Source organism: Oncorhynchus tshawytscha, linkage group LG16 (genome assembly GCF_018296145.1).
Source record: "Oncorhynchus tshawytscha isolate Ot180627B linkage group LG16, Otsh_v2.0, whole genome shotgun sequence".
Classification (NCBI taxonomy): domain Eukaryota; kingdom Metazoa; phylum Chordata; class Actinopteri; order Salmoniformes; family Salmonidae; genus Oncorhynchus; species Oncorhynchus tshawytscha.
Genome location: NC_056444.1, coordinates 430024 through 565832, shown reverse-complemented (window position 1 = coordinate 565832; position 135809 = coordinate 430024). Strand labels below are relative to the sequence as shown.

General features: G+C 41.7%; 2 protein-coding genes across 2 annotated transcripts; one reads left to right on the top strand and one right to left on the bottom strand.

The window, feature by feature from the left end:
- The first annotated feature begins 20403 nt into the window (after positions 1-20403).
- On the top strand, positions 20404-108526 carry slc22a13b (solute carrier family 22 member 13b). The gene is made up of 10 exons (XM_042298656.1): positions 20404-21010; positions 47643-47746; positions 48725-48879; positions 50812-50980; positions 51552-51672; positions 57945-58039; positions 99427-99641; positions 102413-102521; positions 107731-107940; positions 108182-108526. Exons 1-10 carry the CDS (start codon positions 20630-20632, stop codon positions 108261-108263), a joined length of 1641 nt encoding a protein of 546 aa, XP_042154590.1. The 5' UTR covers positions 20404-20629; the 3' UTR covers positions 108264-108526.
- A 5475-nt stretch (positions 108527-114001) lies between these two features.
- LOC112240038 (xin actin-binding repeat-containing protein 1) lies at positions 114002-130896 on the bottom strand. The gene is made up of 3 exons (XM_042298655.1): positions 130247-130896; positions 120391-120438; positions 114002-119596 (listed from the first exon to the last, which is right to left on the bottom strand). Exon 3 carries the CDS (start codon positions 119594-119596, stop codon positions 114428-114430), a length of 5169 nt encoding a protein of 1722 aa, XP_042154589.1. The 5' UTR covers positions 120391-120438; positions 130247-130896; the 3' UTR covers positions 114002-114427.
- Positions 130897-135809: the final 4913 nt, after the last annotated feature.

Genomic DNA, 135809 nt, shown 5'->3' with positions numbered 1-135809 from the left:
GTTCGTACAGATAACCAACAATTTACGACGTTTGGAATTAGACTAACGTGAGGTAAAGTAAATAATCCATTAATGAGAAGACTATGGATCAGATATAAAAATATCTGAAAAGTTATTTTAGGAAATGATAATTATGTAATTGAATATTTTCCTTGGTGCCCCGACTTCCTAGTTATTACAGTTACATGATTAATTAGTTTCACGGATCTCCCGGTCGCGGCAGGTTACGACAGAGCCTGGGCAGAGACAGAGCCAGCTGGCGCTGCAGTACAGCGCCCTTAACCACTGCGCCACCCGAGACGCTGAAGCTTTTTCTTGAGTGGGCAGCTTGATGAAAGCCAGTCAATATTTAAATCACCCAGAAAATATACCTCTGTTTATCACACACACTATCAAGCATTTCACACATTTTCCAGATACTGACTGTTAGCACTTGGTGGTCTATAGCATCTTCCCACAAGAATGGGCTTTAGGTAAGGCAGATGAACCTGCAGCCATATTACTTCAACAGTATTTAACATGAGAACCTCCTAAGTTTTACAGAAATGTGGTTCTGAATATAAACAGCAACACCTCCACCATTGGCATTTCTGTCTTTTCTCAGTTCTAACAGTGGACTTCCTCCTAGGGCACACTGCCTCAGTTTTAACAGCATAAATCTGGTTCATAGGCACATGATTGCTACATACAATAGCTGTAGGATCAGCAGAAGCATTCAGGACAGTTAGAGAGACAACTTAGGTTACTTACATTGTGTCTACCAACACCCCTGGTACATTTCCTGAAGCATTATGATGACTCAGCAACACAATGGTAGAGATTAAATTAGTTAGGCTTGAGTCATTGATAAGTCATTGTCTCAACACAGCCTTATAGTGCTGTGAAAGGATCCAGGATCCCACATGATTTGGGTGGATCCCATCCTCCTTATAAAAAGTGTTCTGTTTCCAAAAGGTATCAAAATTGTCAACGAAAGTTACACCCATTGAGCTGCAATAATCACATAGCCAGTTGTGAAGAGAAAGAATCATGCTAAAGCATTCAATGCCACGATTCAGAGATTGCACAGGGCCAGATATGATGGGTCTTTTATTACTGTCTAGCAGAGAGTCAATCGGCTCTGTGAAATCCAGTTTCAACTGTTCAGAGCTGCCCTTCATAATGTCATAAAAACCCACGATAGAATCAATGTCCATGTCCTGGTGTAGTACATTCAGGAGCAGCTTAGTAATGTCATTAAAACACACATGGACTAGGATAGAATCAATGTCCATGTCCTGGTGTAGTACATTCAGGAGCAGCTTAGTAATGTTATTTACTCCAGCTTCGGGATAGAACATTGTTTTTGCACCAGGAACAGTCACATTTCTTACCATGGAGCTGCCCAAAATCAAGGACGAGGAAATCTACCCACTCCCATGCTTCACGGGTTTCAGAGAACCCTTTAAGGATGGGAGAGAGGCAGGATAACTTGAGCTGGGGGGAAATAGTGACTGCTCTTGAATCTGAAAGTGTGGCAAGTGAAGATTGTGATAATGAAGAAAGGAACAAAACGAGCAAAATTTGTAGTAGAAGACGAGGACCGGCCCAATAATGCATTTCTTATTGGACTGTGTTTTTTGGACAAGGAGATATATTTGGGAAATCCATTTGTAATATCGACGACTGTGAAATAAGCAGTGAGAAAGGTGGATTCAATCAAGGTGACTAGAAGCGGCCATGTTTTCCTCCATGCTTCACGGTGGGAACCAAACATGCGGAGATCATCCGTTCACCTACTCTGCGTCTCACTTACAAACCTTACAAAATGCTCACTAAAAATACCTTACAAAACAAAAGTTATATATAATCTACACATCACTGTGTATGGAGAATTATCTACACATCACTGTGTATGGAGAATTATCTACACATCACTGTGTATGGAGAATTATCTACACACCTTTATGTATGGAGAATTATCTACACATCACTATGTATGGAGAATTATCTACACATCATTATATATGGAGAATTATCTACACACCTTTATGTATGGAGAATTATCTACACATCATTATGTATGGAGAATTATCTACACATCATTATGTATGGAGAATTATCTACACATCATTATGTATGGAGAATTATCTACACATTATGTATGGAGAATTATCTACACATCACTATGTATGGAGAATTATCTACACATCATTATGTATGGAGAATTATCTACACATCATTATGTATGGAGAATTATCTACACATCACTATGTATGGTGAATTATCTACATATTATGTATGGTGAATTATCTACACATCATTATGTATGGAGAATTATCTACACATCACTATGTATGGAGAATTATCTACACATCACTATGTATGGAGAATTATCTACACATCATTATGCATGGAGTTTATCTACACATTATGTATGGAGAATTATCTACACATTATGTATGGATAATTATCTACATATCACTATGTATGGAGAATTATCCACACATCACTATGTATGGAGAATTATCTACACATTATGTATGGAGAATTATCTGCACATCATTATGTATGTGGAATTATCTACACATAATTATGTGCCGGCAGTGTAGACTAGTGGTTAGAGCGTTGGACTAGTAACCGGAAGGTTGCAAGTTCAAATCCCTGAGCTGACAAGGTACAAATCTGTTGTTCTGCCCCTGAACAGGCAGTTAACCCACTATTCCTAGGCCGTCATTGAAAATAAGAATTTGTTCTTAACTGACTTGCCTAGTTAAATAAAGGAAAAATAAAAAATGTATGGAGAATTATCTACACATCACTATGTATGGAGAATTATCTACACATTATTATGTATGGAGAATTATCTACACATCACTATGTATGGAGAATTATCTACACATTATGTATGGAGAATTATCTACACATCACTATGTATGGAGAATTATCTACACATTATGTATGGAGAATTATATACACATCGCTATGTATGGAGAATTATCTACACATTATGTATGGAGAATTATATACACATCACTATGTATGGAGAATTATCTACACATCACTATGTATGGAGAAATATCTACACATCACTATGTATGGAGAATTATCTACACATCACTATGTATGGAGAATTATCTACACATTATGTATGGAGAATTATCTACACATCACTATGTATGGAGAATTATATACACATCGCTATGTATGGAGAATTATCTACACATCACTATGTATGGAGAATTATCTACACATTATGTATGGAGAATTATCTACACACCATTATGTATGGATAATTATCTACACATTATGTATGGAGAATTTTATACACATTATGTATGGAGAATTATCTACACATTATGTATGGAGAATTATCTACACATCACTATGTATGGAGAATTATCTACACACCTTTATGTATGGAGAATTTTATACACATTATGTATGGAGAATTATCTACACATTATGTATGGATAATTATCTACACATTATGTATGGATAATTATCTACACATTATGTATGGAGAATTATCTACACATCACTATGTATGGAGAATTATCTACACATCACTATGTATGGAGAATTATCTACACATCACTATGTATGGAGAATTATCTACACATCACTATGTATGGAGAATTATCTACACATCACTATGTATGGAGAATTATCTACACATTATATATGGAGAATTATCTACACATCACTATGTATGGAGAATTATCTACACATCACTATGTATGGAGAATTATCTACACATCATTATGTATGGAGAATTATCTACACATTATGTATGTAGAATTATCTACACATCACTATGTATGGAGAATTTTCTGCACATCACTATGTATGGAGAATTATCTACACATCATTATGTATGGAGAATTATCTACACATTATGTATGGAGAATTATCTACACATCACTATGTATGGAGAATTTTCTACACATTATGTATGGAGAATTATCTACACATTATATATGGAGAATTATCTACACATCACTATGTATGGAGAATTATCTACACATCACTATGTATGGAGAATTATCTACACATTATGTATGGAGAATTATCTACACATCACTATGTATGGAGAATTATCTACACATCACTATGTATGGAGAATTATCTACACATCACTATGTATGGAGAATTATCTACACATTATATATGGAGAATTATCTACACACTATGTATGGAGAATTATCACTATGTATGGAGAATTATCTACACATCACTATGTATGGAGAATTATCTACACATTATGTATGGATAATTATCTACACATTATGTATGGAGAATTATCTACACATCACTATGTATGGAGAATTATCTACACATTATGTATGGATAATTATCTACACATTATGTATGGATAATTATCTACACATTATGTATGGAGAATTATCTACACATCACTATGTATGGAGAATTATCTACACACCACTATGTATGGAGAATTATCTACACATTATATATGGAGAATTATCTACACATCACTATGTATGGATAATTATCTACACATCACTATGTATGGAGAATTATCTACACATCACTATGTATGGAGAATTATCTACACATTATATATGGAGAATTATCTACACATCACTATGTATGGAGAATTATCTACACATCACTATGTATGGAGAATTATCTACACATCACTATGTATGGAGAATTATCCACACATCACTATGTATGGAGAATTATCTACACATCACTATGTATGGAGAATTATCTACACATCATTATGTATGGAGAATTATCTACACATTATGTATGGAGAATTATCTACACATCACTATGTATGGAGAATTTTCTACACATTATGTATGGAGAATTATCTACACATCACTATGTATTGAGAATTATCCACACATCACTATGTATGGAGAATTATCTACACATTATGTATGGAGAATTATCTACACATTATGTATGGAGAATTATCTACACATCACTATGTATGGAGAATTATCTACACATTATGTATGGAGAATTATCTACACATTATGTATGGAGAATTATCTACACATCACTATGTATGGAGAATTATCTACACATCACTATGTATGGAGAATTATCTACACATCACTATGTATGGAGAATTATCTACACATTATATATGGAGAATTATCTACACATCACTATGTATGGAGAATTATCTACACATCACTATGTATGGAGAATTATCTACACATCACTATGTATGGAGAATTATCTACACATCACTATGTATGGAGAATTATCTACACATTATATATGGAGAATTATCTACACATCACTATGTATGGAGAATTATCTACACATCACTATGTATGGAGAATTATCTACACATTATGTATGGAGAATTATCTACACATCACTATGTATGGAGAATTATCTACACATCACTATGTATGGAGAATTATCTACACATCACTATGTATGGAGAATTATCTACACATTATATATGGAGAATTATCTACACATCACTATGTATGGAGAATTATCTACACATCACTATGTATGGAGAATTATCTACACATTATGTATGGAGAATTATCTACACATTATGTATGGAGAATTATCTACACATCACTATGTATGGAGAATTATCTACACATCACTATGTATGGAGAATTATCTACACATTATGTATGGAGAATTATCTACACATTATATATGGAGAATTATCTACACATCACTATGTATGGAGAATTATCTACACATCACTATGTATGGAGAATTATCTACACATTATGTATGGAGAATTATCTACACATCACTATGTATGGAGAATTATCTACACATCACTATGTATGGAGAATTATCTACACATCATTATGTATGGAGAATTATCTACACATTATGTATGGAGAATTATCTACACATCACTATGTATGGAGAATTTTCTACACATTATGTATGGAGAATTATCTACACATCACTATGTATTGAGAATTATCCACACATCACTATGTATGGAGAATTATCTACACATCACTATGTATGGAGAATTATCTACAGATTATATATGGAGAATTATCTACACATCACTATGTATGGAGAATTATCTACACATTATGTATGGAGAATTATCTACACATTATGTATGGAGAATTATCTACACATCACTATGTATGGAGAATTATCTACACATCACTATGTAAGGAGAATTATCTACACATCACTATGTATGGAGAATTATCTACACATTATATATGGAGAATTATCTACACATCACTATGTATGGAGAATTATCTACACATTATGTATGGAGAATTATCTACACATCACTATGTATGGAGAATTATCTACACATTATGTATGGAGAATTATCTACACATTATGTATGGAGAATTATCTACACATCACTATGTATGGAGAATTATCTACACATTATGTATGGAGAATTATCTACACATCACTATGTATGGAGAATTATCTACACATTATGTATGGAGAATTATCTACACATCACTATGTATGGAGAATTTTCTACACATTATGTATGGAGAATTATCTACACATTATGTATGGAGAATTATCTACACATCACTATGTATGGAGAATTATCTACACATTATGTATGGAGAATTATCTACACATCACTATGTATGGAGAATTTTCTACACATTATATATGGAGAATTATCTACACATCACTATGTATGGAGAATTATCTACACATTATGTATGGAGAATTATCTACACATTATGTATGGAGAATTATCTACACATCACTATGTATGGAGAATTATCTACACATCACTATGTATGGAGAATTATCTACACATCACTATGTATGGAGAATTATCTACACATCACTATGTATGGAGAATTATCCACACATCACTATGTATGGAGAATTATCTACACATCATTATGTATGGAGAATTATCTACACATCACTATGTATGGAGAATTATCTACACATGTATGGAGAATTATCTACACATCACTATGTATGGAGAATTATCTACACATCACTATGTATGGAGAATTATCTACACATTATATATGGAGAATTATCTACACATCACTATGTATGGAGAATTATCTACACATCACTATGTATGGAGAATTATCTACACATCAGTATGTATGGAGAATTATCTACACATCACTATGTATGGAGAATTATCCACACATCACTATGTATGGAGAATTATCTACACATCATTATGTATGGAGAATTATCACACATCACTATGTATGGAGAATTATCTACACATCATGTATGGAGAATTATCTACACATTATGTATGGAGAAGTATCTACACATTATGTATGGAGAATTATCTACACATTATGTATGGAGAATTATCTACACATTATGTATGGAGAATTATCTACACATCACTATGTATGGAGAATTATCTACACATTATGTATGGGTAATTACCTACACATTATGTATGGAGAATTATCTCAACATCACTATGTATGGAGAATTATCTACACATCACTATGTATGGAGAATTATCTACACATCATTATGTATGGAGAATTATCTACACATCACTATGTATGGAGAATTATCTACACATTATGTATGGATAATTATCTACACATTATGTATGGAGAATTATCTACACATCACTATGTATGGAGAATTATCTACACATTATGTATGGAGAATTATCTACACATCACTATGTATGGAGAATTATCTACACATCACTATGTATGGAGAATTATCTACACATTATTTATGGAGAATTATCTACACATCACTATGTATGGAGAATTATCTACACATCACTATGTATGGAGAATTATCTACACATCACTATGTATGGAGAATTATCTACACATTATATATGGAGAATTATCTACACATTATGTATGGAGAATTATCTACACATTATATATGGAGAATTATCTACACATCACTATGTATGGAGAATTATCTACACATCACTATGTATGGAGAATTATCTACACATCACTATGTATGGAGAATTATCTACACATCACTATGTATGGAGAATTATCTACACATTATATATGGAGAATTATCTACACATCACTATGTATGGAGAATTATCTACACATCACTATGTATGGAGAATTATCTACACATCACTATGTATGGAGAATTATCCACACATCACTATGTATGGAGAATTATCTACACATCACTATGTATTGAGAATTATCCACACATCACTATGTATGGAGAATTATCTACACATCACTATGTATGGAGAATTATCTACACATTATATATGGAGAATTATCTACACATCACTATGTATGGAGAATTATCTACACATTATGTATGGAGAATTATCTACACATCACTATGTATGGAGAATTTTCTATACATTATGTATGGAGAATTATCTACACATCACTATGTATGAGAATTATCCACACATCACTATGTATGGAGAATTATCTACACATCACTATGTATGGAGAATTATCTACACATTATATATGGAGAATTATCTACACATCACTATGTATGGAGAATTATCTACACATTATGTATGGAGAATTATCTACACATCACTATGTATGGAGAATTATCTACACATTATATATGGAGAATTATCTACACATCACTATGTATGGAGAATTATCTACACATCACTATGTATGGAGAATTATCTACACATCACTATGTATGGAGAATTATCTACACATCACTATGTATGGAGAATTATCTACATCATTATATGGAGAATTATCTACACATCACTATGTATGGAGAATTATCTACACATCACTATGTATGGAGAATTATCTACACATCACTATGTATTGAGAATTATCTACACATCACTATGTATGGAGAATTATCTACACATCACTATGTATTGAGAATTATCCACACATCACTATGTATGGAGAATTATCTACACATCACTATGTATGGAGAATTATCTACACATTATGTATGGAGAATTATCTACACATCACTATGTATGGAGAATTATCTACACATTATGTATGGAGAATTATCTACACATCACTATGTATGGAGAATTATCTACACATTATGTATGGAGAATTATCTACACATCACTATGTATTGAGAATTATCACACATCACTATGTATGGAGAATTATCTACACATCACTATGTATGGAGAATTATCTACACATTATATATGGAGAATTATCTACACATCACTATGTATGGAGAAGTATCTACACATTATGTATGGAGAATTATCTACACATTATGTATGGAGAATTATCTACACATCACTATGTATGGAGAATTATCTACACATCACTATGTATGGAGAATTATCTACACATTATGTATGGAGAATTATCTACACATCACTATGTATGGAGAATTATCTACACATCACTATGTATGGAGAATTATCTACACATCACTATGTATGGAGAATTATCTACACATCACTATGTATGGAGAATTATCTACACATTATATATGGAGAATTATCTACACATCACTATGTATGGAGAATTATCTACACATCACTATGTATGGAGAATTATCTACACATCACTATGTATGGAGAATTATCTACACATCACTATGTATGGAGAATTATCTACACATCATGTATGGAGAATTATCTACACATTATGTATGGAGAATTATCTACACATCACTATGTATGGAGAATTATCTACACATCATGTATGGAGAATTATCTACACATTATGTATGGAGAATTATCTACACATTATGTATGGAGAATTATCTACACATTATGTATGGAGAATTATCTACACATTATGTATGGAGAATTATCTACACATCACTATGTATGGAGAATTATCTACACATTATGTATGGATAATTATCTACACATTATGTATGGAGAATTATCTCAACATCACTATGTATGGAGAATTATCTACACATTATGTATGGAGAATTATCTACACATCACTATGTATGGAGAATTATCTACACATCACTATGTATGGAGAATTATCTACACATCACTATGTATGGAGAATTATCTACACATCACTATGTATGGAGAATTATCTACACATCACTATGTATGGAGAATTATCTACATCATTATGTATGGAGAATTATCTACACATTATGTATGGAGAATTATCTACACATTATGTATGGAGAATTATCTACACATCACTATGTATGGAGAATTATCTACACATCACTATGTATGGAGAATTATCTACACATTATATGTATGGAGAATTATCTACACATCACTATGTATGGAGAATTATCTACACATTATGTATGGAGAATTATCTACACATTATGTATGGAGAATTATCTACACATCACTATGTATGGAGAATTATCAACACATCACTATGTATGGAGAATTATCTACACATTATATATGGAGAATTATCTACACATCACTATGTATGGAGAATTATCTACACATTATGTATGGAGAATTATCTACATCACTATGTATGGAGAATTATCTACACATCACTATGTATGGAGAATTATCTACACATCACTATGTATGGAGAATTATCTACACATCACTATGTATGGAGAATTATCTACACATCACTATGTATGGAGAATTATCTACACATCATATATGGAGAATTATCTACACATCACTATGTATGGAGAATTATCTACACATCACTATGTATGGAGAATTATCTACACATCACTATGTATGGAGAATTTTCTACACATTATGTATGGAGAATTATCTACACATCACTATGTATTGAGAATTATCCACACATCACTATGTATGGAGAATTATCTACACATCACTATGTATGGAGAATTATCTACACATTATATATGGAGAATTATCTACACATCACTATGTATGGAGAATTATCTACACATTATGTATGGAGAATTATCTACACATTATGTATGGAGAATTATCTACACATCACTATGTATGGAGAATTATCTACACATCACTATGTAAGGAGAATTATCAACACATCACTATGTATGGAGAATTATCTACACATTATATATGGAGAATTATCTACACATCACTATGTATGGAGAATTATCTACACATCACTATGTATGGAGAATTATCTACACATCACTATGTATGGAGAATTATCTACACATCACTATGTATGGAGAATTATCTACACATTATGTATGGAGAATTATCTACACATTATGTATGGAGAAGTATCTACACATTATGTATGGAGAAGTATCTACACATCACTATGTATGGAGAATTATCTACACATCACTATGTATGGAGAATTATCTACACATCACTATGTATGGAGAATTATCTACACATCACTATGTATGGAGAATTATCTACACATCACTATGTATGGAGAATTATCTACACATCATTATGTATGGAGAATTATCACACATCACTATGTATGGAGAATTATCTACACATCATGTATGGAGAATTATCTACACATTATGTATGGAGAATTATCTACACATTATGTATGGAGAATTATCTACACATTATGTATGGAGAATTATCTACACATTATGTATGGAGAATTATCTACACATCACTATGTATGGAGAATTATCTACACATTATGTATGGATAATTACCTACACATTATGTATGGAGAATTATCTCAACATCACTATGTATGGAGAATTATCTACACATTATATATGGAGAATTATCTACACATCAATATGTATGGAGAATTATCTACACATCACTATGTATGGAGAATTATCTACACATCATTATGTATGGAGAATTATCTACACATTATGTATGGAGAATTATCTACACATCACTATGTATGGAGAATTTTCTACACATTATGTATGGAGAATTATCTACACATTATGTATGGAGAATTTTCTACACATTATGTATGGAGAATTATCTACACATCACTATGTATTGAGAATTATCTACACATCACTATGTATGGAGAATTATCTACACATTATGTATGGAGAATTATCTACACATCACTATGTATGGAGAATTATCTACACATTATGTATGGAGAATTATCTACACATTATGTATGGAGAATTATCTACACATCACTATGTATGGAGAATTATCTACACATCACTATGTATGGAGAATTATCTACACATTATATATGGAGAATTATCTACACATCACTATGTATGGAGAATTATCTACACATCACTATGTATGGAGAATTATCTACACATTATATATGGAGAATTATCTACACATCACTATGTATGGAGAATTATCTACACATCACTATGTATGGAGAATTATCTACACATCACTATGTATGGAGAATTATCCACACATCACTATGTATGGAGAATTATCTACACATCATGTATGGAGAATTATCTACACATTATGTATGGAGAATTATCTACACATCACTATGTATGGAGAATTATCTACACATCACTATGTATGGAGAATTATCTACACATTATGTATGGAGAATTATCTACACATCACTATGTATTGAGAATTATCCACACATCACTATGTATGGAGAATTATCTACACATCACTATGTATGGAGAATTATCTACAGATTATATATGGAGAATTATCTACACATCACTATGTATGGAGAATTATCTACACATTATGTATGGAGAATTATCTACACATTATGTATGGAGAATTATCTACACATCACTATGTATGGAGAATTATCTACACATCACTATGTAAGGAGAATTATCAACACATCACTATGTATGGAGAATTATCTACACATTATATATGGAGAATTATCTACACATCACTATCTATGGAGAATTATCTACACATCACTATGTATGGATAATTAGCTACACATCACTATGTATGGAGAATTATCTACACATCACTATGTATGGAGAATTATCTACACATTATATATGGAGAATTATCTACACATCACTATGTATGGAGAATTATCTACACATCACTATGTATGGAGAATTATCTACACATTATATATGGAGAATTATCTACACATCACTATGTATGGAGAATTATCCACACATCACTATGTATGGAGAATTATCTACACATCACTATGTATGGAGAATTATCCACACATCACTATGTATGGAGAATTATCCACACATCACTATGTATGGAGAATTATCCACACATCACTATGTATGGAGAATTATCTACACATCTATGTATGGAGAATTATCTACACATTATGTATGGAGAATTATCTACACATTATGTATGGAGAATTATCTACACATCACTATGTATGGAGAATTATCTACACATTATGTATGGATAATTATCTACACATTATGTATGGAGAATTATCTACACATCACTATGTATGGAGAATTATCTACACATTATATATGGAGAATTATCTACACATCACTATGTATGGAGAATTATCTACACATCACTATGTATGGAGAATTATCTACACATTATGTATGGATAATTATCTACACATTATGTATGGAGAATTATCTACACATCACTATGTATGGAGAATTATCTACACATCACTATGTATGGAGAATTTTCTACACATTATGTAAGGAGAATTATCAACACATCACTATGTATGGAGAATTATCTACACATTATGTATGGAGAATTATCTACACATCACTATGTATGGAGAATTATCTACACATTATATATGGAGAATTATCTACACATCACTATGTATGGAGAATTATCTACACATCACTATGTATGGAGAATTATCTACACATCACTATGTATGGAGAATTATCTACACATCACTATGTATGGAGAATTATCTACACATTATGTATGGAGGAGAATGGAGAATTATCTACACATCACTATGTATGGAGAATTATCTACACATCACTATGTATGGAGAATTATCTACACATCACTATGTATTGAGAATTATCTACACATCACTATGTATGGAGAATTATCTACACATCACTATGTATGGAGAATTATCTACACATCACTATGTATTGAGAATTATCCACACATCACTATGTATGGAGAATTATCTACACATCACTATGTATGGATTATCTACACACCACTATGTATTGAGAATTTTCTACACATTATGTATGGAGAATTATCTACACATCACTATGTATGGAGAAGTATCTACACATTATGTATGGAGAATTATCTACACATTATGTATGGAGAATTATCTACACATTATGTATGGAGAATTATCTACACATCACTATGTATGGAGAATTATCTACACATTATGTATGGAGAATTATCTACACATCACTATGTATGGAGAATTATCTACACATCACTATGTATGGAGAATTATCTACACATCACTATGTATGGAGAATTATCTACACATTATGTATGGAGAATTATCTACACATCACTATGTATGGAGAATTATCTACACATCACTATGTATGGAGAATTATCTACACATCACTATGTATGGAGAATTATCTACACATTATATATGGAGAATTATCTACACATCACTATGTATGGAGAATTATCTACACATCACTATGTATGGAGAATTATCTACACATCACTATGTATGGAGAATTATCTACACATCACTATGTATGGAGAATTATCTACACATCATTATGTATGGAGAATTATCTACACATTATGTATGGAGAATTATCTACACATCACTATGTATGGAGAATTATCTACACATTATGTATGGAGAATTATCTACACATCACTATGTATGGAGAATTATCTACACATTATGTATGGAGAATTATATACACATCGCTATGTATGGAGAATTATCTACACATTATGTATGGAGAATTATATACACATCACTATGTATGGAGAATTATCTACACATGATTTATGGAGAATTATCTACACACCATTATGTATGGAGAATTATCTACACATTATGTATGGAGAATTATCTACACATCACTATGTATGGAGAATTTTCTACACATTATGTATGGAGAATTATCTACACATCACTATGTATTGAGAATTATCCACACATCACTATGTATGGAGAATTATCTACACATCACTATGTATGGAGAATTATCTACACATTATGTATGGAGAATTATCTACACATCACTATGTATGGAGAATTATCTACACATCACTATGTATGGAGAATTATCTACACATCACTATGTATGGAGAATTATCTACACATTATATATGGAGAATTATCTACACATCACTATGTATGGAGAATTATCTACACATTATATATGGAGAATTATCTACACATCACTATGTATGGAGAATTATCTACACATCACTATGTATGGAGAATTATCTACACATTATGTATGGATAATTATCTACACATTATGTATGGAGAATTATCTACACATCACTATGTATGGAGAATTATCTACACATCACTATGTATGGAGAATTTTCTACACATTATGTATGGAGAATTATCTACACATCACTATGTATTGAGAATTATCCACACATCACTATGTATGGAGAATTATCTACACATCACTATGTATGGAGAATTATCTACAGATTATATATGGAGAATTATCTACACATCACTATGTATGGAGAATTATCTACACATTATGTATGGAGAATTATCTACACATTATGTATGGAGAATTATCTACACATCACTATGTATGGAGAATTATCTACACATCACTATGTAAGGAGAATTATCAACACATCACTATGTATGGAGAATTATCTACACATTATATATGGAGAATTATCTACACATCACTATGTATGGAGAATTATCTACACATCACTATGTATGGATAATTATCTACACATCACTATGTATGGAGAATTATCTACACATCACTATGTATGGAGAATTATCTACACATTATATATGGAGAATTATCTACACATCACTATGTATGGAGAATTATCTACACATCACTATGTATGGAGAATTATCTACACATTATGTATGGAGAATTATCTACACATCACTATGTATGGAGAATTATCTACACATCACTATGTATGGAGAATTATCTACACATCACTATGTATGGAGAATTATCCACACATCACTATGTATGGAGAATTATCTACACATCACTATGTATGGAGAATTATCTACACATCACTATGTATGGAGAATTATCTACACATCTATGTATGGAGAATTATCTACACATTATGTATGGAGAATTATCTACACATTATGTATGGAGAATATATCTGGAGAATTACATCACTATGTATGGAGAATTATCTACACATTATGTATGGAGTAATTATCTACACATTATGTATGGAGAATTATCTACACATCACTATGTATGGAGAATTATCTACACATTATATATGGAGAATTATCTACACATCACTATGTATGGAGAATTATCTACACATCACTATGTATGGAGAATTATCTACACATTATGTATGGATAATTATCTACACATTATGTATGGAGAATTATCTACACATCACTATGTATGGAGAATTATCTACACATTATATATGGAGAATTATCTACACATCACTATGTATGGAGAATTATCTACACATCACTATGTATGGAGAATTATCTACACATTATATATGGAGAATTATCTACACATCACTATGTATGGAGAATTATCTACACATTATATATGGAGAATTATCTACACATCACTATGTATGGAGAATTATCTACACATCACTATGTATGGAGAATTATCTACACATCACTATGTATGGAGAATTATCTACACATCACTATGTATGGAGAATTATCTACACATCACTATGTATGGAGAATTATCTATCACATTATATATGGAGAATTATCTACACATCACTATGTATGGAGAATTATCTACACATCACTATGTATGGAGAATTATCTACACATCACTATGTATGGAGAATTATCTACACATCACTATGTATGGAGAATTATCTACACATCACTATGTATGGAGAATTATCCACACATCACTATGTATGGAGAATTATCTACACATCACTATGTATGGAGAATTATCTACACATTATATATGGAGAATTATCTACACATCACTATGTATGGAGAATTATCTACACATTATGTATGGAGAATTATCTACACATCACTATGTATGGAGAATTTTCTACACATTATGTATGGAGAATTATCTACACATCACTATGTATGGAGAATTATCTACACATTATATATGGAGAATTATCTACACATCATTATGTATGGAGAATTATCTACACATTATGTATGGAGAATTATCTACACATCACTATGTATGGAGAATTTTCTACACATTATGTATGGAGAATTATCTACACATCACTATGTATTGAGAATTATCCACACATCACTATGTATGGAGAATTATCTACACATTATGTATGGAGAATTATCTACACATCACTATGTATGGAGAATTTTCTACACATTATATATGGAGAATTATCTACACATCACTATGTATTGAGAATTATCTACACATCACTATGTATGGAGAATTATCTACACATCACTATGTATGTATGGAGAATTATCTACACATTATGTATGGAGAATTATCTACACATCACTATGTATGGAGAATTATCTACACATCACTATGTATGGAGAATTATCTACACATTATATATGGAGAATTATCTACACATCACTATGTATGGAGAATTATCTACACATCACTATGTATGGAGAATTATCTACACATCACTATGTATTGAGAATTATCTACACATCACTATGTATGGAGAATTATCTACACATCACTATGTATTGAGAATTATCCACACATCACTATGTATGGAGAATTATCTACACATCACTATGTATGGAGAATTATCTACACATTATATATGGAGAATTATCTACACATCACTATGTATGGAGAATTATCTACACATTATGTATGGAGAATTATCTACACATCACTATGTATGGAGAATTTTCTACACATTATGTATGGAGAATTATCTACACATCACTATGTATGGAGAATTATCTACACATTATATATGGAGAATTATCTACACATCATTATGTATGGAGAATTATCTACACATTATGTATGGAGAATTATCTACACATCACTATGTATGGAGAATTTTCTACACATTATGTATGGAGAATTATCTACACATCACTATGTATTGAGAATTATACACACATCACTATGTATGGAGAATTATCTACACATCACTATGTATGGAGAATTATCTACACATTATGTATGGAGAATTATCTACACATCACTATGTATGGAGAATTTTCTACACATTATGTATGGAGAATTATCTACACATCACTATGTATTGAGAATTATCCACACATCACTATGTATGGAGAATTATCTACACATCACTATGTATGGAGAATTATCTACACATTATATATGGAGAATTATCTACACATCACTATGTATGGAGAATTATCTACACATCACTATGTATGGAGAATTATCTACACATCACTATGTATGGAGAATTATCTACACATCACTATGTATGGAGAATTATCTACACATCACTATGTATGGAGAATTATCTACACATCACTATGTATGGAGAATTATCCACACATCACTATGTATGGAGAATTATCTACACATCATGTATGGAGAATTATCTACACATTATGTATGGAGAAGTATCTACACATTATGTATGGAGAATTATCTACACATTATGTATGGAGAATTATCTACACATTATGTATGGAGAATTATCTACACATCACTATGTATGGAGAATTATCTACACATTATGTATGGATAATTACCTACACATTATGTATGGAGAATTATCTCAACATCACTATGTATGGAGAATTATCTACACATTATATATGGAGAATTATCTACACATCAATATGTATGGAGAATTATCTACACATACTATGTATGGAGAATTATCTACACATCACTATGTATGGAGAATTATCTACACATCATTATGTATGGAGAATTATCTACACATTATGTATGGAGAATTATCTACACATCACTATGTATGGAGAATTTTCTACACATTATGTATGGAGAATTATCTACACATCACTATGTATTGAGAATTATCCACACATCACTATGTATGGAGAATTATCTACACATCACTATGTATGGAGAATTATCTACACATTATATATGGAGAATTATCTACACATCACTATGTATGGAGAATTATCTACACATTATGTATGGAGAATTATCTACACATTATGTATGGAGAATTATCTACACATCACTATGTAAGGAGAATTATCAACACATCACTATGTATGGAGAATTATCTACACATTATATATGGAGAATTATCTACACATCACTATGTATGGAGAATTATCTACACATCACTATGTATGGAGAATTATCTACACATTATATATGGAGAATTATCTACACATCACTATGTATGGAGAATTATCTACACATCACTATGTATGGAGAATTATCTACACATCATTATGTATGGAGAATTATCTACACATCACTATGTATGGAGAATTATCTACACATTATGTATGGAGAATTATATACACATCGCTATGTATGGAGAATTATCTACACATTATGTATGGAGAATTATCTACACATCACTATGTATGGAGAATTATCTACACATGATGTATGGAGAATTATCTACACATTATGTATGGAGAATTATCTACACATTATGTATGGAGAATTATCTACACATTATGTATGGAGAATTATCTACACATTATGTATGGAGAATTATCTACACATTATGTATGGAGAATTATCTACACATCACTATGTATGGAGAATTATCTACACATCACTATGCATGGAGAATTATCTACACATCACTATGTATGGATAATTATCTACACATTATGTATGGAGAATTATCTACACATTATGTATGGAGAATTATCTACACATTATGTATGGAGAATTATCTACATATTATGTATGGAGAATTATCTACACATCACTATGTATGGAGAATTATCTACACATCACTATGTATGGAGAATTATCTACACATTATGTATGGAGAATTATCCACACATCACTATGTATGGTTAATTTTCTGCACATCATGAATGTAGGGTAAACGATTCAGCCCATAACAGGGCTCATAGCCCCCCTCCTCCCAGTCCTAGAACAGCCCAGTCCTAGATGTTTGTCCTCATGGTTCCTGTCCCGCCCAGTCCTAGACCAGCCCAGTCCTAGACCAGCCCAGTCCTAGACCAGCCCAGTCCTAGACCAGCCCAGAGCTAGAACAGACCTAGAACAGCCCAGTCCTAGACCAGCCCAGTCCTAGAACAGCCCAGACCTAGAACAGCCCAGTCCTAGATGTTTGTCCTCATGGTTTCTGTTCCGCCCAGTCCTAGAACAGCCCAGTCCTAGAACAGCCCAGTCCTAGATGTTTGTCCTTGTGGTTCCCGGCTCAGAGCAACAGGCTACACATCTGCTGCAGGTCTAAAGGTCCATTTGGCAGTTGCGTTCTCCATTCGGTACAAAGTCCCACTGACTGCTGAAGGAAGCAAAAACAAGCACAAGGGAAACATCTAAAACTGCGTTGAATGGATGAAATAGACTGTAAAGGCACTAGATGATCAATTAACTTGAATGAATTAAGTATTTTGTTGAGGCCTTGAATTGAAGTTATTCATTTTCTAAAGGTTTGCAGAGTAAGGAGTTATTTTACACACGCAGATGACCGGGTGACACCTGATAACACTCCTGTGAGTGTGTTATGACAGATTAAACATTAATTTATCTACCCACTAATGCCCTCCTACCAATGGAAAGGTGTTAAACCTCCACTTGACAAACAATCTCCTATCGAACACTTCCAGCCTGTGTGTTGCACCAACACCTGTGACTGAAGATGAGCTCCGGGTTCGGGCAGGTACTGACAGCGGTCGGGGAGTTCGGAACATTCCAGAAGCAAATGTTGGCTGCGATATGCTTCCCGAACATCTTCAACGGGTTCCACATGTTCTGTCAGGTGTTTACGGGGATGAACTTCCCTCATCACTGTAACACAGACTGGATCAGGACGCAGGGACCCAACCTGACCAACGATAGGCTGTTGAACCTCACCCTTCCACCGTTGGACGATGGCCCTGGGTTCCAGTCCTGTAAGATGTACACTCCGGTGGATCTGGACTTGCAGACTATTGAAGTGTATGGGATAAACAGTACCATCTCCTGCAGGGATGGATGGAAGTATGAGGCTCCCCAAGGGACCACCAGCCTGGTGACTGAGGTAGGGTCGTAGGATAGGGTAGTTGGGGCAGACAATGGGTCAGTAGAGATACTAAATATCTATCGAGCCTGCAGTCTGATGCCCTGGTTTGAGTAAATCAAATGATGCCACACTACCTCTCTTATTCCACTACCAGTGATCTGGTGATGCCACACTACCTCTCTTATTCCACTACCAGTGATCTGGTGATGCCACACTACCTCTCTTATTCCACTACCAGTGATCTGGTGATGCCACACTGCCTCTCTTATTCCACTACCAGTGATCTGGTGATGCCACACTACCTCTCTTATTCCACTACCAGTGATCTGGTGATGCCACACTACCTCTCTTATTTTGTCAAACAGACAGACACACAGACAGACAGACAGACTGCACTGGACTCAGTGGGCTGTTTCCATAATGATGTCAGACCTGGCAGCTGTTTCCATAATGATGTTAGACTTGGCAGCTGTTTCCTTAATGATGTTAGACTTGGCAGCTGTTTCCATAATGATGTCAGACTTGGCAGCTGTTTCCATAATGATGTTAGACCTGGCAGCTGTTTCCTTAATGATGTTAGACTTGGCAGCTGTTTCCTTAATGATGTTAGACTTGGCAGCTGTTTCCTTAATGATGTTAGACTTGGCAGCTGTTTCCATAATGATGTTAGACTTGGCAGCTGTTTCCATAATGATGTTAGACTTGGCAGCTGTTTCCATAATGATGTTAGACTTGGCAGCTGTTTCCTTAATGATGTTAGACTTGGCAGCTGTTTCCTTAATGATGTTAGACTTGGCAGCTGTTTCCATAATGATGTTTGACTTGGAAGCTGTTTCCATAATGATGTTAGACTTGGCAGCTGTTTCCATAATGATGTTTGACTTGGAAGCTGTTTCCATAATGATGTTAGACCTGGCAGCTGTTTCCATAATGATGTTTGACTTGGAAGCTGTTTCCATGATGATATCAGACTTGGAAGCTGTTTCTTTAGTGATGGCAGCCAGCCATCTGTTTTCGTGTCTCTGTCAGACCTAAATCATCATCATAAATCAGTGTTCCTCCCAATCAGACTGTGTGTCTTGTCCGTTAGTCAGTCAGCACTGTATAGTTGTTTAATAACGGAACGACTGGGCCAGCATGTACTGTCTAGACTACATGTACTGTCAAGACTACACGTACTGTTTAGACTACATGTACTGTCTAGACTACATGTACTGTCTAGACTACATGTACTGTCTAGACTACATGTACTGTATAGACAACATGTACTGTCTAGACTACATGTACTGTGTAGGGCAGGCTGTACTGTCTAGACTACATGTACTGTATAGACTACATGTACTGTGTATGGCAGGCTGTACTGTCTAGACTACATGTACTGTGTAGGGCAGGATGTACTGTATAGACTACATGTACTGTCTAGACTACATGTACTGTATAGACTACATGTACTGTATAGACTACATGTACTATCTAGACTACATGTACTGTCTAGACGACATGTACTGTATAGACAACATGTACTGTCTAGACTACATGTACTGTGTAGGGCAGGCTGTACTGTCTAGACTACATGTACTGTATAGACTACATGTACTGTGTATGGCATGCTGTACTGTCTAGACTACATGTAGTGTGTAGGGCAGGCTGTTCTGTATAGACTACATGTACTGTCTAGACTACATGTACTGTATAGACTACATGTACTGTCTAGACTACATGTACTGTCTAGACGACATGTACTGTCTAGACAACATGTACTGTATAGACTACATGTACTGTGTATGGCAGGCTGTACTGTCTAGACTACATGTACTGTCTAGACAACATGTACTGTCTAGACTACATGTACTGTGTAGGGCAGGCTGTACTGTCTAGACTACATGTACTGTCTAGACAACATGTACTGTATAGACTACATGTACTGTGTATGGCAGGCTGTACTGTCTAGACTACATGTACTGTGTAGGGCAGGCTGTACTGTATAGACTACATGTACTGTATAGACTACATGTACTGTATAGACTACATGTACTGTATAGACTACATGTACTATCTAGACTACATGTACTGTCTAGACGACATGTACTGTATAGACTACATGTACTGTATAGACTACATCTACTGTATAGACTACATGTACTGTATAGACTACATGTACTGTCTAGACGACATGTACTGTGTAGGGCAGGCTGTACTGTCTAGACTACATGTACTGTATAGACTACATGTACTGTATAGACTACATGTACTGTCTAGACTACATGTACTGTCTAGACGACATGTACTGTATAGACTACATGTACTGTGTACGGTGTGGCAGGCTGTACTGTCTAGACGACATGTACTGTGTAGGGCAGGCTGTACTGTCTAGACTACATGTACTGTATAGACTACATGTACTGTCTAGACTACATGTACTGTATAGACTACATGTACTGTCTAGACGACATGTACTGTGTAGGGCAGGCTGTACTGTCTAGACTACATGTACACTATAGACTACATGTACTGTATAGACTACATGTACTGTCTAGACTACATGTACTGTCTAGACAACATGTACTGTATAGACTACATGTACTGTCTATGGCAGGCTGTACTGTCTAGACTACATGTACTGTGTAGGGCAGGCTGTACTGTCTAGACTAGATGTACTGTCTAGACAACATGTACTGTCTAGACTACATGTACTGTTACGGGCAGGCTGTACTGTCTAGACTACATGTACTGTCTAGACAACATGTACTGTATAGACTACATGTACTGTGTATGGCAGGCTGTACTGTCTAGACTACATGTACTGTGTAGGGCAGGCTGTACTGCATGGGTGTCAAACTCTGGCCCGTGGGCTAATTATATTTGGCCCGCGAGACAATACCAAATTACTACTAGAGCTGGCCCGCCGGTATTATACAGCGCATTCACCACTAATACTACGAATCCCATAATGCTCTGCTGTTTTCGCGCACCAATCAGGACAGGACCCAGAAACGCTCTCTCCTCTGTGACAGTAGTCATAGCAACATAGACGCTACAACTGTCAGCGAGCTAACCCTTCCCAAAAATGGCGAAAAGAAAGGCAGAAAACAGGAGCTTTCTGGACAAGTGGGAGGCAGAATATCTGTTTACATATGTAAAAGACAAACCTGTTTGTCTTGTTTGTGGAGTCAACGTGGCTGTAAGTAAGGAGTACAACATTAGACGACACTATGAAACGAAACACCATGACAAATACAAGGACCTGGACATGACTCAAAGGAGCCAGAAAGTAGAGGAGATGAAAAGAAGTTTGGTTTCACAACAGAATATGTTTAAAAAGCCACATCACAAAGCGAGGCTGCTGTAAAGGCTAGTTATATAGTGGCAGCAGAGATCGCAAAATCAGCCCGGCCCTTTAATGAGGGAGAGTTCATGAAAAAGTGCATGATGAAGGTTTGTGACCTCGTATGCCCAGAGAAAAAACAAGCATTTTCAAACATGAGCCTGAGCAGGAACACAGTAGCTGATCGCACATGTGATCTTGCCACCAATCTGTATGACCAGCTGATGGAAAAGGGAAAAGATTTTGTTGCGTTCTCCCTCGCTGTGGATGAGAGCTGCGACGCATCTGATACTGCTCAGCTGTCAGTCTTCATCCGTGGAGTGGACTCAAATCTGTGTGTTACGGAGGAGCTATTAGGATTCAAATCAATGCATGGCACAACCACAGGAAAGGAAATCTTTGAGGAGGTTTCCAAATGTGTAACTGAAATAAAGCTGCCGTGGGATAAACTCGTTGGATTAACGACAGATGGTGCGCCAGCGATGTGCGGTAAAAAGAGTGGACTGGTGGGCATGGTTCGGGAGAAGATGCGGGAAGAGAACTGTGCAGGTGAGCTAACTGTTTACCACTGCATCATACATCAGGAAGCACTGTGTGCCAAAGCCCTAAAGATGGAACATGTTATGACCACAGTAACACAGGTAGTTAACTTTATAAGAGCCAAAGGTCTAAATCACCGCCAGTTTAAATCTTTTCTGGAGGAGTGTGGTTCGGAATACGCAGACGTGCCGTATCACACAGAGGTGAGATGGCTAAGCAGAGGAAAAGTACTGAACAGATGTTTCGAGCTGCGTGAGGAAATATGTCAATTCCTGGAAACCAAAGGGAAGGATACAGCAGAGCTCCGGGAGCAAAAGTTCCTGTGTGAGCTGGCCTTTCTCTGTGACATCTCGAGCCATCTCGATGCGCTGAACCTGCAGCTTCAGGGGCGGGGGCGCATCATCACAGACATGTACGCTGCAGTGAGGGCCTTCAAAACTAAACTGTGCCTGTGGGAGAATCAGATGCTGCAAGGAAACCCTTGCCATTTTCCCTGCTGCCAATCCATAAAAGCGCAGATCTCTACCGCCGTGTTCCCATGCGCACAGTTTGCTGAAAAACTCAGTGTTCTCGCCGCTGAGTTTAGCCGGCGATTTGCCGACTTCGATGCCCAGAAATGCAAGTTTGAACTGCTTAGTAATCCCTTCGCAGTTGATGTGGAAAATGCACCAACCAACATCCAAATGGAGCTGATTGAACTCCAGTGCAACGACACGCTGAAGTCAAAGTATGATGCTGTGGGCGCCGAACAGTTTCCACGGTTCATCCCTGACATAATGCCTCAGCTCCACACCCAAGCTGCTCAGATGCTCTCCATGTTCGGCAGCACTTATCTATGCGAGCAACTTTTCTCCTCGATGAAGATGACCAAAACAACTCACAGGAGACGTCTGACTGATGAAAATCTTCGCTCGATACTGAGGATTTCTTCAGCTCAGAGCTTGAGCCCAGACATTGATGAACTAGCATCCAAGAAGGGATGCCAGGTATCTGGCTTGGGCACATCAGATTAGACCAGTGTGCAATAATTAACGTTTTCTTTATGCACTTTTTCTTGCTACAAGGCATGGGCTTGAATGGTTGATTGATTTATTATCATTTTATTTGTAAAATTATTAGCCAGTGGAAAAAGTTTATTTTGGTATTTAAATCAGAAGGCTGCAAATAGAAAAGAGGCATACAATTTTTATTTAAATTTGATTTATTTAATAAATCAATGCCATTGATGTGTTTTTTCATTTGAAATTCGATTTTGCATGTCTCCACTATTAAATTATATATTGTATGGTAATAAGCGATGCTTGTTCCATATTCAATGTTAAAGCAAAACTTGTTTGGGTCCATATTAAAAGGTTAATTTGTTCAATGTTGGCCCATGACTTTGTTCAGGTTTTACATTTTGGCCCACTGGGTATTTGAGTTTGACACCCCTGCTGTACTGTATAGACTACATGTACTGTCTAGACTACATGTACTGTATAGACTACATGTACTGTATAGACTACATGTACTGTTTAGACTACATGTACTGTATAGACTACATGTACTATCTAGACTACATGTACTGTCTAGACGACATGTACTGTATAGACTACATGCACTGTATAGACTACATCTATTGTATAAACTACATGTACTGTATAGACTACATTTACTGTCTAGATGACATGTACTGTGTAGGGCAAGCTGTACTGTCTAGACTACATGTACTGTATAGACTACATGTACTGTATAGACTACATGTACTGTATAGACTACATGTACTGTGTATGGCAGGCTGTACTGTCTAGACTACATGTACTGTGTAGGGCAGGCTGTACTGTCTAGACTACATGTACTGTCTAGACTACATGTACTGTCTAGACTACATGTACTGTATAGACTACATCTACTGTTTAGACTACATGTACTGTCTAGACGACATGTACTGTGTAGGGAAGGCTGTACTGTCTAGACTACATGTACTGTGTAGGGCAGGCTGTACTGTCTAGACTACATGTACTGTCTAGACTACATGTACTGTGTAGGGCAGGCTGTACTGTCTAGACTACATGTACTGTGTAGGGCAGGCTGTACTGTCTAGACGACATGTACTGTGTCGGGCAGGCTGTACTGTCTAGACTACATGTACTGTCTAGACTACATGTACTGTGTAGACTACATGTACTGTCTAGACTACATGTACTGTATAGACTACATGTACTGTATAGACTACATGTACTGTCTAGACTACATGTACCGTCTAGACAACATGTACTGTCTAGACTACATGTACTGTGTAGGGCAGGCTGTACTGTCTAGACTACATGTACTGTATAGCCTAAATGTACTGTATAGACTACATGTACTGTCTAGACTACATGTACTGTCTAGACAACATGTACTGGATAGACTACATGTACGGTGTAGGGCAGGCTGTACTGTCTAGACTACATATACTGTCTAGACAACATGTACTGTCTAGACTACATGTACTGTGTAGGGCAGGCTGTACTGTCTAGACTACATGTACTGTCTAGACAACATGTACTCTCTAGACTACATGTACTGTCTAGACTACATGTACTGTCTAGACAACATGTACTGTCTAGACTACATGTACTGTGTAGGGCAGGCTGTACTGTCTAGACTACATGTACTGTCTAGACTACATGTACTGTATAGACTACATGTACTGTCTAGACAACATGTACTGTATAGACTACATGTACTGTGTATGGCAGGCTGTACTGTCTAGACTACATGTACTGTGTAGGGCAGGCTATACTGTCTAGACTACATGTACTGTCTAGACAACATGTATTGTCTAGACTACATGTACTGTGTAGGGCAGGCTGTACTGTCTAGACTACATGTACTGTCTAGACTACATGTACTGTTTAGACTACATGTACTGTATAGACTACATGTACTGTATAGACTACATCTATTGTATAGACTACATGTACTGTATAGACTACATGTACTGTCTAGACGACATGTACTGTGTAGGGCAAGCTGTACTGTCTAGACTACATGTACTGTATAGACTACATGTACTGTATAGACTACATGTACTGTATAGACTACATGTACTGTGTATGGCAGGCTGTACTGTCTAGACTACATGTACTGTGTAGGGCATGTACTGATGTACTGTCTAGATGACTGTCTAGACTACATGTACTGTGGGGCAGGCTGTACTGTCTAGACTACATGTACTGTCTAGACTACATGTACTGGATAGACTACATGTACTGTCTAGACTACATGTACTGTATAGACTACATGTACTGTATAGACTACATATAGACTACTGTACTGTATAGACTACATGTACTGTATAGACTACATGTACTGTAGGGCAGGCTGTACTGTCTAGACTACATGTACTGTGTAGGGCAGGTACTGTCTACATGTCTAGACTACATGTACACTGTACTAGTTACATGTACTGTCTAGACTACATGTACTGTGTAGGGCAGGCTGTACTGTCTACATGACTACATGTACTGTCTAGACTACATGTACTGTCTAGACTACATGTACTGTCTAGACAGGCATGTACTGTATAGACTACATGTACTGTATAGACTACATGTACTGTATAGACTACATGTACTGTCTAGACAACATGTACTGTCTAGACTACATGTACTGTCTAGACTACATGTACTGTCTAGACTACATGTACTGTATAGACTACATGTACTGTATAGACTACATGTACTGTGTATGGCAGGCTGTACTGTCTAGACTACATGTACTGTGTAGGGCAGGCTGTACTGTCTAGACTACATGTACTGTCTAGACTACATGTACTGTATAGACTACATGTACTGTCTAGACTACATCTACTGTCTAGACTACATGTACTGTCTAGATGTACTGACATGTACTGTGTAGACTACAGGCTGTACTGTCTAGACTACATGTACTGTGTAGGGCAAGCTGTACTGTCTAGACTACATGTACTGTATAGACTACATGTACCGTATAGACGACATGTACTGTATAGACTACATGTACTGTGTATGGCAGGCTGTACTGTCTAGGCTACATGTACTTTATAGACTACATGTACTGTCTAGACTACATGTACTGTCTAGACGACATGTACTGTCTAGACTACATGTACTGTATAGACTACATGTACTGTCTAGACTACATGTACTGTCTAGACTACATGTACCGTCTAGACAACATGTACTGTCTAGACTACATGTACTGTGTAGGGCAGGCTGTACTGTCTAGACTACATGTACTGTCTAGACTACATGTACTGTATAGACTACATGTACTGTATAGACTACATGTACGGTGTAGGGCAGGCTGTACTGTCTAGACATCATGTACTGTATAGACTACATGTACTGTGTAGGTTAGGCTGTACTGTCTAGACTACATGTACTGTCTAGACTACATGTACTGTCTAGACTACATGTACTGTGTAGGGCAGGCTGTACTGTCTAGACTACATGTACTGTGTAGGGCAGGTTGTACTGTCTAGACTACATGTACTGTCTAGACAACATGTACTGTCTAGACTACATGTACTGTGTAGGGCAGGCTGTACTGTCTAGACTACATGTACTGTCTAGACAACATGTACTGTATAGACTACATGTACTGTCTAGACTACATGTACTGTGTAGACTAGACTACACATGTACTGTACTATGGCAGGCTGTACTGTCTAGACTACATGTACTGTGTAGGGCAGGCTGTACTGTCTAGACTACATGTACTGTCTAGACAACATGTACTGTCTAGACTACATGTACTGTGTAGGGCAGGCTGTACTGTCTACTGTACAGACTACATGTACTGTATAGACTACATGTACTGTATAGACTACATGTACTGTATAGACTACATCTACTGTATAGACTACATGTACTGTATAGACTACATGTACTGTATAGACTACATGTACTGTATAGACTACATGTACTGTCTAGACTACATGTACTGTATAGACTACATGTACTGTATAGACTACATGTACTGTCTAGACTACATGTACTGTATAGACTACATGTACTGTCTAGACTACATGTACTGTCTAGACTACATGTACTGTCTAGACTACATGTACTGTCTAGACTACATGTACTGTGTATAGACTACATGTACTGTCTAGACTACATGTACTGTGTATGTACTGTCTAGACTACATGTACTGGCAGGCAGGCTGTACTGTCTAGACTACATGTACTGTGTAGGGCAGGCTGTACTGTCTAGACTACATGTACTGTATAGCCTAAATGTACTGTATAGACTACATGTACTGTCTAGACTACATGTACTGTCTAGACAACATGTACTGTCTAGACTACATGTACTGTGTAGGGCAGGCTGTACTGTCTAGACTACATGTACTGTCTAGACAACATGTACTGTCTAGACTACATGTACTGTGTAAGGCAGGCTGTACTGTCTAGACTACATGTACTGTCTAGACTACATGTACTGTCTAGACGACATGTACTGTCTAGACGACATGTACAGTATAGACTACATGTACTGTTTAGACTACATCTACAGTATAGACTACATGTACTGTCTAGACTACATGTACTGTGTAGGGCAGGCTGTACTGTCTAGACTACATGTACTGTATAGACTACATGTACTGTATAGACTACATGTACTGTATAGACTACATGTACTGTGTATGGCAGGCTGTACTGTCTAGACTACATGTACTGTATAGACTACATGTACTGTCTAGACTACATGTACTGTATAGACTACATGTACTGTATAGACTACATGTACTGTATAGACTACATGTACTGTACTGTCTAGACTACAGACTACATGTACTGTCTAGACTACATGTACTGTGTAGACTACATGTACTGTCTAGACTACTGTACTAGACTACATGTACTGTACATACTGGTAGACTACATGTACTGTCTAGACTACATGTACTGTGTAGACTACATGTACTGTCTAGACTACATGTACTGTCTAGACGACATGTACTGTATAGACTACATGTACTGTATAGACTACATGTACTGTATAGACTACATGTACTGTCTAGACTACATGTACTGTATAGACTACATGTACTGTCTAGACTACATGTACTGTCTAGACTACATGTACTGTCTAGACTACATGTACTGTCTAGACTACATGTACTGTATAGACTACATGTACTGTATAGACTACATGTACTGTATAGACTACATGTACTGTCTAGACTACATGTACTGTGTAGGGCAGGCTGTACTGTCTAGACTACATGTACTGTATAGACTACATGTACTGTATAGACTACATGTACTGTCTAGACTACATGTACTGTCTAGACTACATGTACTGTCTAGACTACATGTACTGTATAGACTACATGTACTGTGTATGGCAGGCTGTACTGTCTAGACTACATGTACTGTGTAGGGCAGGCTGTACTGTCTAGACTACATGTACTGTCTAGACAACATGTACTGTCTAGACTACATGTACTGTGTAGGGCAGGCTGTACTGTCTAGACTACATGTACTGTCTAGACTACATGTACTGTATAGACTACATGTACTGTCTAGACAACATGTACTGTATAGACTACATGTACTGTATAGACTACATGTACTGTCTAGACTACATGTACTGTCTAGACTACATGTACTGTATAGACTACATGTACTGTCTAGACTACATGTACTGTCTAGACGACATGTACTGTCTAGACTACATCTACTGTATAGACTACATGTACTATGTATGGCAGGCTGTACGGTCTAGACTACATGTACTGTCTAGACTACATGTACTGTCTAGACTACATGTACTGTCTAGACTACATCTACTATGTATGGCAGGCTGTACTGTCTAGACAGGCATGTACTGTGTAGACTACATGTACTGGATAGACTACATGTACTGTCTAGACTACATGTACTGTCTAGACGACATGTACAGTATAGACTACATGTACGGTATAGACTACATCTACTGTATAGACTACATGTACTGTCTAGACTACATGTACTGTATAGACTACATGTACTGTATAGACTACATGTACTGTATAGACTACATGTACTGTGTATGGCAGGCTGTACTGTCTAGACTACATGTACTGTGTAGGGCAGGATGTACTGTCTAGACGACATGTACTGTGTGGGGCAGGCTGTACTGTCTAGACTACATGTACTGTCTAGACTACATGTACTGTATAGACTACATGTACTGTCTAGACTACATGTACTGTATAGACTACATGTACTGTATAGACTACATCTACTGTATAGACTACATGTACTGTATAGACTACATGTACTGTCTAGACGACATGTACTGTGTAGGGCAGGCTGTACTGTCTAGACTACATGCACTGTATAGACTACATTTACTGTATAGACTACATGTACTGTGTAGGGCAGGCTGTACTGTCAAGACTACATGTACTGTCTAGACTACATGTACTGTATAGACTACATGTACTGTCTAGACTACATGTACTGTATAGACTACATGTACTGTATAGACTACATGTACTGTATAGACTACATGTACTGTCTAGACTACATGTACTGTCTAGACTACATGTACTGTGTATGGCAGGCTGTACGGTCTAGACTACAGGTACTGTGTAGGGCAGGCTGTACTGTCTAGACTACATGTACTGTCTAGACTACATGTACTGTCTAGACTACATGTACTGTGTAGACTACATGCTGTACTGTCTAGACTACATGTACTGTGTAGGGCAGGCTGTACTGTCTAGACTACATGTACTGTGTAGGGCAGGCTGTACTGTCTAGACTACATGTACTGTCTAGACTACATGTACTGTATAGACTACATGTACTGTGTAGGGCTGTAGGCTGTACTGTCTAGACTACATGTACTGTCTAGACTACATGTACTGTCTAGACTACAGATCTAGACTACATGTACTGTATAGACTACATGTACTGTATAGACTACTACTGTATAGACTACATGTACTGTCTAGACTACATGTACTGTGTAGACAGGCATGTACTGTCTAGACTACATGTACTGTATAGACTACATGTACTGTATAGACTACATGTACTGTCTAGACTACATGTACTGTCTAGACTACATGTACTGTCTAGACTACATGTACTGTATAGACTACATGTACTGTGTAGACTACATGTACTGTCTAGACTACATGTACTGTGTAGGGCAGCTGTACTGTACTGTCTAGACTACATGTACTGTCTAGACTACATGTATCTAGACTACATGTACTGTGTAGGGCACTGTACTGTCTAGACTACATGTACTGTAGACTACTAGACTACATGTACTGTGTAGACTACATGTACTGTCTAGACTACATGTACTGTATAGACTACATGTACTGTCTAGACTACATGTACCGTCTAGACAACATGTACTGTCTAGGCTACATGTACTGTCTAGACTACATGTACTGTATAGACTACATGTACTGTCTAGACTACATGTACTGTCTAGACTACATGTACTGTGTAGGGCAGGCTGTACTGTCTAGACGACATGTACTGTGTCGGGCAGGCTGTACTGTCTAGACTACATGTACTGTGTAGAGCAGGCTGTACTGTCTAGACTACTTGTACTGTCTACATGTACTAGACTACATGTAGACTACACTGTACTGTCTAGACTACATGTACTGTATAGACTACATGTACTGTCTAGACTACATGTACTGTCTAGACTACATGTACTGTGTACAGGCTGTACTGTCTAGACTACATGTACTGTAGGACTACATGTACTGTCTAGACTACATGTACTGTCTAGACTACACTGTGTACTGTCTAGACATGTACATGTACTGTCTAGACTACATGTGTGTGTAGGCAGGCACTGGCATGTACTGTCTAGACTACATGTACTACATGTACTGTCTAGACTACATGTACTGTATAGACTACATGTACTGTCTAGACTACATGTACTGTCTAGACTACATGTACTGTGTAGGGCAGGCTGTACTGTCTAGACTACATGTACTAGACTACATGTACTGTCTAGACTACATGTACTGTGTAGACTACATGTACTGTCTAGACTACATGTACTGTCTAGACTACATGTACTGTCTAGACTACATGTACTGTCTAGACTACATGTACTGTGTAGACTACATGTACTGTCTAGACTACATGTACTGTGTAGGCAGTACTGTCTGACTACATGTACTGTGTACATGTACTGTCTAGACTACATGTACTGTGTAGACTACATGTAGGCTGTACTGTCTAGACTACATGTACTGTGTAGACAGGCTGTACTGTCTAGACTACATGTACTGTGTAGGGCAGGCTGTACTGTCTAGACTACATGTACTGTACTAGACTACATGTACTGTGTAGACTACATGTACTGTCTAGACTACATGTACTGTATAGACTACATGTACTGACTATGACTACATGTACTGTCTAGACTACATGTACTGTGTAGGGCATGTACTGTCTAGACTACATGTACTGTGTAGGGCAGGCTGTACTGTCTAGACTACATGTACTGTCTAGACTACATGTACTGTCTAGACTACATGTAGACTACATGTACTGTATAGACTACATGTACTAGACTACATGTACTGTCTAGACTACATGTACTGTGTAGGCAGGCTGTACTGTCTAGACTACATGTACTGTCTAGACTACATGTACTGTACATGTACTGTGTAGGGCAGGCTGTACTGTCTAGACTACATGTACTGTCTAGACACTACATGTACTGTCTAGACTACATGTACTGTATACTGTACTGTCTAGACTACATGTACTGTGTAGGGCAGTACTGTACTGTCTAGACTACATGTACTGTAGACTACATGTACAGACATGTACTGTCTAGACTACATGTACTGTCTAGACTACATGTACTAGACTACATAGACTACATGTACTGTAGACTACATGTACTGTCTAGACTACATGTGTACTGTCTAGACTACATGTACTACATGTACTGTCTAGACAACATGTACTGTCTAGACGACATGTACTGTGTAGGGCAGGTTGTACTGTCTAGGCTACATGTACTGTCTAGACTACATGTACTGTATAGACTACATGTACTGTCTAGACTACATGTACTGTCTAGACTACATGTACTGTGTAGGGCAGGCTGTACTGTCTAGACGACATGTACTGTGTCGGGCAGGCTGTACTGTCTAGACTACATGTACTGTGTAGAGCAGGCTGTACTGTCTAGACTACTTGTACTGTGTAGAGCAGGCTGTACTGTCTAGACTACATGTACTGTGTAGGGCAGGCTGCAGACTACATGTACTGTCTAGACTACATGTACTGTGTACATGTACTGAGACTACATGTACTGTCTAGACTACATGTACTGTATAGACTACATGTACTGTCTAGACTACATGTACTGTAGACTATGACTACATGTACTGTCTAGACTACATAGACTACATGTACTGTGTATGGCAGGCTGTACTGTCTAGACTACATGTACTGTGTAGGGCAGGCTGGCAGGCATGTACTGTGTACTGTACTGTCTAGACTACATGACTACATGTACTGTCTAGACTACATGTACTGTATAGACTACATGTACTGTCTAGACTACATGTACATGTACTACATGTAGACTACATGTACATGTACTGTATGACTACATGTACTGTCTAGACTACATGTACTGTGTAGACTACATGTACTGTCTAGACTACATGTACTGTCTAGACTACATGTACTGTATAGACTACATGTACTGTAGACTACATGTACTGTGTGTACATGTACTGTACTGTCTAGACTACATGTACTGTGTACTGTCTAGACTACATGTACTGGCAGGATGTACTGTCTAGACTACATGTACTGTGTAGGGCAGGCTGTACTGTCTAGACTACATGTACTGTCTAGACTACATGTACTGGATAGACTACATGTACTGTCTAGACTACATGTACTGTCTAGACGACATGTACTGTATAGACTACATGTACTGTATAGACTACATCTACTGTATAGACTACATGTACTGTCTAGACTACATGTACTGTATAGACTACATGTACTGTATAGACTACATGTACTGTCTAGACTACATGTACTGTCTAGACTACATGTACTGTTTAGACTACATGTACTGTCTAGACGACATGTACTGTGTAGGGCAGGCTGTACTGTCTAGACTACATGTACTGTGTAGGGCAGGCTGTACTGTCTAGACTACATGTACTGTGTAGACTACAGTACTGTCTAGACTACATGTACTGTATAGACTACATGTACTGTATAGACTACATGTACTGTATAGACTACATGTACTGTCTAGACTACATGTACTGTCTAGACTACATGTACTGTATAGACTACATGTACTGTCTAGACTACATGTACTGTCTAGACTACATGTACTGTATAGACTACATGTACTGTATAGACTACATGTACTGTATAGACTACATGTACTGTCTAGACGACATGTACTGTGTAGGGCAGGCTGTACTGTCTAGACTACATGCACTGTATAGACTACATGTACTGTATAGACTACATGTACTGTGTAGGGCAGGCTGTACTGTCAAGACTACATGTACTGTCTAGACTACATGTACTGTATAGACTACATGTACTGTATAGACTACATGTACTGTATAGACTACATGTACTGTCTAGACTACATGTACTGTCTAGACGACATGTACTGTACATGTAGACAGGCATGTACTGTCTAGACTACATGTACTGTCTAGACTACATGTACTGTGTAGGCAGGCATGTACTGTCTAGACTACATGTACTGTGTAGGGCAGGCTGTACTGTCTAGACTACATGTACTGTGTCGGGCAGGCTGTACTGTCTAGACTACATGTACTGTCTAGACTACATGTACTGTGTAGGCATGTACTGTACTGTCTAGACTACATGTACTGTGTAGGCTGTACTGTCTAGACTACATGTACTGTCTAGTACATACTGCAGGCTGTACTGTCTAGACTACATGTACTGTCTAGACTACATGACTACATGTACTGTAGGGCAGGCTGTACTGTCTAGACTACATGTACTGTGTAGGGCAGGCTGTACTGTCTAGACGACATGTACTGTGTCGGGCAGGCTGTACTGTCTAGACTACATGTACTGTCTAGACTACATGTACTGTACTAGACTACATGTACTGTATAGACTACATGTACTGTGTATGGCAGGCTGTACTGTCTAGACTACATGTACTGTGTAGGGCAGGCTGTACTGTCTAGACTACATGTACTGTCTAGACTACATGTACTGTCTAGACTACATGTACTGTATAGACTACATGTACTGTATAGACTACATGTACTGTCTAGACTACATGTACTGTATAGACTACATGTACTGTGTATGGCAGGCTGTACTGTCTAGACTACATGTACTGTGTAGGGCAGGATGTACTGTCTAGACGACATGTACTGTGTAGGGCAGGCTGTACTGTCTAGACTACATGTACTGTGTAGGCAGGCTGTACTGTCTAGACTACATGTACTGTCTAGACTACATGTACTGTCTAGACGACATGTACAGTATAGACTACATGTACTGTATAGACTACATCTACTGTATAGACTACATGTACTGTCTAGACGACATGTACGGTGTAGGGAAGGCTGTTATGTCTAGACTACATGTACTGTGTAGGGCAGGCTGTACTGTCTAGACTACATGTACTGTCTAGACTACATGTACTGTGTAGGGCAGGCTGTACTGTCTAGACTACATGTACTGTGTAGGGCAGGCTGTACTGTCTAGACTACATGTACTGTGTAGGGCAGGCTGTACTGTCTAGACTACATGTACTGTCTAGACTACATGTACTGTGTAGAGCAGGCTGTACTGTCTAGACTACATGTACTGTGTACTAGAGCAGGCATGTACTGTCTAGACTACATGTACTGTGTAAGGCAGGCTGTACTGTCTAGACTACATGTACTGTCTAGACTACATGTACTGTATAGACTACATGTACTGTCTAGACAACATGTACTGTCTAGACTACATGTACTGTATAGACTACATGTACTGTCTAGACTACATGTACCGTCTAGACAACATGTACTGTCTAGACTACATGTACTGTGTAGGGCAGGCTGTACTGTCAAGACTACATGTACTGTCTAGACTACATGTACTATCTCGACTACATGTACTATCTAGACGAGATGTACTGTGTAGACTACATGTACTGTATAGACTACATGTACTGTATAGACTACATGTACTGTCTAGACTACATGTACTGTCTAGACAACATGTACTGTCTAGACTACATGTACTGTGTATGGCAGGCTGTACTGTCTAGACTACATGTACTGTGTAGGGCAGGCTGTACTGTCTAGACTACATGTACTGTGTAGGGCAGGCTGTACTGTCTAGACTACATGTACTGTCTAGACTACATGTACTGTCTAGACTACATGTACTGTATAGACTACATGTACTGTATAGACTACATGTACTGTATAGACTACATGTACTATCTCGACTACATGTACTATCTAGACGAGATGTACTGTCTAGACTACATGTACTGTGTAGGGCAGGCTGTGCTGTCTAGACTACATGTACTGTCTAGACTACATGTACTGTGTAGGGCATGCTGTACTGTCTAGACTACATGTACTGTGTAGGGCAGGCTGTACTGTCTAGACTACATGTACTGTGTAGGGCACATGTACTGTCTAGACTACATGTACTGTGTGGGGCAGGCTGTACTGTCTAGACTACATGTACTGTAGGGCTAGACTACATGTACTAGACTACATGTACTGTCATAGACTACATGTACTGTCTAGACTACATGTACTGTATAGACTACATGTACTGTATAGACTACATGTACTGTATAGACTACATGTACTGTATAGGACAGGCTGTACTGTATAGACTACATGTACGGTGTAGGGCAGGCTGTACTGTCTAGACATCATGTACTGTATAGACTACATGTACTGTGTAGGTTAGGCTGTACTGTCTAGACTACATGTACTTTCTAGACAACATGTACTGTCTAGACTACATGTACTGTATAGACTACATGTACTGTATAGACTACATGTACTGTCTAGACAACATGTACTGTCTAGACTACATGTACTGTGTAGGGCAGGCTGTACTGTCTAGACTACATGTACTGTCTAGACTACATGTACTGTCTAGACAACATGTACTGGATAGACTACATGTACGGTGTAGGGCAGGCTGTACTGTCTAGACTACATATACTGTCTAGACAACATGTACTGTCTAGACTACATGTACTGTGTAGGGCAGGCTGTACTGTCTAGACTACATGTACTGTCTAGACAACATGTACTGTATAGACTACATGTACTGTCTAGACTACATGTACTGTCTAGACTACATGTACATGTACTGTATAGACTACATGTACTGTACATGTACTGTCTAGACTACATGTACTGTGTAGGGCAGGCTGTACTGTCTAGACTACATGTACTGTCTAGACTACATGTACTGTATGACTAGACACATGTACTGTGTAGGGCAGGCTGTACTGTCTAGACTACATGTACTGTCTAGACTACATGTACTGTATAGACTACATGTACTGTATAGACTACATGTACTGTCTAGACTACATGTACTGTCTAGACTACATGTACTGTATAGACTACATGTACTGTCTAGACTACATGTACTGTGCAGGCTGTACTGTCAGGCTGTACTGTGTCTAGACTACATGGACTACTGTAGACTACATGTACTGTCTAGACTACATGTACTGTGTAGGGCAGGCTGTACTGTCTAGACTACATGTACTACATGTACTGTCTACATGTACTGTGTAGGGCAGGCTGTACTGTCTAGACTATGACTAGACATGTACTGTCTAGACTACATGTACTGTCTAGACTACTGTACATGTACTGTCTAGACTACATGTACTGTGTAGAGGCATGTACTGTCTAGACTACATGTACTGTGTAGGGCAGGCTGTACTGTCTAGACTACATGTACTGTGTAGGCATGTACTGTCTAGACTACATGTACTGTGTAGACAGGCTGTACTGTCTAGACTACATGTACTGTCTAGACTACATGTACTGTCTAGACTACATGTACTAGACTACATGTACTGTACTAGACTAGACTACATGTACTGTATAGACTACATGTACTGTCTAGACTACATGTACTGTATAGCTACATGTACTGTCTAGACTACATGTACTACATGTACTGTCTAGACTACATGTACTGTACATGTACTGTCTAGACTACATGTACTGTCTAGACTACATGTACTGTATAGACTACATGTACTGTAGACTATGACTACATGTACTGTCTAGACTACATGTACTGTAGACTATGACTACATGTACTGTCTAGACTACATGTACTGTGTAGGGCAGGCTGTACTGTCTAGACTACATGTACTGTCTAGACTACATGTACTGTGTAGGGCAGGCTGTACTGTCTAGACTACATGTACTGTCTAGATGTACTAGACTACATGTACTGTCTAGACTACATGTACTATAGACTACATGTACTGTATAGACTACATGTACTGTAGACTAGACTACATGTACTGTCTAGACTACATGTACTAGACATGTACTGTACTGTACTGGGTACTGTATAGACTACATGTACTGTCTAGACTACATGTACTGTAGACTAGACTACATGTACTGTATAGACTACATGTACTGTGTAGACTACATGTATAGACTACATGTAGGCATGTACTGTCTAGACTACATGTACTGTGTAGGGCAGGATGTACTGTCTAGACTACATGTACTGTGTGGGGCAGGCTGTACTGTCTAGACTACATGTACTGTCTAGACTACATGTACTGGATAGACTACATGTACTGTAGACATGTACATGTACTGTCTAGACTACATGTACTGTATAGACTACATGTACTGTATAGACTACATGTACTACATGTACTGTCTAGACAACATGTACTGTGTAGGGAAGGCTGTACTGTCTAGACTACATGTACTGTATAGACTACATGTACTGTATAGACTACATGTACTGTCTAGACTACATGTACTGTGTAGGGCAGGCTGTACTGTCTAGACGACATGTACTGTGTAGGGCAGGCTGTACTGTCTAGACTACATGTACTGTGTAGGGCAGGCTGTACTGTCTAGACTACATGTACTGTCTAGACTACATGTATGTACATGTACTAGACTACATGTACTGTATAGACTACATGTACATGTACTGTCTAGACTACATGACTACATGTACATGTGTGTAGGGCAGGCTGTACTGTCTAGACTACATGTACTGTGTAGGGCAGGCTGTACTGTCAAGACTACATGTACTGTCTAGACTACATGTACTGTATAGACTACATGTAATGTATAGACTACATGTACTGTATAGACTACATGTACTATCTAGACTACATGTACTGTCTAGACGACATGTACTGTATAGACTACATGTACTGTATAGACTACATGTACTGTCTAGACGACATGTACTGTGTCGGGCAGGCTGTACTGGATAGACTACATGTACTGTGTAGAGCAGGCTGTACTGTCTAGACTACATGTACTGTCTAGACTACATGTAATGTGTAAGGCAGGCTGTACTGTCTAGACTACATGTACTGTCTAGACTACATGTACTGTCTAGACGACATGTACAGTATAGACTACATGTACTGTTTAGACTACATCTACGGTATAGACTACATGTACTGTCTAGACGACATGTACGGTGTAGGGCAGGCTGTACTGTCTAGACTACATGTACTGTGTAGGGCAGGTTGTACTGTCTAGACTACATGTACTGTCTAGACTACATGTACTGTCTAGACGACATGTACTGTCTAGACTACATGTACTGTGTAGGGCAGGCTGTACTGTCTAGACGACATGTACTGTGTCGGGCAGGCTGTACTGTCTAGACTACATGTACTGTGTAGAGCAGGCTGTACTGTCTAGACTACTTGTACTGTGTAGAGCAGGCTGTACTGTCTAGACTACATGTAATGTGTAAGGCAGGCTGTACTGTCTAGACTACATGTACTGTCTAGACTACATGTACTGTGTAGACTACATGTACTGTCTAGACTACATGTACTGTATAGACTACATGTACTGTCTAGACTACATGTACCGTCTAGACAACATGTACTGTCTAGACTACATGTACTGTGTAGGGCAGGCTGTACTGTCTAGACTACATGTACTGTCTAGACTACATGTACTGTATAGACTACATGTACTGTGTAGGGCAGGCTGTACTGTCTAGACAACATGTACTGTATAGACTACATGTACTGTATAGACTACATGTACTGTCTAGACTACATGTACTTTCTAGACAACATGTACTGTCTAGACTACATGTACTGTGTATGGCAGGCTGTACTGTCTAGACTACATGTACTGTGTAGGGCAGGCATGTACTCTCTCCACCCGGCACAGCCAGAAGAGGACTGGCCACCCCACATAGCCTGGTTCCTCTCTAGGTTTCTTCCTAGGTTTTGGCCTTTCTAGGGAGTTTTTCCTAGCCACCGTGCTTCTACACCTGCATTGCTTGCTGTTTGGGGTTTTAGGCTGGGTTTCTGTACAGCACTTTGAGATATCAGCTGATGTACGAAGGGCTATATAAATAAATTTGATTTGATTTGGAAATTTGATACTGTCTAAACTACATGTACTGTGTATGGCAGGCTGTACTGTCTAGACTACATGTACTGTCTAGACTACATGTACTGTGTAGGACAGGCTGTACTGTCTAGACGACATGTACTGTATAGACTACATGTACTGTATAGACTACATCTACTGTATAGACTACATGTACTGTATGGACTACATGTACTGTCTAGACGACATGTACTGTGTAGGGCAGGCTGTACTGTCTAGACTACATGTACATGTACTGTGTAGGGCAGGCTGTACTGTCTAGACTACATGTACTGTGTAGGGCAGGACTACATGTACTGTCTAGACTACATGTACTGTATAGACTACATGTACTGTATATGGCAGGCTGTACTGTCTAGACTACATGTACTGTGTAGGCTGTACTGTCTAGACTACATGTACTGTACATGTACTAGACTACATGTACTGTGTATGGCAGGCTGTACTGTCTAGACTACATGTACTGTGTACATGTACTGTCTAGACTACATGTACTGTCTAGACAACATGTACTGTCTAGACTACATGTACTGTGTAGGGCAGGCTGTACTGTCTAGACTACATGTACTGTCTAGACAACATGTACTGTATAGACTACATGTACTGTGTATGGCAGGCTGTACTGTCTAGACTACATGTACTGTGTAGGGCAGGCTGTACTGTCTAGACGACATGTACTGTGTAGGGCAGGTTGTACTGTCTAGACTACATGTACTGTCTAGACAACATGTACTGTATAGACTACATGTACTGTATGGCAGGCTGTACTGTCTAGACTACATGTACTGTGTAGGGCAGGCTGTACTGTATAGACTACATGTACTGTCTAGACTACATGTACTGTATAGACTACATGTACTGTATAGACTACATGTACTTTAATCATGGGAATTGATGGGAAACGATGTAAATATATCACTAGCCACTTTAAACAATGCTACCTTATATAATGTTACTTACCCTACATTATTCATCTCATATGCATACGTTGATACTGTACTCTATATCATCGACTGCATCCTTATGTAATACATGTATCACTAGCCACTTTAACTATGCCACTTGGTTTACATACTTATCTCATATGTATATACTGTACTGATATCATCTACTGTATCTTGCCTATGCTGCTCTGTACCATCACTATATATGTACATATTCTTTATCCCCTTACACTGTGTATAAGACAGTAGTTTTTTTGGAATTGTTAGTTAGATTACTTGTTCGTTATTACTGCATTGTCGGAACTAGAAGCACAAGCATTTCGCTACACTCGCATTAACATCTGCTAACCATGTGTATGTGACAAATAAAATTTGATTGATTTGATTTGATTTACTGTATAGACTACATGTACTGTTTAGACTACATGTACTGTCTAGACGACATGTACTGTGTAGGGCAGGCTGTACTGTCTAGACTACATGCACTGTATAGACTACATGTACTGTATAGACTACATGTACTGTGTAGGGCAGGCTGTACTGTCTAGACTACATGTACTGTCTAGACTACATGTACTGTATAGACTACATGTACTGTATAGACTACATGTACTGTATAGACTACATGTACTATCTAGACTACATGTACTGTCTAGACGACATGTACTGTATAGACTACATGTACTGTATAGACTACATCTACTGTATAGACTACATGTACTGTCTAGACGACATGTACTGTGTAGGGCAGGCTGTACTGTCTAGACTACATGTACTGTATAGACTACATGTACTGTATAGACTACATGTACTGTCTAGACTACATGTACTGTCTAGATGACATGTACTGTCTAGACAACATGTACTGTATAGACTACATGTACTGTGTATGGCAGGCTGTACTGTCTAGACTACATGTACTGTCTAGACAACATGTACTGTCTAGACTACATGTACTGTGTAGGGCAGGCTGTACTGTCTAGACTACATGTACTGTCTACACAACATGTACTGTATAGACTACATGTACTGTGTATGGCAGGCTGTACTGTATAGACTACATGTACTGTCTAGACTACATGTACTGTATAGACTACATGTACTGTATAGACTACATGTACTGTATAGACTACATGTACTGTTTAGACTACATGTACTGTATAGACTACATGTACTATCTAGACTACATGTACTGTCTAGACTACATGTACTGTCTAGACGACATGTACTGTCTAGACTACATGTACTGTATAGACTACATCTACTGTATAGACTACGTGTACTGTGTATGGCACGCTTTACTGTCTAGGCTACATGTACTGTGTATGGCAGGCTGTACTGTCTAGACTACATGTACTGTGTAGGGCAGGCTGTACTGTCTAGACGACATGTACTGTGTAGGGCAGGCTGTACTGTCTAGACTACATGTACTGTCTAGACTACATGTACTGTGTAGAGCAGGCTGTACTGTCTAGACTACTTGTACTGTGTAGAACAGGCTGTACTGTCTAGACTACATGTAATGTGTAAGGCAGGCTGTACTGTCTAGACTACATGTACTGTCTAGACAACATGTACTGTCAAGACTACATGTACTGTGTAGACTACATGTACTGTCTAGACTACATGTACTGTATAGACTACATGTACTGTCTAGACTACATGTACTGTGTAGGGCAAGCGGTACTGTCTAGACTACATGTACTGTATAGACTACATGTACTGTATAGACTACATGTACTGTCTAGACTACATGTACTGTCTAGACTTCATGTGCTGTATAGACTACATGTACTGTCTAGACTACATGTACTGTCTAGACGACATGTACTGTCTAGACTACATCTACTGTATAGACTACATGTACTGTGTATGGCAGGCTGGACTGTCTAGACTACATGTACTGTGTAGGGCAGGCTGTACTGTCTAGACGACATGTACTGTGTAGGGCAGGCTGTACTGTCTAGACTACATGTAATCCAGTGGAGACTCCTCAGAGGAGGACCATCCTCCTCAGTGAATTTCATAGAAATACATTTTAAAACATTTAAAAAGTTTACCTGTTTTATATTAAACTGTATTAAATATAATCACGTCACCAAATAATTGATTAAAACACACTGTTTCACAATGAAGGTCTACAGTAGCCTCAACAGCACTCTGTAGGGTAGCACCATGGTGTAGCCGGAGGACACCTAGCTTCCATCCTCCTCTAGATAGACTTACTTCAATACAAAACCTAGGAAGCTCATGGTTCTTACCCCCTTCCATAGATTTACACAGTAATTATGACAACTTCCGGAGGACATCCTCCAGTCTATCAGAGCTCTAGAAGCAGTAACTGACATGTTGTCCACCCAATCAAAGGATCAGAGAATGAATCTAGTACTGAAAGCATAAGCTACAGCTAGCTAGCACTGCAGTGCATAAAATGTGGTGAGTAGTTGACTCAGAGAGAAAGACAATAGTTGAATAGTTTTGAACAAATTCATTTATTTCAAAATGAAGGAGAAATAGAGAGAGAGAGAGAGTAATTTATTTTTCAGTTTCACTTACTTAGCTATCAAATGCAGCTAGCTAGTTCAAACAAACTGAAATACCCTGCTCAAACAGGGGGATGCTATGCTAGCTAGCTGGCGATGTCTTTCCAACACAACACTGGAACTCTTCCACGTCAAGGTAAGCTTTTGGTTTTACAAATGTATTGCTACTGGGACCCGCCGGTGTAACTGCTTACTAACTGTACACTGTAACGTTACTGCATGACTGTAGGAAGGGGGTTTACTAACAAGTTAGTTATATTAGCTATGCTAACTATGACGTTACTTTAGCTAATATGCTGACACCGATATAGGCTGTGTGCGGCGGTTTGGCTTGGAAAGGTTTTTTTCACCTGGTCAAATACAGCTGATGTGTTGTGCGTTGAAGTCCACAAGCAAAGGGAAGCGTTGAGAGGAAGATAGCGCATAGATGAGAGAAGGAATACAACGTGGCTGCTATGAAAGTGAGCTGTGTTTACACGTGATCAGGGGTGTATTCATTCCGCTGATTCTGTTGAAAAACATTTCTTAAACGGAAGCAAATGGAACAACACAGGGATAAACATACCTGAATTTGTCCAATAGAAACTATTGTTTGCAATTGTTGGACTAATGTTTACACCCGATATCAGCTAGATGCAGGCAACAGTGTGCAAGGTGGTATTGGTTGTCACTGTCTGTCCATGTATCACTGTCTGTCTTCTCAAATTTGTCTCTCGACCTGTGTGCACCTACGCTGTAAACTTTCATTCATAGTCTAGGTTGTAGCAACCTCATGATGGGTATAAGGAACATTCTAGTATCATGTTGTAGCCTAAACCTATAATTGTTACATTGAACTGGTTGAATGGAATATCAATGACAGTAATCCAACAGACATCTCCAGGAACAGAACAGATATGTCTCCAAGAACAGAACAGATATTTCTCCAGGAACAGAACAGATATGTCTCCAGGAACAGAACAGATATGTCTCTAAGAACAGAACAGATATGTCTCTAAGAACAGAACAGATATGTCTCCAGGAACAGAACAGATATGTCTCCAAGAACAGAACAGATATGTCTCCAAGAACAGAACAGATATGTCTCCAAGAACAGAACAGATATGTCTCCAAGAACAGAACAGATATGTCTCCAAGAACAGAACAGATATGTCTCCAAGAACAGAACAGATATGTCTCCAAGAACAGAACAGATATGTCTCTAAGAACAGAAGAGATATGTCTCCAGGAACAGAACAGATATGTCTCTAAGAACAGAACAGATATGTCTCCAAGAACAGAACAGATATGTCTCTAAGAACAGAACAGATATGTCTCTAAGAACAGAACAGATATGTCTCCAAGAACAGAACAGATATGTCTCCAAGAACAGAACAGATATGTCTCCAGGAACAGAACAGATATGTCTCTAAGAACAGAACAGATATGTCTCCAGGAACAGAACAGATATGTCTCCAAGAACAGAACAGATATGTCTCTAAGAACAGAACATATTATTTATCAAATAATAAATATGTCTCCAATGTATTTTGCCAAGTACAACCAATTTTCTGCTGTTTTTGCAGCACGCCGTGTCCTTATTATGCAATCTCTATTATGGTTCTCCCTGACTCCTCTACTTTCTTCTCCTCTTCCTTCTTCCTCCCATCCTCTTCAGTTCAACTTGGTGTGTGCCAACAGTGGTCTGAACGAGGCGTCCCAGTCCATCTTCATGGCAGGGCTCCTGATCGGTGCTCTGGTGTTTGGGCCAATGGCAGACAGGTATGGACCCATCCAGTGTTTCCCTTGGGATTTTTTTTCAGTGGTGGTGGCAGAGGTAGCAGGGTGTGTGGTGGTGGGGGAGTGCATTGCTACTAGAGTTAACGTAATGACAAGCTAGCTGTTCCCATAGACTTCCATTGAGCCAATGACTATTCATTCAAAATGATCCTATCAGAGCTCTGACACATCTGTTCACCCCTGGGGAAACACTGACTCATCTTGTCAGAGTTCTGAAACATCTGCTCACCCTTTAGGCGTTTCTCTGACTAATGTCTGTTTTCATGGCTCTTAAACATGACACATGGGTTCTATACAGTTGTCTGTTAATGAATGTTCCTAATCAAGTGCCAATATGTTATGCCAAAGACATCACTCCACTAGTCTGATGTATTGTTGTTGTAACTAAGGCACCTTTAGACCAATGCCCTCAGTGCGTCTCTCAGATTGTTGATCTAATCAGTGCAACTGTATTATATTGCACGTCTCACTGTGGAAATTCAAACACAGGTTGTAATTGTAGAAGGTATTCTAGTTCTAGGTTATTAGAAGTTATCGCAGATATTTCAGTTATCTGAGCCCACTGGGTCTTATTGGAGGTTATTAGAAGATATTTCAGTTATCCGAGCCCACTGGGTCGTATTGGACGTTACAGGTTTAAAAGGACCCAGTGCCCACCATGCTGTGTTCTCTCCTCCACAGGTAGTTAATGAGGCTGTCTCCCCTCCTTTCCTGTCTCCTCTCCACTCCTGTCTCTCCTCTCCTGTCTCCTCTCATCCACAGGTAGTTAATGAGGCTGTCTCCCTTCCTTTCCTGTCTCCCCTCCTTTCCTGTCTCCTCTCCTCTCACCTCCTTTCCTTTATCCTCTCCTCCACAGGTAGTTAATGATGCTCTCTCTCCTCTCTTCTCTCCTTTCTCCTCTCCTCTCCTCTCCTCCTCCCCCCCTCACTTCTCCTCTTTTTTCCTGTCCTGTCTCCTCAGGTATGGTAGGCGTTTTGTGGTCCTCCTCTCTTTGCTCGTCCAGCTGTTGTTCAGCGTGGGAGCAGCCTTCTCTCCCAACATCTATGTTTACATAGCCTTCAGATTCATGGTCGGCACCACCATCTCAGGCGTCGCTATAAACACGTATGTCTTAGGTGGGTACACTGCGATGTTCTACAACAGGTGAAGTCGGAAGTTTACCTACACCTTAGCCAAATACATTTAAACTCAGTTGTTCACAATTCCTGACATTTAATCCTAGTAATAATTCCCTGTCTTAGGTCAGTTAGGATCACCACTTTATTTTAAGAATGTGAAATGTCAGAATAATAGTAGAGAGAATGATTTATTTCAGATTTATTTATTTCATCACATTCCCAGTGGGTCAGAAGGTTACATACACTCAATTATTATTTGGTAGCATTCCCTTTAAATTGTTTGACTTGGATCAAACGTTTTGGGTAGCCTTCCACAAGCTTCCCACAATTTTGTCCCATTCCTCCTGACAGAGCTGGTGTAACTGAGTCAGGTTTATAGTCCTCCTTGCTTGCACACGCTTTTTCAGTTCTGCCCACAAATGTTCTATAGGACTGAGGTCAGGGATTTGTGATGGCCACTCCAATACCTTGACTTTGTTGTCCTAAAGCCATTTTGCCACAACTTTGGAAATATGCTTGGGGTCAATGTCCATTTGGAAGACCCATTTGCGACAAAGCTTTAACTGATGTCTTGAGATGTTGCTTCAATATATCCACATAATTGTCTCTCCTCATGATGCCATCTATTTCATGAAGTGCACCAGGCCCTCCTGCAGAAAAGCACTCCTACAACATGATGCTGCCACCCCCGTGCTTCACAGTTGGGATGGTGTTCTTCAGCTTGCAAGCCTCCTCCTTTTTCCTCCAAACATAACGATGGTCATTATGGCCAAACAGTTCTATTTTTGTTTCATCAGACCAGAGGACATTTCTCCAAAAAGTACAATCTTTGTCCCCATGTGCAGTTGCAAACCGTAGTCTGGCTTCTTGCTGAGCGGCCTTTCAGATTATGTCGATATAGGACTTGTTTTACTGTGGATATAGATACTTTTGTACCTGTTTCCTCCAGCATCTTCACAAGGTCCTTTGCTGTTGTTCTGGGATTGATTTGCGCTTTTCGCACCAAAGTACGTTCATCTCTAGGAGACAGAACGTGTATACTTCCTGAGCGGTATGATGGCTCCATGGTCCCATGGTGTTTATACGTGCATAATATTGTTTGTACAGGTGAATGTGGTACCACCTTCAGGCATTTGGAAATTGCTCCCAAGGTTGAACCAGACATTTTTGAAGGTCTACAAGTTTTTCTTCTGAGGTCTTGGCTGATTTCTTTTGATTTTCCCATGACGTCAAGCGAAGAGGCACTGAGTCTGAAGGTAGGCCTTTAAATAAATCCACAGGTACACCTCAAATTGACTCAAATGATGTCAATAAACCTATCAGAAGCTCCTAAACCCATGACATTTTCTTGGATTTTCCAAGCTGTTTAAAGGCACAGTCAACTTAGTGTATGTAAACTTCTGACCCACTGGAATTGTGATACAGTGAATTATAAGTGAAATAATCTGTCTGTAAACAATTGTTGGACAAATTACTTGTGTCATGAACAAAGTAGAAACTATAGTTTGCCAAAACTATAGTTTGTTAATAAGAAATTTGTGAAGTGGTTGAAAAACTAGTTTTAATGACTCCAACCTGAGTGTATGTAAATTTCTTGTTTCAAATGCGAGGTATAGTTGTTTACTTCCCAGAAATAACCTGTGTTAGTGCTGGGCTGGAACAAAATCCTGCACCCCAGCAGCCCTCTAGGACTCATGTTGCACACTACCATACTAGATGTCTGACATGGCCGCCAGACACCTCTGGCATGTACTGTAGGTGTTTCCATCCTCCAGGTAACTAACCAGGTGCTGAGTAGACTGGTAACAACAGGAGGGCTCTGTTCACCACTGACCTCTAACCCCTGACCTCTAACAAGGTGCTGAGTGGACTGGTAACAACAGGAGGGCTCTGTTCACCACTGACCTTTAACCCCTGACCTCTAACCAGGTGCTGAGTGGACTGGTAACAACAAAAGGGCTCTGTTCACCATCTTCTCCCACTGTTTCTATGCCATTGGTCTGATGCTGATGTCTGGGATCGCCTACGGGGTCAGAGACTGGAGGATCCTACAGCTGGTCCTCTTCAGCCCTGTCCTGTTCCTCGGGGTATTCTACTGGTACGTTCTGGCCCCTGACCTCTAACCTGTCAGTCTGTCAGCTGGTCCTCTCCAGCCCTGTCTTGTTCCTCTGGGTATTCTATTCGAACGTACTGACCCCTGACCTCTAACCTGTCAGTCTGTCAGCTGGTCCTCTCCAGCCCTGTCTTGTTCCTCTGGGTTTTCTATTCGAACGTATTGTCCCCTGACCTCTAACCTGTCACTCTGTCAGCTGGTCCTCTGCAGCCCTGTCCTGTAACCTCCAACCCTTTTACCTCTAACCTCTGACCCGTCAGTCTGGTTTTAGAGAAGCCTACTCCACCCATCTATTTTGGGGCGGCAGGGTAGCCTAGTGTTTAGAGCGTTGGACTAGTATCCGGAAGGTTGCAAGTTCAAACCCCCGAGCTGACAAGGTACAAATCTGTCGTTCTGTCCCTGAACAGGCAGTTTAACCCACTGTTCCTAGGCCGTCATTGAAAATAAGAATGTGTTCTTAACTGACTTGCCTAGTTAAATAAAGGTAAAAAAAAGAAAAAAAGACTCATCCCTGTATTTTCCATCCTTGACTCAACCATCCCTGATAATCTGTTAGGATCCTCCCAGAGTCAGCTCGGTGGCTGATGACCCAGGGCCGAAAGGAGGAGGCTCGCCAGGAGGTCCGCAGAGCAGCGAGAGTCAACAGAAGGGAGGTCCCTGAAGCCCTGCTGGACAAGGTTAGTTACTATCGCTATCATCCAGCAGGTTATCATCACTTTCATACTGACATCCAGCAGGTTATTATTATTGCTATCATCCAGCAGGTTATCATCACTATCATACGAACATCCAGCAGGTTATCATCACTATAATACTAACATCCAGGTTATTAGCACTATCATACTAACATCCAGATTATCATCACTGTCATACTGACATCAAGCAGGTTATTATCATCACTATCATACTAACATCCAGCAGGTTATTATCACTATCATACTAACATCCAGGTTATTATCACTATCATACTAACATCCAGGTTATCATCACTGTCATACTGACATCCAGCAGGTTATTATCACTATCATACTAACATCCAGCAGGTTATTATCACTACCATACTAACATCCAGGTTATCATCACTATCATACTAACATCCAGGTTATTATCACTGTCATACTGACATCCAGCAGGTTATTATCACTATCATACTAACATCCAGGTTATCATCACTATCATGCTAACATCCAGGTTATTATCACTGTCATACTGACATCCAGAAGGTTATTATCACTATCATACTAACATCCAGGAGGTTATTATCATCACTATCATACTAGCATCCAGCAGGTTATCACTATCATACTAACATCCAGCAGGTTATTATCATCGCTATCATACTAACATCCAGAAGGTTATTATCATCACTATCGTACTAACATCCAGGTTATCATCACTATCATACTGACATCCAGCAGGTTATTTTCACTGTCATACTGACATCCAGCAGGTTATCATCACTATCATACTGACATCCAGGTTATTATCACTGTCATACTGACATCCAGAAGGTTATTATCACTATCATACTGACATCCAGGTTATTATCATCACTATCATACTGACATCCAGAAGGTTATCATCACTATCATACTTACATCCAGCAGGTTATCATCACTATCATACTAACATCCAGGTTATCATCACTATCATACTAACATCCAGGTTATTATCACTATCATACTAACATCCAGGTTATCATCACTATCATACTGACATCCAGCAGGTTATTATCACTATCGTACTAACATCCAGCAGGTAATTATCACTATCATACTCACATCCAGGTTACTATCACTATCGTACTAACATCCAGGTTATTATCACTAACATCCAGGTTATCATCACTGTCATACTAACATCCAGGAGGTTATTATCATCACTATCATACTGACATCCAGCAGGTTATTATCATCACGATCATACTAACATCCAGCAGGCTATTATCACTATCATACTAACATCCAGCAGGATATTATTATCACTATCATACTAACATCCAGGTTATCATCACTGTCATATTATCATCCAGGTTATCATCACTATCATACTAACATCCAGCAGGTTATTATCATCACTATCATACTAACATCCAGGTTATCATCACTATCATACTAACACCCAGGTTATTATCATCGCTATCATACTAACATTCAGGTTATCATCACTATCATACTAACATCCAGGTTATCATCACTATCGTACTAACATCCAGGTTATTATCACTATCATACTGACACCCAGCAGGTTATTATCACTATCATACTAACATCCATCAGGTTATTATCATCACTATCATACTTACATCCAGGTTATCATCACTATCCTACTATCATCCAGGAGGTAATTATCTGTGCAAGCCTAACCTTGACCATGTGGCATTAACCCGTAACAGTAAATCAGTTTTTTTATCTCACAGATTACAATGACATCTCTCCTTATATGTGTCTTTAAAGTGTTTTGATATACATAACCTGCAATGATGAAAATCACTGCATTCACCTCAGGATTCTGTAAAAGCATACCCCAATGAGGATATGTGTTTACTTTTAGCTTCCTGTGCCAACCGGAAGTGCCATAATTGGTGTCATAGGGTCTGTTTCGAAGGGTTAAAACCTGTTGCGACTCTAGGGGCAGTATTTTCATTTTTGTAAAAAAAAACGATCCCGTTTTAAACTGAATATTTTGTACAGGACAAGATGCTATAATATGCATATAATTGACAGCTTTGGATAGAAAACACTCTAACGTTTCCAAAACTGTAAAGATATTGTCTGTAAGTATAACAGAACTGATGTTGCAGGCGAAAGCCTGAGAAAAATCCCATCTGGAAGTGCCCCATATTTTGAAAGCGCTGCGTTCCAATAAGTCCCTATTGAGCTGTGAATGTGCTATCAACCAGCTTACGCTTTCTACGTGTTCCCCAAGGTGTCTACAGCATTGTGACGTAGTTTTACGCATTTATGTTGAAGAATAGCCATAGGCGGCTACATTGCGTAAGTGGTCACCTGATGGCTCCCAGGGTGACTCTCGCGTAAAATACAGAGGGAGCCATTACTCCAATCGGTCCTACTGAAAAACTAATTGTTCTGAAGGATATATTATCGAATAGATATTTGAAAAACACCTTGAGGATTGATTATAAACAACGTTTGCTATGTTTCTGTCTATTATGGAGCTAATTTGGAATATTTTTCACCGTTTTCGTGACTGCAATTTCCGGGCGATTTCTCAGCCAAATGTGAAGAACAAACGGAGCTATTTCGCCTATTTCGTCTACAAAATTAATAATAATAATAACTTTGGCTAGCTAACTGGGAGTCTCGTGAGTGAAAACATCCGAAGCTCATCAAAGGTAAACGATTTAATTTGATTGCTTTTCTGAATTCCGTGACCAAGTTACCTGCTGCTAGCTGGACAAAATGCTATGCTAGGCTATCGATAAACTTAGGTGACAGGGTGATTAACAAAAGGCTAAGCTGTGTCTCAATATATTTCATTTGTGATTTTCATGAATAGGAATATTTTCTAGGGATATTTATGTCCGTTGCGTTATGCTAATTAGTTTCAGGCGATGATTACGCTCCCGCATGCGGGATGGGGAGTTAGTAGAGGTTAAAAAAGTCAGATCTTTCGTAATCTTCATATGTGCGATTAGGCAACCCTCATGAATGTAAAACAATGAGACACACACACACACACACACACACACACACACACACACACACACAATCACACACACACACACACACACACACACACACACACACACACACACACACACACACACACACACACACACACACACACACACACACACACACACATGTTATTTCTTACATTGGTACCCCAGGTCATCTTAGGTTTCATTACATACAGTCGAGGAGAACTACTGAATATAAGAGTATAAGAGCGTCAACTCACCATCAGTATGACCAAGAATATGACTTTCCCGGAGCGGATCCTGTGTTCTGCCTTCCACCCAGGATAACGGAATGGATCCCAGCCTGCAACCCAAAACAAGGACGTCGTAAAAGAGGCAAACGAAGCGGTCTTCTGGTCAGGCTCCGGAGACGGGCACATCGCGCACCACTCCCTAGCATACTACTCGCCAACGTCCAGTCTCTTGACAACAAGGTTGATGAAATCTGAGCAAGGGTAGCATTCCAGAGGGACATCAGGGACTGTAACGTTCTTTGCTTCACGGAAACATGGCTCACTCGAGAGACGCTATCGGAGTCGGTGCAGCCAGCTGGCTTCTCCACGCATCGCGCCGACAGAAACAAACATCTTTCTGGTAAGAAGAGGGGCGGGGGCGTATGCTTTATGGTTAACGAGACGTCGGTCACAACAACATACAGGAACTCAAGTCCTTCTGTTCACCTGATTTAGAATTCCTCACAATCAAATGTCGACCGCATTATCTACCAAGGGAATTATCTTTGATTATAATCACAGCCGTATATATTCCCCCCCAAGCAGACACATCGATGGCTCTGAACGAACTTTATTTGACTCTTTGCAAACTGGAATCCACACATCCTGAGGCTGCATTCATTGTAGCTGGGGATTTTAACAAGGCTAATCTGAAAACAAGACTCCCTAAATTGTATCAGCATATCGATTGCGCAACCAGGGCTGGTAAAACCTTGGATCATTGCTATTCTAACTTCCGCGATGCATATAAGGCCCTCCCCCGCCCTCCTTTCGGAAAAGCTGACCACGACTCCATTTTGTTGCTCCCTGCCTACAGACAGAAGCTAAAACTGTCCCTCAGAGCATGCGCAGACCAGCTGGCTGGTGTGTTTACCGACATATTCAATCAATCCCTATCCCAGTCTGCTGTTCCCACATGCTTCAAGAGGGCCACCACTGTTCCTGTTCCCAAGAAAGCTAAGGTAACTGAGCTAAACGACTACCGCCCCATAGCACTCACTTCCGTCATCATGAAGTGCTTTGAGAGACTAGTCAAGGACCATATCACCTGCACCCAACCTGACACCCTAGACCCACTCCAATTTGCTTACCGCCCAAATAGGTCCACAGACGATGCAATCTCAACCACACTGCTCACTGCCCTAACCCATCTGGACAAGAGGAATACCTATGTGAGAATGCTGTTCATCGACTACAGCTCAGCATTTAACACCGTAGTACCCTCCAAACTCTGGGTCTCGACCCCGCCCTTTTGCAACTGGGTACTGGACTTCCTGACGGGCCGCCCCCAGGTGGTGAGGGTAGGTAACAACATCTCTACCCCGCTGATCCTCAACACAAGGGTGCGTTCTGAGCCCTCTCCTGTACTCCCTGTTCACCCACGACTGCGTGGCCACGCACGCCTCCAACTCAATCATCAAGTTTGCGGACGACACAACAGTGGTAGGCTTGATTACCAACAGCGATGAGACGGCCTACAGGGAGGAGGTGAGGGCCTTCGGAGTGTGGTGTCAGGAAAATAACCTCACACTCAACGTCAACAAAACTAAGGAGATGATTGTGAACTTCAGGGAACAGCAGAGGGAACACCCCCTATCCACATCGATGGAACAGTAGTGGAGAGGGTAGTAAGTTTTAAGTTCCTCGGCGTACACATCACAGACAAACTGAATTGGTCCACCCACACAGACAGCATCGTGAAGAAGGCGCAGCAGCGCCTCTTCAACCTCAGGAGGCTGAAGAAATTTGGCTTGTCACCAAAAGCACTCACAAACTTCTACAGATGCACAATCGAAAGCATCCTGTCGGGCTGCATCACCGCCTGGTACGGCAACTGCTCCGCCCACAACCGTAAGGCTCTCCAGAGGGTAGTGAGGTCTGCACAACGCGTCACCGGGGGCAAACTACCTGCCCTCCAGGACACCTACACCACCCGATGTCACAGGAAGGCCATAAAGATCATCAAGGACAACAACCACCCGAGCCACTGCCTGTTCACCCCGCTATCATCCAGAAGGCGAGGTCAGTACAGGTGCATCAAAGCTGGGACTGAGAGACTGAAAACAGCTTCTATCTCAAGGCCATCAGCCTGTTAAACAGCAACCACTAACATTGAGTGGCTGCTGCCAACACAATGACTCAACTCCAGCCACTTTAATAATGGGAATTGATGGGAATTGATGTAAAATATATCACTAGCCACTTTAAACAATGCTACTTAATATAATGTTTACATACCCTACATTATTCATCTCATATGTATACGTATATACTGTACTCTATATCATCTACTGCATCTTCATGTAATACATGTATCACTAGCCACTTTAACTATGCCACTTTGTTTACAAACTCATCTCATATGTATATACTGTACTCGATACCATCTACTGCATCTTGCCTATGCCGCTCTGTACCATCACTCATTCATATATCTTTATGTACATATTCTTTATCCCTTTACACTTGTGTATAAGGTAGTAGTTTTGGAATTGTTAGCTAGATTACTCGTTGGTTATTACTACATTGTCGGAACTAGAAGCACAAGCATTTCGCTACACTCGCATTAACATCTGCTAACCATGTGTATGTGACAAATAAAATTTGATTTGATTTTGACACACACACACACACACACACACACACACACACACACACACACACACACACACACACACACACACACACACACACACACACACACACACACACACACACACTGTGACCTTTGCCAGGTCACAGTTGTAAATGAGAACTTGTTCTCAACTGGCCTACCTGGTTGAATAAAGGTGAAAAAATAATAAACATTGACTCTATACTGGCACCCCCCTGTATATATTATTTTTTACTGCTGCTCTTTAATTACTTGTTACTTTTATCTGTTATTCTTAATCTGTATTTTTTTTAAACTGCTTGGTTAGGGGTTCGTAAGAAAGCATTTCCCTGTAAGGTCTACCTGTTGTATTTGTCAGGTGACTAATACAATTTAATTTGATTTGATCTTTCTCTGCAGCTGGAGGAGGAGGGCTCGACCAAGACGGGCAGTATGTTGGACCTCTTCAGGATCCCCTACTTGAGAAAACGGGCTCTCATTCTCTGCTATATCTGGTAAGTACCTCATTCTCTGCTCTATCTGGTCAGAACCTCATTCTCTCCAATATCTGGTCAGACCCTCATTCTCTACTCTATCTGGTCAGAACCTCATTCTCTGCTCTATCTGGTCAGTACCTCATTCTCTCCTATATCTGGTCAGTACCTCATTCTCTTCTCTATCTGGTCAGAACCTCATTCTCTTCTCAATCTGGTCAGTACCCAATTATTTCCTATAACTGGTCAGTACCCAATTCTCTGCTCTATCTGGTCAGAACCTCATTCTATGCTCTATCTGGTCAGTACCTCATTCTCTCCTATATCTGGTCAGTACCTCATTCTCAGCTCTATCTGGTCAGTACCTCATTCTCAGCTCTATCTGGTCAGTACCTCATTCTCTGCTCTATCTGGTCAGTACCTCATTATCTTCTCTATCTGGCCAGTACCTCATTCTCTCCTCTATCTGGCCAGTACCTCATTCTCAGCTCTATCTGGTCAGTACCCAATTCTTTCCTATATCTGGTCAGTACCCAATTCTCTGCTCTATCTGGTCAGACCCTCATTCTCTGCTCTATCTGGTCAGAACCTCATTCTCTGCTCTATCTGGGCAGTACCTCATTCTCTCCTATATCTGGTCAGTACCTCATTCTCTGCTCTATCTGGTCAGTACCTCATTCTCTGCTCTATCTGGTCAGAACCAAATTCTCTGCTCTATCTGGTCAGAACCTCATTCTCTGCTCTATCTGGCCAGTACCTCATTCTCCTATATCTGGTCAGTATCTCATTCTCTGCTCTATCTGGTCAGTACCTCATTCTCTGCTCTATCCGGTCAGAACCAAATTCTCTGCTCTATCTGGTCAGTACCTCATTCTATCTCCTATATCTGGTCAGTACCTCATTCTCTCCCATATCTGGTCAGTACCTCATTATTGGCTCTATCTGGTCAGTACCTCATTATCTCCTATATCTGGTCAGAACCTCATTCTCTGCTTGATCTGGTCAGTACTTCATTCTCTGCTCTCTGGTCAGTACCTCATGCTCAGCTCTATCTGGTCAGTACCTCATTCTGTCTCTATCTGGTCAGCACCTCATTCTCTCCTATATCTGGTCAGTACCTCATTCTCTGCTCTATCTGGTCAGTACCTCATTCTCTGCTCTATCCGGTCAGTACCAAATTCTCTGCTCTATCTGGTCAGAACCTCATTCTCTGCTCTATCTGGTCAGTACCTCATTCTCTCCTATATCTGGTCAGTACCTCATTCTCTGCTCTATCTGGTCAGTACCTCATTCTCTGCTCTATCCGGTCAGTACCAAATTCTCTGCTCTATCTGGTCAGAACCTAATTCTCTGCTCTATCTGGTCAGTACCTCATTCTCTCCTATATCTGGTCAGTACCTCATTCTCTGCTCTATCTGGTCAGAACCTCATTCTCTTCTCTATCTGATCAGTACCCAATTATTTCCTATATCTGGTCAGTACCCAATTCTCTGCTCTATCTGGTCAGTACCTCATTCTCTCCTATATCTGGTCAGTACCTCATTCTCTGTTCTATCTGGTCAGTACCTCATTATCTCCTATATCTGGTCAGAACCTCATTCTCAGCTCTATCTGGTCAGTACCTCATTCTCTCCTCTATCGGGTCAGTACCTCATTCTCTGCTCTATCTGGTCAGAACCTCATTCTCTTCTCTATCTGATCAGTACCCAATTATTTCCTATATCTGGTCAGTACCCAATTCTCTGCTCTATCTGGTCAGTACCTCATTCTCTCCTATATCTGGTCAGTACCTCATTCTCTTCTCTATCTGGTCAGAACCTCATTCTCTTCTCAATCTGGTCAGTACCCAATTATTTCCTATATCTGGTCAGTACCCAATTCTCTGCTCTATCTGGTCAGAACCTCATTCTCTGCTCTATCTGGCCAGTACCTAATTCTCAGCTCTATCTGGTCAGTACCTCATTCTCTCCTATATCTGGTCAGTACCTCATTCTCTTCTCTATCTGGTCAGAACCTCATTCTCTTCTCAATCTGGTCAGTACCCAATTATTTCCTATAACTGGTCAGTACCCAATGCTCTTCTCTATCTGGTCAGAACCTCATTCTATGCTCTATCTGGTCAGTACCTCATTCTCTCCTATATCTGGTCAGTACCTCATTCTCAGCTCTATCTGGTCAGTACCTCATTCTCAGCTCTATCTGGTCAGTACCTCATTCTCTGCTCTATCTGGTCAGTACCTCATTCTCTTCTCTATCTGGCCAGTACCTCATTCTCTCCTCTATCTGGCCAGTACCTCATTCTCAGCTCTATCTGGTCAGTACCCAATTCTTTCCTATATCTGGTCAGTACCCAATTCTCTGCTCTATCTGGTCAGACCCTCATTCTCTGCTCTATCTGGTCAGAACCTCATTCTCTGCTCTATCTGGGCAGTACCTCATTCTCTCCTATATCTGGTCAGTACCTCATTCTCTGCTCTATCTGGTCAGTACCTCATTCTCTGCTCTATCTGGTCAGAACCAAATTCTCTGCTCTATCTGGTCAGAACCTCATTCTCTGCTCTATCTGGCCAGTACCTCATTCTCTCCTATATCTGGTCAGTATCTCATTCTCTGCTCTATCTGGTCAGTACCTCATTCTCTGCTCTATCCGGTCAGTACCAAATTCTCTGCTCTATCTGGTCAGAACCTCATTCTCTGCTCTATCTGGTCAGTACCTCATTCTCTCCTATATCTGGTCAGTACCTCATTCTCGGCTCTATCTGGTCAGTACCTCATTATCTCCTATATCTGGTCAGAACCTAATTCTCTGCTCTATCTGGTCAGTACCTCATTCTCTCCTATATCTGGTCAGTACCTCATTCTCTGCTCTATCTGGTCAGAACCTCATTCTCTTCTCTATCTGATCAGTACCCAATTATTTCCTATATCTGGTCAGTACCCAATTCTCTGCTCTATCTGGTCAGTACCTCATTCTCTCCTATATCTGGTCAGTACCTCATTCTCTGTTCTATCTGGTCAGTACCTCATTATCTCCTATATCTGGTCAGAACCTCATTCTCAGCTCTATCTGGTCAGTACCTCATTCTCTCCTCTATCGGGTCAGTACCTCATTCTCTGCTCTATCTGGTCAGAACCTCATTCTCTTCTCTATCTGATCAGTACCCAATTATTTCCTATATCTGGTCAGTACCCAATTCTCTGCTCTATCTGGTCAGTACCTCATTCTCTCCTATATCTGGTCAGTACCTCATTCTCTTCTCTATCTGGTCAGAACCTCATTCTCTTCTCAATCTGGTCAGTACCCAATTATTTCCTATATCTGGTCAGTACCCAATTCTCTGCTCTATCTGGTCAGAACCTCATTCTCTGCTCTATCTGGCCAGTACCTAATTCTCAGCTCTATCTGGTCAGTACCTCATTCTCTCCTATATCTGGTCAGTACCTCATTCTCTTCTCTATCTGGTCAGAACCTCATTCTCTTCTCAATCTGGTCAGTACCCAATTATTTCCTATAACTGGTCAGTACCCAATGCTCTGCTCTATCTGGTCAGAACCTCATTCTATGCTCTATCTGGTCAGTACCTCATTCTCTCCTATATCTGGTCAGTACCTCATTCTCAGCTCTATCTGGTCAGTACCTCATTCTCAGCTCTATCTGGTCAGTACCTCATTCTCAGCTCTATCTGGTCAGTACCCAATTCTTTCCTATATCTGGTCAGTACCTCATTCTCTTCTCTATCTGGTCAGAACCTCATTCTCTTCTCAATCTGGTCAGTACCCAATTATTTCCTATAACTGGTCAGTACCCAATGCTCTTCTCTATCTGGTCAGAACCTCATTCTCTGCTCTATCTGGTCAGTACCTCATTCTCTCTATATCTGGTCAGTACCTCATTCTCAGCTCTATCTGGTCAGTACCTCATTCTCAGCTATATCTGGTCAGTACCTCATTCTCTGCTCTATCTGGTCAGTACCTCATTCTCTTCTCTATCTGGTCAGTACCTCATTCTCTCCTCTATCTGGCCAGTACCTCATTCTCAGCTCTATCTGGTCAGTACCCAATTCTTTCCTATATCTGGTCAGTACCCAATTCTCTGCTCTATCTGGTCAGACCTCATTCTCTGCTCTATCTGGTCAGAACCTCATTCTCTGCTCTATCTGGGCAGTACCTCATTCTCTCCTATATCTGGTCAGTACCTCATTCTCTGCTCTATCTGGTCAGTACCTCATTCTCTGCTCTATCTGGTCAGAACCAAATTCTCTGCTCTATCTGGTCAGAACCTCATTCTCTGCTCTATCTGGTCAGTACCTCATTCTCTCCTATATCTGGTCAGTATCTCATTCTCTGCTCTATCTGGTCAGTACCTCATTCTCTGCTCTATCCGGTCAGTACCAAATTCTCTGCTCTATCTGGTCAGAACCTCATTCTCTGCTCTATCTGGTCAGTACCTCATTCTCTCCTATATCTGGTCAGTACCTCATTATCTCCTATATCTGGTCAGAACCTAATTCTCTGCTCTATCTGGTCAGTACCTCATTCTCTCCTATATCTGGTCAGTACCTCATTCTCTGCTCTATCTGGTCAGAACCTCATTCTCTTCTCTATCTGGTCAGTACCCAATTATTTCCTATATCTGGTCAGTACCCAATTCTCTGCTCTATCTGGTCAGTACCTCATTCTCTCCTATATCTGGTCAGTACCTCATTCTCTGTTCTATGTCAGTACCTCATTATCTCCTATATCTGGTCAGAACCTCATTCTCAGCTCTATCTGGTCAGTACCTCATTCTCTCCTCTATCGGGTCAGTACCTCATTCTCTGCTCTATCTGGTCAGAACCTCATTCTCTTCTCTATCTGATCAGTACCCAATTATTTCCTATATCTGGTCAGTACCCAATTCTCTGCTCTATCTGGTCAGTACCTCATTCTCTCCTATATCTGGTCAGTACCTCATTCTCTTCTCTATCTGGTCAGAACCTCATTCTCTTCTCAATCTGGTCAGTACCCAATTATTTCCTATATCTGGTCAGTACCCAATTCTCTGCTCTATCTGGTCAGAACCTCATTCTCTGCTCTATCTGGCCAGTACCTAATTCTCAGCTCTATCTGGTCAGTACCTCATTCTCTCCTATATCTGGTCAGTACCTCATTCTCTTCTCTATCTGGTCAGAACCTCATTCTCTTCTCAATCTGGTCAGTACCCAATTATTTCCTATAACTGGTCAGTACCCAATGCTCTGCTCTATCTGGTCAGAACCTCATTCTATGCTCTATCTGGTCAGTACCTCATTCTCTCCTATATCTGGTCAGTACCTCATTCTCAGCTCTATCTGGTCAGTACCTCATTCTCAGCTCTATCTGGTCAGTACCTCATTCTCTGCTCTATCTGGTCAGTACCTCATTCTCTTCTCTATCTGGCCAGTACCTCATTCTCTCCTCTATCTGGCCAGTACCTCATTCTCAGCTCTATCTGGTCAGTACCCAATTCTTTCCTATATCTGGTCAGTACCCAATTCTCTGCTCTATCTGGTCAGACCCTCATTCTCTGCTCTATCTGGTCAGAACCTCATTCTCTGCTCTATCTGGGCAGTACCTCATTCTCTCCTATATCTGGTCAGTACCTCATTCTCTGCTCTATCTGGTCAGTACCTCATTCTCTGCTCTATCTGGTCAGAACCAAATTCTCTGCTCTATCTGGTCAGAACCTCATTCTCTGCTCTATCTGGCCAGTACCTCATTCTCTCCTATATCTGGTCAGTATCTCATTCTCTGCTCTATCTGGTCAGTACCTCATTCTCTGCTCTATCCGGTCAGAACCAAATTCTCTGCTCTATCTGGTCAGTACCTCATTCTATCTCCTATATCTGGTCAGTACCTCATTCTCTCCCATATCTGGTCAGTACCTCATTATTGGCTCTATCTGGTCAGTACCTCATTATTGGCTCTATCTGGTCAGTACCTATATCTGGTCAGATCTGGTCAGAACCTCATTCTCTGCTTGATCTGGTCAGTACTTCATTCTCTGCTCTCTGGTCAGTACCTCATGCTCAGCTCTATCTGGTCAGTACCTCATTCTGTCTCTATCTGGTCAGCACCTCATTCTCTCCTATATCTGGTCAGTACCTCATTCTCTGCTCTATCTGGTCAGTACCTCATTCTCTGCTCTATCTGGTCAGAACCAAATTCTCTGCTCTATCTGGTCAGAACCTCATTCTCTGCTCTATCTGGGCAGTACCTCATTCTCTCCTATATCTGGTCAGTACCTCATTCTCTGCTCTATCTGGTCAGTACCTCATTCTCTGCTCTATCTGGTCAGAATCAAATTCTCTGCTCTATCTGGTCAGTACCTCATTCTCTCCTCTATCGGGTCAGTACCTCATTCTCTGCTCTATCTGGTCAGAACCTCATTCTCTTCTCTATCTGATCAGTACCAAATTATTTCCTATATCTGGTCAGTACCCAATTCTCTGCTCTATCTGGTCAGTACCTCATTCTCTCTATATCTGGTCAGTACCTCATTCTCTGTTCTATCTGGTCAGTACCTCATTATCTCCTATATCTGGTCAGAACCTCATTCTCAGCTCTATCTGGTCAGTACCTCATTCTCTCCTCTATCGGGTCAGTACCTCATTCTCTGCTCTATCTGGTCAGAACCTCATTCTCTTCTCTATCTGATCAGTACCCAATTATTTCCTATATCTGGTCAGTACCCAATTCTCTGCTCTATCTGGTCAGTACCTCATTCTCTCCTATATCTGGTCAGTACCTCATTCTCTTCTCTATCTGGTCAGAACCTCATTCTCTTCTCAATCTGGTCAGTACCCAATTATTTCCTATATCTGGTCAGTACTCAATTCTCTGCTCTATCTGGTCAGAACCTCATTCTCTGCTCTATCTGGCCAGTACCTAATTCTCAGCTCTATCTGGTCAGTACCTCATTCTCTCCTATATCTGGTCAGTACCTCATTCTCTTCTCTATCTGGTCAGAACCTCATTCTCTTCTCAATCTGGTCAGTACCCAATTATTTCCTATAACTGGTCAGTACCCAATGCTCTTCTCTATCTGGTCAGAACCTCATTCTATGCTCTATCTGGTCAGTACCTCATTCTCTCCTATATCTGGTCAGTACCTCATTCTCAGCTCTATCTGGTCAGTACCTCATTCTCAGCTCTATCTGGTCAGTACCTCATTCTCTGCTCTATCTGGTCAGTACCTCATTCTCTTCTCTATCTGGCCAGTACCTCATTCTCTCCTCTATCTGGCCAGTACCTCATTCTCAGCTCTATCTGGTCAGTACCCAATTCTTTCCTATATCTGGTCAGTACCCAATTCTCTGCTCTATCTGGTCAGACCCTCATTCTCTGCTCTATCTGGTCAGAACCTCATTCTCTGCTCTATCTGGTCAGTACCTCATTCTCTCCTATATCTGGTCAGTACCTCATTCTCTGCTCTATCTGGTCAGCTCTATCTGGTCAGTACCTCATTCTCTCCTATATCTGGTCAGTACCTCATTCTCTTCTCTATCTGGTCAGAACCTCATCAATCTGGTCAGTACCCAATTATTTCCTATAACTGGTCAGTACCCAATGCTCTTCTCTATCTGGTCAGAACCTCATTCTATGCTCTATCTGGTCAGTACCTCATTCTCTCCTATATCTGGTCAGTACCTCATTCTCAGCTCTATCTGGTCAGTACCTCATTCTCAGCTCTATCTGGTCAGTACCTCATTCTCTGCTCTATCTGGTCAGTACCTCATTCTCTTCTCTATCTGGCCAGTACCTCATTCTCTCCTCTATCTGGCCAGTACCTCATTCTCAGCTCTATCTGGTCAGTACCCAATTCTTTCCTATATCTGGTCAGTACCCAATTCTCTGCTCTATCTGGTCAGACCCTCATTCTCTGCTCTATCTGGTCAGAACCTCATTCTCTGCTCTATCTGGGCAGTACCTCATTCTCTCCTATATCTGGTCAGTACCTCATTCTCTGCTCTATCTGGTCAGTACCTCATTCTCTGCTCTATCTGGTCAGAACCAAATTCTCTGCTCTATCTGGTCAGAACCTCATTCTCTGCTCTATCTGGCCAGTACCTCATTCTCTCCTATATCTGGTCAGTATCTCATTCTCTGCTCTATCTGGTCAGTACCTCATTCTCTGCTCTATCCGGTCAGTACCAAATTCTCTGCTCTATCTGGTCAGAACCTCATTCTCTGCTCTATCTGGTCAGTACCTCATTCTCTCCTATATCTGGTCAGTACCTCATTCTCGGCTCTATCTGGTCAGTACCTCATTATCTCCTATATCTGGTCAGAACCTAATTCTCTGCTCTATCTGGTCAGTACCTCATTCTCTCCTATATCTGGTCAGTACCTCATTCTCTGCTCTATCTGTCAGAACCTCATTCTCTTCTCTATCTGATCAGTACCCAATTATTTCTATATCTGGTCAGTCAATTCTCTGCTCTATCTGGTCAGTACCTCATTCTCTCCTATATCTGGTCAGTACCTATTCTCTGGTCAGTACCTCATTATCTCCTATATCTGGTCAGAACCTCATTCTATCTCTGGTCAGTACCTCATTCTCTCCTATATCTGGTCAGTACCTCATTCTCTTCTCTATCTGGTCAGAACCTCATTCTCTTCTCAATCTGGTCAGTACCCAATTATTTCCTATATCTGGTCAGTACCCAATTCTCTGCTCTATCTGGTCAGAACCTCATTCTCTGCTCTCTGGTCAGTACCTCATGCTCAGCTCTATCTGGTCAGTACCTCATTCTGTCTCTATCTGGTCAGTACCTCATTCTCTCCTATATCTGGTCAGTACCTCATTCTCTGCTCTATCTGGTCAGTACCTCATTCTCTGCTCTATCCGGTCAGTACCAAATTCTCTGCTCTATCTGGTCAGAACCTCATTCTCTGCTCTATCTGGTCAGTACCTCATTCTGTCTCTATCTGGTCAGCACCTCATTCTCTCCTATATCTGGTCAGTACCTCATTCTCTCCTATATCTGGTCAGTACCTCATTCTCTGCTCTATCTGGTCAGTACCTCATTATCTCCTATATCTGGTCAGAACCTAATTCTCTGCTCTATCTGGTCAGTACCTCATTCTCTCCTATATCTGGTCAGTACCTCATTCTCTGCTCTATCTGGTCAGAACCTCATTCTCTTCTCTATCTGATCAGTACCCAATTATTTCCTATATCTGGTCAGTACCCAATTCTCTGCTCTATCTGGTCAGTACCTCATTCTCTCCTATATCTGGTCAGTACCTCATTCTCTGTTCTATCTGGTCAGTACCTCATTATCTCCTATATCTGGTCAGTACCTCATTATTGGCTCTATCTGGTCAGTACCTCATTATCTCCTCTATCTGGTCAGAACCTCATTCTCTGCTTGATCTGGTTACTTCATTCTCTGCTCTCTGGTCAGTACCTCATGCTCAGCTCTATCTGGTCAGTACCTCATTCTGTCTCTATCTGGTCAGCACCTCATTCTCTCCTATATCTGGTCAGTACCTCATTCTCTGCTCTATCTGGTCAGTACCTCATTCTCTGCTCTATCCGGTCAGTACCAAATTCTCTGCTCTATCTGGTCAGAACCTCATTCTCTGCTCTATCTGGTCAGTACCTCATTCTCTCCTATATCTGGTCAGTACCTCATTCTCGGCTCTATCTGGTCAGTACCTCATTATCTCTTATATCTGGTCAGAACCTAATTCTCTGCTCTATCTGGTCAGAACCTCATTCTCTGCTCTATCTCTACCTAATTCTCAGCTCTATCTGGTCAGTACCTCATTCTCTCCTATATCTGGTCAGTACCTCATTCTCTTCTCTATCTGGTCAGTACCTCATTCTCTTCTCAATCTGGTCAGTCAATTATTTCCTATAACTGGTCAGTACCCAATGCTCTTCTCTATCTGGTCAGAACCTCATTCTATGCTCTATCTGGTCAGTACCTCATTCTCTCCTATATCTGGTCAGTACCTCATTCTCAGCTCTATCTGGTCAGTACCTCATTCTCAGCTCTATCTGGTCAGTACCTCATTCTCTGCTCTATCTGGTCAGTACCTCATTCTCTTCTCTATCTGGTCAGTACCTCATTCTCTCCTCTATCTGGCCAGTACCTCATTCTCAGCTCTATCTGGTCAGTACCCAAATTCTCTGCTCTATCTGGTCAGAACCTCATTCTCTGCTCTATCTGGTCAGTACCTCATTCTCTGCTCTATCTGGTCAGTACCTCATTATCTCATCTTCAGAACCTCATTCTCAGCTCTATCTGGTCAGTACCTCATTCTCTCCTCTATCGGGTCAGTACCTCATTCTCTGCTCTATCTGGTCAGAACCTCATTCTCTTCTCTATCTGATCAGTACCCAATTATTTCCTATATCTGGTCAGTACCCAATTCTCTGCTCTATCTGGTCAGTACCTCATTCTCTCCTATATCTGGTCAGTACCTCATTCTCTTCTCTATCTGGTCAGAACCTCATTCTCTTCTCAATCTGGTCAGTACCCAATTATTTCCTATATCTGGTCAGTACCCAATTCTCTGCTCTATCTGGTCAGAACCTCATTCTCTGCTCTATCTGGCCAGTACCTAATTCTCAGCTCTATCTGGTCAGTACCTCATTCTCTCCTATATCTGGTCAGTACCTCATTCTCTTCTCTATCTGGTCAGAACCTCATTCTCTTCTCAATCTGGTCAGTACCCAATTATTTCCTATAACTGGTCAGTACCCAATGCTCTGCTCTATCTGGTCAGAACCTCATTCTATGCTCTATCTGGTCAGTACCTCATTCTCTCCTATATCTGGTCAGTACCTCATTCTCAGCTCTATCTGGTCAGTACCTCATTCTCAGCTCTATCTGGTCAGTACCTCATTCTCTGCTCTATCTGGTCAGTACCTCATTCTCTTCTCTATCTGGCCAGTACCTCATTCTCTCCTCTATCTGGCCAGTACCTCATTCTCAGCTCTATCTGGTCAGTACCCAATTCTTTCCTATATCTGGTCAGTACCCAATTCTCTGCTCTATCTGGTCAGACCCTCATTCTCTGCTCTATCTGGTCAGAACCTCATTCTCTGCTCTATCTGGGCAGTACCTCATTCTCTCCTATATCTGGTCAGTACCTCATTCTCTGCTCTATCTGGTCAGTACCTCATTCTCTGCTCTATCTGGTCAGAACCAAATTCTCTGCTCTATCTGGTCAGAACCTCATTCTCTGCTCTATCTGGCCAGTACCTCATTCTCTCCTATATCTGGTCAGTATCTCATTCTCTGCTCTATCTGGTCAGTACCTCATTCTCTGCTCTATCGGTCAGAACCAAATTCTCTGCTCTATCTGGTCAGTACCTCATTCTATCTCCTATATCTGGTCAGTACCTCATTCTCTCCCATATCTGGTCAGTACCTCATTATTGGCTCTATCTGGTCAGTACCTCATTATCTCCTATATCTGGTCAGAACCTCATTCTCTGCTTGATCTGGTCAGTACTTCATTCTCTGCTCTCTGGTCAGTACCTCATGCTCAGCTCTAACTGGTCAGTACCTCATTCTGTCTCTATCTGGTCAGCACCTCATTCTCTCCTATATCTGGTCAGTACCTCATTCTCTGCTCTATCTGGTCAGTACCTCATTCTCTGCTCTATCGGTCAGTACCAAATTCTCTGCTCTATCTGGTCAGAACCTCATTCTCTGCTCTATCTGGTCAGTACCTCATTCTCTCCTATATCTGGTCAGTACCTCATTCTCGGCTCTATCTGGTCAGTACCTCATTATCTCCTATATCTGGTCAGAACCTAATTCTCTGCTCTATCTGGTCAGTACCTCATTCTCTCCTATATCTGGTCAGTACCTCATTCTCTGCTCTATCTGGTCAGAACCTCATTCTCTTCTCTATCTGATCAGTACCCAATTATTTCCTATATCTGGTCAGTACCCAATTCTCTGCTCTATCTGGTCAGTACCTCATTCTCTCCTATATCTGGTCAGTACCTCATTCTCTGTTCTATCTGGTCAGTACCTCATTATCTCCTATATCTGGTCAGAACCTCATTCTCAGCTCTATCTGGTCAGTACCTCATTCTCTCCTCTATCGGGTCAGTACCTCATTCTCTGCTCTATCTGGTCAGAACCTCATTCTCTTCTCTATCTGATCAGTACCCAATTATTTCCTATATCTGGTCAGTACCCAATTCTCTGCTCTATCTGGTCAGTACCTCATTCTCTCCTATATCTGGTCAGTACCTCATTCTCTTCTCTATCTGGTCAGAACCTCATTCTCTTCTCAATCTGGTCAGTACCCAATTATTTCCTATATCTGGTCAGTACTCAATTCTCTGCTCTATCTGGTCAGAACCTCATTCTCTGCTCTATCTGGCCAGTACCTAATTCTCAGCTCTATCTGGTCAGTACCTCATTCTCTCCTATATCTGGTCAGTACCTCATTCTCTTCTCTATCTGGTCAGAACCTCATTCTCTTCTCAATCTGGTCAGTACCCAATTATTTCCTATAACTGGTCAGTACCCAATGCTCTTCTCTATCTGGTCAGAACCTCATTCTATGCTCTATCTGGTCAGTACCTCATTCTCTCCTATATCTGGTCAGTACCTCATTCTCAGCTCTATCTGGTCAGTACCTCATTCTCAGCTCTATCTGGTCAGTACCTCATTCTCTGCTCTATCTGGTCAGTACCTCATTCTCTTTCTCTGGCCAGTACCTCATTCTCTCTCTATCTGGCCAGTACCTCATTCTCAGCTCTATCTGGTCAGTACCCAATTCTTTCCTATATCTGGTCAGTACCCAATTCTCTGCTCTATCTGGTCAGACCTCATTCTCTGCTCTATCTGGTCAGAACCTCATTCTCTGCTCTATCTGGGCTCTCATTCTCTCTATATCTGGTCAGTACCTCATTCTCCTCTATCTGGCCAGTACCTAATTCTCAGCTCTATCTGGTCAGTACCTCATTCTCTCCTATATCTGGTCAGTACCTCATTCTCTTCTCTATCTGGTCAGAACCTCATTCTCTTCTCAATCTGGTCAGTACCCAATTATTTCCTATAACTGGTCAGTACCCAATGCTCTTCTCTATCTGGTCAGAACCTCATTCTATGCTCTATCTGGTCAGTACCTCATTCTCTCCTATATCTGGTCAGTACCTCATTCTCAGCTCTATCTGGTCAGTACCTCATTCTCAGCTCTATCTGGTCAGTACCTCATTCTCTGCTCTATCTGGTCAGTACCTCATTCTCTTCTCTATCTGGCCAGTACCTCATTCTCTCCTCTATCTGGCCAGTACCTCATTCTCAGCTCTATCTGGTCAGTACCCAATTCTTTCCTATATCTGGTCAGTACCCAATTCTCTGCTCTATCTGGTCAGACCCTCATTCTCTGCTCTATCTGGTCAGAACCTCATTCTCTGCTCTATCTGGGCAGTACCTCATTCTCTCCTATATCTGGTCAGTACCTCATTCTCTGCTCTATCTGGTCAGTACCTCATTCTCTGCTCTATCTGGTCAGAACCAAATTCTCTGCTCTATCTGGTCAGAACCTCATTCTCTGCTCTATCTGGTCAGAACCTCATTCTCTTCTCTATCTGGTCACCCCAATTATTTCCTATATCTGGTCAGTACCTGATTCTCTGCTCTATCTGGTCAGTACCTCATTCTCTCCTATATCTGGTCAGTACCTCATTCTCTGTTCTATCTGGTCAGTACCTCATTCTCTCCTATATCTGGTCAGAACCTCATTCTCAGCTCTATCTGGTCAGTACCTCATTCTCTCCTCTATCTGGTCAGTACCTCATTCTCTGCTCTATCTGGTCAGAACCTCATTCTCTTCTCTATCTGATCAGTACCCAATTATTTCCTATATCTGGTCAGTACCTCATTCTCTGCTCTATCTGGTCAGTACCTCATTCTCTCCTATATCTGGTCAGTACCTCATTCTCTTCTCTATCTGGTCAGAACCTCATTCTCTTCTCAATCTTCAGTACCCAATTATTTCCTATATCTGGTCAGTACCCAATTCTCTGCTCTATCTGGTCAGAACCTCATTCTCTGCTCTATCTGGCCAGTACCTAATTCTCAGCTCTATCTGGTCAGTACCTCATTCTCTCCTATATCTGGTCAGTACCTCATTCTCTTCTCTATCTGGTCAGAACCTCATTCTCTTCTCAATCTGGTCAGTACCCAATTATTTCCTATAACTGGTCAGTACCCAATGCTCTGCTCTATCTGGTCAGAACCTCATTCTATGCTCTATCTGGTCAGTACCTCATTCTCTCCTATATCTGGTCAGTACCTCATTCTCTGCTCTATCTGGTCAGAACCAAATTCTCTGCTCTATCTGGTCAGAACCTCATTCTCTGCTCTATCTGGCCAGTACCTCATTCTCTCCTATATCTGGTCAGTATCTCATTCTCTGCTCTATCTGGTCAGTACCTCATTCTCTGCTCTATCCGGTCAGAACCAAATTCTCTGCTCTATCTGGTCAGTACCTCATTCTATCTCCTATATCTGGTCAGTACCTCATTCTCTCCCATATCTGGTCAGTTCCTCATTATTGGCTCTATCTGGTCAGTACCTCATTATCTCCTATATCTGGTCAGAACCTCATTCTCTGCTTGATCTGGTCAGTACTTCATTCTCTGCTCTCTGGTCAGTACCTCATGCTCAGCTCTATCTGGTCAGTACCTCATTCTGTCTCTATCTGGTCAGCACCTCATTCTCTCCTATATCTGGTCAGTACCTCATTCTCTGCTCTATCTGGTCAGTACCTCATTCTCTGCTCTATCTGGTCAGAACCAAATTCTCTGCTCTATCTGGTCAGAACCTCATTCTCTGCTCTATCTGGCCAGTACCTCATTCTCTCCTATATCTGGTCAGTATCTCATTCTCTGCTCTATCTGGTCAGTACCTCATTCTCTGCTCTATCTGGCTCTATCAGAACCTCATTCTCTGCTCTATCTGGTCAGTACCTCATTCTCTCCTATATCTGGTCAGTACCTCATTCTCAACTCTATCTGGTCAGTACCTCATTATCTCCTATATCTGGTCAGAACCTAATTCTCTGCTCTATCTGGTCAGTACCTCATTCTCTCCTATATCTGGTCAGTACCTCATTCTCTGCTCTATCTGGTCAGAACCTCATTCTCTTCTCTATCTGATCAGTACCCAATTATTTCCTATATCTGGTCAGTACCCAATTCTCTGCTCTATCTGGTCAGTACCTCATTCTCTCCTATATCTGGTCAGTACCTCATTCTCTGTTCTATCTGGTCAGTACCTCATTATCTCCTATATCTGGTCAGAACCTCATTCTCAGCTCTATCTGGTCAGTACCTCATTCTCTCCTCTATCGGGTCAGTACCTCATTCTCTGCTCTATCTGGTCAGAACCTCATTCTCTTCTCTATCTGATCAGTACCCAATTATTTCCTATATCTGGTCAGTACCCAATTCTCTGCTCTATCTGGTCAGTACCTCATTCTCTCCTATATCTGGTCAGTACCTCATTCTCTTCTCTATCTGGTCAGAACCTCATTCTCTTCTCAATCTGGTCAGTACCCAATTATTTCCTATATCTGGTCAGTACCCAATTCTCTGCTCTATCTGGTCAGAACCTCATTCTCTGCTCTATCTGGCCAGTACCTAATTCTCAGCTCTATCTGGTCAGTACCTCATTCTCTCCTATATCTGGTCAGTACCTCATTCTCTTCTCTATCTGGTCAGAACCTCATTCTCTTCTCAATCTGGTCAGTACCCAATTATTTCCTATAACTGGTCAGTACCCAATGCTCTGCTCTATCTGGTCAGAACCTCATTCTATGCTCTATCTGGTCAGTACCTCATTCTCTCCTATATCTGGTCAGTACCTCATTCTCAGCTCTATCTGGTCAGTACCTCATTCTCAGCTCTATCTGGTCAGTACCTCATTCTCTGCTCTATCTGGTCAGTACCTCATTCTCTTCTCTATCTGGCCAGTACCTCATTCTCTCCTCTATCTGGCCAGTACCTCATTCTCAGCTCTATCTGGTCAGTACCCAATTCTTTCCTATATCTGGTCAGTACCCAATTCTCTGCTCTATCTGGTCAGACCCTCATTCTCTGCTCTATCTGGTCAGAACCTCATTCTCTGCTCTATCTGGGCAGTACCTCATTCTCTCCTATATCTGGTCAGTACCTCATTCTCTGCTCTATCTGGTCAGTACCTCATTCTCTGCTCTATCTGGTCAGAACCAAATTCTCTGCTCTATCTGGTCAGAACCTCATTCTCTGCTCTATCTGGCCAGTACCTCATTATCTGGTCAGTATCTCATTCTCTGCTCTATCTGGTCAGTACCTCATTCTCTGCTCTATCCGGTCAGAACCAAATTCTCTGCTCTATCTGGTCAGTACCTCATTCTATCTCCTATATCTGGTCAGTACCTCATTCTCTCCCATATCTGGTCAGTTCCTCATTATTGGCTCTATCTGGTCAGTACCTCATTATCTCTATATCTGGTCAGAACCTCATTCTCTGCTTGATCTGGTCAGTACCTCATTCTGGTCAGTACCTCTATCTGGTCAGTACCTCATTCTCTGCTCTATCTGGTCAGTACTCATTCTCTGCTCTATCTGGTCAGAACCTCATTCTCTGCTCTATCTGGTCAGTACCTCATTCTCTCTATATCTGGTCAGTACCTCATTCTCAGCTCTATCTCAGTACCTCATTATCTCTATATCTGGTCAGAACCTAATTCTCTGCTCTATCTGGTCAGTACCTCATTCTCTCCTATATCTGGTCAGTACCTCATTCTCTGCTCTATCTGGTCAGAACCTCATTCTCTTCTCTATCTGATCAGTACCCAATTATTTCCTATATCTGGTCAGTACCCAATTCTCTGCTCTATCTGGTCAGTACCTCATTCTCTCCTATATCTGGTCAGTACCTCATTCTCTGTTCTATCTGGTCAGTACCTCATTATCTCCTATATCTGGTCAGAACCTCATTCTCAGCTCTATCTGGTCAGTACCTCATTCTCTCCTCTATCGGGTCAGTACCTCATTCTCTGCTCTATCTGGTCAGAACCTCATTCTCTTCTCTATCTGATCAGTACCCAATTATTTCCTATATCTGGTCAGTACCCAATTCTCTGCTCTATCTGGTCAGTACCTCATTCTCTCCTATATCTGGTCAGTACCTCATTCTCTTCTCTATCTGGTCAGAACCTCATTCTCTTCTCAATCTGGTCAGTACCCAATTATTTCCTATATCTGGTCAGTACCCAATTCTCTGCTCTATCTGGTCAGAACCTCATTCTCTGCTCTATCTGGCCAGTACCTAATTCTCAGCTCTATCTGGTCAGTACCTCATTCTCTCCTATATCTGGTCAGTACCTCATTCTCTTCTCTATCTGGTCAGAACCTCATTCTCTTCTCAATCTGGTCAGTACCCAATTATTTCCTATAACTGGTCAGTACCCTCTGCTCTATCTGGTCAGAACCTCATTCTATGCTCTATCTGGTCAGTACCTCATTCTCTCCTATATCTGGTCAGTACCTCATTCTCAGCTCTATCTGGTCAGCTTCTCAGCTCTATCTGGTCAGTACCTCATTCTCTGCTCTATCTGGTCAGTACCTCATTCTCTTCTCTATCTGGCCAGTACCTCATTCTCTCCTCTATCTGGCCAGTACCTCATTCTCAGCTCTATCTGGTCAGTACCCAATTCTTTCCTATATCTGGTCAGTACCCAATTCTCTGCTCTATCTGGTCAGACCCTCATTCTCTGCTCTATCTGGTCAGAACCTCATTCTCTGCTCTATCTGGGCAGTACCTCATTCTCTCCTATATCTGGTCAGTACCTCATTCTCTGCTCTATCTGGTCAGTACCTCATTCTCTGCTCTATCTGGTCAGAACCAAATTCTCTGCTCTATCTGGTCAGAACCTCATTCTCTGCTCTATCTGGCCAGTACCTCATTCTCTCCTATATCTGGTCAGTATCTCATTCTCTGCTCTATCTGGTCAGTACCTCATTCTCTGCTCTATCCGGTCAGAACCAAATTCTCTGCTCTATCTGGTCAGTACCTCATTCTATCTCCTATATCTGGTCAGTACCTCATTCTCTCCCATATCTGGTCAGTACCTCATTATTGGCTCTATCTGGTCAGTACCTCATTATCTCCTATATCTGGTCAGAACCTCATTCTCTGCTTGATCTGGTCAGTACTTCATTCTCTGCTCTCTGGTCAGTACCTCATGCTCAGCTCTATCTGGTCAGTACCTCATTCTGTCTCTATCTGGTCAGCACCTCATTCTCTCCTATATCTGGTCAGTACCTCATTCTCTGCTCTATCTGGTCAGTACCTCATTCTCTGCTCTATCCGGTCAGTACCAAATTCTCTGCTCTATCTGGTCAGAACCTCATTCTCTGCTCTATCTGGTCAGTACCTCATTCTCTCCTATATCTGGTCAGTACCTCATTCTCGGCTCTATCTGGTCAGTACCTCATTATCTCCTATATCTGGTCAGAACCTAATTCTCTGCTCTATCTGGTCAGTACCTCATTCTCTCCTATATCTGGTCAGTACCTCATTCTCTGCTCTATCTGGTCAGAACCTCATTCTCTTCTCTATCTGATCAGTACCCAATTATTTCCTATATCTGGTCAGTACCCAATTCTCTGCTCTATCTGGTCAGTACCTCATTCTCTCCTATATCTGGTCAGTACCTCATTCTCTGTTCTATCTGGTCAGTACCTCATTATCTCCTATATCTGGTCAGAACCTCATTCTCAGCTCTATCTGGTCAGTACCTCATTCTCTCCTCTATCGGGTCAGTACCTCATTCTCTGCTCTATCTGGTCAGAACCTCATTCTCTTCTCTATCTGATCAGTACCCAATTATTTCCTATATCTGGTCAGTACCCAATTCTCTGCTCTATCTGGTCAGTACCTCATTCTCTCCTATATCTGGTCAGTACCTCATTCTCTTCTCTATCTGGTCAGAACCTCATTCTCTTCTCAATCTGGTCAGTACCCAATTATTTCCTATATCTGGTCAGTACTCAATTCTCTGCTCTATCTGGTCAGAACCTCATTCTCTGCTCTATCTGGCCAGTACCTAATTCTCAGCTCTATCTGGTCAGTACCTCATTCTCTCCTATATCTGGTCAGTACCTCATTCTCTTCTCTATCTGGTCAGAACCTCATTCTCTTCTCAATCTGGTCAGTACCCAATTATTTCCTATAACTGGTCAGTACCCAATGCTCTGCTCTATCTGGTCAGAACCTCATTCTATGCTCTATCTGGTCAGTACCTCATTCTCTCCTATATCTGGTCAGTACCTCATTCTCATCTCTATCTGGTCAGTACCTCATTCTCAGCTCTATCTGGTCAGTACCTCATTCTCTGCTCTATCTGGTCAGTACCTCATTCTCTTCTCTATCTGGCCAGTACCTCATTCTCTCCTCTATCTGGCCAGTACCTCATTCTCAGCTCTATCTGGTCAGTACCCAATTCTTTCCTATATCTGGTCAGTACCCAATTCTCTGCTCTATCTGGTCAGACCCTCATTCTCTGCTCTATCTGGTCAGAACCTCATTCTCTGCTCTATCTGGGCAGTACCTCATTCTCTCCTATATCTGGTCAGTACCTCATTCTCTGCTCTATCTGGTCAGTACCTCATTCTCTGCTCTATCTGGTCAGAACCAAATTCTCTGCTCTATCTGGTCAGAACCTCATTCTCTGCTCTATCTGGCCAGTACCTCATTCTCTCCTATATCTGGTCAGTATCTCATTCTCTGCTCTATCTGGTCAGTACCTCATTCTCTGCTCTATCCGGTCAGTACCAAATTCTCTGCTCTATCTGGTCAGAACCTCATTCTCTGCTCTATCTGGTCAGTACCTCATTCTCTCCTATATCTGGTCAGAACCTCATTCTCTGCTCTATCTGGTCAGTACCTCATTCTCTCCTATATCTGGTCAGTACCTCATTCTCTGCTCTATCTGGTCAGAACCTCATTCTCTTCTCTATCTGATCAGTACCCAATTATTTCCTATATCTGGTCAGTACCCAATTCTCTGCTCTATCTGGTCAGTACCTCATTCTCTCCTATATCTGGTCAGTACCTCATTCTCTGTTCTATCTGGTCAGTACCTCATTATCTCCTATATCTGGTCAGAACCTCATTCTCAGCTCTATCTGGTCAGTACCTCATTCTCTCCTCTATCTGGTCAGTACCTCATTCTCTGCTCTATCTGGTCAGAACCTCATTCTCTTCTCTATCTGATCAGTACCCAATTATTTCCTATATCTGGTCAGTACCCAATTCTCTGCTCTATCTGGTCAGTACCTCATTCTCTCCTATATCTGGTCAGTACCTCATTCTCTCTATCTGGTTCATTCTCTTCTCAATCTGGTCAGTACCCAATTATTTCCTATATCTGGTCAGTACCCAATTCTCTGCTCTATCTGGTCAGAACCTCATTCTCTGCTCTATCTGGCCAGTACCTAATTCTCAGCTCTATCTGGTCAGTACCTCATTCTCTCCTATATCTGGTCAGTACCTCATTCTTTCTCTATCTGGTCAGAACCTCATTCTCTTCTCAATCTGGTCAGTACCCAATTATTTCCTATAACTGGTCAGTACCCAATGCTCTGCTCTATCTGGTCAGAACCTCATTCTATGCTCTATCTGGTCAGTACCTCATTCTCTCCTATATCTGGTCAGTACCTCATTCTCTGCTCTATCTGGTCAGAACCAAATTCTCTGCTCTATCTGGTCAGAACCTCATTCTCTGCTCTATCTGGCCAGTACCTCATTCTCTCCTATATCTGGTCAGTATCTCATTCTCTGCTCTATCTGGTCAGTACCTCATTCTCTGCTCTATCCGGTCAGAACCAAATTCTCTGCTCTATCTGGTCAGTACCTCATTCTATCTCCTATATCTGGTCAGTACCTCATTCTCTCCCATATCTGGTCAGTACCTCATTATTGGCTCTATCTGGTCAGTACCTCATTATCTCCTATATCTGGTCAGAACCTCATTCTCTGCTTGATCTGGTCAGTACTTCATTCTCTGCTCTCTGGTCAGTACCTCATGCTCAGCTCTATCTGGTCAGTACCTCATTCTGTCTCTATCTGGTCAGCACCTCATTCTCTCCTATATCTGGTCAGTACCTCATTCTCTGCTCTATCTGGTCAGTACCTCATTCTCTGCTCTATCCGGTCAGTACCAAATTCTCTGCTCTATCTGGTCAGAACCTCATTCTCTGCTCTATCTGGTCAGTACCTCATTCTCTCCTATATCTGGTCAGTACCTCATTCTCAACTCTATCTGGTCAGTACCTCATTATCTCCTATATCTGGTCAGAACCTAATTCTCTGCTCTATCTGGTCAGTACCTCATTCTCTCCTATATCTGGTCAGTACCTCATTCTCTGTTCTATCTGGTCAGTACCTCATTATCTCCTATATCTGGTCAGAACCTCATTCTCAGCTCTATCTGGTCAGTACCTCATTCTCTCCTCTATCTGGTCAGTACCTCATTCTCTGCTCTATCTGGTCAGAACCTCATTCTCTTCTCTATCTGATCAGTACCCAATTATTTCCTATATCTGGTCAGTACCCAATTCTCTGCTCTATCTGGTCAGTACCTCATTCTCTCCTATATCTGGTCAGTACCTCATTCTCTTCTCTATCTGGTCAGAACCTCATTCTCTTCTCAATCTGGTCAGTACCCAATTATTTCCTATATCTGGTCAGTACCCAATTCTCTGCTCTATCTGGTCAGAACCTCATTCTCTGCTCTATCTGGCCAGTACCTAATTCTCAGCTCTATCTGGTCAGTACCTCATTCTCTCCTATATCTGGTCAGTACCTCATTCTCTTCTCTATCTGGTCAGAACCTCATTCTCTTCTCAATCTGGTCAGTACCCAATTATTTCCTATAACTGGTCAGTACCCAATGCTCTGCTCTATCTGGTCAGAACCTCATTCTATGCTCTATCTGGTCAGTACCTCATTCTCTCCTATATCTGGTCAGTACCTCATTCTCAGCTCTATCTGGTCAGTACCTCATTCTCAGCTCTATCTGGTCAGTACCTCATTCTCTGCTCTATCTGGTCAGTACCTCATTCTCTTCTCTATCTGGCCAGTACCTCATTCTCTCCTCTATCTGGCCAGTACCTCATTCTCAGCTCTATCTGGTCAGTACCCAATTCTTTCCTATATCTGGTCAGTACCCAATTCTCTGCTCTATCTGGTCAGACCCTCATTCTCTGCTCTATCTGGTCAGAACCTCATTCTCTGCTCTATCTGGGCAGTACCTCATTCTCTCCTATATCTGGTCAGTACCTCATTCTCTGCTCTATCTGGTCAGAACCTCATTCTCTGCTCTATCTGGTCAGAACCTCATTCTCTGCTCTATCTGGTCAGTACCTCATTCTCTCCTATATCTGGTCAGTATCTCATTCTCTGCTCTATCTGGTCAGTACCTCATTCTCTGCTCTATCGGTCAGAACCAAATTCTCTGCTCTATCTGGTCAGTACCTCATTCTATCTCCTATATCTGGTCAGTACCTCATTCTCTCCCATATCTGGTCAGTTCCTCATTATTGGCTCTATCTGGTCAGTACCTCATTATCTCCTATATCTGGTCAGAACCTCATTCTCTGCTTGATCTGGTCAGTACTTCATTCTCTGCTCTCTGGTCAGTACCTCATGCTCAGCTCTATCTGGTCAGTACCTCAGTCTGTCTCTATCTGGTCAGCACCTCATTCTCTCCTATATCTGGTCAGTACCTCATTCTCTGCTCTATCTGGTCAGTACCTCATTCTCTGCTCTATCTGGTCAGAACCAAATTCTCTGCTCTATCTGGTCAGAACCTCATTCTCTGCTCTATCTGGTCAGTACCTCATTCTCTCCTATATCTGGTCAGTACCTCATTCTCTGCTCTATCTGGTCAGTACCTCATTCTCTGCTCTATCCGGTCAGTACCAAATTCTCTGCTCTATCTGGTCAGAACCTCATTCTCTGCTCTATCTGGTCAGTACCTCATTCTCTCCTATATCTGGTCAGTACCTCATTCTCGGCTCTATCTGGTCAGTACCTCATTATCTCCTATATCTGGTCAGAACCTCATTCTCTTCTCTATCTGATCAGTACCCAATTATTTCCTATATCTGGTCAGTACCCAATTCTCTGCTCTATCTGGTCAGTACCCAATTCTTTCCTATATCTGGTCAGTACCAATTCTCTGCTCTATCTGGTCAGACCCTCATTCTCTGCTCTATCTGGTCAGAACCTCATTCTCTGCTCTATCTGGTCAGTACCTCATTCTCTCCTATATCTGGTCAGTACCTCATTTCTCTCTATCTGGTCAGTACCTCATTCTCTGCTCTATCTGGTCAGAACCAAATTCTCTGCTCTATCTGGTCAGTACCTCATTCTCTGCTCTATCTGGTCAGAACCTCATTCTCTTCTCTATCTGATCAGTACCCAATTATTTCCTATATCTGGTCAGTACCCAATTCTCTGCTCTATCTGGTCAGTACCTCATTCTCTCCTATATCTGATCAGTACCTCATTCTCTGTTCTATCTGGTCAGTACCTCATTATCTCCTATATCTGGTCAGAACCTCATTCTCAGCTCTATCTGGTCAGTACCTCATTCTCTCCTCTATCGGGTCAGTACCTCATTCTCTGCTCTATCTGGTCAGAACCTCATTCTCTTCTCTATCTGATCAGTACCCAATTATTTCCTATATCTGGTCAGTACCCAATTCTCTGCTCTATCTGGTCAGTACCTCATTCTCTCCTATATCTGGTCAGTACCTCATTCTCTTCTCTATCTGGTCAGAACCTCATTCTCTTCTCAATCTGGTCAGTACCCAATTATTTCCTATATCTGGTCAGTACCCAATTCTCTGCTCTATCTGGTCAGAACCTCATTCTCTGCTCTATCTGGCCAGTACCTAATTCTCAGCTCTATCTGGTCAGTACCTCATTCTCTCCTATATCTGGTCAGTACCTCATTCTCTTCTCTATCTGGTCAGAACCTCATTCTCTTCTCAATCTGGTCAGTACCCAATTATTTCCTATAACTGGTCAGTACCCAATGCTCTGCTCTATCTGGTCAGAACCTCATTCTCTGCTCTATCTGGTCAGAACCTCATTCTCTTCTCTATCTGATCAGTACCCAATTATTTCCTATATCTGGTCAGTACCCAATTCTCTGCTCTATCTGGTCAGTACCTCATTCTCTGCTCTATCGGTCAGAACCAAATTCTCTGCTCTATCTGGTCAGTACCTCATTCTATCTCCTATATCTGGTCAGTACCTCATTCTCTCCCATATCTGGTCAGTACCTCATTCTTGGCTCTATCTGGTCAGTACCTCATTATCTCCTATATCTGGTCAGAACCTCATTCTCTGCTTGATCTGGTCAGTACCTCATTCTCAGCTCTATCTGGTCAGTACCTGATTCTGTCTCTATCTGGTCAGCACCTCATTCTCTCCTATATCTGGTCAGTACCTCATTCTCTGCTCTATCTGGTCAGTACCTCGTTCTCTGCTCTATCCGGTCAGTACCAAATTCTCTGCTCTATCTGGTCAGAACCTCATTCTCTGCTCTATCTGGTCAGTACCTCATTCTCTCCTATATCTGGTCAGTACCTCATTCTCGGCTCTATCTGGTCAGTACCTCATTATCTCCTATATCTGGTCAGAACCTAATTCTCTGCTCTATCTGGTCAGAACCTCATTCTCTGCTCTATCTGGTCAGAACCTCATTCTCTGCTCTATCTGGTCAGAACCTCATTCTCTTCTCTATCTGATCAGTACCCAATTATTTCTATATCTGGTCAGTACCCAATTCTCTGCTCTATCTGGTCAGTACCTCATTCTCTGCTCTATCCGGTCAGAACCAAATTCTCTGCTCTATCTGGTCAGTACCTCATTCTATCTCCTATATCTGGTCAGTACCTCATTCTCTCCCATATCTGGTCAGTACCTCATTCTTGGCTCTATCTGGTCAGTACCTCATTATCTCCTATATCCGGTCAGAACCTCATTCTCTTCTCTATCTGATCAGTACCCAATTATTTCCTATATCTGGTCAGTATCTCATTCTCTGCTCTATCTGGTCAGTACCTCATTCTCTGCTCTATCCGGTCAGAACCAAATTCTCTGCTCTATCTGGTCAGTACCTCATTCTATCTCCTATATCTGGTCAGTACCTCATTCTCTCCCATATCTGGTCAGTACCTCATTCTTGGCTCTATCTGGTCAGAACCAAATTCTCTGCTCTATCTGGTCAGAACCTCATTCTCTGCTCTATCTGGTCAGTACCTCATTCTCTCCTATATCTGGTCAGTACCTCATTCTCGGCTCTATCTGGTCAGTACCTCATTATCTCCTATATCTGGTCAGAACCTCATTCTCTTCTCTATCTGATCAGTACCCAATTATTTCCTATATCTGGTCAGTACCCAATTCTCTGCTCTATCTGGTCAGTACCTCATTCTCTCCTATATCTGGTCAGTACCTCATTCTCTGTTCTATCTGGTCAGTACCTCATTATCTCCTATATCTGGTCAGAACCTCATTCTCAGCTCTATCTGGTCAGTACCTCATTCTCTCCTCTATCGGGTCAGTACCTCATTCTCTGCTCTATCTGGTCAGAACCTCATTCTCTTCTCTATCTGATCAGTACCCAATTATTTCCTATATCTGGTCAGTACCCAATTCTCTGCTCTATCTGGTCAGTACCTCATTCTCTCCTATATCTGGTCAGTACCTCATTCTCTTCTCTATCTGGTCAGAACCTCATTCTCTTCTCAATCTGGTCAGTACCCAATTATTTCCTATATCTGGTCAGTACCCAATTCTCTGCTCTATCTGGTCAGAACCTCATTCTCTGCTCTATCTGGCCAGTACCTAATTCTCAGCTCTATCTGGTCAGTACCTCATTCTCTCCTATATCTGGTCAGTACCTCATTCTCTTCTCTATCTGGTCAGAACCTCATTCTCTTCTCAATCTGGTCAGTACCCAATTATTTCCTATAACTGGTCAGTACCCAATGCTCTGCTCTATCTGGTCAGAACCTCATTCTCTGCTCTATCTGGTCAGAACCTCATTCTCTTCTCTATCTGATCAGTACCCAATTATTTCCTATATCTGGTCAGTACCCAATTCTCTGCTCTATCTGGTCAGTACCTCATTCTCTGCTCTATCCGGTCAGAACCAAATTCTCTGCTCTATCCGGTCAGAACCAAATTCTCTGCTCTATCTGGTCAGTACCTCATTCTATCTCCTATATCTGGTCAGTACCTCATTCTCTCCCATATCTGGTCAGTACCTCATTCTTGGCTCTATCTGGTCAGTACCTCATTATCTCCTATATCTGGTCAGAACCTCATTCTCTGCTTGATCTGGTCAGTACCTCATTCTCAGCTCTATCTGGTCAGTACCTGATTCTGTCTCTATCTGGTCAGCACCTCATTCTCTCCTATATCTGGTCAGTACCTCATTCTCTGCTCTATCTGGTCAGTACCTCGTTCTCTGCTCTATCCGGTCAGTACCAAATTCTCTGCTCTATCTGGTCAGAACCTCATTCTCTGCTCTATCTGGTCAGTACCTCATTCTCTCCTATATCTGGTCAGTACCTCATTCTCGGCTCTATCTGGTCAGTACCTCATTATCTCCTATATCTGGTCAGAACCTAATTCTCTGCTCTATCTGGTCAGTACCTCATTCTCTCCTATATCTGGTCAGTACCTCATTCTCTGCTCTATCTGTTCAGAACCTCATTCTCTTCTCTATCTGATCAGTACCCAATTATTTCCTATATCTGGTCAGTACCCAATTCTCTGCTCTATCTGGTCAGTACCTCATTCTCTGCTCTATCCGGTCAGAACCAAATTCTCTGCTCTATCCGGTCAGAACCAAATTCTCTGCTCTATCTGGTCAGTACCTCATTCTATCTCCTATATCTGGTCAGTACCTCATTCTCTCCCATATCTGGTCAGTACCTCATTCTTGGCTCTATCTGGTCAGTACCTCATTATCTCCTATATCTGGTCAGAACCTCATTCTCTGCTTGATCTGGTCAGTACCTCATTCTCAGCTCTATCTGGTCAGTACCTGATTCTGTCTCTATCTGGTCAGCACCTCATTCTCTCCTATATCTGGTCAGTACCTCATTCTCTGCTCTATCTGGTCAGTACCTCGTTCTCTGCTCTATCCGGTCAGTACCAAATTCTCTGCTCTATCTGGTCAGAACCTCATTCTCTGCTCTATCTGGTCAGTACCTCATTCTCTCCTATATCTGGTCAGTACCTCATTCTCGGCTCTATCTGGTCAGTACCTCATTATCTCCTATATCTGGTCAGAACCTAATTCTCTGCTCTATCTGGTCAGTACCTCATTCTCTCCTATATCTGGTCAGTACCTCATTCTCTGCTCTATCTGGTCAGAACCTCATTCTCTTCTCTATCTGATCAGTACCCAATTATTTCCTATATCTGGTCAGTACCCAATTCTCTGCTCTATCTGGTCAGTACCTCATTCTCTCCTATATCTGGTCAGAACCTAATTCTCTGCTCTATCTGGTCAGTACCTCATTCTCTCCTATATCTGGTCAGTACCTCATTCTATGCTCTATCTGGTCAGAACCTCATTCTCTTCTCTATCTGATCAGTACCCAATTATTTCCTATATCTGGTCAGTACCCAATTCTCTGCTCTATCTGGTCAGTACCTCATTCTCTCCTATATCTGGTCAGTACCTCATTCTCTGTTCTATCTGGTCAGTACCTCATTATCTCCTATATCTGGTCAGAACCTCATTCTCAGCTCTATCTGGTCAGTACCTCATTCTCTCCTCTATCGGGTCAGTACCTCATTCTCTGCTCTATCTGGTCAGAACCTCATTCTCTTCTCTATCTGATCAGTACCCAATTATTTCCTATATCTGGTCAGTACCCAATTCTCTGCTCTATCTGGTCAGTACCTCATTCTCTGCTCTATCCGGTCAGAACCAAATTCTCTGCTCTATCTGGTCAGTACCTCATTATCTCCTATATCTGGTCAGAACCTCATTCTCTGCTTGATCTGGTCAGTACTTCATTCTCTGCTCTCTGGTCAGTACCTCATTCTCAGCTCTATCTGGTCAGTACCTCATTCTGTCTCTATCTGGTCAGCACCTCATTCTCTCCTATATCTGGTCAGTACCTCATTCTCTGCTCTATCTGGTCAGTACCTCATTCTCTGCTCTATCCGGTCAGTACCAAATTCTCTGCTCTATCTGGTCAGAACCTCATTCTCTGCTCTATCTGGTCAGTACCTCATTCTCTCCTATATCTGGTCAGTACCTCATTCTCGGCTCTATCTGGTCAGTACCTCATTATCTCCTATATCTGGTCAGAACCTAATTCTCTGCTCTATCTGGTCAGTACCTCATTCTCTCCTATATCTGGTCAGTACCTCATTCTCTGCTCTATCTGGTCAGAACCTCATTCTCTTCTCTATCTGATCAGTACCCAATTATTTCCTATATCTGGTCAGTACCCAATTCTCTGCTCTATCTGGTCAGTACCTCATTCTCTCCTATATCTGGTCAGAACCTAATTCTCTGCTCTATCTGGTCAGTACCTCATTCTCTCCTATATCTGGTCAGTACCTCATTCTCTGCTCTATCTGGTCAGTACCTCATTCTTGGCTCTATCTGGTCAGTACTTCATTATCTCCTATATCTGGTCAGAACCTCATTCTCTGCTTGATCTGGTCAGTACTTCATTCTCTGCTCTCTGGTCAGTACCTCATTCTCAGCTCTATCTGGTCAGTACCTCATTCTGTCTCTATCTGGTCAGCACCTCATTCTCTCCTATATCTGGTCAGTACCTCATTCTCTGCTCTATCTGGTCAGTACCTCATTCTCTGCTCTATCGGTCAGTACCAAATTCTCTGCTCTATCTGGTCAGAACCTCATTCTCTGCTCTATCTGGTCAGTACCTCATTCTCTCCTATATCTGGTCAGTACCTCATTCTCGGCTCTATCTGGTCAGTACCTCATTATCTCCTATATCTGGTCAGAACCTAATTCTCTGCTCTATCTGGTCAGTACCTCATTCTCTCCTATATCTGGTCAGTACCTCATTCTCTGCTCTATCTGGTCAGAACCTCATTCTCTTCTCTATCTGATCAGTACCCAATTATTTCCTATATCTGGTCAGTACCCAATTCTCTGCTCTATCTGGTCAGTACCTCATTCTATCTATCAGAACCTAATTCTCTGCTCTATCTGGTCAGTACCTCATTCTATCTCCTATATCTGGTCAGTACCTCATTCTCTGCTCTATCTGGTCAGTACCTCATTCTTGGCTCTATCTGGTCAGTACTTCATTATCTCCTATATCTGGTCAGAACCTCATTCTCTGCTTGATCTGGTCAGTACTTCATTCTCTGCTCTCTGGTCAGTACCTCATTCTCAGCTCTATCTGGTCAGTACCTCATTCTGTCTCTATCTGGTCAGCACCTCATTCTCTCCTATATCTGGTCAGTACCTCATTCTCTGCTCTATCTGGTCAGTACCTCATTCTCTGCTCTATCCGGTCAGTACCAAATTCTCTCCTCTATCTGGTCAGAACCTCATTCTCTGCTCTATCTGGTCAGTACCTCATTCTCTCATATCTGGTCAGTACCTCATTCTCGGCTCTATCTGGTCAGTACCTCATTATCTCCTATATCTGGTCAGAACCTAATTCTCTGCTCTATCTGGTCAGAACCTCATTCTCTTCTCTATCTGATCAGTACCTCATTCTCTTCTCTATCTGATCAGTACCTCATTCTCTCCTATATCTGGTCAGTACCTCATTCTCTGTTCTATCTGGTCAGTACCTCATTATCTCCTATATCTGGTCAGAACCTCATTCTCAGCTCTATCTGGTCAGTACCTCATTCTCTCCTCTATCGGGTCAGTACCTCATTCGCTTCTCTATCTGGCCAGTACCTCATTCTCTCCTCTATCTGACCAGTACCTCATTCTGTCTCTATCTGGTCAGTACCCAATTATTTCCTATATCTGGTCAGAACCTAATTCTCTGCTCTATCTGGTCAGTACCTCATTCTCTCCTATATCTGGTCAGTACCTCATTCTCTGCTCTATCTGGTCAGAACCTCATTCTCTTCTCTATCTGATCAGTACCCAATTATTTCCTATATCTGGTCAGTACCCAATTCTCTGCTCTATCTGGTCAGTACCTCATTCTCTCCTATATCTGGTCAGAACCTAATTCTCTGCTCTATCTGGTCAGTACCTCATTCTCTCCTATATCTGGTCAGTACCTCATTCTCTGCTCTATCTGGTCAGAACCTCATTCTCTTCTCTATCTGATCAGTACCCAATTATTTCCTATATCTGGTCAGTACCCAATTCTCTGCTCTATCTGGTCAGTACCTCATTCTCTCCTATATCTGGTCAGTACCTCATTCTCTGTTCTATCTGGTCAGTACCTCATTATCTCCTATATCTGGTCAGAACCTCATTCTCAGCTCTATCTGGTCAGTACCTCATTCTCTCCTCTATCGGGTCAGTGCCTCATTCTCTGCTCTATCTGGTCAGAACCTCATTCTCTTCTCTATCTGATCAGTACCCAATTATTTCCTATATCTGGTCAGTACCCAATTCTCTGCTCTATCTGGTCAGTACCTCATTCTCTGCTCTATCCGGTCAGAACCAAATTCTCTGCTCTATCTGGTCAGTACCTCATTCTATCTCTATATCTGGTCAGTACCTCATTCTCTCCCATATCTGGTCAGTACCTCATTCTTGGCTCTATCTGGTCAGTACCTCATTATCTCCTATATCTGGTCAGAACCTCATTCTCTGCTTGATCTGGTCAGTACTTCATTCTCTGCTCTCTGGTCAGTACCTCATTCTCAGCTCTATCTGGTCAGTACCTCATTCTGTCTCTATCTGGTCAGCACCTCATTCTCTCCTATATCTGGTCAGTACCTCATTCTCTGCTCTATCTGGTCAGTACCTCATTCTCTGCTCTATCCGGTCAGTACCAAATTCTCTGCTCTATCTGGTCAGAACCTCATTCTCTGCTCTATCTGGTCAGTACCTCATTCTCTCCCATATCTGGTCAGTACCTCATTCTTGGCTCTATCTGGTCAGTACCTCATTATCTCCTATATCTGGTCAGAACCTCATTCTCTGCTTGATCTGGTCAGTACTTCATTCTCTGCTCTCTGGTCAGTACCTCATTCTCAGCTCTATCTGGTCAGTACCTCATTCTGTCTCTATCTGGTCAGCACCTCATTCTCTCCTATATCTGGTCAGTACCTCATTCTCTGCTCTATCTGGTCAGTACCTCATTCTCTGCTCTATCCGGTCAGTACCAAATTCTCTGCTCTATCTGGTCAGAACCTCATTCTCTGCTCTATCTGGTCAGTACCTCATTCTCTCCTATATCTGGTCAGTACCTCATTCTCGGCTCTATCTGGTCAGTACCTCATTATCTCCTATATCTGGTCAGAACCTAATTCTCTGCTCTATCTGGTCAGTACCTCATTCTCTCCTATATCTGGTCAGTACCTCATTCTCTGCTCTATCTGGTCAGAACCTCATTCTCTTCTCTATCTGATCAGTACCCAATTATTTCCTATATCTGGTCAGTTCCCAATTCTCTGCTCTATCTGGTCAGTACCTCATTCTCTCCTATATCTGGTCAGAACCTAATTCTCTGCTCTATCTGGTCAGTACCTCATTCTATCTCCTATATCTGGTCAGTACCTCATTCTCTGCTCTATCTGGTCAGTACCTCATTCTTGGCTCTATCTGGTCAGTACTTCATTATCTCCTATATCTGGTCAGAACCTCATTCTCTGCTTGATCTGGTCAGTACTTCATTCTCTGCTCTCTGGTCAGTACCTCATTCTCAGCTCTATCTGGTCAGTACCTCATTCTGTCTCTATCTGGTCAGCACCTCATTCTCTCCTATATCTGGTCAGTACCTCATTCTCTGCTCTATCTGGTCAGTACCTCATTCTCTGCTCTATCCGGTCAGTACCAAATTCTCTCCTCTATCTGGTCAGAACCTCATTCTCTGCTCTATCTGGTCAGTACCTCATTCTCTCATATCTGGTCAGTACCTCATTCTCGGCTCTATCTGGTCAGTACCTCATTATCTCCTATATCTGGTCAGAACCTAATTCTCTGCTCTATCTGGTCAGTACCTCATTCTCTCCTATATCTGGTCAGTACCTCATTCTCTGCTCTATCTGGTCAGAACCTCATTCTCTTCTCTATCTGATCAGTACCCAATTATTTCCTATATCTGGTCAGTACCCAATTCTCTGCTCTATCTGGTCAGTACCTCATTCTCTCCTATATCTGGTCAGTACCTCATTCTCTGTTCTATCTGGTCAGTACCTCATTATCTCCTATATCTGGTCAGAACCTCAATCTCAGCTCTATCTGGTCAGTACCTCATTCTCTCCTCTATCGGGTCAGTACCTCATTCGCTTCTCTATCTGGCCAGTACCTCATTCTCTCCTCTATCTGACCAGTACCTCATTCTGTCTCTATCTGGTCAGTACCCAATTATTTCCTATATCTGGTCAGAACCTAATTCTCTGCTCTATCTGGTCAGTACCTCATTCTCTCCTATATCTGGTCAGTACCTCATTCTCTGCTCTATCTGGTCAGAACCTCATTCTCTTCTCTATCTGATCAGTACCCAATTATTTCCTATATCTGGTCAGTACCCAATTCTCTGCTCTATCTGGTCAGTACCTCATTATCTCCTATATCTGGTCAGTACCTCATTCTCTGCTCTATCTGGTCAGTACCTCATTCTCTGCTCTATCTGGTCAGAACCTCATTCTCTTCTCTATCTGATCAGTACCCAATTATTTCCTATATCTGGTCAGTACCCAATTCTCTGCTCTATCTGGTCAGTACCTCATTCTCTCCTATATCTGGTCAGTACCTCATTCTCTGTTCTATCTGGTCAGTACCTCATTCTCTCCTCTATCTGGTCAGTACCTCATTCTCAGCTCTATCTGGTCAGTACCTCATTCTCTGCTCTATCTGGTCAGAACCTCATTCTCTTCTCTATCTGATCAGTACCCAATTATTTCCTATATCTGGTCAGTACCCAATTCTCTGCTCTATCTGGTCAGTACCTCATTCTCTGCTGTATCTGGTCAGAACCTAATTCTCTGCTCTATCTGGTCAGTACCTCATTCTCTGCTCTATCTGGTCAGAACCTCATTCTCTTCTCTATCTGATCAGTACCCAATTATTTCCTATATCTGGTCAGTACCCAATTCTCTGCTCTATCTGGTCAGTACCTCATTCTCTGCTCTATCCGGTCAGAACCAAATTCTCTGCTCTATCTGGTCAGTACCTCATTCTATCTCCTATATCTGGTCAGTACCTCATTCTCTCCCATATCTGGTCAGTACCTCATTCTTGGCTCTATCTGGTCAGTACCTCATTATCTCCTATATCTGGTCAGAACCTCATTCTCTGCTTGATCTGGTCAGTACTTCATTCTCTGCTCTCTGGTCAGTACCTCATTCTCAGCTCTATCTGGTCAGTACCTCATTCTGTCTCTATCTGGTCAGCACCTCATTCTCTCCTATATCTGGTCAGTACCTCATTCTCTGCTCTATCTGGTCAGTACCTCATTCTCTGCTCTATCCGGTCAGTACCAAATTCTCTGCTCTATCTGGTCAGAACCTCATTCTCTGCTCTATCTGGTCAGTACCTCATTCTCTCCCATATCTGGTCAGTACCTCATTCTTGGCTCTATCTGGTCAGTACCTCATTATCTCCTATATCTGGTCAGAACCTCATTCTCTGCTTGATCTGGTCAGTACTTCATTCTCTGCTCTCTGGTCAGTACCTCATTCTCAGCTCTATCTGGTCAGTACCTCATTCTGTCTCTATCTGGTCAGCACCTCATTCTCTCCTATATCTGGTCAGTACCTCATTCTCTGCTCTATCTGGTCAGTACCTCATTCTCTGCTCTATCCGGTCAGTACCAAATTCTCTGCTCTATCTGGTCAGAACCTCATTCTCTGCTCTATCTGGTCAGTACCTCATTCTCTCCTATATCTGGTCAGTACCTCATTCTCGGCTCTATCTGGTCAGTACCTCATTATCTCCTATATCTGGTCAGAACCTAATTCTCTGCTCTATCTGGTCAGTACCTCATTCTCTCCTATATCTGGTCAGTACCTCATTCTCTGCTCTATCTGGTCAGAACCTCATTCTCTTCTCTATCTGATCAGTACCCAATTATTTCCTATATCTGGTCAGTACCTCATTCTCTCCTATATCTGGTCAGTACCTCATTCTCGGCTCTATCTGGTCAGTACCTCATTATCTCCTATATCTGGTCAGAACCTAATTCTCTGCTCTATCTGGTCAGTACCTCATTCTCTCCTATATCTGGTCAGTACCTCATTCTCTGCTCTATCTGGTCAGAACCTCATTCTCTTCTCTATCTGATCAGTACCCAATTATTTCCTATATCTGGTCAGTACCCAATTCTCTGCTCTATCTGGTCAGTACCTCATTCTCTCCTATATCTGGTCAGTACCTCATTCTCTGTTCTATCTGGTCAGTACCTCATTATCTCCTATATCTGGTCAGAACCTCATTCTCAGCTCTATCTGGTCAGTACCTCATTCTCTCCTCTATCGGGTCAGTACCTCATTCACTTCTCTATCTGGCCAGTACCTCATTCTCTCCTCTATCTGACCAGTACCTCATTCTGTCTCTATCTGGTCAGGACCCAATTATTTCCTATATCTGGTCAGTACCTCATTCTCAGCTCTATCTGGTCAGTACCTCATTCTCTTCTCTATCTGGCCAGTACCTCATTCTCTCCTCTATCTGACCAGTACCTCATTCTGTCTCAATCTGGTCAGTACCCAATTATTTCCTATATATGGTCAGTACCCAATTCTCTGCTCTATCTGGTCAGTACCTCATTCTCTGTTCTATCTGGTCAGTACCTCATTATCTCCTATATCTGGTCAGTACCTCATTCTCTGCTCTATCTGGTCAGTACCTCATTCTCTGCTCTATCTGGTCAGAACCTCATTCTCTCCTCTATCTGGTCAGTACCTCATTCTCTCCTCTATCTGGTCAGTACCTCATTCTCTGCTCTATCTGGTCAGAACCTCATTCTCTTCTCTATCTGATCAGTACCCAATTATTTCCTATATCTGGTCAGTACCCAATTCTCTGCTCTATCTGGTCAGAACCTCATTCTCTGCTCTATCTGGTCAGAACCAAATTCTCTGCTCTATCTGGTCAGTACCTCATTATCTCCTATATCTGGTCAGAACCTCATTCTCTGCTTGATCTGGTCAGTACTTCATTCTCCTCTGGTCAGTACCTCATTCTCAGCTCTATCTGGTCAGTACCTCATTCTGTCTCTATCTGGTCAGCACCTCATTCTCTCCTATATCTGGTCAGTACCTCGTTCTCTGCTCTATCGGTCAGTACCAAATTCTCTACTCTATCTGGTCAGAACCTCATTCTCTGCTCCTATCTGGTCAGTACCTCATTCTCTCCTATATCTGGTCAGTACCTCATTCTCGGCTCTATCTGGTCAGTACCTCATTATCTCCTATATCTGGTCAGAACCTAATTCTCTGCTCTATCTGGTCAGTACCTCATTCTCTCCTATATCTGGTCAGTACCTCATTCTCTGCTCTATCTGGTCAGAACCTCATTCTCTTCTCTATCTGATCAGTACCCAATTATTTCCTATATCTGGTCAGTACCCAATTCTCTGCTCTATCTGGTCAGTACCTCATTCTCTCCTATATCTGGTCAGTACCTCATTCTCTGTTCTATCTGGTCAGTACCTCATTATCTCCTATATCTGGTCAGAACCTCATTCTCAGCTCTATCTGGTCAGTACCTCATTCTCTCCTCTATGGGGTCAGTACCTCATTCTCTGATCTATCTGGTCAGAACCTCATTCTCTTCTCTATCTGATCAGTACCCAATTATTTCCTATATCTGGTCAGTACCCAATTCTCTGCTCTATCTGGTCAGAACCTCATTCTCTGCTCTATCCGGTCAGAACCAAATTCTCTGCTCTATCTGGTCAGTACCTCATTATCTCCTATATCTGGTCAGAACCTCATTCTCTGCTTGATCTGGTCAGTACTTCATTCTCTGCTCTCTGGTCAGTACCTCATTCTCAGCTCTATCTGGTCAGTACCTCATTCTGTCTCTATCTGGTCAGCACCTCATTCTCTCCTATATCTGGTCAGTACCTCATTCTCTGCTCTATCTGGTCAGTACCTCATTCTCTGCTCTATCCGGTCAGTACCAAATTCTCTGCTCTATCTGGTCAGAACCTCATTCTCTGCTCTATCTGGTCAGTACCTCATTCTCTCCTATATCTGGTCAGTACCTCATTCTCGGCTCTATCTGGTCAGTACCTCATTATCTCCTATATCTGGTCAGAACCTAATTCTCTGCTCTATCTGGTCAGTACCTCATTCTCTCCTATATCTGGTCAGTACCTCATTCTCTGCTCTATCTGGTCAGAACCTCATTCTCTTCTCTATCTGATCAGTACCCAATTATTTCCTATATCTGGTCAGTACCCAATTCTCTGCTCTATCTGGTCAGTACCTCATTCTCTCCTATATCTGGTCAGAACCTAATTCTCTGCTCTATCTGGTCAGTACCTCATTCTATCTCCTATATCTGGTCAGTACCTCATTCTCTGCTCTATCTGGTCAGTACCTCATTCTTGGCTCTATCTGGTCAGTACTTCATTATCTCCTATATCTGGTCAGAACCTCATTCTCTGCTTGATCTGGTCAGTACTTCATTCTCTGCTCTCTGGTCAGTACCTCATTCTCAGCTCTATCTGGTCAGTACCTCATTCTGTCTCTATCTGGTCAGCACCTCATTCTCTCCTATATCTGGTCAGTACCTCATTCTCTGCTCTATCTGGTCAGTACCTCATTCTCTGCTCTATCCGGTCAGTACCAAATTCTCTCCTCTATCTGGTCAGAACCTCATCTCTCTGCTCTATCTGGTCAGTACCTCATTCTCTCATATCTGGTCAGTACCTCATTCTCGGCTCTATCTGGTCAGTACCTCATTATCTCCTATATCTGGTCAGAACCTAATTCTCTGCTCTATCTGGTCAGTACCTCATTCTCTCCTATATCTGGTCAGTACCTCATTCTCTGCTCTATCTGGTCAGAACCTCATTCTCTTCTCTATCTGATCAGTACCCAATTATTTCCTATATCTGGTCAGTACCCAATTCTCTGCTCTATCTGGTCAGTACCTCATTCTCTCCTATATCTGGTCAGTACCTCATTCTCTGTTCTATCTGGTCAGTACCTCATTATCTCCTATATCTGGTCAGAACCTCATTCTCAGCTCTATCTGGTCAGTACCTCATTCTCTCCTCTATCGGGTCAGTACCTCATTCGCTTCTCTATCTGGCCAGTACCTCATTCTCTCCTCTATCTGACCAGTACCTCATTCTGTCTCTATCTGGTCAGTACCCAATTATTTCCTATATCTGGTCAGAACCTAATTCTCTGCTCTATCTGGTCAGTACCTCATTCTCTCCTATATCTGGTCAGTACCTCATTCTCTGCTCTATCTGGTCAGAACCTCATTCTCTTCTCTATCTGATCAGTACCCAATTATTTCCTATATCTGGTCAGTACCCAATTCTCTGCTCTATCTGGTCAGTACCTCATTCTCTCCTATATCTGGTCAGAACCTAATTCTCTGCTCTATCTGGTCAGTACCTCATTCTCTCCTATATCTGGTCAGTACCTCATTCTCTGCTCTATCTGGTCAGAACCTCATTCTCTTCTCTATCTGATCAGTACCCAATTATTTCCTATATCTGGTCAGTACCCAATTCTCTGCTCTATCTGGTCAGTACCTCATTCTCTCCTATATCTGGTCAGTACCTCATTCTCTGTTCTATCTGGTCAGTACCTCATTATCTCCTATATCTGGTCAGAACCTCATTCTCAGCTCTATCTGGTCAGTACCTCATTCTCTCCTCTATCGGGTCAGTACCTCATTCTCTGCTCTATCTGGTCAGAACCTCATTCTCTTCTCTATCTGATCAGTACCCAATTATTTCCTATATCTGGTCAGTACCCAATTCTCTGCTCTATCTGGTCAGTACCTCATTCTCTGCTCTATCCGGTCAGAACCAAATTCTCTGCTCTATCTGGTCAGTACCTCATTCTATCTCCTATATCTGGTCAGTACCTCATTCTCTCCCATATCTGGTCAGTACCTCATTCTTGGCTCTATCTGGTCAGTACCTCATTATCTCCTATATCTGGTCAGAACCTCATTCTCTGCTTGATCTGGTCAGTACTTCATTCTCTGCTCTCTGGTCAGTACCTCATTCTCAGCTCTATCTGGTCAGTACCTCATTCTGTCTCTATCTGGTCAGCACCTCATTCTCTCCTATATCTGGTCAGTACCTCATTCTCTGCTCTATCTGGTCAGTACCTCATTCTCTGCTCTATCCGGTCAGTACCAAATTCTCTGCTCTATCTGGTCAGAACCTCATTCTCTGCTCTATCTGGTCAGTACCTCATTCTCTCCTATATCTGGTCAGTACCTCATTCTCGGCTCTATCTGGTCAGTACCTCATTATCTCCTATATCTGGTCAGAACCTAATTCTCTGCTCTATCTGGTCAGTACCTCATTCTCTCCTATATCTGGTCAGTACCTCATTCTCTGCTCTATCTGGTCAGAACCTCATTCTCTTCTCTATCTGATCAGTACCCAATTATTTCCTATATCTGGTCAGTACCCAATTCTCTGCTCTATCTGGTCAGTACCTCATTCTCTCCTATATCTGGTCAGTACCTCATTCTCTGTTCTATCTGGTCAGTACCTCATTATCTCCTATATCTGGTCAGAACCTCATTCTCAGCTCTATCTGGTCAGTACCTCATTCTCTCCTCTATCGGGTCAGTACCTCATTCGCTTCTCTATCTGGCCAGTACCTCATTCTCTCCTCTATCTGACCAGTACCTCATTCTGTCTCTATCTGGTCAGTACCCAATTATTTCCTATATCTGGTCAGTACCTCATTCTCAGCTCTATCTGGTCAGTACCTCATTCTCTTCTCTATCTGGCCAGTACCTCATTCTCTCCTCTATCTGACCAGTACCTCATTCTGTCTCAATCTGGTCAGTACCCAATTATTTCCTATATATGGTCAGTACCCAATTCTCTGCTCTATCTGGTCAGTACCTCATTCTCTGTTCTATCTGGTCAGTACCTCATTCTCTGTTCTATCTGGTCAGTACCTCATTATCTCCTATATCTGGTCAGTACCTCATTCTCTGCTCTATCTGGTCAGTACCTCATTCTCTTCTCTATCTGATCAGTACCCAATTATTTCCTATATCTGGTCAGTACCCAATTCTCTGCTCTATCTGGTCAGTACCTCATTCTCTGCTGTATCTGGTCAGTATGAGACTGTTTGTGGCACCCTCTCCATCATCAATGTTTACAGTAACTACCCATGATTTGCCATATTCAAATTACAATGGCATGACTGACACTCAATCCAAAAGTTGTTTTCTCACTCACTGGTATCTGAGAGGTTAGTTAGTCTCTCTCTCTCAAACATTACACTCACTCAATAGATATGGGGGTTTATCAAAATTGGGTTTGTTTTCTCATTCTTTGTGGGTCTGTGTAGCCTGATGGAAATATGTGTCTCTAGTATGGTCATATATTTGTCAGGAGGTTAGGAAGTGCAGCTCAGTTTCCACCTCATTTTGTGGGCAATGTGCACATAGTCTCTATTCTCTTGAGAGCCAGGTCTGCCTTCAACGGCCTTTCTCAATAGCAAGGATATTCTCACTGAGTTTGTACATAGTCAAAGCTTTCCTTAAGTTTGGGTCAGTCACAGTGGTCAGGTAATCTGCCACTGTGTACACACTGTTTAGGGCCAAATACCATTCTAGTTTTCTCAGTTTTTTTGTTAATTCTTTCCAATGTGTCATGTAATTCTCTTTTCGTTTTATCATGATTTGGTTGGGTCCCCTTTGTGTTGCTGCACTGGGGCTCTGTGGGTTCAGTTTGTGTTTGGACCAGCTTGCTTAGGGGACTTTTCTCCAGGTTCATCTCTCTGTAGTTGATGGCTTTGTTATGTAAGGTTTGGGAATCACTTCCTTTTAGGTGGTTGTAGAATTTAACGTCTCTTTTCTGGATTTTGATCATTAGCGGGTATCCGGCTCATTCTGCTCTGCATGCATTATTTGGTGTTTTATCTTGTACATAGAGGATATTTTTTGCTGAATTCTGCATGCAGAGTCTCAATGAGCAGAGGGGAGGCCTCCCAACCATAAAGGGCAATGGGTTCTTTAACTTATTCAAGATCTTTCGCCAAATCGTAATTGCTATGTTGAATTTTATGTTCCTTTTGATGGCATAAAATGCCCTTCTTGCCTTGTCTCTCAGATCGTTCACAGCTTTGTTTAAGTTACCTGTGGCACTTATGTTTAGGCCGAGATATGTATTGTTTTTGTGTGTGCACTAGGGCAACAGTGTCTAGATGGAATTTGTATTTGTGGTCCTGGCAACTGGACCTTTTCTGGAACACCATTATTTTTTTGTCTTAATGAGATCTACTGTCCGTCCCCAGGTCTGACATAATCTGTGCAGAAGATCTATGTGCTGCTGTAGGCTCTCCTTAGTTGGGGACAGAACCACCAGATCATCAGCAAACAGTAGACATTTGACTTCAGATTCTAGTCGGGTTCGGTTGGGTGCTGCCCTCGTCAATATGTTTATATATATGTTGAAGAGGGTGGGGCTCAAGCTGCATCCCTGTCTCACCCCACGGCCCTGCGGAAGAAATGTGTGTTTTTGCCAAACTTAACCACACACTTCTTGTTTGTGTACATGGATTTTGTGATGTGGTATGTTTCTCCCCCAACACCACTTTCCATCAATTTGTATAGGAAACCCTCATGCCAAATTGAATCAATAGCTTTTTTGAAATCAACAAAACATGAGAAGACTTTGCCTTTGTTTTGTTTTGTTTGTTTGTCAATTTGTGTGGGCAGGGTGAATATGTGGTCTGTCATTGGTAAAAAGCCAATTTGCCATTTGCTCAGTACATTGTTTTCACTGAGGAAATGTATGAGTCTGCTGTTAATGATAATTCAGAGAATTTTCCAAAGGTTTTTGTTGACGCATATCCCACGGTAGTTATTGGGTTCAAATTTGTCTCCACTTTTGTGGATTGGGGTGATCAGTTCTTGGTTCCAAATATTGGGGAAGATGCCAGAGCTGAGGATGATATATAAGTATAGCCAATTGGAATTTTTGGTCTCTCTCACTTTCTCTTGCTCTCTCTCGCTCTCAGGTTTGTAACCAGTCTGGTGTACTATGGGGTGAGTCTAAACGTGGGTAACTTTGGTCTGGACATCTATCTGACCCAGCTGATCTTTGGCATTGCTGAGCTCCCTGCCCGACTGGGCTCCCTGCCCCTCATAGAACACTTTGGACGGAGGATGTGTCAGGCCATCGCCCTGTTCTTCGGAGGCACAGCCTGTCTTGTTCTTCTAGCTGTTCCAGATGGTAAAATCAGTATTTTATGAAAGTAGATTTTTATGCTGTTATTTTAATACTTTTCACATTATTAAGGTTGTTTTAACACTTGAAGATGGAATCCACATTTGTTGAAACAGCGCCACTCTTTTGCCCCAGCACTTTTGTTGATAAACAACATAGAGGAACGTCCGGCAGCGGTACATATTCTGATAAACGGAGTAGAGGAGCATCCACAGCGGTACATATTCTGATTAACAGAGTAAAATAGTGTCCACAGCGGTACATATTCTGATTAACAGAGTAAAATAGTGTCCACAGCGGTACATATTCTGATTAACAGAGTAGAAGAGTGTCCACAGCGGTACATATTCTGATTAACGGAGTAGAGGAGCATCCACAGCGGTACATATTCTGATTAACAGAGTAGAGGAGCATCCACAGCGGTACATATTCTGATTAACAGAGTAGAGTAGTATCCACAGCGGTACATATTCAGATTACCAGAGTAGAGGAGCATCCACAGCGGTACATATTCTGATTAACAGAGTAGAAGTGTCCACAGTGGTACATATTCTGATTAACAGAGTAGTAGAGTGTCCACAGCGGTACATATTCTGATTAACAGAGTAGAGTAGTATCCACAGCGGTACATATTCTGATTAACAGAGTAGAGGAGCATCCACAGCGGTACATATTCTGATTAACAGAGTAGAAGAGTGTCCACAGTGGTACATATTCTGATTAACAGAGTAGAAGAGTGTCCACAGCGGTACATATTCTGATTAACAGAGTAGAAGAGTGTCCACAGTGGTACATATTCTGATTAATGGAGTAGAAGAGTGTCCACAGCGGTACATATTCTGATTAACAGGGTAGAGGAGCATCCACAGCGGTACATATTCTGATTAATGGAGTAGAAGAGTGTCCACAGCGGTACATATTCTGATTAATGGAGTAGAAGAGTGTCCACAGCGGTACATATTCTGATTAATGGAGTAGAAGAGTGTCCACAGCGGTACATATTCTGCTGTTCTATCGTGATGTCTGAGGAAGTAAAACATGTTGTTGTTTACTTATCTTGTTATGGCTGCAATCCTGCTAACGGGATCGATATGACAACTACCAGTGAAAATAGAGGGCGCCAAATTCAAACCACAGAAATCTCATAATTACAATTCCTAAAACATACGTGTCTCATACCATTTTAAAGCTATTCTCGTTGTTAATCCCACCAAAGTGTCCGATTTCAAATATGCTTTTAGGCAAAAGCACTACAAACGATTATGTTAGGTCTCCACCAAACCACAATAAGCACAGCCATTTTCCAGCAAAATATAGTATTCACAAAAAGCAGAAATAAAGATAAAATTAATCACTAACCTTTAATTATCTTCATCAGATGACACTCATAGGACTTCATGTTACACAATACATGCATGTTTTGTTTGATAATGTTCAAATTTATATAAAAAACTCTGAGTTTACGTTGGCGTATTAGATTCACTAGTTCCAAAAATATAAAGTGATTTTGCATAGCCACATCATTTCAACAGAAATACTCATCATAAATGTAGATGATAATACAAGTTATACACATGGAATTATAGATTTACCTCTCCTTAATGCAACCGCTGTGTCAGATTTCAGAAAAAGTTTACGGAAAAAGCAACCCATGCAATAATCTGAGATGGAGCTCAGAACAGTAGCTCACCAGAAAAACAGTAACAAACAGTAACAAATTAGCCGCCATGTATTAAAAACCAGAAAGTACATGATAAATGTTTCCTTACCTTTGATGAACTTCATCAGAATGCAGTCCTAGGAATCCCAGATCCACAATAAATGCTTGATTTGTTCGAAAATGTCCGTTATTTATGTCCAATTAGGTACTTTGGTTAGCGCTTTTGGTAAACAATTCCAAAGTCACAAAGCGCGTCCACTATAACGTGACAAAATATCCAAAAGTTCCATAACAGTAAGTAGAAACATGTCAAACGATTTACTGAATCAATCTTTAGAATGTTGTTTACATATATCTTGAATAACTTTCCAACCGGAGAATTAGAATGACTTCAGATGACCGGTGGAACGCAAGTCCTTCCCCTGTGAACGCGCATGGTGAATGCATGGTCAACTCGTGGCAGTGGTGACTATTTCCTGTCTCATTCGACCCCCCTTCACATTGGAGTCATCAGACAAAGTTCTATTGACTGTTGACATCTAGTGGAAGGCGTAGGAAGTGAAAACTCATCCATATCTCGCTGTAATTTCGCTACACTCGCATTAACATCTGCTAACCATGTGTATGTGACAAATAAATTTGATTTGATTTAATTTCAATGAGAGCTTGGTTGAAAATCTGCCACCCCTAGGAAAAAAAAACAGGAAGTGGAATTTTTCAGGTTTTTGCCTGCTATATGAGTTCTGTTATACTCACAGACATAATTCATAATTCAAACAGTTTTAGAAACTTCAGAGTGTTTTCTATCCAATACTAATAATATGCATATATTAGCAACTGAGACTGAGGAGCTGGCCGTTTATAATGGGCACCTTTTCATCCAAGCTACTCAATACTGCCCCTGCAGCGATAACAAGTTATTTGTTGTAATATCACAAACGACTGTTTCACCAATTAAGGATTCTAGCTTTAAGTGTTATTTTCTAAACACGTTTGACACTCAACACACTATTATTTAAAAAATATATGTGCTAGTTTTAATTCTTAAGCACCTGTAACACTTTTGTAATTAAATCCGTTTAACAAATTCTCTGTCTGATTGTTTCTCCTCCCTCAGACATGCGAGTAGTGATGACGGTCATAGCCGTGTCAGGGAAATTTGCCCTGGCTGCCTCCTTCACCATCATCTATGTTTACACAGCAGAGCTCTATCCCACTGTAGTGAGGTATGTTCATTACAGCTGAGCTCTATCCCACTGTAGTGAGGTATGTTTATTACAGCTGAGCTCTATCCCACTGTAGTGAGGTATGTTTACACAGCTGAGCTCTATCCCACTGTAGTGAGGTATGTTTACACAGCGGAGCTCTATCCCACTGTAGTGAGGTATGTTTACACAGATGAGCTCTATCCCACTATAGTGAGGTATGTTCATTACAGCTGAGCTCTATCCCACTGTAGTGAGGTATGTTTATTACAGCTGAGCTCTATCCCACTGTAGTGAGGTATGTTTACACAGCTGAGCTCTATCCCACTGTAGTGAGGTATGTTCATTACAGCTGAGCTCTATCCCACTGTAGTGAGGTATGTTTACACAGCTGAGCTCTATCCCACTGTAGTGAGGTATGTTCATTACAGCTGAGCTCTATCCCACTATAGTGAGGTATGTTCATTACAGCTGAGCTCTATCCCACTGTAGTGAGGTATGTTTACACAGCTGAGATCTATCCCACTATAGTGAGGTATGTTTACACAGCTGAGCTCTATCCCACTTTAGTGAGGTATGTTAATTACAGCTGAGCTCTATCCCACTGTAGTGAGGTATGTTTACACAGCTGAGCTCTATTCCACTGGAGTGAGGTATGTTTACACAGCTGAGCTCTATCCCACTGTAGTGAGGTATGTTTATTACAGCTGATCTCTATCCCACTATAGTGAGGTATGTTTACACAGCTGAGCTCTATCCTACTGTAGTGAGGTATGTTTACACAGCTGAGCTCTATTCCACTGTAGTGAGGTATGTTTACAGAGCTGAGCTCTATCCTACTGTAGTGAGGTATGTTCATTACAGCTGAGCTCTATCCACTGTAGTGAGGTATGTTTATTGCAGATGAGCTCTATCCCACTGTAGTGAGGTATGTTCATTACAGCTGAGCTCTATCCCACTGTAGTGAGGTATGTTCATTACAGCTGAGCTCTATCCCACTGTAGTGAGGTATGTTTATTACAGATGAGCTCTATTCCACTGTAGTGAGGTATGTTTACACAGCTGAGCTCTATTCCACTGTAGTGAGGTATGTTTACACAGCTGAGCTCTATCCCACTGTAGTGAGGTATGTTTATTACAGCTGAGCTCTATCCCACTGTAGTGAGGTATGTTCATTACAGCTGAGCTCTATCCCACTGTAGTGAGGTATGTTTACACAGCTGAGCTCTATCCCACTGTAGTGAGGTATGTTTACACAGCTGAGCTCTATCCCACTGTAGTGAGGTATGTTTACACAGCTGAGCTCTATCCCACTGTAGTGAGGTATGTTTACACAGCTGAGCTCTATCCCACTGTAGTGAGGTATGTTTACTCAGCTGAGCTCTATCCCACTGTAGTGAGGTATGTTTACACAGCTGACCTCTATCCCACTGTAGTGAGGTATGTTTACACAGCTGAGAACTATTCCACTTTAGTGAGGTATGTTTACACAGCTGAGCTCTATCCCACTGTAGTGAGGTATGTTCATTACAGCTGAGCTCTATCCCACTGTAGTGAGGTATGTTTATTACAGATGAGCTCTATCCCACTGTAGTGAGGTATGTTTACACAGCGGAGCTCTATCCCACTGTAGTGAGGTATGTTTACACAGATGAGCTCTATCCCACTATAGTGAGGTATGTTCATTACAGCTGAGCTCTATCCCACTGTAGTGAGGTATGTTCATTACAGCTGAGCTCTATCCCACTGTAGTGAGGTATGTTTACACAGCTGAGCTCTATCCCACTGTAGTGAGGTATGTTTACACAGCTGAGCTCTATCCCACTGTAGTGAGGTATGTTTACACAGCTGAGCTCTATCCCACTGTAGTGAGGTATGTTTACACAGCTGAGCTCTATCCCACTGTAGTGAGGTATGTTTACTCAGCTGAGCTCTATCCCACTGTTGTGAGGTATGTTTACACAGCTGACCTCTATCCCACTGTAGTGAGGTATGTTTACACAGCTGAGAACTATTCCACTTTAGTGAGGTATGTTTATTACATCTGAGCTCTATCCCACTGTAGTGAGGTATGTTCATTACAGCTGAGCTCTATCCCACTGTAGTGAGGTATGTTCATTACAGCTGAGCTCTATCCCACTGTAGTGAGGTATGTTTATTGCAGATGAGCTCTATCCCACTGTAGTGAGGTATGTTCATTACAGCTGAACTCTATTCCTCTGTAGTGAGGTGAGATGTTCATACTGCTAAAACACATTGGCTGGAACACACACAGATACAGGCCTAAACGTTTCAACATACTTACTTACATGGGTGCGGGCAGCAATCGGTACAGAGAACTTAGTTTTACTTGCATTTTAAAGCAGTTGGAGGCCTCGGAAGGAGTGTTGTATGGCGTTGAAGATTGTTTGGAGGTTTGTTAGCACAGTGTCCAAAGAAGGGCCAGATGAATACAGAATGGTGTCGTCTGCTTAGAAGTGGATGTTTGTTTATTCCATGTGTAACTCTGTGTTGTTGTTTTTGTCACACTGCTTTGCTTTATCTTGGCCATGTCGCAGTTGCAAATGAGAACTTGTTCTCAACTAGCTTACCTGGTTAAATAAAGGGGAAATAAAAAATAAAAACAGAATCACCAGCAGCAAGAGTGACATCATTGATGTATACAGAGAAGAGAGTCTGCCCGAGAATTGAACCCTGTGGCACCCCTATAGAGACTGCCAGAGGTCCGGACAACAGGCCCTCCGATTTGACACACTGAACTCTATCTGAGAAGTAGTTGGTGAACCAGGCGAGGCAATCATTTGAGAATCCAAGGTTATTGAGTCTGTCGTTAAGAATATGGTGATTGACAGAGTCGAAAGCCTTGGCCAGGTCGATGAAGACGGCTGCACAGTGCTGTCTTTTATTGATGGCGGTTTTGATATCGCTTAGGACCTTGAGCGTGGCTTAGGTGCACCCATGTCCAGCTTGGAAACCATATTGCATAGTGGAGAAGGTACGGTGGGATTTGAAAGGGTCGGTGATCTGTTTGTTAACTTGGCTTTCGAAGATTTTAGAAAGGCAGGTGAGGATGGATATAGATCTATCACAGTTTGGGTCTAGAGTGTCTCCCCCTTTGAAGAGGGGGATGACCGCGGCAGCTTTCCAATATTTGGGGATCTCAGACGATACGAAAGAGAGGATGAACAGGCTAGTAATAGTGGTTGCAATAATTTCTGCGGATAAGAGAGGGTCCAGATTGTCCAGCCCAGCTGATTTGTAGGGGTGCAGCTCTTACAGAACATCGGCTGTCTGGATTTGGGTGAAGGAGAAGCGGGGAGGGGGGGGGTGCTGAGATGTTGGCCGGGGTAGGGGTAGCCAGGTGGAAAGCATGGCCAGCCATCGAAAAATGCTTATTGAAATGATTGATTATCGTAGATTTATCGGTGGTGACAGTGTTTCCTATCATCACTGCAGTGGGCAGCTGGGAGGAGGTGCTCTTATTCGCCATGGACTTTACAGTGTCCCAAAACATTTTGGAATTAGTGCTACAGGATGCAAATGTATTTTTGAAAAAGCTAGCCTTAGCTTTCCTAACTGACTGAGTGTATTGGTTCCTGACTTCCCTGAAAAGTTGCATATCGCAGGGTCTATTCGATGCTATTGCAGTCCGCCACAGGATGTTTTTGTACTGGTCAAGGGCAGTCAAGTCTGGGGTGAACCAAGGGCTATATCTGTTCTTAATTCTAAATTTCTTGAATGGGGCATGCTTATTTAAGATGGTGAGGAAAGCAATTTAAAGGAGCACCCAGGCATCCTCTACTGACGGAATGAGGTCAATATCCTTCCAGGATACCCGGGCCAGGTCGATTAGAAAGGCCTGCTCGGAGAAGTGTTTTAGGGAGCGTTTGACAGTGATGAGGGGTGGTCGGTTTACCGCAGACCCATTATGCACGCAGGCAATGATTGCTGAGGTCCTGGTTGAAAACTGCAATGGTGTATTTAGAGGGCAAGTTGGTCAGGGTGATATCTAAGAGGGTTACGTATTTAGGGTTGTACCTGGTAGGTTCCTTGATAATTTGTGCGATTGAGGGCATGTAGCGTAGATTGTAGGACGGCCGGTGTGTTAAATAAGCATGTCCCAGTTTAGGTCACCTAACAGTGCGAACTCTGACGATAGATGGGCGGCAATCAATTCACATATGGTGTCCAGTGAACAGCTGGGGGCTTAAGGGGGTCTATAACAAGCGGCAACGGTGAGAAACTTGTTTCTGGACATTTTTAAAAGTAGAAGCTCGAATTGTTTGAGCACAGACCTGGATAGTATGACAGATCTCAGGATATCTCTGCAGTAGATTGCAACTCCGCCCCCTCTGGCAGTTCTATCTTGTCAGAAAATGTTATAGTTAGGGATGAAAATTTCTGGATTTTTGGTGGCCTTCCTAAGCCAGGATCCAGGCACGGCTAGGACATCCGGGTTGGCGGAGTGTGCTAAAGCAGTGAATAAAACAAACTTAGGGAGAAGGCTTCTAATGTTAACATGCATGAAACCATGGCTTTTACGGTTACAGAAGTCAACAAATGAGAGCACCTGGGGAATGGGAGTGGAGCTAGGGGCTGCAGGGCCTGGGTTAATCTCGACATCACCAGAGGAACAGAGGACTGGTCGTCTAGTGCGTTTGGAACAGAGAGTAAAAGGAGCAGATTTCTGGGCACAGAAGAATAGATTCAAGGCATAATGTACCGACAAGGGTATGGTAGGATGTGAATACAGTGGAGATAAGCCTGGGCACTGAGTGACGATGAGAGAGGTTTTGTCTCTAGAGGCACCAGGTGTGGTCATTGCATTTGTGGGGGGTGGAACAAAAGGGCTAGCTAAGTCATATTGAGCAGAGCTGGAGGCTCTACAGTGAAATAAGACAATAATCACTAACCAAAACAGCAATAGACAAGGCATATTGACATAAGGGAGAGGCATGTGTAGCCGAGTGATCATAGGGTCCAGTGAGTAGCTAGGCGAGCTGGAGACACGATGATTCAGACAGCTAGCGGGCCGGGGAGAGCATCTTGGATTTTTTGACAGGTCTGAACTTCCTGATCTGTGCATTGTCTTGCAGACAGAACGGAGTGGGTCTGAACTTCATGTGTATGGTCTTGCAGACAGAACGGAGTGGGTCTGAACTCCATGGGTATTGTCTTGCAGACAGAACGGAGTGGGTCTGAACTTCCTGATCTGTGTATTGTCTTGCAGACAGAACGGAGTGGGTCTGAACTCCATGTGTGCCCGTGTGGCTGGCATCCTTGCCCCCCTGATTAGACTGCTGGAGGTGTATCACTATTCCATCCCTATGTTGATCTATGGCATCCTGCCCTTCCTGGGTGGAGGCCTCTGCTTCATGCTGCCTGAGACACTCAACACTGAGCTACAAGACCACACTGAACCACAGGAGAAGGACTCAGTGTGAGTATCATTCTGGAGGGATGGGGAGGGGGATGGATGGATGGATGGATGGATGAGAGAGCAAATGGATAGAAGGATGTTATATTTTTGAGACCTCCTTGAAAGCAGTCTGGTTCAGCGTGCTTATATTGTTGTAATTTCAACTGTGTTGATATCAAGATTTAGCATTTCCACTGTAATAAATTATTTCAAATGGTGTATTTCTGCAAGTAGATTGCTTACTTGTTATTTTTTATTCTAGAACTCCTGAGAAGTTGAATCTTGAAAATGGACTCAGTCATGTAGAGGATAAGACAGAAGAAACAATGATCACAAAAATGTAAATGATTATCACTGTTTTATATTATCTTGAGCTTTACATAGAGTACGTGATTGTTTTGATTATTATCAATATCAAGTAGATCTACTAAATGGTCAATCAAAACATTCGATTGTTATTCAGATCTCATACTATATTGTTAGAGAGACATTTTGTAAACATAACTACTTTATTTTGTATTAATCAAATTATAAAATACATTATTTATATCACAAAAATGTTTTTGATATAGTTGAACATTTCTAAATAAAAATAAAAATGATAAAATATGTTTGTATAAATCACTGCTTCGGTTCCAAATATATTTCCTTTATTTTTTTACGTTTGGATTATATGTGTATTGTTATTGTATTGCTAGATATTGCTGCATTGTTGGAGCTACAGTAGACTGTTGGAGCAGACTGTTGGAGCTACAGTAGACTGTTGGAGCTACAGTAGACTGTTGGAGCAGACTGCTGAAGTTACAGTAGACTGTTTGAGCTACAGTAGACTGTTTGAGCTACAGTAGACTGTTTGAGCTACTGTAGACTGTTTGAGCTACTGTAGACTGTTTGAGCTACTGTAGACTGTTTGAGCTACAGTAGACTTTTGGATCAGAATGTTGGAGCTACAGTAGACTGTTGGAGCTACAGTAGACTGTTGGAGCTACAGTAGACTATTGGAGCTGGAGCAGACTGTTGTAGTAAACTGTTGGAGCTACAGTAGACTGAAGGAGCAGACTGTTGGAGCTGCAGTAGACTGTTGGAGCTACAGTAGACTTTTGGAGCTACAGTAGACTTTTGGAGCTATAGTAGACTGTTGGAGCAGACTGTTGAAGCTACAGTAGACTGTTGAAGCAGACTGTTGGAGCTACAGTAGACTGTTGAAGCTACAGTAGACTGTTGAAGCTACAGTAGACTGTTGGAGCAGACTGTTGAAGCTACAGTAGACTGTTGAAGCAGACTGTTGGAGCTACAGTAGACTGTTGAAGCTATAGTAGACTGTTGAAGCTACAGTAGACTGATGGAGCAGACTGTTGGAGCTACAGTAGACTGTTGGAGCAGAATGTTGGAGCCACAGTAGACTTTTGGAGTAGACTGTTGGAGTAGACTGTTGGAGCTACAGTAGACTGTTGAAGCAGACTATTGAAGCTATAGTAGACTGTTGGAGCTACAGTAGACTGTTGGAGCTGACTGTTGGAGCTACAGTAGACTGTTGAAGCAGACTATTGAAGCTATAGTAGACTGTTTGAGCTACAGTTGACTTTTGGAGCAGACTGTTGGAGCTAAATTAGACTTTTGGAGCAGACTGTTGGAGCTGCAGTAGACTGATGGAGCTATAGTAGACTGTTGGATCTACTGTAGACTGTATTTAATTGCACCTGCGATAACATCTGCAACACTGTGTACATGACCAATAAACTTTTGATTTGATCTAGAAAAAAAGGTGAAATCACAGTCATTTTGCTGATATGGAAAACATGAAATGAGAATCCTGTTTGGGATCATCCATTTGTCTCTCAGTAATCATTTATAATATTTGCCTGTAATTGCTTCTATAAAGTTACTACATTACTTTAATGTAATGAAAATGCTATTAAAACACTTTATATATGCACGTGTCTGTGTTGTCATGTGTCTGTGTGGTCACTAAACTCACCATCAAGGAGCTCTATATGACGTTGGTCCAGCTAGATCCCAGCGTCTCATTGGTTCTCTGCAGCCAGCGGTCTTCGTGTTGGTTGTGGCCAAAGCCCTCGTCATAGTTCCCTTTCCTGCTGAACAGCTGCTGCTAGTGGAATACACAGTAGAACTCCCGGGAACAGTGAAGCATAGCTGCTCCTGCTACAACACGCAGACAGACCCACTGCATCTATATCCTTAATGGATACATCTTTTGCTGATTTGCGTAGTTAATTGTTTAATTCCAGCATTCATGTCCAGGATTGTAATAAATGTCTTCATTTCCTGCTCTGTGTTGTCATTGACACACTGTAGCTAGGCTTTCATTGGAGACAGATTTTAATGCAAATTCTAATGTCTGCATAAAACAATATGCACATTTTCATCAAACTGAATTTTTGCAGATAAAAGACTGTGCGTGATGATGTAGTGCATATGAAAATACCTCTTGTTGTTGAATTCCCAGGTACCGAATGAAAAATACAAGTTAAATGGGTCTCCATTGCATTTTTAACTGTACTTATGGATTTGTCACAAAAACTAGAAAATGTGTCCAGTCTGGTTGTAACGGTTTTCATGTGGTGAAGGAGAGTAGGACCAAAATGCAGCGTGTAGATTGCGATCCATGTTTAATGAACGAACGTAAACACGAATAAATACAAACACTACAAAACAAAGAACGTAACTGAACGAAACGAAAACCGAAACAGCCTATACTTGTGAAAACTAACAAAGACAGGAACAAGGACACTAAGGACAATCACCCACGACAAACTCAAAGAATATGGCTGCCTAAATATGGTTCCCAATCAGAGACAACGATAAACACCTGCCTCTGATTGAGAACCACTCCAGACAGCCATAGACTTTGCTAGATCACCCCACTAGCTACAATCCCAATATATACACACCACATACAAAAACCCATGCCACACCCTGGCCTGACCCAATACATGAAGATAAACACAAAATACTTTGACCAGGGCGTGACACTGGTCTGCTGCCTGCACTCTATCCAACAGCTCACACATACAGTGCAGATAGGCAACCTACGTTGAGATTATTAAGGATAAGAGCAATATTATTTGTATTTGTCAAACTGCAGCCAAGCATCGATCATCATGTCACCAGACTAAGACCCTGAATATTTATTGGAAAGGAGCATCAAGCTCATCACCGTGCACTTTCACCACCCTGTGAAGTTCATCATCATTTATTTCATCTAATAATCTAATCTCATAAACTCCACATTGACTTCTGTATTATGGTTATTATGTCAATATTTGCTCATAAATACATTTCCATCCCAATTTCTCACGCAATTAATGTTACAGACGCAAAAAGATGTTGAACAAACAAATTGTCTGTCGGCAATTATAACATTGTACCAGCCTTTTTCATGTTTCCATCAGCCCGGATGTGACTTTTTTCACGAGTCATGTAATTCATCTGAATGAAATAGGTTGACTGAAACAAAGTTTTGTGTCACGTTTCTTTTGTCTTAGTAGCCTCTATATGTCCTGCAGTTCCTACCTTCACCGGTCATATTCTGGGGGTCTGTACTCCCGAAGTTGTTGACTGTTTTTGTACTTGCCAGTTAGGTAGCAGTTCTCAGCTGTTAGCAGCCAATGACTAGCGGTTTCGCTGTGACGATAAAAACGTATGACAACCATATTTATTCAGATTCATTACCAAATTACTTAATGTAACAAATCAAACATTAAACCTCATAAATAATTCATGGGAATTCATGGTAGCCCCGTAAACTATTTTTTTTAGATCAGGCATTTATTTGAAACAGGCGTTAATTTGCTGAAATGTGTCCTGTTGACCAGCTATTAAAAGGGCCAGGCGGCTATTTGAGACTCTTCGTTCAAAGTTTTACGGGAAACATCATTTTAATAAGAGTTTGATTCCCACTTGACAAGTGACTGTGTGAATTTCCATTCATCAAGGATTTGCTGATGGATGGGTTTGATTGGTTAACACTGTTGAGCAGATCTCATTGTCTCTCGCTTTTTCTGAGTGCATACAGCAGAAACTCTTGTTGTGAAATATGCATTTTTCTGATTTTCTCCATGAACTGGTTTCAGGCAGGATAAACACATGTCCTGTTTAGAGATGGTGGGACAGGGAGTACAGTGTATTAAGTTATCGTCATTTTGCAACCCTAGATACAGTTGAAGTCGGAAGTTTACATACACTTGGGTTGGAGTCATTAAAACTCCCTTTTCAACCACTACGCAAATATCTTGTTAACAAACTATAGTTTTGGCAAGTCAGTTAGGACATCTACTTTGTGCACGACAAAAGTAATTTTTCCGAAAATTGTTTACAGACAGATTATTTCACTTATAATTCAATGTATCACAATTCCAGTGGGTCAGAAGATTACATACACTAAGTTGACTTTGCCTTTAAAAAGCTTGGAAAATTCCAGAAAATTATGTCATGGCTTTAGAAGCTTCTGATAGGCTAATTGACATCATTTGAGTCAATTGGAGGTGTACCTGTGGATGTACTTCACAGCCTACCTTCAAACTCAGTGCTTATTTGCTTGACATGATGGGAAAATCAAAAGAAATCAGCCAAGACCTCAGAAGAAAAAATGGTATACCTCCACATGTCTGGTTAATCCTTGGGAGCAATTTCCAAACGCCTGAAGGTACCATGTTCATCTGTACAAACAGCAGTACGCAAGTATAAACACCATGGGACCACGCAGCCGTCATACCGCTCAGGAAGGAGACACATTCTGTGTCCTAGAAATGAACGTACTTTGGTGCGAAAAGGTCAAATTAATCCCAGAACAACAGCAAAGGACCTTGTGAAGATGGAGGAAACAAATGCAAAAGTATCTATATCCACAGTAAAACAGGTCCTATATCGACATAACTTGAAAGGCCGCTCAGCAAGGAAGAAGCCACTGTTCCAAAACCGCCATAAAAAAAAACAGACTACGGTTTGCAACTGCACATGGGGACAAAGATCAGACTCTTTGGAGAAACGTCCTCTGGTCTGATGAAGCAAAAATAGAACTGTTTGGCCATAATGACCATCGTTATGTTTGAAGGAAAAAGGGGGAGGCTTGCAAGCCGAAGAGCACCATCCCAACCGTGAAGCACGGGGATGGCAGCATCATGTTGTGGGGGAGCTTTGCTCCAGGAGGGACTGGTGCACTTCACAAAATAGATGGCATCATGAGGAGAGACAATTAGGTGGATATATTGAAGCAACATCTCAAGACATCAGTCAGGAAGTTAAAGCTTGGTCGCAAATGGGTCTTTCAAATGGACAATGACCGCAAGCACACTTCCAAAGTTGTGGCAAAATGGTTTAAGGACATCAAAGTCAAGGTATTGACTTGGCCATCACAAAGCCCTGACCTCAATCCTATAGAAAATGTGTGGGCAGAACTAAAAAAGTGTGTGAGAGCAAGGAGGCCTAAAAACCTGACTCAGTTACATCAGCTCTGTCAGGTGGAATGGGACAAAATGTTAAATGACTGAAAACAATGAATGTCCTCTTTGAATTTCATCTCATGTTAAATGACTGAAAACAATGAATGTCCTCTATGAATTTCATCTCATGTTTAATGACTGAAAACAATGTATGACCTCTATGAATTTCATCTCATGTTTAATGACTGAAAACAATGAATGTCCTCTTTGAATTTCATCTCATGTTAAATGACTGAAAACAATGAATGTCCTCTATGAATTTCATCTCATGTTAAATGACTGAAAACAATGTATGACCTCTATGAATTTCATCTCATGTTTAATGACTGAAAACAATGAATGTCCTCTGAATTTCATCTCATGTTTAATGACTGAAAACAATGAATGACCCCTGAATTTCATCTCATGTTTAATGACTGAAAACAATGAATGGCCTCTGAATTTCATCTCGTGTTTTTGTTATGTTTGGAAAGAGGAAAGAAAGAATTCTGACTCTTATTGCAGTTGTAGCTTTGGCAAGAACAACTCCTCAGGGAGAGGGGCGAGGTGTGTGTGTGTGTGGGCGGGGGGGAGATCCAGTTTGTTGTTGATAAGCAGGACAGATAATAGGCAGCTGAACAAAATATACAAACAACATTTTATTACAATTCTATCCAAACAAATGTTTCATGAAATCACACACTTTAAAAAATCTTGTCTTCCTGACTGTCATTTTTATTTTTTATTTTTTTTAACCTGAAGTGTCCTTTCTCATTCATTCAAAACAGTTTATAATATATGCCATTTTAGCCAAAGCGACTTGAGTAGATACATTTTTGTATGGGTGGCCCCAGCGGGAATCGAACCCACTGACCTTGCCGTTGCAAGCACCATTTTTAAAAAGGCAGTGACGGTTTGTTGATAGGCAAGATGACCTTGACCTACCCAATACCTGGTTGGACTGGTGGTCACTACCTAACCCCTGGGAGAGGTGCTGGTGTCTGCTGAATCACCACAGTGAATGTCTTGGTGGAGTAGAACTTTTTGCCAAACTGATCTGTCTTCTCCTAGTTCTCCCTAACTGTCTTAGTGTCGACGACCTCACTCCACTCTGGAGCTATCTTCACTTCGAGTATGCTGACCTGATGTTTCTGATTGAGAGGGCTTCTGCTACAAGGGCTACCAGAAGAGCGACACTTCAGGCTGAGCTGACAGGCTGAGCACAGTGAAGGCTGCAGGGAGGACTTTTGTCTGGCTGCAGAACCCTTCTGTCTGTCTGCAGACTCCTGTTGTCTGTCTGCAGACTCCTGTTGTCTGTCTTCTGACTCCTGCTTGGCTGCAGACTGGATGGAGATGAAGGAGGATGGAGGACTGCTCTGGGACTTAATGACAGGTCCCTCATCAGCTGGCAGACCTGGGTTTCTTTGTGTCTTAGTGGTAGGGCTGTCCTTTCCCTGGGCCGTCTTAGCTCTGCTGCTGGAGCCGGTACTAATAGTGCTGATGTTGCTAGTGGAGCCTTGGGTCTGGGCTGCTGTTCCCTTTAGGGACTCCTGGGCTGCTGTCCCCTTTAGGGACTCCTTAAACAGGCCAGACAGAACAGCGATATCAGAGTCTGACTTAATAGTGGACACAGAGTACAAAGCCTTCTTAATGGCCACTTCTATGTCCATCAGTCTGGCTAAAGTCTGCTCCTTCAGGTTCATGATCTCCTCACTTGCTCTCTCCAGATTTCCGAACACAAGAGCCATGGAGGACATTGAGGTCTCAGTATCATCTTTCAGCGTCTCTGTTCTCTTCACTTCTGAGATCTTCTGTTTCACCTTGGTCTGTTGTTGTTGTTTACGTTGTCTCTTGTCTCTTGGGGCAACGACCCAGTCAGGTATATTCTCAAAGATGTTCCTGAGGGCCCTGACGTCCACCTGGCTGGTGTCTTCCTCCACCTCCTCCACCCAGGTCAAGATCTCTTTCAGCTCCTCCTGCTTCCTCAGGTTGTCAAAGATCTCCATGGCCATGGTCACGTTACCCTTCATGATCTTATCCATGTGGACCGACAGCCTCTGGCCACGCTCATCCTCTGTCTCTGCTTCCATCTCCGCTTTCTTCTCCCTCATTACCACTGTGTTTTCCTTCTCTTCTTTCTGGATGTTGTTCTCTGGTTTACTGCATGGTTGAGGCTGAGAAGGGTCACTGGCTTGCTGTCCCACAGCAGTGTGTGTAACTGTGAGAGAGGTGTGTTTCTGGTTCTCTTCACTCTGGGTCATCTTCACTTGTTTAGGTTTCACAGGGGCTTTACTCTTCCCTCCAAAGTTCTGAAGTGCTGCTTGAAACCCTATGAAGTCCTCATTGACCTTCTCTTTGTCCTTTAGGGCCCCCTGGGGTCCCTGTCTCTGCTCTGTAGGAGTCCTTTCCTGTGGTGACTTAGTGTTGCTCTCCTCCACTGGAACCGAGTTAAAACTAGTCTGTCTCTGAGGGATGACCTCAGACCCTTGACCTTCCTGGTTTAATGTCATTTCCTCATTGAGTTGGGTTGCATCACCAGTGTGTTGGGTGGCCTCGGCAGCCCCAGTATCAGCTGTTCCTACTGAGCTCCCAGCTGGCCTCTCAGATACGTACCTACTCTGTTGTGCCTCAGGAACACTATCTGTCTGTTGTAAGCCTCTGCAAAGGGCATCTGCGTAGGACTTTGGTTTGATAGTGAATGCTTGGGGAGGTTGCTCTTCTTTTGATTGACTTTTAGTTGATTTCTTTGATTCCTTTGATTTGGTTGATTCTTTTGATTGAGTTTTGGTTGATTCTTTCTGTTGACATTTAGTTGATTCTTTTGTTTGACTTTTGGTTGACTCTTTTGTTTGACTTTTGGTTGACTCTTTCGGTTGAGTACTGTTAGTACTAGCAATACTAGAAATACTACTAGTAGTTCTTATAGAAATGGTGTGGCTGTCACTGATATGTACCTCTGTCTCTGTTGACTGACTAGCTGTGCTTCCTGTCATCTGACCTGGTTTAGGAGGAACTGCTGGTTTCAGCAGAAGACCTGGTTTAGGAGGAACTGCTGGTTTCAGCAGAAGACCAGGTTTTGGGCCAACAGGTCTTTTCTTTTTCTTTGAGGGAGCTAGAGATTGAGAGCCAGTCTGAGATTCATGTTTCAAAGTGGAGGCTGTAGCTAGTTTATTTGTGGTTTGGTCTGGGCTGGGGGGTTTTGCAGTTGCTACTCTCAGCTCCTTGGTGGCCACCTGTTCTCCTTCACTCATCGCTACTGAAGAGAATGGTTGAGCTTCAGTCAGAAAGCCAGTCTTTAATTCACTGTGTTTTGGAACATTCCTCATATCAGGTTTCTTCTTTTGGCTTTGAAATGTAGATTTCCCTGAGTTCCTGTATGTCATGGCAGCCTTGAAGTCTCCTTGGCTGACGTTAACGCCGCTAGTCTTCTCTAAAGAATGAAGCGCTGCCTGTAGATTACCTCTCAGTACCTCCTCCTTCTCCTCTTCCTCCTCCTCCTCTGTTGTAGCACTCTGTAAATACTTCATGGCAGCTTTTAAGTGTCCTCTCTGGACCACCTCAGTGCCCTCTTGGTCCTCCACACTCAAGGCTTCTGCATTTTGTAGTTCTTCAGAAGACGTAGCAGCACAGGTAGGTTCATGTTCTGAGGTGATAGAGGAGTGGGATGTGGATATCTTTATAACAGAATTACAGCTTGTCTCTTCCTTCTGCACAGAGGTCTGCTGGACATCTACTACAATGTCAATGCTCTTCACAGAGATGGCTTGTCCTTCACTCATCACTACTGAAGGGGCTGGTTGAGCTTCAGTCAGAGTCCCAGTCTTTACTTCACTGTGTTGGGGAGCATACCTCACATTAGTCTTCTTCTTATGGCTTCCTTTCTGAGATTTTGGAGATTTCCTGCAGATCATGGCAGTCTCGAAGTCTCCTTGGCTGACATTAACGCCACTAGTCTTCTCCAGAGATTGGAGCGCTGCCTGTACATTACCTCTCACTACCTCCTCCTCCTCCTCCTCCTGGTGCTGCTCTGTGGATGTCTGGGATGTGGAGGTCTTTATAACAGAATCAGAGCACATGTCTATCTTCTCCACAGAGGTGTGCTGGTCCTGTACTATTGCTTTAGAGGTCTTCTCTGCCTTAGTCTCGTTCTGTTGGGCACAGCTCTGGTTGGCTAAGAAGATGTTCTTAAGGACTATATCCGGATCATTCTGCTCCACCTGATCCTCTGGTTGTTGTTGTTGATTATGTATCTTTGGCTCCGTGGAGACACCTGTTACAACATCAGTCCGAAGTGGGAGTTCCTTCTCCTCTGGCTGGACCTGCAAGGTTTTCAGATACTCCAGATCTCCCTTTTCAATGCAGCTCCTGAATAACTTGACATTCCCCATGACATTGACCTCAGGTTTGTAAGTGGCTAGGGCTGAGTGGTCCTGACTGGTGGCCAAGAGACAGCTGATGGTTGACTTCACATCGCCTCTCCTTACTTCACCAGTCTCAGTTTTAATCTCATCGCCTGCAGCAATGTCTAGGACGTTGGTCTCCGTCCTCTGTTCCTGTGGGGGGTAGTACCTCTCCACCTCTCCTTCAGAATCGTTGTACAGGGAGTAAACGGTGACCTCAGTCTGTCCCTGACTGTCCTCCTGTATAACTACTCCTTTCCTCAGAGAGCTGTCCTGACTGAGGATGTCCTCAATGAGCTGGACAACGTTAGCTGTTCTGAACTCTTTATCTTGGTTTGAAGCCAGACGTACCTGATGGAAAGGTACCATCACCATGGTAACCTCCACGTTCCTCTTCGCGTCCTCTTTCAGGTAAACCACCTGAGGCTTAAGGGTTGCCCGGGGTAATAGCTGGAGTATAAAATTCTTAACCCTGCCCTCAGCCACCTTTTCCTGTTCTATCTCTGGTCTCAGACCGGGGGTCAGCCTGTACCTAGCCTTCTGACCACTTCCTGTCTCGCTAGCCTTGATGATGGATCCGTGGGAGTGGAGGGCGTTGAAGTGATAGAGAGAGTTCAATGTCTCATTGATGCTCTCTGCCACCATCTCCATCTCCTCTATGTTATGGTGGTTAATCAGGTCGAACAGAGTGGACTCAAACAATTGAGCTCTGTTCCTTACGTTAGCCACTAACTCTAACATGTCTTCCTGGACCCTTCTGTCAGGAGCTAGGTCGCCTGGGAGTGAACTAGTGTTCTGGGGCTTTGGTTCCTGCATATGTGAAGGTTTTCCAGTTTTATTTATTGCTTGGTTTACAAGCAGAGAAGTACACGGATACTTTGGAGTTATTGGACTAGTTTCAACATCTGCGTTTGAAACACACTGTGACTTTCTCTCAAATACTTTTTTGACTGTGGAGAACCCTTCATGCTGTGGCTGAACCTCAGTGTCTGCACTATTAATACCGACACCCAGTACTTCTCCCTCAGACTGAGAACTCACATCAAGATTTTTAAAACAAATTTGGCTTTTGATCACTTTCTGATCTGTCTTACTGCTTCTTGTCTCAAACACTTGTTTTCTCTTCTGAACAGCTCCCCTCTCATCCTCTGACACGATAACCTTGTTCAGGGTCACGTCCTCCTGGTTGGCCCTCAGGGTGTCGACTTGCTGGCTCTCAAACAGCCTCCTAGCAAACTGGACGTCCAACCTGACCATCTCCTCCTCCTCACACTCAGTAAGTTCCCCATGAATAGCATCAGTCCTCTCCACCTGGTCTGTGGTTTCTTTAACCCTCTCCTCCTGAAGGTTCTGGTTATACCATGGCAGTTCAAACAAGGCTGATGTTCGCTTCACGTCTCCCCAAACACCAACACCAGCCCCAACTCTATTCCCGGCCCCCTCCGCGATGTGCATTTTAGAAGTGTGGGGATCCACAGTATTGCTCTGTACACAGTTCTCAAATATCAACCGCCTGGACAGGACCTCTCCCTCGTATCCGGTCTCGCCAGATATCGGCTGGGTTTCTAAACACAGCACTTCAGCCAGCTCCTGATCCACCACCCCATCTAGGCTTTCCAGGCTCCTCAGCTCCGGGTGGGTGTGCTTCAGGAGCCTCCGCAGCTCAACTTTCTGTCGCTGTTGGTACAATGCTGACAATGCCTCTTTGGAAGGAAGAGTGGGTGAGGCGATGGATGGCTGGGTGGATGTTCTCACAGTGGGTCCTGCCTCTTGGTGAAGTCTGGATGGACCAGGTTGAAGAAGACCATCTTTCCTCTGTTGGCTAACCTCTGCCATCTTAGATGGAAAGCAAAAGGGGATATTGTTGTCATTGTCTCCATTGAGGGAAGTACCAATTCAAAGAAAACCATGCACAGAGAGGACAGCCATGCTTGAAGGGATTTATACATTACCATTGGTCAGGTTGCAAACAGCTTTCCATAAACCAAGTTGCATTCTACATTTTACTCATTTAGCAGACGCTCTTATCCAGAGTAACATTCAAGGCCACATCGACAGATTTTTTACTTAGGGGATTGGAACCTGCAACCTTTAGATTACTGACCCTTAACCGCTAGGCTACCTGCTGCCCATTCTATTAGCTGAACTCCAAATATTCTATAAGCTCAACTCCAAAAATTATGTTTGCTGAACTCCAAATATTCTATAAGCTCAACTCCAAAAATTATGTTTGCTGAACTCAAAATATTCTATAAGCTCAACTCCAAAAATTATGTTTGCTGAACTCAAAATATTCTATAAGCTCAACTCCAAAAATTATGTTTGTTGAACTCAAAACATTTTGTTAGCTTAACTCCAGAACAATGTGTTTGCTGAACTCCAAAACAATCCGTGCCATAAGTCACAGTCCTCGGAGAAAGGAGACATGTCCACATTCTTCAATGTTTGTATTGTTATGGTTATATTGCCACGTTATCCCCTGAATAACAGCAACAACAAGAACAACATCCACAACAACCCACCGTTAACTGCAAGCCAAACAAACAATCCTTGTAAAACACACCTTGCACTTTGTCATGCCAACTCTGGGAGTTTATGAACACAATAGGACTCCAGTTTCCTCTGCCTACCTTGGATGGTTTCCCTCCTCTCTTGGTTGGAGAGGATGGATCTTGAGCCTGCAGGAAAAGGATCATTATATCAGGTCAGACAACCAAGAGAATTATCTTTGGTTATAGTCACAGCCGTGTATATTCCCCCTCAAGCAGATACCACGACGGCTCTCAACGAACTACACAGGACTTTATGCAAACTGGAAACCACATATCCTGAGGCCGCAATAACTGTAGCTAGGGATTTTAACAAAGCTAATTTGAGGAAAACGCTACTGAAGCTCTATCAATACATTGACTGTAGTCCTTGCTTAGGAAAGACACTAGACCACTGCTACTCACCTTTTGAGATGCTTACAAGGCCCTCCCCCACCCTCCCTTTGGCAAATCAGATCATGACTCCATTTTGCTCCTTCCTTCCTATAGGCAGAAACTCAAACAGGAAGTACCCGTGCTAAGGTCTATTCAACGCTGGTCTGACCAATCGAAATTCATAGTTCAAGATTGTTTTGATTACGTTGACAGATATGTTTTGGGTAGCCTTTGAGAATAACATTGATGTGTTCACAGACACGGTGACTGAGTTCATCAGGAAGTGTGTAGTGGATGTTGTTCCCACGGTGACTGAGTTCATCAGGAAGTGTGTAGTGGATGTTGTTCCACGGTGACTGAGTTCATCAGGAAGTGTGTAGTGGATGTTGTTCCCACGGTGACTGAGTTCATCAGGAAGTGTGTAGTGGATGTTGTTCCCACGGTGACTACTAAAACCTACCTAAACCAGAAACTATGGATAAATGGTAGCATTTGGGCAAAACTGAAAGCACAAACCACTGCATTTGACCATTGAAAGGTGACTGGAAATATGGTTGAATACAAACATTGTAGTTATTCCCTCCAAAAGGCAATCAAACAGGCAAAACGTCAGAACAGAGTCAAAGTGGAGTCTCAATTCAACGACTCAGACATGAGATGTATGTGGCAGGGTCTACAGACAATCACAGATGACAAAGGGAAAACCAGCCACGTCGCGGACACCGACGTCTTGCTTCTGGACAAGCTCAACACCTTCGGCCCCCTTGAGGATAACACTGTGCCAGTGATGCGGCCCTCTCCCAAGGACTGTGGGCTCTCATTCTCCGTGGCCAACGTGAGTAAGACATCTAAGCGTGTTAACCCTCTCAAGGCTGCCGACCCAGATGGTATCCCTATCCGCGTCCTCAGAACATGCGCAGATCACCTGGTTAGAGTGTTTACGGACATATTAAATCTATCTCTATCCCAGTCTGCTGTCCCCACTTGCTTCAAGATGTCTACCATTGTTCCTGTACCCAAGAAAGCAAAAGTAACTGAACTAAATGACTATCGCCCCGTAGCACTCACTTCTGACATCATAAAGTGCTTTGAGAGGCTAGTTAAGGATCATATCACTTCTACCTTACCTGACACCTTAGACCCACTTCAACTTGCATACCGCCCAAATAGATCCACAGATCTGCAGACTGACCTAGCCCATCTGGACAAGAGGAATACCTATGTAAGAATGCTGTTCGTTGACTATAGCTCAGCTACCTTCAACACCATAGTACCCTCCAAGCTCATCATTAAGCTTGGGGCCCTTGGTCTGAACCCCGCCCTGTGCAACTGGGCCCTGGAATTCCTGACGGGCCACCCCCAGGTGGTGAAGGTAGGAAACAACATCTCCACTTCACTGACCCTCAACACTGGGGCCCCACGCTCAGCCCCCTCCTGGCCATGCACGCCTCCAACTCAATCATCAAGTTTGCAGACGACACAAAAGTAGTGGGCCTGATTACCAACAATGATGAGACAGCCTACAGGGAGGAGGTGAGGGCCCTGGCGGAGTGGTGCCATGAAAATAACCTCTGCCTTAACATCAACAAAACAAAGGAGATGATTGTGGACCTCAGGGAACAACAGATCGAGCACCCCCTGATCCACATTGACGGGACAGTAGTGGAGAAGGTGGAAAGCTTCAAGTTCCTCTGCGTACACATCACTGACAATCTGAAATGGTTCACCCACACAGACAGTGTGGTGAAGAAGGCGCAACAGTGCCTCTTCAACCTCAGGAGGCTGAAGAAATTTGGCTTGGCCCCTAAGACCCTCACAAACTTTTACAGATGTACAATTGAGAGCATCCTGTCGGGCTGTATCACCGCCTGGTATGCCAACTGCACTGCCATCAACAGCAGGGCTCTCCAGAGGGTGGTGAGGTCTTACCAACGTATCACCGGGGGCAAACTACCTGCCCTCCAGGACACCTACAGCACCCATTGTCACAGGACGTCCAAAAAGATTTGAAGGGCATCAACAACCCGAGACACGGCCTGTTCCCCCGGCAACATCCAGAAGTCGAGGTCAGTACAGGTGCATCAAAGCTGGGACAGAGAGACTGAAAAACAGCTTCTATCTCAAGGACATCAGACTGTTAATTAGCCATCACTAGCCGGCTCCCACCCAGTTATTCAACCCTGTACCTTAGAGTCTGCTGCTCTATATACATAGACATGGAATCACTGGCCACTTTAATAATGTTTACATACTGTTTTACTCATTTCATACTCATTTCATATGTATATACTGTATTCTATTCTACTGTATTTTAGTCTACGCCAACCTGACATTCCTCTTCCTAATATACTTATATATTTCTTAATTCCATTATTTTACTTTTAGATCTGTATGTATTGTTAGATACTACTGCACTGTTGGAGCTAGGAACACAAGCATTTAGTTAGATATTACTGCACTGTTGGAGCTAGGAACACAAGTATTTAGTTAGATATTACTGCACTGTTGGAGCTAGGAACACAAGCCTTTTGCTACACCAGCAATAACATCTGCTAAATATGTGTATGTGACCAATAATGTTTAATTTGATTTAGACCATCATAATAACATCTAAATAGAACATCAGACCATCATAATAACATCTAAACAGAGGATCAGACCATCATAATAACATCTAAATAGAACATCAGACCATCATAATAACATCTAAACAGAACATCAGACCATCATAATAACATCTAAATAGAACATCAGACCATCATTATAACATCTAAATAGAACATCAGACCATCATAATAACATCTAAACAGAACATCAGACCATCATAATAACATCTAAACAGAACATCAGACCATCATAATAACATCTAAATAGAACATCAGACCTTCATAATAACATCTAAATAGAACATCAGACCATCATTATAACATCTAAACAGAACATCAGACCATCATTATAACATCTAAACAGAACATCAGACCATCATTATAACATCTAAACAGAACATCAGACCATCATTATAACATCTAAACAGAACATCAGACCATCATTATAACATCTAAACAGAACATCAGACCATCATTATAACATCTAAACAGAACATCAGACCATCATTATAACATCTAAACAGAGGATCAGACCATCATTATAACATCTAAACAGAACATCAGACCATCATAATAACATCTAAACAGAACATCAGACCATCATTATAACATCTAAACAGAACATCAGACCATCATAATAACATCTAAACAGAACATCAGACCATCATTATAACATCTAAACAGAACATCAGACCATCATTATAACATCTAAACAGAACATCAGACCATCATTATAACATCTAAACAGAGGATCAGACCATCATTATAACATCTAAACAGAACATCAGACCATCATAATAACATCTAAACAGAACATCAGACCATCATTATAACATCTAAACAGAACATCAGACCATCATTATAACATCTAAACAGAACATCAGACCATCATTATAACATCTAAATAGAACATCAGACCATCATTATAACATCTAAACAGAACATCAGACCATCATTATAACATCTAAACAGAACATCAGACCATCATTATAACATCTAAATAGAACATCAGACCATCATAATAACATCTAAACAGAACATCAGACCATCATTATAACATCTAAACAGAACATCAGACCATCATTATAACATCTAAACAGAACATCAGACCATCATTATAACATCTAAATAGAACATCAGACCATCATAATAACATCTAAACAGAACATCAGACCATCATAATAACATCTAAATAGAACATCAGACCATCATTATAACATCTAAATAGAACATCAGACCATCATTATAACATCTAAATAGAACATCAGACCATCATTATAACATCTAAATAGAACATCAGACCATCATAATAACATCTAAACAGAACATCAGACCATCATAATAACATCTAAATAGAACATCAGACCATCATTATAACATCTAAATAGAACATCAGACCATCATTATAACATCTAAACAGAACATCAGACCATCATTATAACATCTAAACAGAGTATACAGGATTTTTAGAAACATTTTGTTGCAGAGGAAATACATGCAATTTTCAGTGCGGCACCCTCTGTACCTAGTTGAAGACCGAATACGTTCTGGGGGAAATGTCCCCGTCTTAGCCAATCATAATAACTTCTAAATAGAGATTAGCACCTGTTCTGAAACTATAGTGAACAATTACAGGCCCTCATTCCATATGTCAACTATTTGAGTTTTATTACTGTATAGTTGAAGTCAGAAGTTTACAGACACCTTAGCAAAATACATTTAAACTCCATTTTTCACAATTCCTGACATTTAATCCTAGTGAAAATTCCCTGTTTTAGGTCAGTTAGGATCACCACATTTTAAGAATGTGAAATATCAGAATAAAAGTAGAGAGAGTGATTTATATCCGCTTTTAGATCTTTCATCACATTCCCAGTGGGTCAGAAGTTTACATACACTCAATTAGTATTTGGTAGCATTGCCTTAAAATAGTTTAACTTTTTTAACGTTTCGGGTAGCCTTCTACCTGCTTCCCACAATTTTGGCCCATTCCTCCTGACAGGGCTGGTGTAACTATGTCAAATGGTGTAACTGAGTCAGGTTTGTAAGCCTCCTTGCACGCACACGCTTTGTCAGTTATCCCTACAAATGTTCTATGGGATTAAGGACAGGGCTTTGTGACGGCAACTCCAATATCTTGACGTTGTTGTCCTTAAGCAAATTTGCCACAACTTTGGAAGTTTGCTTGGGGTCATTGTCCATTAACTTCCTGACTGATGTCTTGAGATGTTGCTTCAATATTTCCACATCATTTTCCTACCTCATGATGCCATCTATTTTGTGAAGTGCACCAGTCCCTCTTGCAGCAAAACACCCCACAACATGATGCTGCTAACCCCGTGCTTTACGGTTGGGATGGTGTTCTTCGGCTTGCAAGCCTCCCCCTTTTTCCTCCAAACATAACGATGATCATTATGGCCAAACAGTTCTATTTTTGTTTCATCAGACCAGAGGACATTTCTCCAAAAAGTACGATCTTTGTCCCCATGTGCAGTTGCAAACTGTAGTCTGGCTTTTTTTTTTGCGCTTTCGGAACAGTGGTTTCTTCCTTGCTGAGCGGCCTTTCAGGTTATCTCGATATAGGACTCGTTTTACCCTGGATATAGATACTTTTGTACCAGTTTCCCCCAGCATCTTCACAAGGTCCTTTTGTTGTTGTTCTGGGATTGATTTGCACTTTTCACACCAAAGTACGTTAATCTCTAGGAGACAGAACGTGTCTCCTTCCTGAGTGAAATAATCTGTTTGTCAACAAATGTTGGAAAAATGACTTGTGCCATGCACAAAGTAGATATTGTAACCGACTTGCCAAAACTAGTTTGTTAACAAGAAATGTATGGAGTGGTTGAAAAATGAGTTTTAATGACTCCAACCTAGGTGCATGTAAACTTCCAACCTCAACTGCATGTATAAATTGGAGGCTAAAAGCTGAGGTGCATTATACAGCACATAAAAACACAGAGAAACAGGAAGTCAGGAAGTAGCAGTCTGTCTTTAGGAGCATTGAGCAGCCATCAAATCCAGTGGGAATGAAACCCACAACAGTATTGTTTGGCGTTTCTAGGGCCATGCTCTTATCCACTAAACCACACAGGACCACATGACAATAGTTGTAATTTCTCTGTCAGTAGTCATTACACCGTAATACACTCACTGAGCTGTTCTGTAACAGCTGTCTGTTCTAAATGTACCACTGGGTGAGTGGGAGGACACTGAACGCCTCTGACACGAATACAGATACAGAAGCAGACCAATGGCCTTGTGATTCACACAGCAGAATCTATAGAAGAATCAGGGCCTTGTGATTCACACAGCAGAATCTATAGAAGAATCAGGGCCTTGTGATTCACAAAGCAGAATATATAGAAGAATCAGAGCCTTGTGATTCCCCGTAGAAGCTACAGAAGAATCAGGGCCTTGTGATTCACCATATAAACTATAGAACAATCAGGGCCTTGTGATTCACTGTAGAACCTAGAGAACAATCAGGGCCTTGTGATTCACTGTAGAACCTATAGAACAATCAGGGCCTTGTGATTCACCGTATAAACTATAGAAGAATCAGGGCCTTGTGATTCACCGTATAAACTATAGAAGAATCAGGGCCTTGTGATTCACTGTAGAACACACCCCTGCCCTCATATACACACCCCTGCCCACATATACACACCCCTGCCCACATATACACACCCCTGCCCACATATACACACCCCTGCCCACATATACACACCCCTGCCCACATATACACACCCCTGCCCACATGCACACACCTCTGCCCACATGTACACACCCCTGCCCACATGTACACACCCCTGCCCACATGTACACACCCCTGCCCACATGTACACACCCCTGCCCACATGTACACACCCCTGCCCACATATACACACACCCCTGCCCACATATACACACCCCTGCCCACATGTACACACCCCTGCCCACATGCACACACCTCTGCCCACATGTACACACCCCTGCCCACATGTACACACCCCTGCCCACATGTACACACCCCTGCCCACATGTACACACCCCTGCCCACATGTACACACCCCTGCCCACATATACACACCCCTGCCCACATGTACACACCCCTGCCCACATGTACACACCCCTGCCCACATGTACACACCCCTGCCCACATATACACACCCCTGCCCACATGCACACACCCTGCCCACATATACACACACCCCTGCCCACATATACACACCCCTGCCCACATATACACACCCCTGCCCACATATACACACCCCTGTCCACATGCACACACCTCTGCCCACATGTACACACCCCTGCCCACATGTACACACCCCTGCCCACATATACACACCCCTGCCCACATGTACACACCCCTGCCCACATATACACACACCCCTGCTGTCAAGACTTCTGCCGAAGTCGTTGCCTCTCCTTGTTCGGGCGGTGCTCGGCGTTCGACGTCACCGGCCTTCTAGCCATCATTGATCCATTTTCCATTGGTTTTGTCTTGTCTTCCCACACACCTGTTGTCAATCCCATTCATTACCTGTTGTGTATTTAACCCTCTGTTTCCCCTCATGTCTTTGTCAGAGATTGTTATTGTCAGTGTAGTGTGATTGTTTGTATAGGTGCGCGTCGGGTCCATGTTTTGTGTTTATGTACATAGAGTGTTGTGGAGCATACTCCGTGGACTTTATTAAAAGACTCCATTTTACACTCCATTTGACTCTCCTGCGCCTGACTTCCCTGCCACCTATTACACCTATGCATGACACCTGCCCACATATACACACACCCCTGCCCACATATACACACCCCTGCCCACATATACACACCCCTGCCCACATGTACACACCCCTGCCCACATGTACACACCCCTGCCCACATATACACACACCCCTGCCCACATATACACACCCCTGCCCACATATACACACACCCCTGCCCACATGTACACACCCCTGCCCACATATACACACCCCTGCCCACATGCACACATCCCTGCCCACATATACACACCCCTGCCCACATGCACACACCCCTGCCCACATATACACACCCCTGCCCACATATACACACCCCTGCCCACATATACACACCCCTGCCCACATATACACATCCCTGCCCACATATACATACCCCTGCCCACATGCACACACCCCTCTGCCCACATATACACACCCCTGCCCACATATACACACCCCTGCCCACATGCACACACCCCTGCCCCATGCCCACCCCTGCCCACATATACACACCCCTTCCCACATATACACACCCCTGCCCACACATGCACACACCCCTGCCCACATATACACACCCCTGCCCACATATACACACCCCTGCCCACATGTACACACCCCTGCCCACATGTACACACCCCTGCCCACATATACACACACCCCTGCCCACATATACACACCCCTGCCCACATGTACACACCCCTGCCCACATGCACACACCTCTGCCCACATGTACACACCCCTGCCCACATGTACACACCCCTGCCCACATGTACACACCCCTGCCCACATGTACACACCCCTGCCCACATATACACACACCCCTGCCCACATATACACACACCCCTGCCCACATATACACACCCCTGCCCACATATACACACCCCTGCCCACATATACACACCCCTGTCCACATGCACACACCTCTGCCCACATGTACACACCCCTGCCCACATGTACACACCCCTGCCCACATGTACACACCCCTGCCCACATATACACACCCCTGCCCACATGTACACACCCCTGCCCACATGTACACACCCCTGCCCACATGCACACACCTCTGCCCACATGTACACACCCCTGCCCACATGTACACACCCCTGCCCACATGTACACACCCCTGCCCACATGCACACACCCCTGCCCACATGTACACACCCCTGCCCACATATACACACCCCTGCCCACATGTACACACCCCTGCCCACATGTACACACCCCTGCCCACATGCACACACCTCTGCCCACATGTACACACCCCTGCCCACATGTACACACCCCTGCCCACATGTACACACCCCTGCCCACATGCACACACCCCTGCCCACATGTACACACCCCTGCCCACATGTACACACCCCTGCCCACATGCACACACCTCTGCCCACATGTACACACCCCTGCCCACATGTACACACCCCTGCCCACATGTACACACCCCTGCCCACATGTACACACCCCTGCCCACATATACACACACCCCTGCCCACATATACACACACCCCTGCCCACATATACACACCCCTGCCCACATATACACACCCCTGCCCACATATACACACCCCTGTCCACATGCACACACCTCTGCCCACATGTACACACCCCTGCCCACATGTACACACCCCTGCCCACATATACACACCCCTGCCCACATGCACACACCCCTGCCCACATGCACACACCCCTGCCCACATGCACACACCCCTGCCCACATATACACAAACAAACAAACCTATACACACATGTACACACCCCTGCCCACATGCACACACCCCTGCCCACATGTACACACCCCTGCCCACATGTACACACCCCTGCCCACATGCACACACCTCTGCCCACATGTACACACCCCTGCCCACATGTACACACACCCCTGCCCACATGTACACACCCCTGCCCACATGTACACACCCCTGCCCACATATACACACACCCCTGCCCACATATACACACACCCCTGCCCACATATACACACCCCTGCCCACATATACACACCCCTGCCCACATATACACACCCCTGTCCACATGCACACACCTCTGCCCACATGTACACACCCCTGCCCACATGTACACACCCCTGCCCACATATACACACCCCTGCCCACATGCACACACCCCTGCCCACATATACACAAACAAACAAACCTATACATGCTCAATTCCATCTTCACCAAAAATGAATCCACATGATTATCCTTCATGTTAAACACGCCACATACTCACAGGGGTAAACTGCTCTCAATCCCTTGTTCCTGACTGTCCTCTGTCCTCTGGGTTTGAAAGTCTCTATCTCGCTATAGGACTGGTATCTGAGAGGTTAGCTTTAAGTGGTTAGTCTCTCTCTCTATCTCGCTATAGGACTGGTATCTGAGAGGTTAGCTTTAAATGGTTAGTCTCTCTCTCTATCTCGCTATAGGACTGGTATCTGAGAGGTTAGCTTTAAATGGTTAGTCTCTCTCTCTGTCTCGCTATAGGACTGGTATCTGAGAGGTTAGCTTTAAATGGTTAGTCTCTCTCTCTGTCTCGCTATAGGACTGGTATCTGAGAGGTTAGCTTTAAATGGTTAGTCTCTCTCTCTGTCTCGCTATAGGACTGGTATCTGAGAGGTTAGCTTTAAATGGCTAGTCTCTCTCTCTGTCTCGCTATAGGACTGGTATCTGAGAGGTTAGCTTTAAATGGTTAGTCTCTCTCTCTGTCTCGCTATAGGACTGGTATCTGAGAGGTTAGCTTTAAATGGTTAGTCTCTCTCTCTGTCTCGCTATAGGACTGGTATCTGAGATGTTAGCTTTAAGTGGTTAGTCTCTCTCCCTCTGTCTCTGTCTGTCTCTCTCTGTCTCCGTTTGTCTCTGTCTGTCTCTGTGTCTCTGTCTGTCTCTGTCTCTCTGTCTCTATGTCTCTCTGTCTCTCTGTCTCTCTGTCTCTATGTCTCTATGTCTCTCTGTCTCTCTGTCTCTCTGTCTCTATGTCTCTATGTCTCTCTGTCTCTCTGTCTCTGTCTCTCTCTCTCTCTCTCTCTGCACCTCTTGCTCTCTCTATATATAAATCTCTCTCTCTCTCTCCACCTCTTGCTCTCTCTATATATAAAACTCTCTCTCTGTCTCCGTTTGTCTCTGTCTGTCTCTATGTCTCTCTGTCACTGTGTATTCCTGCCTGCTCCAGTGACAGCTGAGCATGTCATCCCAACACTTCCACACTGGAATGAAGGATCTGGTGCCAGGGTCTATTTCTGTCTTTCAGGGCGACTGGCCTAGTATTCTCCCCCCTTCTCCCTCCCCTTCCTCCACTGACCGCCAGCACTATTCCCACACACACTGGCCTGAGTCAATCACAGGCTGGCCCTGTCCACCTCAGTGACAGAGCTATCCCCTCTCCTCCTCCTCCCTTCTCCTCCCTGCCCCTCACTTTACCAGTCAGGGTTTTATTTTGGCCTCATGTCCCAGCATAGGACTGCCCAATCTGTGATGTCAGCAGTGTTTACAAGACAGTGAGCCTCAGGTCTGGTTCATAGGAACACTGTGACCCAAGAGTTTCAAATCAAATCACATTTTTATTTGTCACATACACATGGTTAGCCAATGTTAATGTGAGCGTAGCGAAATGCTTGTGCTTCTAGTTCCGACAATGCAATAATAACCAACAAGTAATCTAACCTAACAATTCCACAACTACTACCTTATACACACAAGTGTAAAGGGATAAAGAATATGTACATAAAGTTATATGAATGAGTGATGGTACAGAACAGCATAGGCTAGATGCAGTAGATGGTATCGAGTACAGTATATACAGTGGGGCAAAAAAGTATTTAGTCAGCCACCAATTGTGCAAGTTCTCCCACTTAACAAGATGAGAGAGGCCTGTAATTTTCATCATAGGTACATTTCAACTATGACAGACAAAATGAGGGGGAAAAATCCAGAAAATCACATTGTAGGATTTTTAATGAATCTTTTATTTATTTTTATTTATTTTTATTTCACCTTTATTTAACCAGGTAGGCTAGTTGAGAACAAGTTCTCATTTGCAACTGCGACCTGGCCAAGATAAAGCATAGCAGTGTGAACAGACAACACAGAGTTACACATGGAGTAAACAATTAACAAGTCAATAACACAGTAGAAAAAAAAGAGAGTCTATATACATTGTGTGCAAAAGGCATGAGGAGGTAGCCGAATAATTACAATAAAAGTCTCCAACTTCAGCGATTTTTGCAATTCGTTCCAGTCACAGGCAGCAGAGAACTGGAACGAAAGGTGGCCAAATAAGGTGTTGGCTTTAGGGATGATCAGTATGATACACCTGCTGGAGTGCGTGCTACGGGTGGGTGTTGCCATCGTAACCAGTGAACTGAGATAAGGCGGAGCTTTACCTAGCATGGACTTGTAGATGACCTGGAGCCAGTGGGTCTGGCGACGAATATGTAGCGGGGGCCAGCCGACTAGAACATACAGGTCGCAGTGGTGGGTGGTATAAGGTGCTTTAGTAACAAAACGGATGGCACTGTGATAAACTGCATCCAGTTTGCTGAGTAGAGTATTGGAAGCTATTTTGTAGATGACATCGCCGAAGTCGAGGATCGGTAGGATAGTCAGTTTTACTAGGGTTGGCGGCGTGAATGAAGGAGGCTTTGTTGCGGAATAGAAAGCCGACTCTAGATTTGATTTTAGATTGGAGATGTTTGATATGAGTCTGGAAGGAGGGTTTACAGTCTAGCCAGACACCTAGGTACTTATAGATGTCCACATATTCTAGGTCGGAACCATCCAGGGTGGTGATGCTAGTGGGCATGCGGGTGCAGGCAGCGATCGGTTGAAAAGCATGCATTTGGTTTTACTAGCGTTTAAGAGCAGTTGGAGGCCACGGAAGGAGTGTTGTATGGCATTGAAGCTCGTTTGGAGGTTAGATAGCACAGTGTCCAAGGACGGGCCGGAAGTATACAGAATGGTGTCGTCTGCGTAGAGGTGGATCAGGGAATCGCCCGCAGCAAGAGCAACATCATTGATATATACAGAGAAAAGAGTCGGCCCGAGAATTGAACCCTGTGGCACCCCCATAGAGACTGCCAGAGGACCGGACAGCATGCCCTCCGATTTGACACACTGAACTCTGTCTGCAAAGTAATTGGTGAACCAGGCAAGGCAGTCATCCGAAAAACCGAGGCTACTGAGTCTGCCGATAAGAATATGGTGATTGACAGAGTCGAAAGCCTTGGCAAGGTCGATGAAGACGGCTGCACAGTACTGTCTTTTATCGATGGCGGTTATGATATCATTTAGTACCTTGAGCGTGGCTGAGGTGCACCCGTGACCGGCTCGGAAACCAGATTGCACAGCGGAGAAGTTACGGAGGGATTCGAGATGGTCAGTGACCTGTTTGTTGACTTGGCTTTCGAAGACCTTAGATAGGCAGGGCAGGATGGATATAGGTCTGTAACAGTTTGGGTCCAGGGTGTCTCCCCCTTTGAAGAGGGGGATGACTGCGGCAGCTTTCCAATCCTTGGGGATCTCAGACGATATGAAAGAGAGGTTGAACAGGCTGGTAACTTTTTGGAGTTAGAGCTACAGGATGCAAATTTCTGCCTGAGCTGGCCTTTGCTTTCCTGACTGACTGCGTGTATTGGTTCCTGACTTCCCTGAACAGTTGCATATTGCGGGGACTATTCGATGCTATTGCAGTCTGCCACAGGATGTTTTTGTGCTGGTCGAGGGCAGTCAGGTCTGGAGTGAACTTAGCAAATTATGGTGGAAAATAAGTATTTGGTCACCTACAAACAAGCAAGATTTCTGGCTCTCACAGACCTGTAACTTCTTCTTTAAGAGGCTCCTCTGTCCTCCACTCATTACCTGTATTAATGGCACCTGTTTGAACTTGTTATCAGTATAAAAGAAAACTCAAACCTCTCAGGTCTGTGAGAGCCAGAAATCTTGCTTGTTTGTAGGTGACCAAATACTTATTTTGCACCATAATTTGCAAATAAATTCATTAAAAATCCTACAATGTGATTTTCTGGATTTCTTTTCTCATTTTGTCTGTCATAGTTGAAGTGTACCTATGATGAAAATTACAGGCCTCTCTCATCTTTTTAAGTGGGAGAACTTGCACAATTGGTGGCAGACTAAATACTTTTTTGCCCCACTGTACATATGAGAAGTAATGGACCAATACCTGGACATGCTGCACCTGGACCAACACCTGGATATGCTACACCTGGACATGCTACACCTGGACATGCTACACCTGGACCAACACCTGGACATGCTACACCTGGACATGCTACACCTGGACCAACCCCTGGATGTAGGGTATGTAATGTAGGGTATGTAAACATTATATTAAGTGGCATTGTTTAAAGTGGCTAGTGATACCTTTTTTTACATAAATTTCCATTATTAAAGTGGCTGGAGATTTGAGTCAGTATGTTGGCAGCAACAGTTAGTGATGGCTGTTTAACAGTCTGATGGCCTTGAGATAGAAACTGTTTTTCAGTCTCTCAGTCCCTGCTTTGATGCACCTGTACTGACCTCGCCTTCTGGATGATAGCGGGGTGAACAGGCAGTGGCTGGGGTGGTTGTTGTCCTTGATGATCTTTATGGCCTTCCTGTGACATTGGGTGGTATAGGTGTCCTGGAGGGCAGGTAGTTTGCCCCTGGTGATGCGTTGTGCATACATGTTTTCAGTGCTGCAGTAGTCAACTACTGATCTGGAGAAGATGATCAACTGCCGCCTCATCTCCCAACTTGATTAATGCAATGCCCTCCTTTGTGGTCTCCTCTCAAATACTTGATTAATGCAATGCCCTCCTCTCAAAGACTTGATTAATGCAATGCCCTCCTTGATGGTCTTCTCTCAAAGACTTGATTAATGCAATGCCCTCCTTGATGGTCTTCTCTCAAAGACTTGATTAATGCAATGCCCTCCTTGGTGGTCTCCTCTCAAAGAATTGATTAATGCAATGCTCTCCTTGGTGGTCTCCTCTCAAAGACTTGCCCTCTATCTTTAAGTCTGAATCACTTTTTCAAACTGTCTTTCCCTTAATGTGATCTATATTGTGTTGTCTGTTTTTGGTCTTTTACCTTAGTTTCCAGTTCTTTGCTCTGTCCTCTCATCTTTTATTATTTACTTTAGTTTCCAGTTATATTGTTGTTGTTCTTCTTCTTCTTATCTGATGCAGTAAAGGTTGACTGTGGACTGCGGTGGGGGTATGTATGACCTAAATACGGTATATAATCTTGCACATTGATGATGAAATGTCATCACATAATATGAGTTGATGACTAGGACAGTACTGTTGTTACTCACCATTCGGAGATGCTGTAGGGACCCCGTGTGGCTCATTTGGTAGAGTGTGGCGCTTGCAGCTCCATTCCCACGGGGAACCAGTACTGGAAAAAGTACAAACATGTATCCACTCACTACTTACTGTAAGTCGCTTTGAATAAGAGCGTCTGCTAAATGACTAAAATGTTAAATGTAGATATCATGTCCAGATTGATACCACTAATGGTCTTACTCCTCTCTGAGCGCGTCATATTATCCACCTTGGATTACAGACAAGACAGTGTTAGTCTGATGCCGCTGTTAATCACCAGATTGTTAGTATGATGCCAGGGGTCCAGGTGCAGCATGTCCAGTTGTTGGTCCAGGTGCAGCATGTCCAGGTGTTGGTCCAGGTGCAGCACGTCCAGGTGCAGCATGTCCAGTTGTTGGTCCAGGTGCAGCATGTCCAGGTGTTGGTCCAGGTGCAGCACGTCCAGGTGTAGAATGTCCAGGTGTTGGTCCAGGTGCA

Coding starts and splice junctions, on each gene's coding strand:
- LOC112240038 (XM_042298655.1), bottom strand. CDS start 119,596: ATGGCAGAGGTTAGCCAACAGAGGAAAGATGGTCTTCTTCAACCTGGT.
- slc22a13b (XM_042298656.1), top strand. CDS start 20,630: ATGAGCTCCGGGTTCGGGCAGGTACTGACAGCGGTCGGGGAGTTCGGA. Junction 50,981..51,551: donor TTCCTCGGGGTATTCTACTG/GTACGTTCTGGC, acceptor ATAATCTGTTAG/GATCCTCCCAGAGTCAGCTC. Junction 102,522..107,730: donor CTCTATCCCACTGTAGTGAG/GTATGTTCATTA, acceptor ATTGTCTTGCAG/ACAGAACGGAGTGGGTCTGA.